This window comes from Alligator mississippiensis, chromosome 16, assembly GCF_030867095.1.
Source record: "Alligator mississippiensis isolate rAllMis1 chromosome 16, rAllMis1, whole genome shotgun sequence".
NCBI classification, from domain to species: Eukaryota; Metazoa; Chordata; order Crocodylia; family Alligatoridae; genus Alligator; species Alligator mississippiensis.
In genome coordinates, this window is record NC_081839.1 from 14321396 (window position 1) to 14463989 (window position 142594).

At 50.8% G+C, this 142594-nt stretch overlaps 2 protein-coding genes, 2 long non-coding RNA genes and 1 other non-coding gene across 6 annotated transcripts; 3 read left to right on the top strand and 2 right to left on the bottom strand.

Moving 5' to 3' along the window:
- Positions 1-19845: 19845 nt before the first annotated feature.
- Positions 19846-38129, bottom strand: LOC132246540 (uncharacterized). Its single transcript, XR_009457877.1, has 5 exons — positions 38093-38129; positions 26023-26255; positions 25658-25808; positions 25437-25531; positions 19846-21078 (listed from the first exon to the last, which is right to left on the bottom strand). It is a non-coding gene; the product is annotated as an uncharacterized LOC132246540 (long non-coding RNA).
- Positions 38130-57065: 18936 nt separating this feature from the next.
- Positions 57066-58189, bottom strand: LOC132246579 (uncharacterized). Its single transcript, XR_009457972.1, has 2 exons — positions 57915-58189; positions 57066-57431 (listed from the first exon to the last, which is right to left on the bottom strand). It is a non-coding gene; the product is annotated as an uncharacterized LOC132246579 (long non-coding RNA).
- Positions 58190-58504: 315 nt separating this feature from the next.
- LOC132246578 (uncharacterized protein T26G10.4-like) lies at positions 58505-93955 on the top strand. 2 transcript variants are annotated; one of them, XM_059719847.1, is made up of 4 exons: positions 58505-64852; positions 81098-81247; positions 83727-83823; positions 91827-93955. In XM_059719847.1, the coding sequence occupies exon 4, from the start codon at positions 91880-91882 to the stop codon at positions 93389-93391; it is 1512 nt and encodes a 503-aa protein (XP_059575830.1). In that variant the 5' UTR covers positions 58505-64852; positions 81098-81247; positions 83727-83823; positions 91827-91879; the 3' UTR covers positions 93392-93955. The 2 variants fall into 2 exon arrangements, with proteins under 2 accessions (XP_059575830.1, XP_059575831.1); XM_059719848.1 differs by lacking the exon at positions 58505-64852 and having other exon boundaries at positions 80768-81247.
- On the top strand, positions 93773-93958 carry LOC132246668 (U2 spliceosomal RNA). The gene has a single exon (XR_009458080.1). It is a non-coding gene; the product is annotated as a U2 spliceosomal RNA (small nuclear RNA).
- Positions 93959-112601: 18643 nt separating this feature from the next.
- Positions 112602-118564, top strand: LOC132246438 (uncharacterized). Its single transcript, XM_059719551.1, has 4 exons — positions 112602-112727; positions 113014-113160; positions 113711-114004; positions 116115-118564. The coding sequence occupies exons 3-4, from the start codon at positions 113719-113721 to the stop codon at positions 116594-116596; spliced, it is 768 nt and encodes a 255-aa protein (XP_059575534.1). The 5' UTR covers positions 112602-112727; positions 113014-113160; positions 113711-113718; the 3' UTR covers positions 116597-118564.
- Positions 118565-142594: the final 24030 nt, after the last annotated feature.

The following is a 142594-nucleotide window of genomic DNA, read 5'->3' on the forward strand; positions in this document are numbered from 1 at the left end:
GTTGAGACTCCCAGGATGTATAGTTAGGTTCATGAAAGTTAAGGGCCGCGGTATCATTAAAAATCCTTCATCATGGGCTCTGGGGATGAGTCCACAAATCCAGCAGTCAGAAGCATTTAAGGCCATAGCTACCCTTTGTAGGAAGTGCAAATAAACATTAGAATAAACTGGCAATGGCAAGGCTAATAGTAATATGAACAGTCTTATTATACAAAACATGTTGGCAGGTATTGTTTGGCTTGCCTCTGCAGGCAATTCTTCAGGTTTTTGTTGTCTATTTGTTCACCTTGATGCTAATAGTATTGATTTGGTCTTAAAGACAGAAAGGACAAAATATTTCAACAAAGAATAATACCCACACCAGTAGGACAAATCCTACTACTAACCACACCCAAGAGGGCAACCAAAGTCTCTTCTCATTTTCTGAGCTTAGGTTGCCTAGAGTGCTGATATCTTCGGCTCTGGGTTGAGGTGGGGATCTTCCAAATGGAAACATTTACGTCTTGCGAGGATGCAGATGATACCTTGGCTCTCCAACTGATGGAGTCAGTTGGATCAGGGTGCTAGGTTCATCAGTGAGATCACTATCACTTGCGCCTTGATGCTCCTCACTTGCTTGAGTGAGGTCCTGAGGGTCTTTGTCCTTGGCCTCAGGGAAAGGTTCCAATCTTGGTTGAAATACAGCTGCCTCGGGGTCCAATGGAGGTGATACCTTCTCGCAGCGCGAGGCTTGAGTCCATGTCTGATGACCTTGGCAACAAAACAGCAGTGTTAGTGGTCAGAAGCACTTGAAAGGGCACTTTCCATCTGGGTTGGAGTGCGTTTTTCTGTTGATAAACCTTTATGTAGACCCAATCTCCTGGCTCAAGGCTGTGACAAGGAACATCCGGTGGTTGAGGTAAAGCTTCTTGGACCTGTGAATGAACAGACCTAGCACACTTCATTAATGCTTTGCAATAATTTAGCAGAGTTTCATCAGTTAATTGTAGGTCTGCTTGGTGTGGGGCTACAGGTGGTGTAGCCGGCATTCTCATGGGTCATGCCATGAGTATTTCATAAGGGGTTAATCCATGTTTTCTGTTGACGGTGTTTCTAATGTGCATAAGAGCAATGGGTAGTGCATCAGGCCATTTGAGACCTGTTTCAGCACAGATCTTTGAAATGTGTGTTTTCAAATCTGAGTTTTTACGTTCTACAGCACCACTTGACTGTGGATGATAACTGCAGTATAGTTGTTGCTGTATGTTGAGTGCTTGGCAGATGTTTTTTACTATCTGTCCTGTGAAATGGGTGCCTCTGTCGCTATCTATTGCAAGGGGCAATCCAAACCTAGGGATGAATTCTTTGAGCAATTTTTTGGCTACAGTGATGGAATCAGCATGTACGCATGGGTAGGCTTCTACCCATCCAGAGAACACATCAATAATAACAAGAATGTATTCATAAGAACAACATTTAGGTAGTTGCACGAAATCAATTTGCAAGTTCACAAATGGTCCCCATGGAGGGCGATGGGCTGCAGGTGTCGTTTTTACCCGTTGCCCAATGTTGTGAGCTAAACAGATGGGACAGGAGCTGCAGTACTGTTGTGCCATGGAAGGAAAATTTGGGGCAAACCAATCCTTTTGTACTGCAGCAATCATGCCTCCCTTGCTGGTATGGGCTTCTGAATGAGTCAGACGAGCAAGGTATGACAAAAGTTCTCTAGGTGCTACCAGGCAGCCGTCCGGGGAACGCCATAGAGGATCAGGGTGCAGTGAACATCCTGCACGCAGCCAGTCGAGTTTTTCCTTTTTTGTGGCCTGATCTTGAAGAAAGGCTAGCCAGAGGAGATCGGTTTGCTGAAAATAAACAAAAACAGAGTTAGGAGCCTGCGGGCCAGAAAGGGCCGCATTTCTGGCAGAACAATCTGCCAGATCATTTCCTCGTGTGACATCATCAAAGGGTTTTTCATCAGCTTTACATTTAACAATGGCAATAGCAGAGGGCAATTGAACAGCTTCCAAAAGTTCTTTGACATAACAACCATGACTGATTTGGGCTCCTGATGAAGTGAGGAATCCTCTTTGTTTCCAAATTTGTCCAAAATCATGAACAACACTAAAAGCATACTTAGAGTCAGTATAAATGGTTGTGATTTGATTTTTTGCAAGGATGCAGGCACGTGTTAAAGCAATGAGTTCAGCAACTTGAGCAGAACGAGCTTGAGGTAAGGAATAGGCTTCTAAAACAGCATGCTGAGTGCATACTGCATATCCCACAACTAATTTGCCAGCATCATTTCTAAGGCAGGAACCATCTACAAACAGAACAAGGTCAGAGTTTGGGATAGGAATGTCCTTAAGGTCAGTTCGAGGGGTTAACAATTGAGTTGTGACAGATAGGCAATCATGAGGCTCACCATCAGAGGCAATTGGCAGAAGTGATGCCGGATTCAAAATTGAACAGCGATTTAAGGTTACATTTGCAGCTGACAGCAAAAGTTTCTCATATTTAGTAAGACAGGAATTGGAAATATGCTGAGTCTTGCCCTTCAGAAGAAGAGCCATCACAGCATGGGGAACTGCAACAGTTAAAGGGTGTCCTAGAACTAGAGTATTGTCCTTTTCAACTAATAAAGCAGCAGTGGCTACTGAACGGAGGCAAGGGGGAAATCCCATAGCCACAGGATCAAGAGCAGAACTATAATATGCAATTGGGTGATGCTTCTCACCATGCAGCTGAGTAAGTACTCCTAAAGCAATTCCTTCCCATTCATGACAAAACAAAGTAAAAGGTTTTATGTAATTAGGGAGTCCAAGAGCGGGAGCAATAGTAAGGGCTTGTTTAAGGGCTGCAAATGCTTGCTCAGCTTCAGGAGTCCAAGGTAGAGGTTCTAGAGTGGTATCACGGGTAAACGATTGCAAGGGTTTTGTGAGAGCAGCATAACTCAGGATCCACTGTCTGCAATAACCTGTTGCACCTAGGAATCCCCTCATTTGTTTCCTAGTCATAGGTTTGGGAATGCAAAGGATAGCTTCAATTCTACCAGAGGAAAGGTGGCGTTCTCCTGCTGAAATATCATGCCCCAAATAGCGTACCTTAGGCTTACAAAGCTGTAGTTTAGATTTTGAGGCTTTGTGGCCCTTCTGAGCTAAGGCTGTAAGGAGTATCAAAGTATCTTGCTTGCAGGCTTCTAAAGTGGGTGAGGCTAACAGCAGATCATCAACATACTGAACAAGGGTGGACCCCTCTTTGAACATGATAGAATCTAAATCCTTTTTTAGGATCTGGGAAAACAGAGTGGGAGATTATGTATATCCCTGAGGGAGTCTTGTCCAGGTATAGTGGAGTCCTTGATAAGTAAATGCAAACAGATACTGGCTATCCTTATGAGCAGGGATTGAGAAAAAAGCAGAACAAAGGTCTACTACTGTAAAATAAGCAGCGTCAGAGGGGATACAGAAAAGAATAGTAGCAGGGTTAGGGACCACAGGGAAAGCAGGTAAAACAGCAGCATTTACAGCTTGGAGGTCTTGTACAAAATGCTACGTATCTTTACCAGGTTTCTTAACAGGTAGGATAGGTGTGTTGCAAGGGGAGCGTATTGGGACAATAATCCTTTGCTCAAGGAGTGAGGAAATGACAGGCTTAATTCCTTCCTCAGCTTCCTTTGAGATAGAGTACTGTGGGACATGAGGAAGTGGCTTGGCAGGGTTTAAAGTAATATGCACTGGTTCAGCACTCAGCATGTGCCCCACTTCATTCGCATGGGTGGACCACAGCTGTGGAGGTACCCGTGCCAACAGTTCCTCTCGGAAGAAGGAAGTGTTGGGATCAGAGTACTCTTGGGTTAGCAAAGCCACAAGCTCGGTTTCCCTATGTTCCGGTACTTCAAGGTAAACAGCCTCTGGGTTACAATAAATCATGCATCCCAGTTTACACAGCAAATCCTTCCCAAGAAGGTTGACAGGAGCACAGGGACTAAGAAGAAAGGCATGATTTTCAGACAAAGGGCCAATTGAGACAGATATAGGTTCAGAGACGGGATGTGGGATAGGTTGTCCGCCTATACCAACAGCATTTACAGTTTCAGGAGAATGAGGTAGGAAAGGAAATTCTGTGGCCTTGAGTGTGGATCAAGAGGCTCTGGTATCGATAAGACAGGAGACAGATTTACCAGAAATAAGGCATTCAACAAGCGGACCAGATTGGTCAGTAGCAAGCAAAGGCGCGATAATGTCACTGTCCCTCAGGCTGTCCTATTCAACACTGGGAAAATTGACAGGCAGAGGAGGTGGGGGCTGGGGTTTGGGTCCTTGGCCGGAGCATCTGGGACATTCTGATTTCCAATGTCCTTCTTGCTTACAATAGTGACACTGGTTTCCATAGCCTCTCCCATATCCACCCAGGCCTCCCCTTCCTCGGCCACATCCCTGTCCTCTTCCTCTGCCTGGACCTTGCAACTGAGAAATCTGTAAGGCCATTAACTTGAACTCGGCATTGTCTTTGGACCGTTCCAATTTGTTATAAAAATGATTAGCTGCAGCAAGGACTTCTGTTAAATCTTTGGTTTCCCAGCCGATAATTACTGTTTGAATTTTTTCAGAAATCTTAGGGTTAAGTCTTTGAACAAAAGCAGCAACGATGGCCTGCTTTGCGTTGTTGACCAGATCATTCATTCCTGAATGTCGTTCAAATGCCTGTTTGAGGCGTTCTAAATAGTCACTAGGGTGTTCATTTTTATTTTGCTTACAAGTATGTATCTTGGTCCAGTCTGCCCTCTTGGGACAGATTGTAAGACCTGTGTGAACTAAAGCTTTTCTTTTGTCAATAAAGTCCTGACCAGTTCCCAGGTCTTCAGTTGGCCACGGACAGGAAGTGTAGAGGTGCCTTTTAGTTTCTTTGGGCAAAATGGCTTGTAAAAGTTGGTCTGTATCAGCCCATGTTGGATTATAACAGGTTATAACAATTTGTAACTCTTCCTGAAATTTTTCTGGATCCTCCCTGATTTTCGGGAATTTCTGAGTTAAATTGTAAAGATCACCTGGTGTCCAGGGTGCATACACAGTTATTATGTTTGCTCCATTCGTGCCGATGCCTGGCATTTGTCTTAATGGATAAACCTGTGCACTACTAGATCTAAGATTAATAGGGGATCTCTCCAGGCCTAAATTCATCCTTTTGAATGTCGGAGCAGCAGGAGAGGTAGTTGAGTCTGGACTAACAGACTCTGTGGTTATTAGAGTCTCAGCTGATGAGTCACTAGCCTGGGCTGCAGCCTGATGGTGAACTGGTTGTTGCTGATGTGGGAGTCCCAAAAGAGCAGGATTTGGACAGAAGTCAAGCATGTCTTCTGCTGGTTCTGAAGGGGGTGCCCCGGGCAAAGCTGGATACAACGGAACGGTGGCCGGCGTATAATTTGGGGGAGCAGCCAATTTCTCCCTAACAGCCTTCAACTGTTGTTTTAATTTTTCCTGAAAATCTTTTAAACTTCAATTTTGAGATTCAGAGCGTCTTTTAGACATCTCCTCATACCAATTAAAAAACACATTCCACTGACTTTGAGAAATCTTTCCTCCCTCAGATTCTAGGGCGCCACGCAAATGAACAATTTTATCTTGGTCAAATGTTCCTTCCTGTGGAAATTGTTTCCCGGGATCATCCCTAGTATACTGGTTCCCTAGTATACCGGTTCCCCAGTATACCGGTTCCCCACAACCTCTGCCACTACCTGGAGGTCTACCTGCGGCTGTGCTACATGTCCCTGCCCCTTGCTGCTGACGAGGACATTGATGCTGGCATCAATGTATTCCTTGGCATATGAAAGACCTGTGCCTGCCTAGCTGTGGGGGCACAGGATGGTTGATAAAGTTTGGCACTGTTTCCCACCTCCCTGCATGATGTGGGAGAGAATCTGGGACCAGGGGAGTGTGGGCAGGCTGGGTGGAGAGGGAAGGCAGGGGCAGGAGCCATGGGCAGGGGCAAGTGTTAGGGCCAGGGCAGGGAGGGCATTTCACCCATTGCAGGCCTTACCACATGGCCATGTTCTATGTGGGTACAGCTGTTGGCAATGGCATGGGGCTCCAGGCAGTGTCCTTGGATGGTGGGTTGCAGCAGGCAGCTGCCCAGCTGGTGGGAGCTGGCACTGCTGGTGGCTGGTGGTGTTATGGATGGCCATGCGTTATGGTGGGGGTTAGGGCTGGGGAGCTGATGGGGCAAGTTCTGGCCTAGGCTCTGAGAGCTGCTGGTGGAGACTTCAACTGGACAGCTTGGCAGAATGGGCTGCTAGATGCCTGAAGGTGACATGTTGCCATGGGTGCCAAGCCAAGGTGGGGGCTTGGGCAAGCCACCCATGCTGTTATAGTCCGCACAGCTGCGGCCTGGGTCCTGGGGCATAAGGATGTCCATCAGTTACCGCATAAATGGCATGGACTTACAGATGATTGTGTATGGCAACCCACTGTGCCTGTAAGGCCTTGACTGCTGTGCCAACTGGTTGTGCCCAGTCTCCCTCAACCAGCCTGACAGCCCTTCATAGATGACGGCATTGGAGCACCCACCCCAGTCGAACTAGTGCTGCACCTTTGCCTTGCCACACGGCACCATGTCTCTTCCACAGACCAGTTGGGGCCCCAGGTGGTGGGCACAGGTGTGGGCACAGGTGTGGATGAGGAGGTTGCCATTATGGGTCCCACACCTTGTCTTTGGGCCTCTGCATGGCTGCCCCTGTGTTGCTGGTCCTGGGAAGCTGCCTGCAGCAACCAGCACAGGGACCCAGCACAGCACTGGCAGACAGCTGCAAGATAAGGGCAGGCTGCTGGGGATGGGCTGCTGAAGCAGGTGCTGGCAGGCTAGGCTGGAGCCTACAGCAGCCTGAAGGTGCAGTGCCAGGCAGCAATGCCAAAGTGAAGGCAGGCTAGGGCAGCTGGCCTGTGGCCAGCTCAGGGGAACACAGGGGCCTGGCCTGGAGTGGCTCCAGGGCTCAAAATGCCTGCAGGCTTTTAAAACCTGAGACACGGGCTGCCATAGAGACAGCCCAGCCCTGGGGCAGGAGAGGCTCCCAGCCCAGAGTCCTGTGGCTAGCCTCAGGTCTGTCCCCTAGTGGCAGGTCTGACCTGACTGCAAACTTGCTCCCAGGTCATGTCTACACATGCATTACTATGCAGTTATTAATCACAGGTAGCAAATTTACTTGTGATTAAGCATGTTTACAGCACAGTAAGCCTGCACAAGTGTAAATGCATGCCTTTACTACACAGTAAACTACAGTACTGTGCAGTTAAGCATCTTGTGTAGACATGTCTTCTGAGACTGACCAGTACCAGATGTAGTAGAAACCTTTATAAATGTGCTCTAGTTTATTGTACATGGGACAAATTTCTTCAGTTTAAATGCTGATCAGTTTATGCCCTGAAGCATGAAGGTGTATAATCTTCATTATCCTTATCTTTGCTAATGTTGCTGAAGATGTTGCTCTGATTCATGTGACTGAAATCCTCCCCTAAAACTCCCTTAATTATAGTGTATGGCACAAATTCTGGTAAATTATGAACTGCATAAGTGCTTCTGTTTAGCCATTAAAATATATTACTTCTTTAATTGCACATGAGATTTTTGGTTTGATGGTCAAACTGAAAAATCAAAAACATTTTGTCCAGGTTAGAGATTTGAAACTTTTTGGAGTATTTGGAGTAAATGGAATTAATTTCAGGTTGAAGTAAGTGTTCCACTAGACCTGAAACTAACTTTAGTTTTGGGGTATTCTTAATAAAAGCAAAAGGTTAGATTTAAAAACTGAGGAGATGATGATGTTACTGCCATCCCATGTGCCTGATAGTCCTGTGTTTAGCACTCTCACCTAGGATGTGGGACACTAGGATTCAAAAGCACTCTCTGCCTAATTTAAAGCAGAGTTTTAAACCAAGGTCTTCCAGGCTGAATAGTTATATTCATTAAATATTCACTGAACCAAAGAGAAAGTGAGTGGGTGGGTAGGTGAAAATTACTCTATGGCCCAGTTATTAGGGTCCTTACCAGGAACACAATATGCATGGGTTCCAGTATTTATTTCAGTGAATATTTATTAAAAAATGGAACAATTTCAGCAGAAAACATCCCAGAATATCCTGAAGCTCAGTGGTTCAGGTACTCTCCAGAGAAACAGAAGACTTCTGGGAGGTCGTCAAAATCTGCTAACACTATCAATCGGAGCTGTGGCAAAGCCTGGCTCAGGGTGGATGAAACTATATATGAATTTAATGTGATGCAATAAACATCAGTGAACATCACACTGGACTTTATTGCTCCTGGGTGCTTTGTTTATATGTTTGCCCAGAATCACAGCACATTTTGCTACAGCAGAGAAGCCCTGGCTCGCAGAGAGACCAGAGAGTCAGCCTACCAGCCTGTGGCTGCTCCGACCCAGGTCAACATGCTGCAGAGGAGCTGGCTGGGGCATGAGGATGCTCCAGTTAAGTGCTAGACAGAAGACAGCCTCATGCTGAAGCACTCTCAGGCCCTTGCAAGCTTTGTCAGTGTTTACACGTATGTTGCTAAACACTAAAGAATGTCATCACAGCATGAACGACGTGTGCCCCCAGAGGCTGGGGTGGCATGGTGACTGCCCACAGGCAGTAGCGGTGGTGTTGGTAGTGGGGGTGGGACAGCAGTGAGTGGGGACCCCCTCGGTCTCTTCACTAACCATTCGAGGTTTGGCTTTGTTCCAAGTTCTTTAGGGAAGGTGAAGTCCCTTTTTTTCCATCTGTGCCCTCTGTTTCTGGTGATGAAATGGCTCCCATTACTTGCAGAGAATTTCTCTTTATAAAACTGTCTTTGACGTCTGTTCTGTCTCTGCTCTTTGAGTCAGTAGTCTTGCTGGTAGCTTGTTTCTCTGGGGAAAGTCATTCAAAGCTGTGGGCCCTTTATGGCTCTGTCACAGCTTTTTTGACAGTTTCTCCTTGCAGTGTCAGAATTTTGTTCCTGAAAGTACTCCAGAGACCAATAAAGAATGAAATACATCAGGCATTCAGAGAACAGAAATGTGATTCATAGGCTGACACATGCATAACCCCCACTCTTTTGCAGTACTTAGTCAGTGGGATGTAATACATGTTTCATTTGGTATCGCTCAGAGGAAAACATGAGAACTGAAGGAAAATGAGCCTGAGCCTTATACAACTCTCCAGGCATCAGGGTAATTTGGGCTCACGGGTGCTTCCCTGCAGAACAGGATTGGTCACTGCAGTGCAAAAATATGAAAAATCGATCAGTTACCTTACAGAGAATTGGGTTGCCAACCCAAGCCAAATCGTTTACTGACAACTGGCAAACATTTTACTGGCAACCTGTGACAAGTGGGGCCTCCCTGACCAGCACAGCACTGGCCACCCACCTGTCTTTGGGGAAAGCCATCCATCTGATTTCCTGCCATGCCTTGATTGCAAATAATTGAATTGTTAATTAGGCAGGAGGCTGCCCTTTGACTGCCCTGTTGACAAGGGCCAAAAGTACATGCTCCAACCATCCCAACATATGTCCTATGCCTTGCACATGTTGCTAACAGTTGTGCTAAGTTCTGGCCTGAGGCTGGGTCCAACTCATCACAATATTGAGCCTCTCTCTTTCTAGCCTGCTAAGGGCCACACTCATAGTGCCTCCCTCTCACTGAGGCCTCTCATGCTCCACTGGCTCTCACCCAGTCTCTTTCATACCGCCCTTCCTGGGCCTGACTCATACTGCCTCTTCTCTCCCAGGGACCACACTGACCCTGCCCTATCCCAAAGACTCCTCAGGCTGGATTCTCTTCACTCCCCAGCCAGCAAGCGTGCAGCCTTTTGGGCATTTCCTGCTACCCTTCTGAATGAGTGCTGGGTGGTTCACAAAATACTGTGTTGCCTCTGCCCCTGGTCTCAGTCAGGTAACTCCCCCAGATGCTCTCCATAAAGGGGCCTCCCAACTGGGGGAGGATGTCGTTTTAGGTCATGCCAAGTACAAATGAGGCCTCCTCCTTTCCCCTTGCCTCACCCTTACCTCCAAGCTGTTCTCAGACCAGCAGCTCCTCTGGGAGATGCTTCCTCGGTGCCTGGCAGCAAACTGCTACCTCCAGCCCTGCTGGCCTGGGACTTAAAATGACCGCTCGCTCGTCAGGGCTGGGCCACACCTGTCAGCTGCGTGACCCAGGTCTTAAAGTGGCAGAGCACCTATGGTACTCTGACACCCACCTTCCCCCTTACAATGTTTAGCAAAGACTTTTCCCTGCTGCTCCCAAAAACAGGTTCCCTGCAGAGCCTGTGATAGCCCTGAAGTGGTGATCACCTGACTGGTGCTCCCCCACACACCTCCCCCCTAAAACTGACTCTTCAGAGTGTCTCTCTGCTGACTTCCATACAGGCACTCCTCCAGCCTGTTGCAGCCTACACTCTGTGGCAAGCACCCCACTGGTGCTCCTCCACACAACCACATTATTTTTTACTGACATATGGTTTATATAATGTTAATATAACTATTCTGTCAGGGTCTGGACAAAGGCTGGGTTCAACATCAACTACAGTAAAGTTTGGTTGTTAGTAAAATATGTGCAGATTATCTGTAAAAAAGAAAGAAATTGGGTTGGCAACCTTGCTTGACTGCGGTAATGGTTTTAAACTGTGCTTCTCCCAACAGGGTCCTCCATTCACCCTCAAACCCTGATGTCCCAAGTTTGTCACACGGTGCTGCCCCCCCCTAGACCTTACCCTCACTGGCCCTGTGACCCATATCCCGGTAAAGACACCCAAAGAAGGACTACTGTTGGTTTACCTGTGGCAGTGTTATAGGCAGGGACATAGCAGCAGCACATGGCTTGCAGGGGAGGGGCCATGGGTTACAATGCCCCAAGAAAATGCTTCCTCTAGTTCCTGCTTAAATACCAGGTGGTGATGCTCTACTCTATCCTTCAACACTTGCCTCTGAGAAGGAATCTTCAATTAATTTTTGGTTGCTTAGTGTTTATATGGATGACTGGATTTTTTATGGACTTTATGGACAGTCATTTTAAGAGTTTTATTTTTTATTGTCTAGCCATAAATGTTTTAATCTGTGGAGAATTACTCATGAAAGAATCAGAGGTAAAGCTACCTGAGTTAAACTAGTTTAGTTTGACCTTAGGCCTTGTTACACATTACTTTTAGGCTACAAAAAGTGCTCTTAAAACACTTGATTGTCTACACATTAAAACATGAACACTCATTTTAAGCACCCTTTAGCCATCTTCAAGTTACCCCACTCAAGGATAGGTTTATCTGTGATTCGTGTTATCCAGTTTTTGTTATAGTAAAGTATGACCAGTCTGCTGAGATAATGTGACCAAATTTCAGTCCTTCAGAATCCCAGGATTCTGTGTCCCCTCCCTTCTGTGTGAACAAACTTTCCATACCCTGAACCAGATTGCCCAGAGGGTGGTACTGGCACCAAGCCAGTTCCTCTTTCTGCTCCCCAGGGGTATGACCCTGTGCAACCAGTGCAAGCAGCCAGCAGAGGATATGGCCAGCAGAGAATATAGTGCAAGCTGTCTTACCTTCTTAGTACATCCAATCTACCCACCTTCACCAAAGAATGAGCCAAAGGATGCCTCCACCCAGAACTCCCTTGGTGCCCGTCAAATTAGAGTCACAGTAAGGTGCTGGACTTCATCACTATCCAAGGTGAGGAGATTGCCATTGCCACTGTTGACAAGGGCACAAAGAGCAATAGACAGAACCAGGAAGTCTATGAGCAAATTGCAGTTCAGATAGTGGCTTGGAGGTACCACTGAGAGTGGCTGCAGATCCGCACCAAAATTAAGTCCCTAAAACTGCTGTACATGCATGACAGGGAGATCAACAATGTCAGGTTCAGTGAGAACTGTGATCCCCTACCATAAGGAGCTGGCCAACATCCTTGAAAAGGACCATGCTGTTGTTCTCTGACAAACCATGCAATGCACATCCTTGGTCCTGGTTTGGTGCCATGAGCACGATGAAGACAGTGACTGATAAGACAGCCTCCCAGCATCTGCCTGCTGCCATGCAATAGCAAGAGCAAAAGCAAGAGCAAGAGCATGACCACCTGTGTTCCAAGGACTTGTTTTCCATTCAGGCTGTAATCCTGATCTTGAATCCTGTGCATAAAACTGAGATCCAGAGCAACACTGGAGAAGATGGGGACAGCTTGGATGACACTGCAATTGATTAGATGGACACAGAGAACCCAGAAACCAGTAAGTCTCAGCAACTCTGGGCTGCAGGAAAAAGTGGCTGGTATTGTGTTCAGGAGCCTTGGGAGGTGGACATCACATGACTTTAGGGAGATGGGGTTATGGGGCATCTCATAGCTTGGGGGGTCTCTGGACTGTAGTTTGGGAATGGGTGCTGTAACAGGGCACCAGATCGAGTGCCTATTACAGGGGAAAAGGGGATGTGCCATCCTAATCAAAGAAGAAAACTTACTTGCAGCTGGACCATAGCAGGAAAGGCAGAACAATGACAGACCAGGGAACTCAGGTGTTCCCAACAAAGTCCTGCAGGACCACACATGGAAGCAGGGACTGGGTAGATTGACTCCCCAGGGAAGGAGCTGAAAGGTAAAAGGCACACAGGGAGGAAGAGACAGATTGCTCTCAGGGCAGGGGCCAGCCAGAGAGGATAGGGCTGCGATGAGGGGTGAAGCAAAGGTGACAAGCCGAGCAACACTGGAGGCAGGTACTCATCACTGAAGCTGGAGAAGCTGAGTGACATCCTGAAGGAGCAGGTGAGTGATGGCCTGGGTGAGTGCTGAGCTGTGGAAAGGTCTGCCTGAGGGCAAAGAGGCTGGAGGAGCTGAAGTGAGGACCTGCGGGGACTTCCTCAAACTTCCTTATGGGGCAGAGGGGAACTCAGGGAAGAGGACTGGCAGCCAACAATAAAATGATTGACAGCTGCCTGTATTGCTAAGGGATCCTGATGGCTGTGACCCTGAGGATTTAAAGGGCCAGTGCACAGAGGACTATCGTTTAACCCTCACTGGGGCTGTGAAGCAAACAGCCCAGTAAGAGGGAGGGCAGCAGAATGTCATCTCCCTAGGGATATTGCTGGTGGGAAAAGAAGAAAACAGAGAATTTTTGTGACCATGAGACCCCAGTAGATGAAGAAAGAGGGATGAAGCACCCAAAGTGACATCAAGGTCCAGACAGCACAGGTGTGACCAGGGCAGAGTGAAGGGGTGGTAGGAGCCCTGTGAAAAGACTCCAGACAGTATCCCAAGGCATCTTAAGGAGAACACCCCAAACTGTGCTCTTTTCTTATCATCTTTATTTTTCCATCAAGGCATAGCAGACAAGTAAGAAGAGTGTCAGGGTATATGTCAGGGAGTGATAGTAACACCTATGGCACCTGCTCAATGCCCACAGGTGCCTTTGGATGCTGGGTTTAGCTAGGTGCTGGGCTTGCATTCACTGCTGATGCCCTCCCCCTACCCCAACAAGTTGACCAGGAGAATGAGAGTACTGTGTTTGTGCATAATGCATGGGTTATGTCTATTGCACCCATGCATTGCCCAAGGGAATTGTGTATGGGTCAATAGCTAGTCAGGCCTATTCAAGGATTAGCCACTTAATTTAAAGACTATCCTACATTCCCACCCATTATCCCATAGCAATGGCCTGGTGTGGCATAACTCCCAAGACAGCAAGCCCTGGGATCCTGCCCCTTTCCTGATCTAGTCCCTCCCAACCTTGTTTCTCCCCTGGGCCCTCCCAGACCCCTTCCTGGACATTGCTGTGCCCCTTCTTGTTCCCAGCCAGCCTCCAGGATGGGGAAAAATAATGGGAAACCATGGGAAAAAATAAATTACCTGCTGCTGACTTGATGGGTAATTGAAGGTTACTATTATGTCTCATTGCTCTCAGGTCAGGCAGGCATAGGTTGGGTGCTAGGGGATAAGGGCTAGGGGCTCCCAGAGCTTTTCAGAGATGGTTGGCTCTCCAGGACTTCTCCCACTCTCCCATGCCAGGGACTGTGCTGTCTGCATCTCTTCCCCAGAACCAGGCATAGGGTGCAGGAACTTCACTTGAAGCATTAATTGAAGTTTCTGCACAGTTCATCTGGCTTCTTTTCTTCAAATTGGTGCTGTCTCTCTCCAGCAGCTTGACTGCGTTTGCAGGGCACCACAGCTTTCCCCATGGCTCCAGTGGATAAGGACCAGGGGAACAGAGCTTGGGGGTGCAGCGGTCAGTACTCTGAACTAGCTCCCTGGCACCCAGCCAGCCAATTGGGCTCACCCAGCTAGCACAGCACTCACTCCCCTGTCAGCCTCTAAGTTGCTTCTGCTTCAGCCATCTGAGGAATAAAGATGACTATGGAGGAAAGCCACAGCTGTCTCAGCCAGCAGCCCAAGCAAGGTAAAGCTTCATACAGCCCCACACACAGCAAGCCATAGGGATCCTGCCCCTGCCCCAGGCCTAATCTAGTTTCATAGATTCATAGATTGTTAGGGGCTGGAAGGGACATTGCAGATCATTGGGTCTACCCCCCCCCCACTCTAGGCAGGAAGACAACTGGGGTTAGATTGCCCCAGCGAGGTAACTGTGTAGTCTCCTGAAAACCTCCAGGGTAGGTGACTGCACCACCTTTGAAGGGAGTTTATTCTACAGTCTGGACACCCTGACTGTGAAGTAGTTTTTCCTGGCCACACTGGGGTGCATCTGCAAGGTTGGCATATTCCCAGATGCATGTCTGGCCAGGAACCTCTTCTCCTGGATACTTTTGCTCTAGCTGCCCAGGGCCCTACTCCATGTCCACAGTATGGGAACCTAAGCTGACTTTGCAGTGTAGCAGCAAAGCTGCTCAGACCTCAGGTGCCCTGTTTCTGGACGCTCCCCACTCTGTTGGAACTTAAATCCCCATCTGGCACTGGAAGCCCTGCCCAGGCCACTACTGGGGCTTGTTCAGTGCTGCCCCAAAATGTAAACTAAAAGAAGCCCTTAACTCCTAATTTGCTCATTCTTCAAGGGCAGCCACTCCTCTGGTTGCTCATTCCTCAGGGGTTCACCAGGACTGATCAAGGTCCTCTCTCCAAGGATAGCCACAGCAACTATGGCTCTCTTACCTCTGGCCACCCTGTTGTTCTTCTTTCCTTCCCTCTTATTCTTCGGCATTTCTGGTCACCCGACCCCCTGGTCAGCTGTTTTTGGGAGCAGCATGGCTCCTCACTGGTCAGTAAGTTTTGCTGTGGGGGACTCCTTCCCTTCCCCCCCCCCCAAGTCGATGAGATTGGCTACTGGGGGACCCCCACCCTGGTCACTGACTGGTTGCTGGGGGGGAGCACATGCCCCCTCTGACTAAGGTGGCACCAGTTGCCCATGCCAGCAGCCTACCAGATACCTGTCCCCCAGCAGTGGGGAAGAGCTGTCAAAAACAACTGCTATGCTTTGGTGACCTGAGTCAGTCCCTAGCAGCAGAGTAAGAAAACCTGCTCATGCAGATGGACCTCTCAAGCTGCTTGGAACCCCTCACCTCAGACTGAAGCGACATGCTGCCATGCCACAGCATTCCAAGCCATCAGGGGAAATAGTAGTCAGCGCAGTGTCTATGTTGTGGTTGCACTTGTTATGATTGCACGGTATATTGGAGTTTGCACCACAGTTAACAGTCTGCACTAGTTTGCAATTTGCACATGCATGGTTTTATTGGAAAATAAATAAAGTTTTCACTGTTTGCACTGAAATGAGCTCCTTGTGTGTTTCTTGCCAACCTGCCTGTGCCCTGTTTTCCTTTCCCTCTCTGCCCTCTGCCCCTGCTTCTCCTTCTCCACAGCTTTCCCATTGCATCCTCTGCCTAGCTTGAGGCCTTGAATGCACTTCAGTTACCCCACAGGTTCCTATGCACCTACCAACCCAGCCAAGCATTCCTTATGTTTTGCCAAGCATCCCCATCCCTGCAGCTTGGAGCCTTCCTTATGGAAGTTTCCCTGCCAGGATGTGGCTGGTTTTTTCCCTGCCCACCCTCCCTCTTCTGACTCAAGCTGTAGCTAGCCTGAGGGGGAGGGGAGAGGGTTGCTATGGAGATATGAACAATAAATCACAAAGCCAGCAATTAACAAGTCTTCCACAGTGTGCAAGCTGAAGAAATAGCCCTCTAAGCCCAGGATGGGAATGCACCAGTGAACACAGTGGCCCATGGCAGCCCAACCAAACACCTGTCATGCTTTCCCAAGTGTTCCCATCTCCCCTACCATTTTATATTCAGCCCTCTGAAGGATGGTGCCTCAGTTTCCCCACAGGTTCCCATGCCTCATGCCCAGGCCAAGCCATCCGCCCAGCTCCTCATGTTCTCCCAATGCAGCTCCCAACACCTCCCACCCTGCACTCCCAATTACCCCAAAACATGGAGCATCAAGCCCACCTGTTGGAATGAAAGATATCTATTGAGAACAAAAGTTTCAAAGAAGATTAACAAATGCTTATTTGCCCCCTGCTTGAGTCCCCCTGCCACACATCATGCAGCAGCACATTCTTGCCCCATAAAGTGGTCAGGCTTTTCTGATAAGAGTGTCCTCATGGTAAGTCTACCCAAGAAGACAAACCTGGAGTACACCTTCATCATAGCACCATCTGAACTTGGTCCAGGTCCACTGCCTGGAGGTGTCCTAGTGTCCAGGAAGGCTTTCATCTTTGCCTTGCATAAATTGCGCAGAATACAAGCATCAGCCACAAAGGTAGGAACACTGCTGAGATGGATTTCAAGGAAGACCCCCCCCCCCCAGGGACCTCTAATATGTCTTTAAGCACCCAAAGGCATACTCCACCACCATCTTTATCAGTGTGGAGCTCACTGGCCAACTTCACTGATGACACCAAGCTATAGGGGAGAGTGGTCATGTTTGAAAATAGGCTGCAAATACAGGTGGACCTGGACAGGCTGGAGAGTTGGATGGATCAGAACCAGATGAGGTTCAACACAGAGAAGTGTAAAGTGCTCCATCTGGGGACAAACAATCCCAAACATACTTACAGGCTTGGTGGTGCCAATTTGACTAGCACCATGACTGAACAGGACCTAAAGGTAATTATAGACCATAGCATGAACATGAGCTGTCAGTGTGATCCTGTAGCTAGCAGAGCAAACAATACTCTGGCATGCAGCAATCAATGCATCTCATGTAAAACCAAGGAAGTGATTCTTCCACTTTACTCAGCATTGGTGAGACTGCAGCTGGAGTACTGTGTCCAGTTCTGGGTGCCACACTTCAACAAGGACATGGAAAAGCGTGTGAGAGTCCAGAGAAGAGCCACCCATATGATCAGAGACTTGCAAGGCAAGCCGTATGAGGAAAGGATCAGGGACTTGGACCTCTTCAGCCTAAACAAGAGAAGGCTGAGAGGGGACTTGACTATTAGTCAAGTACCGCTACATCAAGGGAATACACCACGGGCTCGGTGAACAACTGTTTACCAGGGCACCCTTGGGGAAAACCAGGACTAATGGCCACAAAATTCTGGAAGACCGTTTCAGACTCAACATTAGGAAAGCCTTATTTACAGCCAAGGTGTCCAGACTGTGGAATAAGCTGCCTCCAGAGGTGGTGCAATCACCTACCCTGGAAATCTTTAAGAGGAGACTGGATGGTCACCTCGCTGGAGTCACCTGACCCCAGTTGTCTTTCCTGTCTAGTGCAGGGGAACTGGACCCAATGATCTTGTGAGGTCCCTTCCAGCCCCTTACAATCTGTGAAGCCAGCAGCTGCCGAGTCAATAATTAAAGTTCTCCTTCCTGAGGACCAGTTAGTTGGTGTATGGCTTCATGAGCCATGGAAGGAACAGGTATGCTAGATCCCCGATGATCGGTGGGGAATGGACAGGCTAGCCAAGTCTATAGTGGGAGTACAAAGGGTGAATTTCCCCCATTCCATCATTTCCATGAAGCCAGAGTTCCTAAATGCCCAGTCAATCATCAGAGATCCTGGTTTTCTCTGATAAAAAAATCTCCAATTTTCAGATTAAAAAAAGGAACCCTTAATCCACGTTTCCATGATTAAAATGAAACACTGCTATATATATATCTGTATATTAGTGGTATTTCATTTTAATAATAGAATAATGTGGATTTTAGGTTACTTTTTTTAAATCCAAAAATTTATTTTTAATCAGAGAAAACCAGGATCCCTGGTCATCATGCACCCACCCAAACTGCCCAACACTAATATTGGTGAAATGGTCCCAGTGGTCCACAACTTCCTGTACAGTGACTAAAAAGACACTGTTGTGCTTGATGTAACCTGAGGCATGTGGGGGAGAGGGGCACAAAATGGCAGTGTGTATCTGTCATGAAAAATAAAGTATCAACCTGCCCCTTTTCAGAAGGGAAGGGAAAACTCTTACTTGTGACTTCCCAAAGAAGCAGCTTTATTCAGTCTCCCTCTTCTGAGAGGAACCATTGCAGCCAAGCCTCGCATGGCTTCACAAGGGGCAAGCCTCTGACTTTTGGACCTTGGCTCATCTTAGGCCCTGGCTTCCTCAGTGATCCAGAGCACACCCACCTTTGGGAGCTCCTTCTTTTCGGTCAGGTCCTGGGAAGGAGGGAGGGTGTTTTTTTCCCTTTAAAAGAAGATGGTTATTAGAGTGCCAATGTCCCAAGTAGCACAGCTACAAAACAATCTTTATTGTGCCATTCTAGTTCCCTCTGTCCTGCCCAAAAGGACCATTCCTATTGTCTATATATCCCGGGACCCTTTTTTCTCCCCAGCTCTCTCACAGTTTCACTCATTCTCCTCAGGCTCAGTCAGCCATGCTTGTGACAAAACATTTACAAAACTAGAGTCTTAACCTGGGGACAAGCATCCCACATTAAGTCATGGTGAACCAACTAGGCAGCAGTCTGTGTAGCCTGCTGCCAGGCCCAGACTGCTATCTGCCCCTGGGATGAAAAGGGCATATAGATATGCTACATAGAGAGCTATTTACAAGAATTATTTACAGTAAAGCCTGCCCACAGTGAGCCTCCCAAAGTGCTAGCCGCTGGAACTGTAGGTTAGATCTTAGCCCACTTAGCTGCCTTCATCACAGGGCCCCATCAATGGCCCCCACACAGTTTGGGAAGTTCCAATGCTCAAAGTGAGCAATCACCTCTTGTTATCCCCAAGCCAGAGAATCCAAGGCCCTAGGTTCTGTAGAATAACTTGGCATACTTCATTCACAGCCAGCATTGCAGTTGTGCACCTCACACCAAACTGGTTGCTCATAGACCAGAGGCTACCAGGATTTGTTAGCTTCCAAATGACCATTGCAATGCATCTGTCCATGGACATAGGGCATCAAAGCCTGATGTCCTAGTGCTGGAGTATGGGGTGCAGCTTGGTACAAAGATCCATGAATGTGCCATAGGACATTCTAAAATTCTGCCTCCGTTATTAGACATTCCAGGTCCTGAGCACAAGCTATTGCCACCAGTCCAAGCTCACAGATAAATCCCAGTGCCTCAGTGATGTCTAATATTGGGAACACAGAGCTATGGCTTCAGTGATACCATCTTGCACATCATGTAGCATGGCCAGCACAATGCCTACAGCAATATCATTGTCCTCCAGGTAGAACACCATCAGGGCTGGCAGCAGATGATGCTGATGCATGGACTGCCTGAAAAGCATGGCCAGCACGAGGATTCCCACAATTCCACTATTTGCAATCTCAAATATCCAAAACTATCTGGAACTGCCAGGGTTGTCAGAGATACTCTGTGTTAGACCCCGACTCCATGCGGTGCCCAATGACCAGGGAAACGATGGTCCAGTTGCTCATGGGTCCTGTTACTCATTAGCCAGAGCAAGCAGGGAGCAAACACCAGCACACATTGCTCACAACAACTTTATTCAGAATGGAGACAGCTTCAGGTGAGCTCCCTCACAGACACACAGCCCATGAAACTAGGGGAGCAGCCTCGAACAACAGTTCTTTTCACATTTTATACACCTTGGTTCATACTTGTTAGCATTCTCCTGCCTTCATCCCTCCTCCTGTTCCACCCATTTCTCCTCCCATTTCAAGCTCCATCTATGTTTACTGTTTGCTTCATTTGCATGGAATTGCCTATGTATTTCATTCATTTACATGCCTCTCTGCTAAGAGCGCATGTGTAAGGCCATGAACTCAGGTACTCTCAGTTACTTGCTGGTTCATCTTGTTTTTGCTGATTTCAGCACCATCTCCAAGGTTTGGCTTCTGTCTTATCTCCTGACGATAGCTGGTGGGCTGCATCTTGTTCTTCTTACACAATGGGATCTAACACTATGATGTTGCTTAGAAAACTGCTTGCCTAAGCATTTGCAATGTTAGTCTTAATATATTATTCTACCTTGTGACCAGCAATTTTGCTGAGACACAGGAAAAAGCCTTTATATTCAGCTGCAGATTCAATGCTCCCCAAAATCCAGTGTTTCCCAAAATCCAAATTATTGTCACCCTAACACTCTGATCAGACCATATGCTGGGCCTGTGCTTGGCTAGGGGATTTGAATTTCCAGGCATTCATTGTTGACCAATTAGTGTATTCTGGTTCAGAGAGAAAGGCTCAACTGCAATCAAATGACTTTCATCATGGGGCATTTCTTCCCACAGTCCCCTCCCCAAGCCAGACAGCCAGAGAGACACAAAGAGCCCAAGAGAAGCCCATCAGCTGGTTTTTGCTGTGACCCTCGAGCCTAGCTTGGCAGGGGAGAGACAGCACAACAAAGCACCGCTTGGAAGACAAGATGACAGACAGTGGTGAGGAAACTTTTATTAGTACCACAATTGAAGTTTATGTGCTTTCTGGCTGGCTCCAGGGAAGGAAGTTCAGGAAGCTCCTGGGGAGATGGGGATTTCCCAGGTTTAGGCAAACCATATGGCTTCCCACATGAACTGATTGAGTCCCTGTGACAGGGGGCCATCTTCGGCTGCTTTTTTTTTTTTTTATGCCGGTAAGTGTGTCCCCGCCAAGTCTTGCTGGATTTCTCTTCTCTGGGGATCAGCTTCCCCCCTCTTTACTCTCCTGCCACAACTTGCTGTTACTTGGTTCTAAAGAAAGAGGGAGGCTGACCCACAGGTTCCCAGACAGACTCCAGGCTCACCACCTGTAGGATAATGAGATGTTGCCTTAAGGACAAAAATGCATGCTCCTACCTCCCCTTGATGTGCCCTATGCCTCGCACACGGTTTTATAAATTTTTCTCTATGTTGGGGGTCTCAGCTGCTGTGGGCTTACCCTCTCTCTCTCTAGGTAGGCCTGTCAGTCAAAACCCACTAATTGGGCTTGACTCCGAGGCTCTAGCTCTAACTCACTCAGGCTCAAGGCCCTCTGTTCCATGCTGTCCGTGACACCAGGTCTGCTGGCTCTTCTACGCTGTGCGTCCCTGTGGTGCCAGACTGTTGGGGCCTCAGTCCTCTTCAGCTTTGCCCTTCTTTCTGTAGTTAGGACCTTTTGCCTAAGTCCACCTGCTAGGACCTGGCTTCAAGGCTCCTATCTCCCCTTCAAGTGACTTTGGGCTTGTGGCCCTAGTGCAGCAGGGCTTCTCGAGCCCTCTATCATGGTGCCCCTTGGTGCTAATGAGGCCTCCTCCACCCCTACAGCCTCAGCCACAAACCACCAGCATTTTTAACATCAAATGTAAACCATAGGCTCCTATGGCCATATAATGGAAATACTAATAAAGAAATAAGGCGCAGGGGAGGGAGCTCCGGGAGGAGGTTAGCAGGCTGAGGGGTATCAGGGAGGTGGAGGATGAAATTGACAGTGATTTCCTTTCCCTGCAGGACCAGGCGCCCAAGGAAGAAGCACCCCGGGAGGTGCCCTCCACAGCAGAGTGGCAGACGGTCACATCCAGGACCAGGGCTGAACGCAGCATACTGGTACCAGTTCCTCCAGTCCAACTGGAGAACAGGTATGAGGCCCTGGCGACGCTGCAGGAGATGGAAGGAGATGAGGAAACCTCTGGGTAGGAAGGAACACCACACTCTCCACGCTCCAAACAGGTCAAGGAAACCAAGCAGACCCAGAGGAGGAGGCATCGAGTGATCGTCATAGGCGACTCCATCTTGAGAGGTATGGAAGGACCCATTTGTCGCCAGGACCCCTCAACACGAGAGGTCTTCTGCCTGCCCGAAGCAAAGATTCGGGATGTGACGGGAATGATCCAGGCCATGATTCAGCCCACTGATTACTACCCCATGGTCCTAGTCCATGTGGGTACTAATGATGCGGCCAGGAGAAGCCTTGATCACCTGATGACAGACTACCATGCTCTGGGCGGCGTGCTAAGGGAAAGAGGTGCACAGGTGGTATTCTCCTCTGTCCTACCAGTGAGTGGACATGGAAGATGACACAAGAACTACTTTAGAGAGACCAACTGGCGGCTTCGGCAACGGTGTCTCGAGGCAGGCTTCGGCTTCCTTGACAATGATCTGCACATCACGATGAGAGAGATGCTCAGTTGGGATGGGCTTCACCTGTCCCCCAAAGGAAAGCGTGTGTTCTTTTCTAGGTTGGTGGATCTCATAGATTCATAGATTCATAGATGTTAGGGTCGGAAGGGACCTCAATAGATCATCAAGTCCGACCCCCCGCATAAGCAGGAAAGAGCGCTGGGTCTAGATGACCCCAGCTAGATACTCGTCTAACCTCCTCTTGAAGACCCCCAGGGTAGGGGAGAGCACCACCTCCCTTGGGAGCCCGTTCCAGACCTTGGCCACTCGAACTGTGAAGAAGTTCTTCCTAATGTCCAGTCTAAATCTGCTCTCTGCTAGCTTGTGGCCATTGTTTCTTGTAACCCCCGGGGGCGCCTTGGTGAATAAATCCTCACCAATTCCCTTCTGTGCCCCCGTGATGAACTTATAGGCAGCCACAAGGTCGCCTCTCAACCTTCTCTTGCGGAGGCTGAAAAGGTCCAGTTTCTCTAGTCTCTCCTCGTAGGGCTTGGTCTGCAGGCCCTTGACCATACGAGTTGCCCTTCTCTGGACCCTCTCCAGGTTATCCGCATCCTTCTTGAAGTGTGGCGCCCAGAATTGCACGCAGTACTCCAACTGCGGTCTGACCAACGCCCTATAGAGGGGAAGTATCACCTCCCTGGACCTATTCGTCATGCATCTGCTGATGCACGATAAAGTGCCATTGGCTTTTCTGATGGCTTCGTCACACTGCCGGCTCATGTTCATCTTGGAGTCCGCTAGGACTCCAAGATCCCTTTCCACCTCTGTGCCACCCAGCAGGTCATTCCCTAGGCTGTAGGTGTGCTGGACATTTTTCCTCCCTAGGTGCAGCACTTTGCATTTCTCCTTGTTGAATTGCATCCTGTTGTTTTCTGCCCACTTGTGCAACCTACCCAGGTCTGCCTGCAGCTGTTCCCTGCCCTCCGGCGTGTCCACTTCTCCCCATAGCTTTGTGTCATCTGCAAACTTGGACAGAGTACATTTGACTCCCTCGTCCAAGTCGCTGATGAAGACATTAAAGAGTATTGGTCCAAGGACCGAACCCTGCGGGACCCCACTGCCCACACCCTTCCAGGTCGAGACCGACCCATCTACCACGACTCTTTGGGTGTGACCCTCTAGCCAATTCGCCACCCACCGGACTGTGCAGTCATCCACATCACAGCCTCTTAACTTGTTCACCAGTATGGGGTGGGATACCGTATCGAAGGCCTTCCTGAAGTCTAAGTATACGACATCCACCCCTCCTGTGTCCAGGCGTTTCGTAACCTGGTCATAGAAAGAGACTAGGTTGGTCAGGCACAATCTGCCCGCCACAAACCTGTGCTGGTTTCCCCTCAGCATAATTTGCCCTGCTGGGCTCTCACAAATGTGAGCCTTGATAATTTTTTCAAAGACTTTACCAAGGATGGAGGTGAGACTGACTGGCCTATAGTTGCCTGGGTCCTCCTTCCTCCCCTTCTTGAAAATGGGGACCACGTTAGCCCTTTTCCAGTCTTCTGGGACTTGGCCCGTGCGCCACGAGCGTTCGAATATTCCCGCCAGTGGCTCTGCAATGATGTCGGCCAGTGCCTTCAGCACCCTCGGATGGAGCCCATCCGGGCCTGCCGACTTAAAGGCATCCAGTTCTTCCAAGTGACTCTGCACCATCTCAGGGTCTACTCATGGCAGTCTGGCGCCTTGCTGCTGCCTCTCTACAACCCCAGTGAGAGACTTGTCGTGCCCCTCACTTAGGAACACTGAGGCAAAGAACTCGTTGAGGAGTTCAGCCTTGTCCCCCCTGTCTGTCACCAATTGTTTCTGCCCGTTTAGCAGCGGTCCTATTCCTCCCTGGGCCTTCCTTTTACTCCCAATATATCTAAAAAACAATTTCTTGTTGTCTTTTACTTGGGTTGCCATCCTCAGCTCCATGGTAGCCTTGGCCCGCCTAACTGCCTCCCTACAAGCACGAGCAGAGGAGGTATATTCATCTTTAGTGATCTCACCCTGTTTCCACTTTTTATGTGCTCCCCTTTTGGCCCTTAGGCTGCCCTGGATTTCTCTGGTCAGCCATGGAAGCCTCCTGGCCCCTTTCCCTCTTTTGCCTCGCTCGGGGATCGTCTTGCTTTGTGCCCGAAGGATCGTTTCCTTTAGGCACAGCCACCCTTCTTGGGCTCCCATCCCATCAAAACTCCTACTCTGCAGTGCTTCCTTGACTAATGGCCTGAGTGCATTGAGATCAGCTTTCCTAAAGTCTAGCACTTTCACCCTACTAGTTACCTTACCCACTCGCCGTCTTATGTTGAATTCTATTATAAGGTGATCACTGTCTCCCAAATAGCTACCGATCTGGAGGTCCCCTATCATGTCATCTCCCGTTGCCAATACCAGATCCAGTATGGCAATCCCCTAGTGGGACCATGCACCTCCTGTGTCAGGTGGAGGTCCTGTACATAGGTTAGAAACCTGCATGAGCGATGGGACCTTGCTGTCTGCGTCTCCCAGCAGATGTCCGGGTAGTTTAGATCCCCCATGACTACCGCCTCTTTAGCTTTTATGGTCTCCGAGAGTTGCCTCAGGAGCCCCGCATCTATTTCTTCCCCTTGGTGTGGGGATCTGTAGCAGACCCCTACCACCAAATCCCTTTCTCCTTGCCCCCCATGTAGCCTAACCCACAATCCTTCTACTTTCTCAACCTCGGATTCTGTCTTGATGAGGGTTGATGTATATTGCTCACTGACATAAAGTGCAACTCCCCCCCCCGCCCTTTCTTCCCCGACCTGTCCTTTCTATACAATCTATAGCCCTCAATATGTACCGCCCAGTCATGGGATGAATCCCACCAGGTCTCTGTTAGCCCCACTAAGTCATAGGTGTTTAGTGCAAGCAGGAGCGCTAGTTCATCCTGCTTGTTCCCCATGCTCCTAGCATTAGTATATAGGCACTTGAGCCCTGCGACTGGTGCCTTTGCTGCCCCCCCGCTCCGAGTCCCATGGGGCCCATTGTTTCTTACCTTCTTGTTTCTTACCTGTTCTGTAGTGCTGGCCTCCCCATGGCTTTCAGGTTCCCAATGTTCTCCTTCTTCAGGCTCAGTTGGGATGGGCTTCTTCAGGCTGGGCTGTCCTTGTGGGTGCCACATGGTTTGGTGGTCCACAGCTTCCCCTGCCCTCATACTCCCCTCCCCCCGACGAGCCTAGTTTAAAGCCCGCCGGAGGAGATCCGCCAACCTAGTAGAAAACACACGCTTACCTTTGGTGAAGCCCATCCCAACTGAGCGTGTCCCTCGTTGTGATGTGCGGGTCATTGTCCAGGAAGCCGAAGCCTGCCTCGAGACACCACTGCCGAAGCCGCCAGTTGGTCTCTCTGATGCAGTTCTCCTGCCGTCTTCCTCGTCCGGTCACTGGTAGGATGGAAGAGAAAACCACCTGGGCACCAAACTCCTTCAGCACGCCACCCAGAGCACAGTAGTCCGCTATCAGGTGATCGGGGGTTCTCCTGGCCGCATCATTAGTACCCACATGGACTAGGACCATGGGGTAATAATCGGTGGGCTTGATCCTGGCCTGGATTACCTCCGTCACATCCCAAATCTTTGCTCCAGGGAGGCAGCATACCTCTCGTGCCGAGGGGTCCTGGCGACAGATGGGTCCTTCCGTACCTCTCAGGATGGAGTCTCCTATGACGAGCACTCGTTGCCTCCTCCTCTGGGTCATCGTGGATCTCTTGAACTGTTTGGAGTGTGAAGAACGTGGTGTTTCTTCTTGCCCAAGGGTTTCCTCCTCCCCTTCCATCTCCACTCTGCTGTGGAGGGTATTCCCCGGGGTGCTTCTTCCTTTGGTGCCTGGGCCTGCAGGGAAAGGAAATAACTATCAATTTCATCCTCCACCTCCCTGATCCCCCTCAGCCTGCTAACCTCCTCCCGGAGCTCCCTCACCTGCGCCTCCAGAGCCCTAAGACGGGCACCTGCCGGACAGGTGTGGGGGCCCCCAATCTCTGCCCCCCCCGGCCCTGCTGGGGATACCCCACAGGCCAGGAGGTAGGGGGACACCAGCTCCCCCATGGGCTCGGTCTGGGAGGAGGCCTCAGACCTGCCCCGGGTAGCCTTGTCCCCCTGGGCAGAGGCCCTAGCAGCACTCCTCGTAGACACCATTCTACAAGCTACTGTTTGTAGACCTGTGCAGTGTCTACGCCCTACCCCTACAGGAGTCCCACTCCTGGCCCTCCCGGCCCGCCCTCCGGCGTGAACGCCCGCGCAAATGCCGGCGTGCTCCTCCGGTGGGCTTTAAACTAGGCTCATCGGGGGGAAGGGATGATGAGGGCGGGGGAAGCTGTGGACTACCAAACCAGCTGGCACCCACAAGGACAGCCCAGCCTGAAGAAGGAGAACATCGGGAACCTGCAATCCATGGGGCGGCCAGCACTACACCACAGGTAAGTAATAAGCAGGTAAGCAACAAGGGGCCCTTTGGGCATCAGAGCCGGGGGGAAACAAAGGCGCCAGTCACAGGGCTCAAGTGACTATACACTAATGCTAGAAGCATGGGGAGCAAGCAGGATGAACTAGCACTCCTGCTTGCAGAAAACACCTAAGACTTAGTAGGGCTAACAGAAACCTGGTGGCAGTCTTCCCACGACTGGGTGGTACACATTGAGGGCTATAAGCTGTACAGAAAGGATTGAGTGGGGAAGAGAGGGGGAGGGGTGGTGCTCTATGTCAATGAGCTATATACATCGACCCTTATCAAAAAGGAATCAGAGGAGGAGAAAGTAGAAGGATTATGGGTTAGGTTACATGGAGGTCAAGGAGAAAGGGATTTGGTGGTAGGGGTCTGCTACAGACCCCCACACCAAGGGGAAGAACTAGATTTGGGGCTCCTGAGGCAGCTCTCGGAGACCATAAAAACTAGGGAGGCGGTAGTCATGGGGGACCTAAACTACCCAGACATCTGCTGGGAGATGCAGACAGCAAAGTCCCACCGTTCACGCAGGTTCCTATCCTGTGTACAGGACCTCCATCTGACGCAGGAAGTACATGGTCCCACTAAGGGGAATGCCTTACTGGACCTGGTATTGGCAACGGGGGATGACATGGTAGGAGACCTACAGATCGGTGGTCACCTGGGGGACAGTGATCACCAAATCATAGAATTCACCATAAGACGTCGAGCAGGTGAGGTAACTAGTAGGGTGAAAGTGCTAGACTTTAGGAAAGCTGACTTCAATGAACTCAGGCGTTTAGTCAAGGACGCACTGCAGAGTAAGAGCTTTAAAGAGTTGGGAGCCCAGGAAGTGTGGCTGTGCCTTAAGGAAATGATCCTTTGGGCATAGAGGGAGATGATCCCAATGCAGGAAAAAACGGGGAAAGGGGCCAAGAGGCTTCCTTGGCTGACCAGAGAAATCCAGAGCAGTCTACAGGCTAAAAGGGGGGCATATAAAAAGTGGAAACGGGGAGAGATTACTAAAGAGGAGTATACCTCCTCTGCTCGCGCTTGTAGGGAGGCAGTTAGACAGGCCAAAGCTACCATGGAGCTGAGGATGGCATCCCAAGTTAAGGACAACAAAAAATTGTTTTTTAGATATATAGGGAGTAAAAGGAAGGCCCAGGGTGGAATAGGACCTCTACTAGATGGGCATAAGCAATTGGTGACGGACAGGGGGGACAAGGCTGAACTCCTCAATGAGTTCTTTGCCTCAGTGTTCCTAAGCGAGGGGCAAGACAAGTCTCTCACTGGGATTGTAGAGAGGCAGCAGCAGGGCACCAGACTACCAAGCGTAGACCCTGAGATGGTGCAGAGGCACTTGGAGGAACTGGATGCGTTTAAGTCGGCAGGCCTGGATGAGCTCCATCCGAGGGTACTGAAGGCACTGGCTGACGTCATTGCACAGCCACTGGCGGGAATATTTGAACACTTGTGGCACACAGGCCAGGTCCTGGAGGACTGGAAAAGGGCCAATGTGGTCCCCATTTTCAAGAAGGGGAGGAAGGAGGACCCAGGCAACTATAGGCCAGTCAGTCTCACCTCCATCCTTGGCAAAGTCTTTGAAAAAAATTATCAAGGCTCCCATTTGCGAGAGCCCGGCAGGACAAATTATGCTGAGGGGAAACCAGCATGGGTTCGTAGCAGGTAGATCATGCCTGACTAATCTAGTCTCTTTTTATGACCAGGTTACAAAACACCTGGACGCAGGAGTAGGGGTTGACGTCATTTACTTAGACTTCAGAAAGGCCTTCGATACGGTATCCCGCACCATACTGGTGAACAAGTTAAGAGGCTGTGATGTGGATGACTACACAGTCCGGTGGGTGGCGAATTGGCTAGAGGGTCGTACCCAGAGAGTCGTAGTGGATGGGTCGGTATTGACCTGGAAGGGTGTGGGCAGTGGGGTCCCGCAGGGTTCGGTCCTTGGACCGATACTCTTCAATGTCTTCATCAGCGACTTGGACGAGGGAGTGAAGTGTACTCTGTCCAAGTTTGCGGATGACACAAAACTGTGGGGAGAAGTGGACACACCAGAGGGCAGGGAACAACTACAAGCAGACCTGGACAGGTTGGACATATGGGCAGAAAACAACAGAATGCAATTCAACAAGGAGAAATGCAGTGCTGCACCTAGGGAGGAAAAATGTCCAGCATACCTACTGCCTAGGAAATGACCTGCTTGGTGGCACGGAAGCATAAAGGGATCTTGGAGTCCTAGTGGACTCCAAGATGAACATTAGTCATCAGTGTGACGAAGTCATCAGAAAAGCTAATGGCACTTTATCGTGCATCAGCAGATGCATGACGAACAGAACCAAGGTGATAATTCCCCTCTATTGGGTGCTGGTCAGATCGCAGTTGGAATACTGCATGCAATTTTGGGCACTGCACTTCAAGAGGGATGTGGATAACCTGGAGAGGGTCCAGAGAAGGGCCACTCGTATGGTTAAGGGCTTGCAGGCCAAGCCCTATGAGGAGAGACTAGGGCACCTGGACCTCTTCAGCCTCCGCAAGAGAAGGTTGAGAGGCGACCTTTTGGCTGCCTATAAGTTCATCATGGGGGCACAGAAGGGAATTGGTGAGGCTTTACTCACCAAGGCACCCCTGGGGGTTACAAGAAATAATTTCCATAAGCTAGCAAAGAGCAGATTTAGACTAGACATTAGGAAGAACTTCTTCACAGTTCGAGTGGCCAAAGTCTGGAACAGGCTCCCAAGGGAGGTGGTGCTCTCCCCTACCCTGGGGGTCTTCAAGAGGAGGTTAGATAGGCATCTAGCTGGGGTCATCTAAACCCAGCACTCTTTCCTGCCTGTGCAGGGGGTCGGACTCAATGATCTATTGAGGTCCCTTCTGACCCTAACATCTATGAATCTATGAATTTATGCCTGGGTCTCAGGTTTGGGACATCACAGAGAAGATCCTGGCCTACATCCGACATGCAGACCAGTACCCCATGGTTGTCATCCACGTGGGAACGAATGACGCAGCCAGGGGCAACCCTGACCGCATTATGAAGGACTTCAAGGCTCTGGGGGCCAAGCTTAAAGAGATGGGGGCGCAGGTGTATTCTCCTCTCTTCTTCCGGTGAGTAGGCAGGGATGACGACACAAGGCCTGCATTGGCGAGGTCAACTGGTGCTTACAGAGTTGGTGCCACCAGGCGGGCCTTGGATTCTTAGATAATGACCCATGCTTTCGGGGGGGGACTTGCTGGGGCGGGATGGGCTTCACCTCTCTCCTAAAGGCAAGCGTGTCTTCTCTTTCAGGTTGGCTGATCTTGTATGGCAAGCTTTAAACTAGCCTTGCCGGGGGAGGGGGCCGCAGGAAGTCATGGAGACACCACCCGAGCAAGACAGGTGACAAATGCATGGAGTGCCCAGGTAAGAAACAGAGGTCCAGATAGTCTTCCTAATCGGGGGGTGGCACGTGCAGCTATGCAAGGCCTTAAATGCCTATATACCAATGCTCGTAGTATGGAGAACGAACAGGAGGAACTCACCCTCAGAATAGCCAGTTCAAACCCAGACATAGTAGGGCTTACAGAAACGTGGTGGGAATCATCCCATGACTGGGTAGTTAGCATTAGGGGCTATAGGCTCTACAGGCAGGATAGAGAAAGAAGGAAAGGAGGGGGTGTGGCGCTCTATGTCAAAGAGCAATACACATGCTCTGCCAGCAAAATGGGGTTGGAGGAGGGGCAAGCTGAAGTGCTCTGGGTCAAGATACAAGGGGGTCGTAGGGAGAGGGATTTAATGGTGGGGGTCTACTACAGACCCACCAACCAAGGGGAGGAGCTGGACCGGGAATTTTCAGGCCAGCTTGCAGAGGGACTTAAGGCAAGGGATGTAGTTGTCATGGGTGATCTAAATTACCTGGACATCTGCTGGGAGGAGCAGTCAGCCAGGTCGGACCATTTCAGAAGGTTCCTGGCCGAGATACAGGACCTCCACTTAACCCAGGAGGTGCACAGTCCCACCAGAGGAAATACCCTGTTGGACCTGGTCCTAGCCACAAGCAATGATCTGGTAAGGGGGCTCCAGGTCCTTGACCACCTGGGTGATAGCGATCATCGCTTGCTGGAATTCATCATCCAGCGCAGGGTATCAAGGGTCTGCAGCAAGGCAGTAGCTCTAGACTTCAAGAGGGCCAGCTTCAATGAGTTGAGGAGATTCCTGGGAGAGGCACTGGGCTTCTCGAGGGCAGGGGAACTCACTGCCCAAGATGAGTGGTCGTTCCTTAAGGAGACGATACTCAGGGCCCAAGGGGTGATGATCCCAACAAGAAGCAAGGGGGGCAAGAGTGCCCCAAAGCCCTCCTGGCTCACCAAGGACGTCCGGGAATGCCTGGTTGCCAAAAAGGCAGTGTACACCCAGTGGAAGGTAGGGGCTATCTCCAAAGAGGAGTATACCTCCACTGCTCGGGCCTGTAGGGGGGTTGTTAGGAAAGCTAAGGTGGACATAGAGCTAGGACTAACGTGCAAGATCAAAGATAATAAAAAGTCCTTTTTCAAATATATAAGGAGGATGAAGAAGGAACCGGGAAACGTGGGGCCCCTGCAAGATACGCTGGGCAATCTGGTGGTTGTGCCAGAGGAGAAAGCAGACCTCTTTAACAAATTCTTCACCTCCGTTTTCTTGTGCAGGGACCAGGACCCCCTCACCATGATTCAAGATGGACTCGAAGGGAATGCCTCCAGACCTAACGTTGAGGAGGACCAGGTTAGAGTGCTTCTGGAGGGGCTGGACGTGTTCAAATCAGCAGGTCCAGATGCTCTCCACCCCAGGGTGTTGAGGGAGCTAGCAGGGGTTATTGCAGGGACCTTGGCATGGCTTTACGAGCACTCATGGTGCTCGGGCCAGGTGCCAGATGACTGGAAGATAGCCAATGTGGTCCCCATCTTTAAAAAAGGCAGGAGGGAGGACCCGGGCAACTATAGGCCCATCAGTCTTACCTCAATCCTGGGGAAACTCTTTCAGAAGATGTCAGAGAGCACTGAGGTGCCCTGCTCCTAGAGAGGGGAAACTGCCAGGGAAAGAGCCCTAGCAGGGAATAAGGAGCCCAGCTGTGGGTTGCCAGGGCAACCCAGAGGTCAGCTGATGGAAAGGGGCAGGGCCTGACTCCTATATAAAAGCACAGACAGGAGGCCAGAGCCAGTTTCCTGCCAGCAGCCAGAGAGGCAGGAGCGCCGTAAGCCAGGGTGCAGGAAGAAGCCTGACCACAGGTACAGCTTATGGCAATTGTAAGATGCTTGAGCAATGTTATTTTAGCCAGGCGGCTTTAATTTATGTTACAGCCCAGGGGCTTGTGTTTTGTTGTTGTTAGAACCGGTGGTTTGGGTGAGGCTATTAGGGGTTGAAAGAGGCCTCGTAGGGGTAGGGGACCCACAGTAGTGTGGGGACCCCAGCACCAGTAGGGGCGCAGCGTATGGGGTACATAGACCCCAGCCCCAGAGAGGAGCATTATTAGGAAGCCCAAGTTGGGCACCATGAGGCCCAGATATGGGGCAGCATAATTGAGGAGTCGAAGTGTGGGCACGGAGAGCCCCAGATAGGGGGCAGCATTGTAGATAAGGCCCCAGAGAAGAGGGCACAGAGTGAGAGAGGGCCGGAGAGAGCCCTAGCACCAGAGGGAGCATTCATCAAAGGAAGAAAGGCCCGAGAGAGAACAGGAAGGGGCCAGATAGTGATAGAGCTGAGACAACAGCTATTCCATCGGCGAGGTATGGACTGCGGTGTAGGGGAGGAAATGGAGCTGCAAATAGTGTCCCTAGCAGCGGGGTAGTACAAGGGCAGCCTCCTGCTAATTAACACCAATTAAGTAATAACAAGGCATGGCAGACGAGTAGGCGGGCGGTTGCCCCAGGAACAGGTGTGCGGGCCACATTAAGGTTGGCCTAGAGTGGGCTACCTGTCACAGAAGATCATCAAGGAGCCCATCTGTGATGGGCTGGCATCGGGGATGATGCTCAAGGGCAACCAGCATGGTTTCATGAGGGGCAGGTCATGTCAGACCAACCTGATTGCCTTTTATGATCAGGTCACAAAAGCACTGGACGCAGGTGTCGCCGTGGATGTAGTCTTTCTGGACTTCAGCAAGCCCTTTGAGACTGACCACCCGATCCTCATTATAAAACTAGGCGACTATAGCATTGATGCCTACACGGTCAGATGGATTGCAAATTGGCTGAAGGGTCATACTCAGAGAGTGGTGGTGGACAGGTCATATTAGACCTGGGGGGAAGTGGGCAATGGAGTCCCCCAGGGCTCGGTCCTTGGGCCCACACTGTTCAATTTCTTTATCAGTGATTTGGACGATGGGGTGAAAAGCAACCTGTTCAAATTTGCTGATGATACCAAAATTTGGGGTGAGGTGGGCACGCTAGTAGGGAGGGAAAGACTGCAGAAAGACCTGGATAGGTTGCAAGAGTGGGCTAACAAAATAGGATGCGTTTCAATACGGACAAGTGCAGGGTGCTGCACTTGGGCAGTAGTAACCAGCAGCACACTTATAAGATGGGGAAACTCCCTTCTTGAGAGCACGGAGGCAGAAAGGGATCTTGGAGTCATCAGTGACTCCAAGATGAACATGGGCCAACAACGCGAGGTCACGGTTGGCAGAGCTAACTGGACCTTATCGTGCATCCACAGGTGCATCTCAAGTAGGTCCAAGGAGGTGATCCTCCCCCTCTACGTGACACTGGTCAGGCCGCAGCTGGAGTACTGTGTCCAGTTCTGGGCACCCCACTTCAAGAGGGATGTGGACAACATGGAGAGGGTCCAGAGGAGGGCCACCCACATGATCCAGGGACAGCAGGGCATACCCTACAATCAGAGGCTATGGGACCTGAACCTGTTCAGCCTTCACAAGAGAAGGCTGAGGGGGGACCTGGTGCCTGTCTATAAACTCACTAGCAGGGACCAGAAGGGTTTGGGAGAGACCTTGTTTCCCCTAGTGCCCCCCGGGATAACAAGGAATAACGGCCACAAGTTGTTGGAGAGTAGGTTTAGTTTAGACATCCGTAAGAACAACTTCACAGTTAGGGAGTCTAGGATCTGGAACCAATTTCCAAGGGAAGTGGTGCTGGCTCCTATCCTGGGGGTCTTTAAGAAGAGGCTTGATGCCTACCTGACTGGGGTCATTTGAGCCCAGTTTTCCTCCTGCGTAGGTAGGGGGTCGGACTTGAAGATCTACAAGGTCCCTTCCAACCCTACTTCTATGATTCTATGAAATTTTTGCTGAATCTATTTGGAGAGCTTCAAATTGATCCAGTACTTTTAATACGTCCCTTAATTCAATTCAAACTTGGAGATTTGGCCACCAAATTGGGGCAAATCTACTCCAAATAGAATCAGCACCTGAAGCTTCACACAGCCCAATTATTTAAAAGTTTATTTCAATTTTAAAAGAACCCTGCAAAATGCAAAAATACTACTTAGTAGGACTGTTCTGCCTTTTTTACTCTACCTACTGGAAGTAGAGGGTAGAATGTTCAAATGCATCCAGAAGACCTAGCGGCACAAGCTCTGAGTCCAGAAAGTGAAGGTGGGATTCAGATAAAAATCAGTGGGACTTGTGCTTCTAAGTCACTTAAGAGCATTTGGAAAATTTACCCACTTACCAATAGCCAGTATTTGTGTGCAAGAGAGGCAGAGATAGAAAACTTTGACTGACACCAATGCACTGTGAAATGCTGTCACAATTTTGTACTGGTATGTGGAAAACCCTTGACAATGGGAAATTGCAACTTTTATGAGTGACGAAAGGCAGAAAGAAGGACACTGTCCATTCTTTTAAACATTTGAACCCCCAGGATTCATTGAACAGTTACATAAATGTTAGACCATTCCTTCCAAGATACCTGATCTGTTGCAAATAATTTAAATGTAAAAACCTGGTAAAAACTTTAGAAGTGGGAAGTAGAGGAACACAATAGCCAGACAATCCAAGGGTATAAACTGTACCAGCTTTTTTTAATCATATAGTCTAAAAAACTATGTACTAGTTGCAATCTCCTAAAACAGCCAGTATGTATTGTAAGAAATCCATACTTCAAATCCTCTGCATCAGATTGCTCTATACATACATGCATAGTTTGGCACTCTCTAGCCCCCACTGTATTTACCAAACTTTTGAAGGAGTAAAATGTAATGAAGAAATCATGTGTTCACTTAATGAGCTTGTGTTCACTCGTGTTTGGGAAAATACTGATAAAGAAAATCTACTTATTAGGGATGTGTGAAACAGTACCATTTCATTTCAACTTGCACTTCACAGGTTTGATGGGACAATGTTTCATTTTGAGTTTTGTTTGCTTTCAAAAACACTCTTCCATTTCATTTCCACATGGACACAACACTGGTTTGACATTTCGCCTATAGGCTATAATGAGGAAGCACAAACCTGCCTGTAACCTTGTCACTTCTTGCCTGATTTGAATGAAACTTGCAGGAGTGGTATCCCCTTCTGATTCTATGAGGTCCAAGAAGTTTAAAGGATATGGGTGCAGGGGTTTATGGGAAACTGCACTTCAAATTCTTGAAACTAAAACTCATGTCACATGTATGTATTAAGCAACAGTGGGATGAAAGATTCTGGGATAGCACCTGCTGAGGCCACAAATCTTGTCAAGTTTAAAGGAGATTGCACCTCAAGATGCCAACAAGCAGAACTCATGACATGGGTGACATGTCACTGTGTGTGTGTGTGTGTGTGTGTGTGTGTGTGTGTGTGTGTTAAGGTGTAGAGGGGTGAAAACTGCAGGCATGCTAGGCCCTGCTGAGGCTATGAAGCCTGCCAGCTTTCAAAGAGATAGGTGCAGGGGGTTCTGGCTTCTGGGGTCTGCACCTCAGGCTGCTGACAGGCAAAACTTGTGATGTGGGTGCTTGTGCAACTGTTTGTGTTAGGGCACAGGGGGTGAAAACTGCAGGACTGCTAGGCCCTGCTGCGGCTATGAAGCCTGCCAGCTTTCAAGGAGATAAGTACAGGGGGGTTCTGGCTTCTGAGGCCCTGCACATCAGGTTGCTGACAGGCAAAACTTGTGACATGGGTGGGTGAGGCTGTGTGTGTGTGTTAAGGTACACCCTCACTGGTGCTGGAGCATCTACCCAGCAGTGTTCTGTGCCCCAAGGAGGTCTCCTCCTCCCCTACCACCTTGGATCAGTCCACAATTTTACATGACAACAGGTAAGACAATCTGGTGCCTTTCAGTAGGCCAACTGTATAGTTAGAGAACTGTATCTTAGCAAGTTTTCAGGTTGAAAAACCTTTGGTAGGCTGAGGAAGTACCTGTATTGGGTCTGTGTGTCTGCTGGTCCTGGATGGAAGGAATAGTAAGGAAGCCGGAGGCTGGCCTGGCATGCAATGCAAGCAAGAAAGCCAGTCAGAGAAAATAGAAATGGAGGTGTCAGGGGTTGAGGGACAGGTTGGGGCTGGGGTGGGGGGGATGTAGCAGTGCAGGTGAAAGTGCAGAAGTACCTAGGGAGTCAGGCCTACTTCAGGCCTGGCTGCTAGCCCCTGCTGCAGCCACGAAGCCTGCCAGCTGTCAAGGAGATCAGTGCAGGGGGGTTCTGGGGCCCTGCACCCCTAGCAGCTGACAGACAAAACTTATGACATGGGTGCTTGTGCAACTGACTGTGTCTGTCTTGGGGCAGTTGATTGTCTGTATTGATTCTTTCCTCTCCTTTAGTCCTGGTTTTGTAGGTGTTAATCCATGCTTGTTAAGTCATGATGTAGTAGCTAGGTACTGTGTATTGAGCTGGTCCCTGTGTGAATCATGTTTAATTGGTACCTGGTACCACAGTAGCTTAGCAGCCAGGCCTACAGTAGTCTGCCCACCCGCCCCCCAACCCCGTGTCCCAAGACGGACACAGTTGCACAAGCATCCATGTCATGAGCTTTGCTTGTCCGCAGCTTGAGGTGCAGTGTCCCTTAAACCCCTGCGCTTATCTCTTTGAAACTTGGCAAGCTTTGAGGCCTCAGCAGGGGCCACCATTCCTGCAGTCTTTACCCTGCTGTGCCTTAACACACACAGGGTCATCTATGTCATGAGTTTTGCCTGTCAGCAGCTTGAGGTGCAGTCCCCCCAAACCACTGCACCTATCACCTTGAAATGTGGCAGGCTTTGTGGCCTCTCTAGGGACTACCACCCCTGTGGTTTTGACCCCACTGTGGCTTAACACATACATGTGATATGAGTTTTGCTTTCAAGAATTTGGGGTGCAGTTTTCCCAAACCCGCTGCACCCGTCTCCTTGAAACTTGGCAAACTTTGTGGCCTCAGCAGGGGCTAGCAAGCCTGCAGTTTTGACCCCACTGTCTTAACACATGGAGAGCTGGAGCTCTCCCACTACCACCTCTAGCCCCTCTCCCTCTCCTGCCAGAAGACCTGGCACCTGCCTTTCCACCACGCTTCATATTAATCTTTTCTGTGCTGGAAAGTGTGTGTCTTACTTCTTCTGTGTTGTATTTCCTTTACACTGTGTTGTGTGTGGACTCTGCTATGATGATTATTGATTATTAATAACTATATATATATATATATATGGTGTCATCTTCTGTGGTGTGATATATGAATTAGGGATGTGAATGTGTGACTTCTTCTTCTTGTGTTGTGTGTTTTCCTTACTCTGTGTTTTGTGTGGACTCTGCTATGATGATTATGATTGATGATTAATAGCTATATATGATATCTTTTTCTGTGATGTGATATATGAATTAGGAATGATTGCGAATATGTGACTTATTCCCCTGTGTTGTGTTTCTTTACTGTGCTGTTCTGTGTTGCGTACCTAAAATAATATTTCTTCTTCTTCTTCTTCTTCTAAGACTATGAGTCCTGTGTATTAATCTCAATCTGAATCTCTATCTGACTTCTTGTGTTGCCTTTAGTCTGTATGTAAACTAACTATAACTAATAATATTAATAACTATATATAATCTCTTCTTCTGTGCATATCTTCTTCTATGATGTGTGTAAATGTGTATAATGTGTGCCTCCCTGCACAGTTATGGATCACACTGCAAGGGAAAACACTGAGCTTTCTTTTTAAAAAGTATTGGGGTGGAAAAAGAGTACAAACATAAATTGAAAGAAAAGAATTGGATACATAAAGTAGAGGAATGCTAAGCTAAGCTATATCCTATCCACTCCTTTGTAAGAACAAAAAGAAGCAGGCGACTGACTAGGAAGCCAAACCCATCCAGTACCTTTTCAGATGCTGTTGCTCACTCAGGTAGAAACAGCTCACAAAAAAGGACAGGAAGCCAGAGGACAGAGGCTTTTATGCCTTTTCTATGTCCCTCCCCCAGACACTGTGATTGGAAGGAGACTCCAGGAGAGATCACACTCACTGGCCAGCTAGAGATGTCAGTCCTCCCCGCCCCCCACCCCCGGTCCCCCTCCCTCTTCTAAGTTTCTGTTTCCCCTGCAACACCACCTCCAAATCTCTGAATCTTTTCTGAATTGATTTGGAGGCTCCAAATCATTTGGATAGTTTTAAGCTTCTAGTGATTCGATTCAGATTTGGCCTCCAAATCAGGCCAAATCTTCTCTGAATTTAATCATGAACTGAAGCTTTGCACAGCCCTAAAAACGTGACCCTCCTACCCAAATTAGTATTGAGGAACAGACCCTGGAAATGGCTGAGCACTTCCCCACCTGTAACTTTAGAAAGGATGCACTATGTTGTAGAAAATACAACCCAAGCACTGTGTTGTACCCTCAACACAAGTCTTCCTTCTCTCCCTTTTGTACTCTACTCCTGGAGATTTTATGCCTCTTTTTGGATCCACCTTAACTCACTCATCAGTTCCAGCTGCTGCCAGCCTTCCACCCAGGCAGACTACCTGCAACTGGGTCTCAGGCTGAGCTGCAGGTTGAGCGCCTCCTTACAGTCCCCATAAAAATTAGTGCAGATGCTGGACAGTGCAGTTATTTTGTTATCATATTTTACGCTGTTTTATTACGAAAATGTCACTGGATCAGCATTAAGCATGTAACTTTGTAGAATGGGGTATGTCAAATTCATTGTTCTCATTTGTCTTCTACAAACTATTTCCATGAAGTAGTACAACTAACAAACTCAAAGGAATAAAGCCCAAGTCCATCTGATTAAGTAAACAATACTTTGAGATACAAAACCTCTGGAAACTTTTGTCTCCAGCTATGGGAATTCACAGTCTAGAAAAATAAGAAGATCTGAAAACTAAATATTATCCTTCTGATAGTCTTCTTTCTAACTAGGTTAGAAAGCTGCACTGGGTTTGAATTTCCTTGTTTTTAATTTTCATGTGTATATTTTAAATAAACAACGTAAACCAAATGCAATCCACCAAACAAGGAATGACCAAATAAATGGGTATATGATGAGTGAACTAAGAATTTATGTTTGTCTTAAAAGGTATATCAAATTAGTTACAGTAATGCACAACATAACACATTATTGTTAGGCCTGTGCAAATAGGGAAGTATTTGATTTGGATTCAGCCAATTTGGATGCCATAGATTCAATTTGGAGATCCAAATCATTTTTCTGATTTGATTTGCCAAATTGCTTCAGAAAATTTGGAGCCAATTTGGAGATTTAGCCATAGAGTGCAGTGGGGAATCAATTAAATATCTATAAATTTCCTGTCTTTTGGATGATTAAGACAAACTTGTAGAGCTAGTAGGCCCTGATGAGAGCATAATATGTGTCAAGTTTCAAGTAGATAGGTGCAGGGGTGTCTGGGAACCTGCACCTCAAAGTCCTGAAAGCTAAACTCATGTCACACATGTGTGTGTTAAGCCACAGTGGGGTGAAAACTGCGGACAAGCAAAACTCATGGCATAGGTGACACTGTGTGTATGTTATGGTACAGGGGGGTGAAAACTGCAGGTATGCTATCCCCTGCTGAGGCCACAAAGCCTGCCAAGTTTCAAGGAGATAGGTGCAGGGGTTTGGGGGAAAGTGCACCTCAAGCTGAGGGCAAGCAAAACTTGTGACATGGGTGACGACACTGTGTGTGTTAAGGCACAGCAGGGTGAAAGCTGCAGGCCTGCTAGCCCCTGCTGAGGCCACAAATCCTGCAAGCTGTTAAGGAGATTGGTGCAGGGGGGTTCTGGGGCCCTGCACCCCTAGCTGCTGACAGACAAAACTTGTGACATGGGTGCTTGTGTAAGTACAGTAACTGTCTCTGTCTTGGAGCAGAAGTGGTTCCTGGCTCTGTATTGATTCTTTCCTTTCCTTAGTTTTTGGTTTTGTAGGTGTTAATCCTTGCTCGTTAACTCATTATCTAGTAGCTAGCTCCTCTGTATTGAGCTGATTCCTGAGTGAATCATAATTGATTGGTAAAACAGTAGCTTAGCAGCCAGGCCTGCAGTAGTCCCCCCCACCATGTGCCCAAAGACAGACAGTTGCACAAGCACCCATGTCATGAGTTTTGCCTGTCTGCAGCTAGAGGTGCAGGGCCCTGGAACCCAGAAGCCCTGCACCCATCTCCTTGACAGCTGGCAGGCTTCGTGGCTGCAGCAGGGGCTAGCAGGCCTGCAGCTTTCACCCTGCTGTGCCTTAACACACACAGTGTTACCCATGTCACGAGTTTTCCATCAGCCTGAGGTGCACTTTCCCCCAAACCCCTGCACCCGTCTCCTTGAAACTTGGTGGGCTTTGTGCCATCCACAGGGGCTAGCATGCCTGCAGTTTTGACCCCACTGTGGCATAACACATGTATATGACATGAGTTTTGCTTTCAAGAATTAGGGGTGAAGTTCCCCCCAAACCTCTACACCTATCTCCTTGAAACCTGGCAAGCTTTGTGGTCTCAGCAGGAGCTATCATTTGTGCTGTTTTCACCCCACTCTGACTTAACACACACACACACACAACTTGAGTTTTGCTTTCAGAATTGTGAGGTGCAGTTTCTCAGAAACCCCTATACCTATCTCCTTGAATCTTGGCATGTATCATGCTCTCATCCATAGCTACCATCTCTCCAAGTTTCTTCTTAATTAGAAAAATGACAACAAAGTTATAGATATTTAATTGATTCCCCATTATACCCTATGGCCAAATCTCTGAATCTTTTCTGAATCTTTTCCAAATGAATTCGGAAGCTCCAAATTGATTCAGAAAGCCTAAAGCTTCCAGCAAGTCATTTCAGATTTGTAGATTCAACCTCTGAATCATCTTAATCATCTCTGCATCCAAATCATGAGCCGAAGCTTTGCACAGCCCTAATTATTCTCCTTTTGAGGAATTCACACAGAAAAAATATTAAGCAGGTTAAATTCAATGCAACAAGAGATACAGAGATGTTTCAGGGCAGCTCCACACCTGGAGCAGCTGCAGTGCCTGGAACAACACCAGGGTGCCCTAGTGCCAATTGCACTGGTGCATTCAGTAACTGCTGCAATGGCAGCTACCATATTTACTCAAATATAGGATGACCCTGAATATAAAACAACCCCTGCCCCAATAATTAGATTCTATAAATAGAAAACTTCTAAATGTGTTTATAATTTTCTAAATATAGAATCTAAATATTGGAGAGTTGTCTTAAATTCCGCCCACAACTGCGACAGCAAAGAAAGTCTTAGACCTGAACTCCGTGCGGCGTCCAACAACTAGGGAGACAATGGTCTAATTGCTCACACATCCTGTTACTCATTAGCCAGAGCAAGCAGGGAGCAAACACCAGCACACATTGCTCACAACAGCTTTATTTAAAATGGAGACAGCTTCGGGTGAGCTCCCTCACAGACACAGCCCGTGAAACCAGGGGAGCAGCAATGAGCAATAGTTTTTTTTTCCCATATTTATACACTTTGGTTTATACTCTTTAATATTTATTCCACCCTTAATCCTTTGGTTTCACCCATTTTTTCTCCCATTTCAAGCTCCACCTCCTGTTTACTGTTTGCTTCATTATAATGGAATTGCCTATGCATTTCATTCATTTACATGACTTCTTGTTATGAGCACACGTCTAAGACCTTGACTCCTTTTCTTCAGTCAGTGGGCAGACTTTGGCCAAATCCTGGAAGCTTCTTCACCAATCACCATTCACCTATTCGCATATGTTCATCTCAGATTCTGTTACCAGTTATGTGTTGTTTTCCACATTCCAGTCTGCTTTTCTGTCTCATGTTGTATCATCTTCCACCTTTTTTGGGCCTCTGTATCTCATCTCATTCCTCGATGTAGCTGGTTCACAGCACACAGAGCTAATTGCTACTTTTTCCAGAAAAATGGTTGACATCGTTAAAATGGTTACTTAGCATAAGCAAATAGCTGGCTTAGCTATCATTCTGCCTTGTGGTCAGCAGCTCTGCTAGGCCACAGGTTAAAGCCTTTATTCAGCTGCAGATTCAGTGCTTCCTAAGATCCAGTGTTCCCCCAAGTCCAAATTATTGTTACCCTAACAGAAAGCAGTGGCTAAGAGAGGGGGGATGGGGTCAGGTGGCCCCCTTGCTCCATGCATTTTTTCCTCGTGCCACCTTTCTACCCTGCCTGACACCTGCAGCCCCCACCCCCAGCTCCCCCCAGCCTTTGCCTCTTTCTCCAAAACTCCCACCAGTTTCAACCCCTTCCTTCTGCTTTCCCCAGCCTCTGCCCCTTGCCCCAAACTCTCCCAGTCTCTACCTCTTCCCCCTGCTCTCCCCAGTCTTTGCCTTTCCCCACAAACTCCCCCCAATCTCTGCCTCTTCCCAGCTCCCCAGTCCCTGCTCCTTCCCACGCTGCTCCCTAGTCTCTGCCATTTCCCTCCCCTCCCCTCCCCTCCCCCTTTACTATCAGGCCCTGCTCTGCTTGGGCTGCTCCATCCAGGAGCACGGCACATGGAAGCTCAGTCCTTTCCTGGACATGCAGCAGTGTCAGCACTATTTATTGGCTGGGAAGGGGAAGGTGTTTCCATGTGCCCTGTGCCTGTGAGAGGCCCCAGCCCAAGCCAGAGCTGAGCTTGCACTTACAGGAAGGGAGACAGAAAAGTGTGAAGGGAGCACAGAAGCTTCAGAGGAGAAGTGAAAGGTGGGGCAGGAAGCTGCTGTGGGTCTAGCTCTTGCCCTGACCTGGGCTCAGGGCCTGAGTTAGAGCTGCAGCTGGAGTACTGCATCCAGTTTCGGGTGCCACACTTCAAGAGGGATGTGGATAATCTGGAAAGGGTTCAGAGGAGGATCACCTGTCTGGTTAAATGCCTACAGGTAAAACCCTATGAGGACCAAGAGGGACCTGAATCTCTTCATCCTCCACAAGAGAAGGCTGACAGGTGATCTTGTGGCCATCTACAAATTCACTGGGGGGTGGCGGGGGGAGCTGGAAATAGGGGATACAATGTTTACCAGGGCACCCATCTGGGTAACTAGAAACAATGGCCACAAACTGAAGGAGAGCAAATTTAGATTGGTCATCAGGAAAAAAATTATTTGCAGTGAAGGTTGCCAGAATATGGACTATACTTCCAAGGGATTGGACAAACACCTGGCTAGGGTTATCTGACTCCACGACTCTTTCTTGCCCAGGGCAGGGGGTCAGACTCAATGATCTAATGGGTTCCTTCCAACCCTAAAATCTACTAATCTATACAAATTTTGCTTTCAACAGTTTGAGGGCACTTTCACAGAAACCCCTGAATCTATCTCCTTGAAACTTGGCAGGCTTCATGCCCTCAGAAGGGACTACCATCCCTGCTGTTTTTATCTGAATTGGCAAAAAATTACAAAGTTATAGGTATTTTAGTGATTCCCCATTATCGTCTATGGCCAAATCTTGGAATCTGATTTGGCTGAATTGAATCAGGACAGTGACTCAAATCACTGAATCGAATTGCTGTCCCTCAGAATCAGCTGAATCTGAATCCAAATTGAATACTTGCCACTTTGCACAGGCCTGTTTGATATTTAGTGTGTGTGTGTGTGTGTGTGTGTGTGTATGTATGTATGTATGTATGTATGTATGTATGTATGTATGTATGTATATATATATATATATATATATATATATATATATATATATATATATATATATATATATATATATATATAATTGGTTTTTTTTCTGGTTGCAAGATGGCAAACCCCCTTCTGAAGAGGAGTACTTCTGGGAACTAGGAAAGGGACTTCTGGTGGCAAAGGTCAGAGGCTAGGAGAAGGATTTCTGATCCCAAGACAGCAACCAGGTGATAAGGTGTTGACAGGGGATAGGTGTTGACAGTGCATCACTTGTGAAGTGGCCCTCCAGCTGAAATAATTGCCCGCCCCTCTTCTACCAACTATGACCTTATTAAAAATCCACTTTCTACCCAAAGGACAAAAAGAAAGAAAGTGAAAAAGCCAAAGACAGGAGCAAGGGCTGTAGAGTAGAGGCAGGATATGAGGCAAACCTGCAGAAAAAGACTCGAGAGGTTAGTGAGGCAGGATGATAGAAAATCAGGGATCAGAAGAAGAGGGCTCATGAGGTTGATCGGCAGATAACACACCAAAGGGGATCCCAAAGCAGGGCTAGGGCATAAAAGCCTTAGAGACTGGAGAACAGCAGAGGGGAGCAAGGAGGAACATGTGTGACTTGTCAAGAGTTAGACTAGGCTATGATGCCAGGGAACAACAGGGACAGACAGGAAAACAGGGAGAAAAGGGAACAGCAGAAAATGGGGTAATAACAAACAGAGAAGAAAGGAAGCAAAAGGAGACCATCAAAATGAGGGGAGTGAAAGCAAATGGGACAGGAATGGAATAGCATGCATACACGGAAAAGGAAATAAGCAAGGAGGAGGGGAAGAGATGGAGAGATGAGAAACTAAGGGTTGACAGACAAAAGGGGCATCATGAACTAGGAGCGAAGAGTTGGTACACTGTGTGCTACATCCAAGGTGGCTTGGCCTGCCTTACCTGGCTTTTTCCTCTAGCCTCAAAAACTGGGAAAGTGTGAGGCTTTGTTAATGACTGAGGCTGGATGGGCTTACACAAGCCAAGTTAAAGGCATAGGAAGATCAGGCTCTTGAGAACCCAAACTTACCTGGTTCCCATATCTCAACTGAATCCTCATCCAAACCCAAATCACAGCACCCGCTCCCTGAGGGCCTAAGCTGCATTCAACTAAGAGAAGGATCTCCACCCTTCCCAAGCAGTGGTGAGGCCAAATCTGAAGCACTGGATCTAGATCTGCGCCTCCCCCGCCCCCCCCCTCCTACAAAAAGGATGTGGACAAACTGGAGAGAGTCCAGTGGAGGACAACAACAATGGTGAGGGGGCTGGGGGACATGACTTCTGAGGAGAGCGTGAGGGAACTGGGCTTATTTAGTTTAGACAAAAGAAGAGTGAGGGGTGATCTAATACCAGCCTTCAGCTACCTGAAAGGGGATTCAAAAGAAGATGGAGGGGGGTTCCTCTGACACCATTGTTCTCAGTGGTGACAGCTGAGGTAACAAGGAGCAATGGTCTCAAGCTGCAGCAAGGGGATTTGGGTTACATATGAGGAAACACTTTCTTACCATGAAGGTAAGTAAAGCACTGGAACAGGCTACCAGAGAGGTTGTGGAGTCCTCATCCTTGGCAGTTTTTAAGACCCAGCTAGATGAAGCCTTGGCTGGGATGATCTAGTTGTGGATGCTTGGAGCAGGGGGTTGGACTAGTTGACTTCCTGAGGTCCTTTCCAACCTTAATTTTCTATGATTGTATGACTTTGTAAGTGGGAGAGACAGCAGCTAGATTAGTGAGCTGGAGTAGGCAGCCAGGTGCAACCCCTGAAGGTGCACCCCATTACACACACTAAATCCTTGAATGAGGAATAAGGAATTCAATAAGGAATCCTTGAATTCATGTCACATGGAAGAGTTATACCATGGAAAGTTTCCATTCTTTTTTTTTTTTTTAATTTGCAAAACTATTCTGATACTTCATTTATGCTGCAGATGCATTTTCCTTAAGGGATAAGTATGAAATAGGAAAAAAAATCATGGAGAGAAACCCTACCAAAGTGCAGTTCTGGCAGCTATGAAAGGACCTGAAATAGCTCCCTGTTCTCCCACAGAGTTACTGTTTGTCTGACATGACTGCTGGATTTTTTAAATGAAAAGGAGGACCTCTAAAGGGAAACTCATGTTGATGTATTTCAAATTAGATACAGCCATCTTTCCTACTAAACAGGAGAAATTCAATTTCCTTATGTTAATGTATTCCTTATGTTAATGAACTCAAGTTAATGCATTTCAAATTAGAGACAACCATACTACAGGCCAATCACATAAGCCAAGTTAAGGGCATAGGGAGATCAGGCTCTTGAGAACCCAAACCCACAGGCAGGAGGTCTGCGGGGATCAAACGATCCCAGCAAGATAAACATCTGAACACCTTTTGAGTGGGTGCTTGCTCCACCTCTGGAGGCAGTCTGTTCCAGACCCTGGATACTCAGACTGTGAAGAAGTTTTTCCTTATGTTCAATGTAAATTGGCCTTCTAGCAGGAGGGCAGGTACTAAATACGAGAGACACACACGCACAGAAGCTCAGGTAGAAGTGCAGATGGCACACTGTGACCTGCTGGACATCTGACACCCCAGGCACCTCCTGCACATTTACCTGAGTTGCTACATCCCCCTTTCCCCCCTACACCCCAGCCTGTCCCTCCCCCCCCGACACCTCCATTTCCATTTTCACTGACTGGCTTTCTTGCCTGCATTGCGGGCCAGGTCAGCCTCTGACTTCTTTACTATTCCTTCCATCCAGGACCAACTGCAAGTACTTCCTCAGCCTAACAAAGGGGTTTTCAACCCTAAAGCTGGCATCCCAGGCAGCCAAGCTGAGCTCACCGGGAGCCTCACAACTGCACTGCAACCAGCAAGTGTCAGACCTGTCAAAGACGTGACAGGTCTAGGTGTTCCCCAGCCAGGACTTTGTGCGTGTGTGTGTTAGCTGGAGATTATGGCACCTCCTACCCACCTTTCACCAGGGGATCATTGGTCCTGGCATTTACGGGGCTGCCGCGCCGCCAGCAGTCCCACCAGGCTTCCCTACCCTGGCAGGGTGCAGTTTTAGTGGTCATGCCCAGGACCTGGGGGTCTCCTCCTTCCTCATAGCCCCATCCCATGCCTCCAAGTTGGTCCTGGCAGAGGAGCGAGCTCAGCAGAGACATGTTCTTCCCCTGCTGGCTGGTGATGCAGTGAGTGCCAGCTGAGATTGGGGCATTAACTGCTTTTAAAAAAAATGAAAAAAGGAAATAGGTGGAGACGGAGTGAGGAGGGTGGCACTCAGTCTGTCTGCAGGTGGAGCTTGGGGAACGCCAGCAGCTGGAGGTTCACATTCAAGAACACCAGCTGCTCCACCAAACTAGGAGCCAAGCAGGTGTGGTGGGGTGTCACAACATCCCCAGCAATGCTGAACACCCTCTCGCTTGGAACACTGGTTGGTGAACAGGACAGGTGTTGCCAGGCAACCATAGCCAGGGCCTGCCACATCTGGCTGTGGCTTGCCCAGTAGGCCACGGGGTCGCAGTCCAGGGGCTCCACATCCTCAGCGAGATAGGTAGCCACCGAAGCCTCAGCACTACCTGCCCGAGGCTGGGGTCTGGTGTGTTTGGACCCCAGCACTGAAGCCCTGCCCATGGCCCACATTGGCAGTGGCTGGTATGGAGGAGACTGGCTGGTGCTGGTGCCAGTGCTGGGAATGCTGACATGGGAAAGTGGATCCCCCTCTTCCACATCCTCTTGCCTTTGCACTTCAGCCTCCCTAACTTTGTTCACCAGCACCTGTGTCCATTGGTCAAGGGTTTTGGGGATGCCACTGCACATGCTCCCCTTCACCCTCAGGTTGCACATGCCTGCCATCACGTGGACTGTATTGGACCGCAAGGGATCCAGCCATCTCCTGATGCCCTCCTTCAGCCACCTCACCAGTGCCAGCATGTCTGGTGACGGTGGCCTGCCCTAACCAAGAACATTGATCCCCTGAAACTTCTCCATTTCGTTCTCCAGTTCCCTCACTAGGGGAATCACCTGGCTGAGGAGGGCATCACCAGTGCTAAGGGTCTCGGTGGCCTCGAGGAAGGGCTTGAGGACCACCAACATGTGGGAGATGGTACCCCATTTAGCTCTGTTCAGGGGAGCACTGATCCCTATCTCCCCAAGAAAGGCCATATCATGGATGGCCTTCTGTTGCTCCACCAGCCTCTTGAGCAACACGTACGTGGAGTTCCACCAAGTCTCCACATCCTGTATGATTCTGTGCTGTGGGATGCTCATCTCTGCCTGTTTCTTCCGCAGCATCTTGTTCCCCTTGATGCTGCAGTGGAAGTAGCCTGTCACCTTCCTGCATTTCTAAATCAGCTGGCTTGTAGCAGTAGTGGGGGCGGCGCCATCACCAGAAGCCCTGTCCCCCTCCAAGGCATCCCTCACTATTAACATGCAGCCTGTGTGCCACACAGGGGATGCCAACGAAGTTGGCATCATGGACAGCCTTCACCATATTGGCCCCGTTGTCGGTGACCATGAACCCGCGGGTGAGCTCAGCCTCCCCAATAAGCCACCCCTGCGCCACGTGGTTCATGGCCCCCATGATCTCCCTTGTCGTGTGGGACTCATCCAGCACCTCAGTTTGCAGTAGATTCCACCGACGGCCTGACTGAGCGCACCAGTGCCCTGTGAGGGAGAGGTAGGCGTGATCACCACCGCAGCTGCTCCAGATGTCGGAGGTGGAGTGCAAGGCTACTTGCAGCCTTGCCTTGCGCAGCTCCTCCCTCAAGTACTCCCTGCATGCCTGATACAGGGAGGGCACCACTGCCCTGCTAAGGGTGGTGCATGTAGGCACTTTATAAAATGGGGCCAGAAGTGCTACAAAGCGCCTGAACCCTGGCCGCTCAACTAGGGAGAAGGGCTGGCTAGCCAAAGCAAGCATCTCCCCAATGCTCTGGGTGATCTTGCTTGCCTTGGGAACGCACCCCGCTTTCTGTCCACCTTTCCCACACTAGTCCAGGGTGGCCTGCCTCTGCTTTGGGGGTAAGAGGGCTTTGGAGTGAGCGGGGGACTTCCCTTTCGGCACACTCACACTGGTGCCAGGAAGAGAACCAGGAAGAAGGGCAAGGGGGTGGTGCCTCCCCAGATGCAGCAGCATGGCCATGGTGGAGAAGTGTCTCACATCCTTGCCATGGCTCATGTGCTGTTGGCAGTGCTGGCAGATGGAAAACTTGGGATCATCTGCCACCTCAAAATGATCCCACACTACACTACTCCCTCGCTTCTGGGTTGAGGCCAAGGATCCTGCCTTTTCCCCCTTCTCAGCAGGCTGAGGCTGAAGAGCAGGAGGAGCTGCCTCAGCTGAGCCACTTGCCTCCTCTGAGGTGCTGCTTTCCAGAGGAGACCTGGGTCTAGGGGAGACTTGAGGGTGTGGAGCACAAACTCTGATTCCCCCTCAGTCCCCAGAATTGCTTGAGCCAGCGCGCTCAGCATCCCTGGTTCCAGCTCCAACTCCTCCTCTGGCAGTGGGAGGCTCAAGCTGAGAGCTGAAATTGGGGTGGAGGCGGCAGTGATTCCACTGCTGGTGCCCACGTCTGGACTGAGAGGAGGTGGTGAAGGTGCAGGGATGTTAAGTGCAGACACTGCTCCCACCGCCTGGCTTCCACTGGCAGCACTGATGTCATGGCTGCTCAGGAATAGAATGCATCTGTGTTTGGGATGGAGGGCGGGGGGCTTGCAGGTCTAGCTCTCCCTGTACCCTCTCTCCATCCCCTGCCAGAAGACCTGGCACCTGCCTTTCCAGCATGCTTCATATTGATCTTTCCTGTGCTGCAAAAGGTCTGTGTGTGTGAATCCTTTTGTATATCTGTCTGTCTTGTTCTCCTGTGAATATCTGTGCCTATCTTGTGCTGTGAATGAAATCATTTGTGTGTCTTCTTTGTGGTTCTCACAGTATTGTCTATCTTGTGCTGTTTCCAAAACAAGTTTCCCAAAAAAATAATTCAAAGAAATAAATTGAATTGTAAAACTACTAATAATTGAATAGAATAGCTAAGCTAAACTAAGCTAAGCTAAATCCTAACCACTCCTTTATAACATGAAAAAGCAGCAGGCAGGTCTCAGTCACAGTGTTCCTTTCTCACGCAGTTGCTGACAGGGAACGAGCTGCAAAAGGCAGTGAGGGACTGGAAATAGGGGCTTTTATACTTTTTTTAGTTTTACCCCATAGATGCTGCCACTGGAAAGCTAGCCAAGGAGAACTCCTTCTCACTGGCTACCTACAGATGTCAGTCTTCCCTCCCCCCCGCCCCGCTCCCTCCTCCCTCCTCCCTACCACTCTCCATCCCTCCCCCACTCCCCCTCCCTCTTCTAATTGCCTCAAAATGGCAGAAGTGGATCCAAAGCATCCAAAGTGGGTCCGAAGTGCTTCAGATGCCTCCGACCAACTCCGGACACCATTGCTGGGATCCTGCTTTGATCCGGAAGTGCCGCTTTGGATTCCAAAGCATCCGAAGTGGGTCCAGACCCAAAGCGGGCTCCAAAGACTTGCACAACCCTAATGGAGAGAGAGGAGAGGATGGAAGACTGCTGAAGGGACCTTCCCTGTGGGGCTCCCCTAGCCATGGGGGTTTCAGTTCTCCCCCAGTTGCTGCAGGGACCTGAGTGCAAATGCTGCAGCCCAGACTCGCCGTTGCCCCAGCTCCAGGCAGCCCCAGGAGTTTGGCCATTGGGGACAGCAGGGCTTGCCTGTGTCTGCGCTGGGTCCTGCTGCAGTGTCTCTGCTGTGTGAATCCTTACCTCTCTGCTCTTGATTGCAGGAGCAGAAGAGTGTGAGCACATGCCGGTGAGTGACCCTGCCCCCGTACCCATGACCCCATGCCCCTTCCCTGGGCAGCTGTTCTTCCTGCAGCCACTTCTCCCACCACCGCAGTGCCCCACACATGGGTTTTGAACATGTGATGAGACACAGTCACCACATTTCGGCTGGCTTCTCCCCTCCACAATCCCAGTACTGTGGGACTGGCACAGACTTAGCCTAGAGGGTCCCCAGGCAGTGGTCTTGGCTGCTCTCCACTGAAACCAGCCTGGCTGGCTGTGGGTGTGCAGAGGTACCCCTTCCTGTTTCCCTACATTAGTGTGGCCAGCCCGTGCATGTGTGCCATGAGGGGCATGGGCAGCGGCTGGGTCTGGCACGTGAGCCTGGGTGCAAGGTAACGGGAAGTGCTGGAACGGAGGCAGAGACACGGGCATTGCAGGGATCTGAGCAGCACTCAGGGAAGGTCTGGGTCTAACTAGTGGCACTTCAGCAAAAAGGTGGTGGCCACCACTGCCCTGCACGATGTCCTTCAGTGTGTGCCAGGGCTCTTGTGCATTAAGAAGCCTGTCTCTGTCCTGAGATAACCGTGGGGGAAAAGGGCGGCTGAGGGCAGGCATCCTGAGACCAGATCCGTCCCTGCTGGGTGATCAGGGCTAGCCCAGCAAACAGGCCCTTCCCTAATCCGTCCGTCTCTCACATCTTAACTCCCAGGAAGTGTGATCTGTTTTAATGGCTATGCAGAGTCCTTTTCAACATGCGTACACCTATGGCATCCGGTTCCCAGCCACAGCCCATAGTAGGGCCCTTGTCCCGGGCATGGGGTCACACTGGTGTCTAGATGGAGCAGAACAGAGAGCTGGTGTCAGCCCTGGATGGAGCTGGGACTCGAGTGGCCTGTTCTCACCACAGCCGGTCTTGTGCTCTGTCTGATTTCCCTCCACTCAGAGAGGTGGAGCAAGAATCCCCAGGTCCGGAGAGGAGCCAGGAGAAGGATGTGCAGGATTCCCTCGATTTATTCGGTAGATGCCTTTCCAGGGATCAGTGCATAAATCGAATTCACATAAAGCAAACCCACTTTACAGTGAAAGAGATAGGGCTGCGGTCCCAGGGCTGTGAGGGAAGGAGGGAGTGAGACTGAGGTTAGGGAAGGGGCAGGGAGAGGGGTGTAGCCCCGTGGCTGCAAGCAGGTGGCATCTGTTGTTCCCCGGGCTGCAGCAGGGGCACTACATCGCAAATACACGAATCGCATATATGCAAATTTCCCTCTCGTAGAACAAAGTTCAGGTACAAAATGGTCGTCACATAAGAGCGAATTCACATAAATCAAACCCACATAAATTGAGGGAAACCTGTATCTGAAGTGGTTAGTCTCTATGGACACTTTTACACATATGCCCAAGGCAGTGCCTAGTGCTTTTAATTAGCAGTCCACACTAATGAAAGTGCCCAGCGCTGCACTGCATTGGGTGCAGTTATATAAGTGGCACAGCGTATGTCAGCACTGAGAAAATGGCAGTGGTACGTGGTACACTGAATGTGTTTTAGTTTAAATTGCACCACCCACCATTTTCTCAGTGTTGACATGTGCCGCACCACTTATACAACTGCACCTGATGTAGCGCCAAGTAGATTCACGATGTGCTCCAGCAGACTCCATTAATCCAGTTTCCTCTAATGCGCTGAATTTCCAGTGCATCGGAGCAAACTCACAGGATCTGTATCAATGCCCTAGAGTGCCACCTTGCCCTCCCTTTTGTCTGCCTTTGCTGCTAACCGTTTGTCTCTTCTGGATTTACAAGGGCCCCTTCCCTTGGTCTCTGACTCAGGAAACTAAATTCATGGCTGGGATGCATAGTGAAATGTAGCCAGCAGGCAGGGCCTGAGACTCTTCCCTGAATCCTGTGGGCTGAGGTGCGACTGGAAGACACAGGCCTGTTCCTCCTCCAACATATATCTGCCCCGTCCTGTCCATGCATGTGCAGTGGCCTGTCCCTTCTTTGTCACTGCTGGGCCCAGGGCCAGAGAGCTGACCCACTGCAGAGGGAGGTCGAGGGAGGCCATGCTGTCCTCTGCCCGCTCCAGCCAGGCTGCTCTGCATACATGTTTGCCTGTGTCCATGTGGCAGGGCACTGTGTCTGCCTGTGACTTCAAGGGCCTGGAGCTGGCAGCCGCCAGGTGCCTAATGAGGGCAGCCATTTAGGCTTAGGGTTGCCCAGATAAACAGGGCAGTTCTGCTGCAGGGGCCAGGCAACAACATTGCCTGGCTGGAGAGCTGCTGATATCATCTGGAGGAAAGGGAGGAGCTGTAGGGGATGGCTAGGAGGCTCCTGGTCCTGGGCACGACCTAAAACTGCACCCTGCCAGGAATGGGTGGCCTGGTGGGGCTCCCAGTGGTGCAGGAGCCCCCAGGAAATGCAAGGCCAGTTACCACCCTGGTGAAAGGTGGGTTGGGGCGCCTTAACCCCTAGCCCCCACCACTGGGTAGGTAACCCCTTTGTTTGTAGGGCCTGGATGGCAGACCCAGGGGAGAGAGCGGGGCTAGAGACTCTGACCTGATCAAGAGAGTACCCTCAACTGGCCCATGCTGGTGCCAGGACCAGGACAGTCAAAAGGGCCAGGGGCCCACCGTGAGGGAAGCCCAGGAGCTGAGGGCCTGGGATCCCAACTGGCCTGGAGGTGGGCCAGGGCTGGTAGCCAAGGGTCCTGGGGGGACCACACCCAAGGGGGAAAATAGTTTCAGGGAGCTAGATAGCTGAATGAAGGCGAGGTAGGCTGCCTGAATGGAGGGATCTTGGAGGGGTCCTGATAGGATTGTGGGGCTGGTGATGATAAGCACACCTAGATGCCATCTGCGAGGCTTGGGCTGTGGTGTAGGGGAGGAAAGGAGCCGCAGATAGTGGACCCTGGCACTGGGGCAGAAAATGGGCAGCCTCCCGCTTATTAACATCTCTATTCATCAATTAACATCAAGGCATGGTGGGAGAGAACACGGGCGGTTGGCCCAAGAACAGATGGGCAGGCTGCAGGGAAAGTGGCCCTGAGGAGGCCCCCTGTTACAGTCCACCTTTATGGTCTGGTGTGTTTGAAGCTGCACTGACACTGTTCATGACTTCTTTCCAGTTTCACTTCCCTCTGGTCTTGCACTCTTCCCCAGCCCAGTTCAGAGTGATTGGACTGGACAGGCCACTTGTTGCCTCTGTGGGAGAAGTCGCAGCCCTTCCTTGCTGCCTCTCCCCTGAGATGAGCGCTGAGAGCATGGAGGTGCGGTGGTTGCAGTCCTCGTTCGCTCCATACGCGCACCTGTACGATGACAGCCAGGATCAGCCTGGAGAGTGGATGCAGGGTAGCCCGTGGTCTGTCGAGGGCTGGAGCACGCTGGGGCAGGACCATGGGGCTGGGGCTGAAGTTTGACAGAATTTTTTACACTTAACTTCATTAACATGTCATATGTAATGGAGGCGGTGGAGGGATGCTGTAGCTGTGGTCCGGGGCATAGGAAGAGGAAAGGATTTTTTTGGTTGATAACTTTCCTGGTTATATTGATCTTTATGCAATTTTGAATCTATTGGATATATTTGGATATTTGTCTATATGTTGGATATATTGATTTTGATGTGATTTTTCAGACATTGATTTGTCTCTTGCATAACAATACAAAGCAGGGGCTTGGACTAGACGAGACCTCCTGAGGTGCCTTCCAGCCCTACTTTTTATGATTACAGGAGCCCATGTAATTCTATTTCCATTAAATCCCTAGTAATAATTATTGCCCTTACTGTGTGGTCACAACTAGAATGACATGGGGATAGCAAAGACACGGGGTCCATGCAGCACTGTTCATCTCTGGGCCTCTGGTTGCTGCAGCTGCTGAGATCAGTGCATGGTTCACAGGGAGCACGAAGGGCCCTCACCAGTGCTTTGAGCTGGAGGCTCAGAGAGGAGAGCCCTGGGCTCTGAGTGCCCCAACTCACTCTGTGCAGGTCCAGAGCACTGGGAGGGGAGGAGAGGAGATACAAACCTGGATGCAGGACCAGGCTCCCAGGGAGACAGGACGAGGGGCTTCCCATCAGGCCTGTGCTGTGAAAGCTTCACCCCTTGGCAGGGCTCCCAGACTTGCCCCCTCGCTCCCACAACAGAGCAGTGGCTCCCCAGACATGGCACAGTGCGAGGGGCTCTGGAGCGATACGAGCTGCGTTGGGCTCTGGGGCTGTTCCTATTTGTGGTGTGATTAACATGTACATGAACATGTGTCAGCAGCCTTAATCCCTGGCCGCTGAAACTGGTACGTCTGATGAATATTCAAAAATATGTATTACCTATGCTCGTGCTTGTAGGCAGGCAGTTAGACGGGCCAAAGCTACCATGGAGCTGAGGATGGCATCCCAAGTAAAAGACAACAAGAAATTGTTTTTTAGATATATTGGGAGTAAAAGGAAGGCCCAGGGAGGAAAAGGACCCCTACTCAATGGGCAGAAACAATTGGTGACAGACAGGGGGGACAAGGCTGAACTCCTCAACGAGTTCTTTGCCTCAGTGTTCCTAAGCGAGGGGCACGACAAGTCTCTCACTGGGGTTGTAGAGAGGCAGCAGCAAGGCGCCAGACTGCCATGCGTAGACCCTGAGGTGGTGCAGAGTCACTTGGAGGAACTGGATGCCTTTAAGTCGGCAGGCCCGGATGGGCTCCATCCGAGGGTGCTGAAGGCACTGGCCGACATCATTGCACAGCCACTGGCAGGAATATTTGAACGCTAGTGGCGCGCGGGCCAAGTCCCGGAGGACTGGAAAAGGGCTAACGTGGTCCCCATTTTCAAAAAGGGGAGGAAGGAGGACCCGGGCAACTATAGGCCAGTCAGTCTCACCTCCATCCTTGGCAAAGTCTTTGAAAAAATTATCAAGGCTCACATTTGTGAGAGCCCGGCAGGACAAATTATGCTGAGGGGAAACCAGCACGGGTTCGTGGCGGGCAGATCGTGCCTGACCAATCTAGTCTCTATGACCAGGTTACGAAACGCCTGGACACAGGAGGGGTGGATGTCGTATACTTAGACTTCAGGAAGGCCTTCGATACAGTATCCCACCCCCTACTGGTGAACAAGTTAAGAGGCTGTGATGTGGATGACTACACAGTCCGGTGGGTGGCGAATTGGCTAGAGGGTCGCACCCAAAGAGTCGTGGTGGATGGGTCGGTCTCGACCTGGAAGGGTGTGGGCAGTGGGGTCCCGCAGGGCTTGGTCCTTGGACCGATACTCTTTAATGTCTTCATCAGTGACTTGGACGAGGGAGTCAAATGTACTCTGTCCAAGTTTGCAGATGACACAAAGCTATGGGGAGAAGTGGACATGCCAGAGGGCAGGGAACAGCTGCAGGCAGACCTGGATAGGTTGGACAAGTGGGCAGAAAACAACAGGATGCAGTTCAACAAGGAGAAATGCAAAGTGCTGCACCTAGGGAGGAAAAATGTCCAGCACACCTACAGCCTAGGGAATGACCTGCTGGGTGGCACAGAGGTGGAAAGGGATCTTGGAGTCCTAGTGGACTCCAAGATGAACATGAGCCGGCAGTGTGACGAAGCCATCAGAAAAGCCAATGGCACTTTATCGTGCATCAGCAGATGCATGTCGAATCGGTCCAAGGAGGTGATACTTCCCCTCTATCGGGCGCTGGTCAGACCGCAGTTGGAGTACTGCGTGCAATTCTGGGCGCCACGCTTCAAGAAGGATGCGGATAACCTGGAGAGGGTCCAGAGAAGGGCAACTCGTATGGTCAAGGGCCTGCAGACCAAGCCCTACGAGGAGAGACTAGAGAAACTGGACCTTTTCAGCCTCCGCAAGAGAAGGTTGAGAGGCGACCTTGTGGCTGCCTTTAAGTTCATCACGGGGGCACAGAAGGGAATTGGTGAGGTTTTATTCACCAAGGCGCCCCCGGGGGTTACAAGAAACAATGGCCACAAGCTAGCAGAGAGCAGATTTAGATTGGACATTAGGAAGAACTTCTTCACAGTTCGAGTGGCCAAGGTCTGGAACGGGCTCCCAAGGGAGGTGGTGCTCTCCCCTACCCTGGGGGTCTTCAAGAGGAGGTTAGATGAGTATCTGGCTGGGGTCATCTAGACCCAGCACTCTTTCCTGCTTATGCAGGGGGTCGGACTCGATGATCTATTGAGGTCCCTTCCGACCCTAACACCTATGAATCTATGAATCTAGTTTGTTTCAGGCAACATTTATCTTTTGACTTCATAAATACGGATTTATAGATGACTTGACAGAGGACCAGAATGGATTACGTCTCAGCTCAAGTCACAATCCTTTCACCATCTACTTGTACAAAGGGAAACACTTGGACAGGACAGAACGCACCAGCTTGTGCTGTGGCCCCACCGTCCTTCCTGAGAGGCTATTTGTGACATCCAAGTAAATCACAACCACTTCCCTACAATAACAGTCTCCGCAGCCAGGTATGTCCATATTTTATTACACTTGTAAGAGTACAAGAGATTTTAGCTGAAAACATTCAGTGACGGCTCCTTTCATGCAGAATAGACAGAATAAACCACCAAGCGGGATCCCAGAGACAGCAGTGCTTTTGCTCCTCGCAGTGGTGAAAACGAAACGAGGGATAGTGGCCCCCGCTGAACTGTTCGGGCATGCACGTCTTTGCAACGTCAGAGAGGTCTCTTTGTGACTTATTGCCCGTTTCTCGGTGCCATTGTGCTGTAACAGCTTTGTACTCCGCAGTAGCCACGGGGGAAGACTACTGAAGCCCTGCTGTAGTCTGACACACAGGATCTCTCTCATCCCGCAGTCTATGAGGCAAGGCTGAAATGAAAGAAACCTACATGGGATATTTGCAGAGCCCGTGGGCCAGCTTTGCAATCCCCTGTGCCCTGTCCTCTTCTACCCAGCACGGGGACGGGCACCCCTCTCACAGCCCTGGTCCTACAACTACTCCTGACCCCCCACGCTTATCCAGAGACCCTGCATGTTAATCACTGGAAGGAAATGAAGGGGTTTCAGAAGTGTGCATGCTTAAAGCTGTGAAGTCAAAACTGACATCTCAAATCTAATCGAACTCGTCAGAAAACCGGACTATTGCTACTCCTCTAAACCGAAGTGACAAAGCCTGACAGCAAGTGTGCCAAATCCACTGGCTTGGAAGTAAAATGCCAGCATCGATGTCAGAAGCCGTGTGTGCAAAACAGGACACCGACTTGGAGGTTTTTAAAGCGCCCCTTGCAGACACGAACGGAGTTTATAGCCAAGAATCCCAAGTGCTACTGGCCAGCCCTCATCCACACCAACCACGCGCGAGTGAGGAGCCCGTCTCTGCGCGCCCCGCACGGCACGGCTCAAACACGCCGCACAACCCCTGCCGGCCGCCGCTCGCCCGCACTGCCCGGGGGGGGGGGCAGCGCCCAGCACAGCCCGCAGCGACACGGAGCCGGGCAGCGTCCCGCACCGCCGCTCCCGCCACGCAAGGGCGCCGTCGCGGTTGCACGCAGCAATCCGAGCCGCCGCGGCCAATGGGGAGCTCGCGCGGCACAACGGCGGGGGAGGAGCAAGGGGTTGGCGCGTGCGCAGCGCAGCGCAGCGCAGGCTGGGCGGCAGGAGCGGAGCGGAGCGGAGGCGGGAGTCACGTGCCCGCGCCCACGCCCCGCCCCGCTGGCGCTGGGGCCGGGACTGCGTCCGTCGCCCCCGCGGGCCAGAGCCGGGAAACGCGGCAGGAGCGGCGGGGGGGAGGGGGTGTCGCGGGCATGCGCGCTCGGCAGCAGCAGGCGGCGGAGGAGGAGGAGGAGGAGGAAGCGTGTCCAGGCCGCCTCAGGCCCGCTTTGACACCCTGCGGCACCGACGTGAGCGCTGGGGCAGCGCCGGCACCGCCCCGATGGAGGCCGGGTCTCTGCACAGCCGCAGGAGCCGGAGGGGCAGGAGCAGCGCGTTGTGGCCGGTTCGCACTCCAGAGCCGCCCCCCCCCGCGCAGACACGCGGCCCGGCTGCGCTAGAGTCCGGGACCGGGACTGGCGTCGTGAGACAGGGTCGTCCTGGGCTGCGAGGGGTTGCCCACGGGTGTTTGTACGAGGGGGGGCGCGGGTGCGGATATCCACATGCACACGTATGTGTATACGTGTACAAGTGTATATGTTGGTATACATATGTGGAAAGAGTGCGTGTGGCAATGCACATACACTTCTGCCTGTGCACACACCTGCATGTACACACACAAACACGTGCACACTGTGCACACAGTATGCACATGCACGCACGCTGTACCCTATATGCTGCAGGTGCACTGTGTGTATACACCTACACATGCAGATGCGTGAGCATGCATGTATGTATATACACACACACGCACACACACGTGCATGTATGTGGCTGCATGGGCTCACATACCGAGTGCGTGAGTGCGAGTCGAGCACCGGGTGGGTTTGAGCACTCGATCCCCAGAGCGGTGGGTGCGGGGGACAGAGTTTGGTGGAGTCGCCCTTTCCAATGAGATCCGTTTTAGCCCAGGGAGGTGAATCCGGGCGACCCCTTTCCCTGGAAGCTCATGGGCTCGTGCAGCCGTTGCTGGTGCTGTTCTTGTTTCCCCTGGCCCGTGCTGCCTGCCCTGCTGGACGGGCCCAGGTGTATGAGTTAAGGTTGGTTCAACACTTCAGTTTCTGCAGTAACCTTAGGAATGGTGTTGGTTGTGGTTTGTACCACGTAGACTCGCTGAATCAGAGATACGTCAGCTCTTGTAAGCATCTGGCAAAAATAATTTTTTTTCCTGCAACATCCCAAATAAAGAGACCTTACAAGATTGTCTTGGTACATGAAATGAGTAAGTCTCAGCTGGGCTCCTTTGTGATATTAGCTCTATTAGACATGTAAACACCTGCATGTGATTCACAAGACAAACCTCGAGGTTTCAGGTGGGAAGCCATAGCATCAGAAGCCGTTCGTATCTGCTGTGGTCTAAGCTCTTGGCAAGAGGTAGGGGTGGGAGTCAGTCTACTATTTTTCATAATGAAAAAATGAATGAAATTAGTTTTTGAAATGCAGGTGCCACAAAATTCAGGCAAGTTACAGAAGGGTGCCTGGAGCTGAAAAAGGCTGAGAAACCACTGTACTAGGTACAGGAAGCCACGATGATAGCTTTCTCTACAACATCAGCAACTGGATATATTTTTCATGCCTGTTAATGGGGACTGATTTCAGAAATGCTCCAGTGAAGACATTAAGTAGGACTGGAATTGTCTCCTTGTTTCTCCAGCACTTGACACTCCTCACTTCCCTCTCCAGCGCTCTGCGCTGTCTTCCCCAGGGCACTAAAGTTCCTGGTTATTTCCTGGTGTCAGGGCACTAAAGTTCCTGGCTTTGCTTACACAAAAAGTTGAACCAGTTTAACTCTGGTTTACTCAATCTGGTTAATTTAAGCTAGTGCACACCAATTCACAGGTGCTTTTCTAGGTGTAGCTTGTGCTGGTAACTTTTTAAAACTAATTTTAATTAAATAGGCACACTATCTGGCTAGGTGAGGCTTGAAACATTATTTCCCACACCCTTTGCACAGTCATGCATGCACATAGGAAAAGAAAAGAGAAAGTGCTTGATGAAGTTATGGAACCACTTTGATTCGAGTTAATTTACTACATATCTGCTCCCTGACATAGGAAGTTGCTTGGCTTACCTTTCTAGTAGGATCTATTCATTTAGCAATAGCAGTTATAATTACGCTTTAAAAATACTTACAGTAAAATCTGATTTCACATGCTCCTGCATTTCGGGGGGAGGGGAAAAATCTTGAAACTCACTTCTTGAATGAAACTTTCCATGTTTCAAAGCTCTCAAAGCTAAACAGAATTATTGAAAATTAGGGTTGGAAGGGACCTCAGGAGGTCACCTAGTCTAATGCCCTGCTTGAAGCAGGACTACCCCCAACTATATCACCCCACCAAGGCTTTTAAAATTTGCAAGTGAACATAAGTAATAGGTTTAGATGCCAAAAGTGAGTCCAGTAATGCAGTTATTTTAGTACTGTAGTGTATATGAATCATTGTGTTCCTGTTAACTTGAACATGTAGGAAGAATTATATTTGTCAATCTTCTTTTGTTAAATAGAAACCAAAAGACTTATCTAGGCAGAATTGTGGTGGGGGATATTTATTCCAGTTTTTGCTATAATTTTAAATCTTCCAATTTGAATGTTGTATCACTGGGATTTTTACCTTTAAATGGGTAAAGTATTGTTATGAAATACTGTATGATTCACACCCAAAGAGAAGGTACAATGTATTTTAAGGTTGGGAAATATAAGAGCAAATAGAAGAAAAAGTGTCTAGCCAAACCAATAATTACCCTTCCATGAATACTAGATTCTGTTTCTCACCTGTCTAAACCCTTTTCTCTGGTGAGATAGTATCATCTTTTTACATTAATCTTAGGATTTAGTGTGGGATAGTTTTAAAATTGCTCTTCTGTGTAAAATTAAGACTAACAGCCCTGATTTCCTCAGTTCTGAAAAAAGCCCCTCTTCTTCCTGATTTACATACCGTACTTAGAAACGTGTTTCTGTTTTAACAATGATTGATGGAGGTTGAGTGTTTTGCTTTTGTTTTGGCGAGTCTCTGCTTTTACATTGGTACGTGGTATCATAACTGATAGGTGATTTCCCTTGTGGAGTGGGGGGCGGGGTTCCAAAGAGGAAATCATCCACTATGAATGCTTTGGGCTTGATTCAGTACTCTGTGAAGTCAGTGAAAAGACTCCCATTCATCTCAGTGTCAGTTGGATTGGATCCTTAAAATGGCTTTTCTTGGGGAAACAAGAAAGATTAAAAATAGATTTAAAACAAAAAACAAGACGGATTAAAAATAGAATGAAAAATTTTGACTTTTAAGCTGCTAGTTCAGGTCTAGTAAAGGCTGGTAGGGAATAAAAGTCGTAACTGTTTGGGAACCTTTGGGCCTTTTTGAAGATAGGCTAGTATGATTTGTGGTGGAAAAGCATCAGACCCTACTTTCCAGCTTTTCTTGTGCTGTTTTCAAGGTTGCTTTGAAGACTGTTTGTTGGCTCTGTTAATATCTTTGGAAATGGTGATTTGTATTGGACATGGAACTTTTGTAACTCTTGGAAAGGATTTCTAACTGTATTGTCTACAGAACTAACCGTGGGTATTTTTACAGTCCAAAATGTGAACTAATTCACTAATTGAGAAATTAACTTTTTTTTCTTCTTCTTTCAGTGCTACAACGTGTTGTGAAGCATTTACAGCTGCTCCACTTGTGCATATTTTCAAACAGGCAGGATCTTTTGAAAACGATACCTAATGTTATATTATTAAAATGGCTATCCATACAAGGCTGAGTGTAAAAATGAAAATGCTGACAGGTATTTTTTTAATCTTTTGAAATTTTAACTAACATTTCATTGATATTTATGTTTTATTAATTATCTCTCTGAGCAAATATAAATTGCTGTATTATGCATCTACTAGACAAGGGTTGCTCAATTTCCAGGCCCTGGGCCAAATGCAGCCCCATGGAGCCATCGCATCTGGCTTGTGGGGCTCCCCATGGGTCTGGGGAATTGGCAGCAAGCGAGTGGTGGCCATGAACACAGCCTCCCCCCCACTTTCCCCTGCCAAATCCCCAAGCCCCAGTACCTGCATGGCTGGTCTGAGCCAAGCTATGCCTCTTTCCCCCGTGGGCCTGGGCCACGTTCCCCCACTTCGGGATCAGGGTTGGACCGTGTCCCCTTCCTTTCCTGCAGGGCCAGGTTGGGCCAGGCCACGCACTCTTTCCCTCCCTACAAGGTCACCTGGCTAGCCTTCTTTCCCTCTTCACAAGGATGGGTCAAGCTCCTTTCCCCATCAGGGCTGTGTTGAAGCCAGTTTGTCCCCCACCTGGCCAGATGGTGCCCACTCGTGCCAGAGCAGGAACACCTGGATCCAGCCCACGAATGTACTGGCCACTGACAGTCTGGCCTGCCGTGTGAAACTGTTGGGGCTGCACTGCACTATCGGTGGTCCATTAAACCAATTTTAAATAAACAAGTCATGGAATCACAGATTATGCGATCATAATTTTATCACTACTTTATATTTTCCTTTCAAAGGAAAAAATAGAAGTACTCTGTGACAGGCTCACAGCCACAGGGGCTGCCATGACACCCCTAGCGGCCTTGCTGCTCCTGCCTTGCTCCAGCCCTAATGTCACTCTCTCTCCATTGTTCACCAGCCGTGCCTTGCTCTTAATATTACAGGTTGATTCAAGGAGGCTGCTAGCAGGCCTTAGAGTGAGCCCGAATCCAGTAAGTTTCCACTGGGTCTGAGGCCCCGTTGGCCTCTATCCAGACATCCAACCTTGGTAGGTTCCTCTCGGCCTGACTACAGGTGCCCTACAGGGACCTAGCCTTCAGGGCAAACTGAGTGGTTCCTTTTCCTCCCCTACTCCACGCCCTAAGCCTCAGAGATGTTCTCCCTTTGATTTTCCTTCTTATACACTCTGGCCCCTTGAGCGCTCAGACCCCTCCCCCGCCCAGCCCTGGACACAGGTGGCTCTGGGCCTCTTGGACCTCGTGATCTGGGTCTCAGCCTTTTTTCAGTTCTGGGACCCCTCCCTGGGTCCCACCCTCAGTGTGAGGGCTCCTGGGATACTGGCTCTCTAAGCAAGCCTTGAGGCTGCACCCCCAGGGTTCAAGGCTAAACATAAATAAGTAACATCACCGCTGTCTGGCAGACACCTCAATCTTTAGAGGTGTAACATAAAGACCACTTGCCTGTAAACCCAGTCTTCCTCAGTCCAAGAAACTTGCCTCTGTTTCCAGACCTGTAGAGTTGTTCAGCCAAAATCCACTTCCCTTCAGGGACCCGGAGCCAGGAGTTCTGCACTGTGTAGTAGCTGGGGAGAAACGAACAGACTGGTGCAGACTCTGGGCTCATGTAGCTCCAGCCTGAGCCCTCTTCCAGCCAGGTGAGTCCCTCATTAGCTCCCCCCTGCCCCCTAAAAGCAGCCTCTCAGGCTGCTTGCTCTCCTAAAGGATCAGGCACATCCCAGTGCCCTGCTACATATTCTGTATACTAGATAACCATGATAGTTGATTACTGTGTTAATTATTTGTATGTCCTTCGATGAGGAGAGGTGACAATCCTGACTAAAGTTCTGTTGTAGCAGATGCTGTACAAACGCAAATAAAGACTTAAGGTGCGTGTAAATGAAATGAAAATTCCCGTTTGTGTCGACGCAACTGCATTTGTCACTGTGGCCTGTTTGTTAGTTCTTATCCTGAAAAGATATAGTCTGAAAAAGCTCCATTTGTATTCGAAGGCCAAGTCTGTGTGTGCATAGTTTTCGACAAATGAGCTGTTAAACTCAGTAAGACTATTAGCGCATGAGGCTAAATGTATGCATAATCATTTGCAGAAGTGGGGTGTGAAACTGTAGTTTTACAAATACACAGCAAAGCTAAGGCAGGTCTTACCTTTAAAGCAGCTAATCAATCTAGTATTATGACTTCATTCGCTTAGCTAGAGTAAACCAAACAAAGGAAATGAGACTTAATAGATACAGCATGGGATATTAGAGTTTTTACAGGTTAGTTTTATTTTGGTACTGTTTGTAGGCCACATTAGCCCACTGATTGCACTGGTTGTTGTGCAAACACACATGAGCTTCATGCTGATAAATTACTATTTTAAGCCTTGGGACCGTTCTCTCTCTCTTGGTTGGAGGATTTGGACCAAAAAGGAAAAACACAGGGAGGGGGGGACTTTGTGATTGAACAGAAGTGATTGAACAGAACAAAATCTGAAAAACGATTATGTAAGAATATCTTCTTTTACCACCTGTCATGATGTATAAATAGGCAAGAGGTCAGTTTGGCTTTTAAATTCAGGAGTAGTGTGTAGGTCTGGAATGAAAAAAAACACCCCATTTCTTCCACCTGTTCCCTTATATACTAAGCAAATTTGATTTAGAGAAAGAAGGGTTTTGTTTTTACTAAAACTGCATTTAACCTTGACCTGGCAATCGCATAGCATCATAGCTCTTAACTTATTTGGATATTTGATTACTGTAACTTAAAAAAAAATTAAACATGTAGGAATTAAGAACTGTAAAGTAATAGGTAGTGTGTTATTTTATCATCTCAGGTTCAAGCAGGACAGTTTCAGGAAAGTATGACTTGAGAGAGGCAGCCAGGCAGACAATCCAAATGCTTCAGTTGGCAGGATGAAGTGATATGCTAATGTAAGAGAAAAGGTGGGTGTACAATGGCAAGGAAATAAATGCCCATTAAAGAGATGGGAGGTCTAGGACAGTGGTTCTCAACTTTTTTTGTACCAGGACCTATTTATGAAGATTAGTGACCAGTCCCGACCTGCCTTCCCCCAGCCCTGCTAAAGGGAGCCCCCAGCTGCCCCTGTGCCATCCGGGCCGAAGTCCCGCAGTTTGTGCGGATTTCAGCGGAGAGAGTCCAGCCCCAGCACAGGCTGGAGGGAGGAGGGGAGGCCTGTGGCGGCCCCCCCTGCCCTGGTCTGGGGCTGCCATGCCTCACCAGGCAGCCTGGTCACGGTCCCTCCAGCGCGTCCCCCAGCAGCGTCTCCCAGTTGCTCTGCCCATACAAGTATGAGCACCAGCCCAAGTGCCACCAGCCCACCTATGCAGCTCCCCCCGATGCCTCCTTCTCTTGCTGAAGGGGCAGGTGCCTACCCCTCCCGTCCCCCCTGCCCTGATACAGCCTTGGCGCCCGGCTATCTTCCCCCATATCTGGCAGGTGCCCATCCCCCCTGCGCGCGCACGCACGCACGCACACACACACACACACACACAGACACACACAGTCCCCAAGTCCCGGACCTCCAACCCCCACTGATCATACACTTCCCTGCATCCAGCCATTGGTGCTACTCCCAGGACCCTGCCTGGGTGCATGCAGGCCCTGGGGATGTGTGTGCAGAGACATGTGTGCCTGCTGCCTCCAGTCACCCAAGCAGTGACTTGCAGGCAGGCTGGAATGAAGGTTGTGTATGGGGAATGACAAGCTAGATGTGTGTGGAATGAAGGGCTAGCTCGGAAGAAGATGACGTTGGGAGAGATTGGGAGTGGAGGGGGCGAGGTGGATTCTTTGCTAGTGAGCTTCCCTGGGAGTCAGGCAGCGTGGGATAGCTAGAATCTTCCTGCGAGCCCTGCTGTAAGTGCTCGGATTCAATGCTTGCAAGCATAATAAATATTGTTATAGCGTTTTGATGATAGTGTTAGAGCACGGGTGCTCAACCTCTGGTCCTTGGGCCAATTGCAGCCTGTGGAGCTACGATACCTGCCCCATTGGGCTCCCCACAGTTGGGATATTTGGCGGTTTCTCACCTGTCTAAACTCTTTCCTTCGGTGAGGCACCCCCCTCCCCCCCCATTGCCGATGGATTGGGTTCTTGTCATGCCTGTACCTTTCCTCCCTCCATGGGCTTCGATTGGGGCTGGCCAAAAATCCCTTTTCATGCTGGATCAGGACGGGGCTGCGCCCTACCCCCCTCTGGACAGCTGGATGGGACCCTGTCATAAACTCCTTGGGCCCCAGATTGGAACCACTGACTGCGTACTGCTTGCACATGGATTGGGCACTGTCCATCCGTCTCACCAGACAAAAAGGTTGAGCACTCTTTGTTAAGAGTGGTGTTTTAGCTGTGATGATCCAGGAAGTATGCAAAAGGCAAGGATTTTTTGGGTGTGGTGACTTTTATTGGACCAACTGCACGGTTGGAATTAAATTTCTCTTCAATGTCTTCATCAGCGACTTGGACGAGGGAGCGAAGTGTACTCTGTCCAACTTTGTGGATGACACAAAACTGTGGGGAGAAGTGGACATGACGGAGGGCAGGGAACAACTACAAGCAGACCTGGACAGGTTGGACAAATGGGCAGAAAACAACAGAATGCAGTTCAACAAGGAGAAATGCAAAGGGCTGCACCTAGGGAGGAAAAATGTCCAGCATACCTACTGCCTAGGGAATGACCTGCTGGGTGGCACGGAAGCGGAAAGGGATCTCGGAGTCCTAGTAGAGTCCAAGATGAACATGAGTCGGCAGTGTGACGGAGCCATCAGAAAATCTAATGGCACTTTATCGTGCATCAGGAGATGCATGACGAACAAATCCAAGGAGGTGATACTTCCCCTCTATTGGGCGCTGGTCAGACTGCAGTTGGAGTACAGTTGGAGTGCAGTTTTGGGCGCCACGCTTCAAGAGGGATGTGGATAACCTGGAGAGGGTCCAGAGAAGGGCCACTCATATGGTTAAGGGCTTGCAGGCTAAGCCCTACAAGGAGAGACTAGAGAACCTGGACCTTTTTAGCCTCCGCAAGAGAAGGTTGAGAGGCGACCTTGTGGCTGCCTATAAGTTCATCATGGGGGCACAGAAAGGAATTGGTGAGGTTTTATTCACTAAGGCGCCCCCGGGGGTTACAAGAAATAACGGCCACAAGCTAGCAGAGAGCAGATTTAGATTGGACATTAGGAAGAACTTCTTCACAGTTCGAGTGGCCGAGGTCTGGAACGGGCTCCCAAGGGAGGTGGTGCTCTCCCCTACCCTGGGGGTCTTCAAGAGGAGGTTGGATAGGCATCTAGCTGGGGTCATCTAAACACAGCACTCTTTCCTGCCTATGCAGGGGGTCGGACTCGATGATCTATTGAGGTCCCTTCTGACCCTAGCATCTATGAATCTATAAGTTAGATAAGCTTTCAAACACAAGATTCATAAATAAATAGATTCATAGATGCTAGGGTTGGAACGGACCTCAACAGACCATTGAGTCTGACTCTCTGTCTAGGCAGGAAAGAGTGCTGGGGTCAGATGACCCCAGCCAGATGCCTATCCAGCCTTCTCTTAAAGACTCCTAAGGTAGGGGAGAGCACCACCTCCCCTGGAAGCCCATTCCAAATTTTGGCCACCGTTACTGTGAAGACATTTTTTCTGATATCTAGCCTAAATCTGCTCTATGTCAGTTTGTGACCATTGTTCCTTGTTACCCCAAGAGGCGTCCTGGTGAACAGAGCATCTCCGGTTCCTTGCTGCGCCCCCCTAATGAATTTGTAGCTGGCCACAAGATCACCTCTCAGCCTTCTCTTGTGGAGGCTGAAGAGGTCCAGGTCCCTTAGTCTCTCCTCATAGGGCTTATCCTGTAAACCCTGAACCGTACAAGTGGCTCTCCTCTGGACCCTCTTGAAGCTGTCCACATCCTTCTTAAAGTAAGCCGCCCAAAACTGGACGCCATACACCAACTGCAGTCTGACCAGTACCGCATAGAGGGGAAGTGTCACCTCCTTGGTTCTAGTTGTCATGCATCTGCTGATGCACGATAAAGTGCAGTTAGCTTTGCTGATGATTTCGTCACACTGACGACTCATATTCATCTTGGAGTCCACTAGGACTCCGAGATCCCTTTCCGCTTCTGTGCTGCTGACAGGGTCATTTCCTAGCCAGTAGGTGCGCTGGATATTTTTACGTCCTAGGTGCAGTACTCTGCACTTGTCCTTGTTGTACTGCGTCCTGTTGTGTTCAGCCCACTTTTCCAACCTGTCTGGGTCTGCCTGCAGTCATTCCCTACCTTCCAGAGTGTTTACTTCACCCCACAATTTAGTATCATCTGCAAACTTGCACAGAGGACACTTCACGCCCACATCCAAGTCACTGATGAAGACACTGAAGAGTACAGGTCTGAGGACTGAGCCCGGTGGGACCCCACTACCCAGATGCTTCCAGGTCGATACTGACCCATCAGCTACCACTCTCTGGGTGTGACCTGCAAGCCAATTTGCCACCCGCCGGACCGTGTAAACATCTAAGTCACAGCCTCTTAATTTATTTAAGAGAATGGGATGAGATACCGTATCGAAGGTCTTCCTAAAATCCAAAAAAACAATATCCACCTCTACTTCTGCATCACCATTTTGTGACCTGGTTATAAAATGAAACCAGATTAGTCAGGCATGATCCACCTGCTATGGATCAATGCTGGTTGCCCTGCTGCAGTATTTTTCCCGCTGGACTCCCACAAATATGATCCTTAATAATCTTTCCACAGACTTTTCCAAGGGTGGAGGTGAGGCTGACTGGCCTATAATGACTTGGATCCTCTTTCCTCCCCTTCTTGAAAATGAGGACCACATTGGCCCTTTTCCAGTCCTCTGGGACCTGACCCGAATGCCACGAGTGCTCAAACAGCCGTGCCAGTGGTTCTGCTATGACACCGGCAAATGCCTTTAGTACTCGCGGGTGCAGCGCATCTGGGCCTGCTAACTTAAACACATCCAGTCCATCCAAGTGACTCTGCACCACGTCAGCGTTGACAGTTGGTAGGCTGGTATCCCTCTGATCCCATCTAAGAACCTGTTAGGAGACTGATCTTGACCCTTGTTCAAGGACACTGAGGCAAAAAACTCATTGAATAGCTCAGCCTTGTCCCCCCTGTCTGTCACTAATCGGTCCTGTTTCTTCAGTAGGGGTCCTGTGCTGCCCTGCGCCTTCCTTTTACTCCCTACATACCTGACAATAGACTTCTTGTTGTCTTTAATTTGTGTTGCCAGCCTCAGCTCTGTAGTTGCTTTGGCCTTTCTAACTGCCTCCCTGCAAGTGCGGGCCAAGTAGATACACTCCTCCTTGGTAGCTTCCTCCTGCTTTCACCACCTATATGCCTTCTTTTTTATTTTTTTTGCCCTTAGGCTTTTCTGGATGTCTGTGTTTAGCCAAGGAGGTTTTTTGTCCCCTTTCTCCCCTTTCCCTCGCACTGGGATCATCTCCCTCTGTGCCTGAAGGATCGCTTCCTTTAGGAACGACCACCCTTCCTGGACTCCCATCTCGCCAATACTCCTATCCTGCAGTGCATCGCTGATTAAACTGAGCACGCTGAAGTTAGCCTTCCTAAAGTCAAGCACCTCCACCCTATTATTATCTTACCCGCTCTACACCGTATGATGAATTTGATTGAGTGAGTGGTGGTCACTGTCCCCAAGGTGACCACGGATCTGTAGTTCCCCTACCAGGTCATCCCGCATAGCCAACACCAAGTCCAGTGGGACCATATACTTCCTGCGTTAGGTGAACGGTTGGATTTGGCTGACTGCTCTTCCCAGCAGATGTCAGGGTAGTTTAGGTCCCCCATGACAACCATGTCCCTAAACTGTACGGCCTTTGAGAGCTGCCTCAAGCATTCCCAGTCTAGCTCTGCTCCTTGATGTGGTGGTCTGTAGCAGACCCCCATCACCAGGTCCCTTTCCCCTTGACCTCCGTGTGTCCTAACCCACAATGCTTTAACTTTCTCTTAAGACTCCCTTCTGTGCACTCACCTGAACACTGAAGACAATGATGCTGATGCGCAGTTCAGACTCCTCCTGCTCTCCCCTCAACTAAATAGGGATGGGAGAAAACCCCTTCCCACTTCCCTACAGCTGGCCCAGCTCACCTTGCTGCTGCTGCTGGTTCCTTACCACCGCACAGGAGCGAAGGGTGCACACATGCTTGCTTCAGCATCCCAACTAAAAGTTAAATGCTCTAGGTGAGGCTTGAACTCACAACCTTAGCCTCACTTCCCCAGTGCTGTTTTATAAGTATCACATGCTAACCCACCGCACCACGAGAGCTGAGCTAAAAGGTTCTTTGTCACTATTTTAGAGCATTTGTTTAAAGTAATTGTATCTCTGCTATTGGCTTTTGGATTTAATAAAGGCATTTGAACTGAATTACTGACACGCTCAATCAAATTCTAACACAACATACAGGGCGCATCTACATGTGTCACTATGGCAACTTTACTGTGCTGTATGTGTGGCACATGATTATTTTTAGCCGCTACTTCACCGTAGTGACGCGCTATACCAGAGGAGCGTGTTGCAATGGGGACGTAGCTGCTGTTTGCGTGCAGATGCCCATGGATGCTACATCGCCAGTTTTGTTTCTTATACTGCTGTTTTTCCAAATGTTTCTAATAAATCATAGAAAACTAGGGTTGAAAGGGGTTCCAGTAACTCATCTAGTCCAAGCAGGACCATCCTTAATTTGATCGTGCCAGAGATTTGTCGAGCCGGGCCTTAAAATCCTCCAAGAGTCCACCACCCTCTAGATAAGCCGTCCCAGTACTTCACCAATCTTTAGTCAGAAAGTTTTTCCTAATCTCCAACTTGTTCACATCCCTTCTGTAGTAGAGGGCACAAAACTGAACACAGTACTCCACATGTAAGCTCACCAGTGCAGAATAGTGGGGAATAATGACTTCCCTCAGTGCTGACAACACTCCTACTAATGCAGCCCAGTATGCGGTTAGCCTTCTTGGCAACAAGCACGCACTGTTGGCACCTATTCAGCTTATTGTCCACCGTAACCCCCAGGTCCTTTTCTGTGGAGCTGCTGCTTAGCCAGTTGGTCCCAAGCCTGTAGCGGTGCATGAGACTCTTCTGTCCTAAGTTCATTACTTTGCACTTCTTCTTCTGGAGCTTTGCCTTTTTCCCCTGCATGGCTGGTTTGAGGCCTGGCCATTCTTCCTTCCATGGGATTGCCGTGGGGATGGGCACACCCCCAACCTGCCGCTGTAGTGGGGCCTTGTCAAGCCCCTTGGGCTCGGGTTGAGGCTGACAAAGCCCCCTTTCTGCGCTGTCTTGGGGCTGGCGTGCCCCCTGCCTCCCTCTGCACAGATGGATGGGGCCCTGGCATGGCTTTGTTTAGAGCGATGTTTGAGCACCCCGTGGTTTGAGCACCCGTTTGTTTAGAGTTATGTTCTACCTGTGATGATCCAGGAAGTATGCAAGAGGCAAGGATTTTTTGGGTGTGATCACTTTTATTGGACCAACTGAATGGTTGGAATTAAGTTAGACAAGCTTTCAAACGCAAAACATTCTTTGTCAGTGTTTCAGAGCATTTGCTTAAAGCAGGTGTTGTCAACCTGGGGTATGCCTACCCCTGGAGGTAATTTGAAAGGTCCCAGGGAATGTACAGGGGCGGGCGCAGATGTAGCACACCTGCTGCCTCACAGGAGCAGGGCCAGGGCGGAGGGAGAGCAGGGCCCACAGAAGCTGCACTGCCGCTGCTCTGCCACTCACCGTGCCCCTGCTCTGTGTCTGACCGCTCGCCACCCCCACCTGCTCCGCATCCGGCTGCTCCCACCCCCCTGGGGGTACACTTTTTAAAAAGGGGGCTGCCGGGTGTACACTTACTAAAAAAAGGTTGAAAACTACTGGCTTAAAGTCACTATGTATCTGCTATTGTCTTTTGGATTTAATAAAGACATTTTAGTTGAGTTCCTGACATACTCAATCAAACTCTAACACAACATGCAGTGTTGTTCTGGCTTTTGAAGACTTTGACCAGAAACCTGTGCTTTTTTATTAATTGCTGATCATTTTACAGCTTTTAGAGAAAAAGGAAATTAGCTAAGCTCTTTCTGAGTAGTAAGATACTCTTATGTTTATTAAAAGCTTAATGAAATTTGGGACAATAACCAAATAATACCTTTAAAATATTTTTTTAAAGTTATGAATTTATATTAGGGGCGCATCGATAGAGATTTTTGCGGCCGATATCGATAGCTGATATTTAAGGAGGCATATTGGCTGATACTGATCTGGTTTCCGATACAGCTACCTCCAGCTGGTTAAGTCCGGTCTGGTGGAAGGGGAAGGCGAAGGAGAAGGGGAAGGGGCGTGGCGGGGGTGCAGATCAACATCGCCTGTGGTGAGGGAGGAGGCAGAGGGACGTGCTGCCCAGGCGCGGCGGAGGGGACGGAGCCACAGCTTGTGATGGGGGGCCGGCTGTCACTGCTGCTTGCAACCCGGGAAGGCACCAGGGGGACATGTGCCCCCCTGGATCTGTGTGGGATGGGGCAGGCTGCAGCCAGGACCGTGTGGGGCTCTTCTTGGTAGGGGCTAGGCTTGGAGTGGGTGCTGGCAGCGCTGGGAGGATGCTGCATCCAGCCCAAATTTTGCCAGGGCTCTGCTTCCAGCGCCACCACCGCCAGCCACTCAATGCAGCCCTGGCTCAATGCCCCACCTCCACCCACGCACCAGGAAAACCCGGGGCTGCGTTGGGCTGCTGGCAGCGGTGACACTGGGAGCACAGCGGTGGTGAAATTTGGGGTGGATGCAGCATCCTCCCAATGCCACCGGCGCCCTCTCCGAGCCCAGCCTCCACCGAGAAGAGCTCCACGCAGCCCCGGCTGCAGCCCACCCTGCCGTGCACAGATCCAAGGGGCACCCCCCCTGCCCATGCCCTCCCAGAGTGCAGGTAGCAGTGGGAGCCACCTCCCCCCACCACAAGCTGCAGCTCCCCCTCTCCACCCCGCCTGGACAGCACCTGCCCCTGCCCCTGCCCCCTCCATCACCAGCGAGAGCCTTGATCTGCCCCCCACATGCCGCTTCCCTCCCCTTCCACCACACCGGACTTGCCAGCTGAAGGCAGCTCTCCACGCGGCCAGATCTGCTTCTTGCTTCCTGAGAGCTGTGCTGTGACTGCGCACAGCACAGGCATTTATCAGCCAAATTATCAGCCCCATCGGGCCGATATCCGATACAGCGTATTTTCTTGGTACTGGTACCGATCCGATATGAGACCAAGGTATCAGCGCACCTCTAATTTATATGATCGCTCACAGTGCTGCTAAGTGGTGCAAATCAGAGGCTCTCTTATTGTACCTCTAGGCTTTCATATATGACTGCAAAGTTGCTAACTTTTCTTATATACAAAAAACTAGAACTCTGGGTTCCAAAATGATACCTTTTATTAGACCAACTGGAAAAAGGCAAGAAAACTGTCCTTTTCTGCAGGCTTTCGGGATCAAAGTCCCTTCATTAGGCTCTGGGAAAAGTGTAGATGGTACAAGATGGTAAAAAGGCCCCATGGGTAGGAAAGAAACTTCATTTTTGCAGAGAGGGAGCTGAAGATGGAAGGCCGTCCCTCTGGGTCCTTGAGAACGTCTTTGTGAGCTGTGCTGAGTAGCTCTTTGGTGTGTAGGAACTTTTCTTATAACCTTTCAAGTAAAAATGCGAACTAAACAGACACTTGGCTTGCATATTAACATCCTGTTTGTCAAAGTTGTAGTTCTTGTGCTGCTCTTTCTCCAAATTTTCCTCATAAAGATTTTTCATAATCAGCTATTAATTAGTACTGTGTTCCTCAGCTTTTTAGACTGAAGACCTGGCTTGGAAAATTCCAGGTCTTAGCTTCTACCTTTTTTTTTTTTACTACAGAAAAATAATGGCAATTTTTCTGTTGCAACCAACTCAGAAAAGCCAGGGCAGGTCAGAATGTCTTTAATATTGAATTCCTGCTGGAAATCTCTGACTACCTTATGAATATGGGGCCTACGTCGTTCACAGGGGCTTCCCCCGACTCTGCGATGCGAGTGCAGTGGTGGTCACCATTTTCACGGTGGCGCATGGCAGGCCCCCCCACACCTCTGGCTGAGGGGCCCTGGGAGCCCCAACCCATGGCCATCTCTCAATCTCCAGTGAGGGGCAGGGCTTCCAGGGCCCCTCAGCCAATTGGAGATGTGGGAGGGGCCTGTCATGCTCAGCAGAGAAAATCTCAGTCCAGCCTGCCCCTGCTTCCCCCCCACTCCCCCCAGGACCAGGGCTTCCAGCCCGTTTTCAGCTCCCTCCGTCCCCTCCCCACAGCCCTGCTTGCTGCCAGGGTTTCAGCTTGGGCTTTTTCACAAGGCACCTACCAAATTCATGGTTTCTGCGAAAATCTTGAATTTGGTAGACCCCTACTTCTGAATCCTAGTTTCCTGTCTGCCAGCACTAAGGGTGATTGTGTGGCACCCTATGGCTGCCTTTAGAGGAACTCAAGTCACCTTGGTGGAGAGTCACTGAATTAGAAGTTTTGGTATTTTGGCTTTCTTTAGCTATGGAGCTGTTGGGTTTCTCCCCCACAAAGTAAAGATGGCATAATGTGTTTCAGGACTGCTGCACAGTTTACCACTGAACCATATTTTTGTTTCATAGTATTCCCCCAAACTAAAAACCTGTAATGGTATAGCTATACCAAGATATGCTGATCAGGAATCAAGGACATTTTTAGTGAAGATTAGGGAATATTTTTAGGCCTTGTGTTTGGGGAAAGAAAAACAGTTTATCTTGTAAGATGCAGTTTTTCATTGGGACCTGAAGTGTCAGGTGTAGAAGTTTTAATTGAAATCAAATGTTCACTGCCTTAACGTCCCCTTCGTATTTGCCAGTATACGCTGATTACCCTTCTGATTGGCTATTGCAGCACATTGGCCAGTTCACTGCCTCTAATTATCTGTCAGTCTCCTCATCTCAGACTGTGATTTAAAACTGGAAATAACATGTTCTGAAGCTGCGGTAATGTCTAATAGTTAATTGTTCTGTATTAAGTATAATTCCTACCTTTGTCTTGGGAATGCAGTAATTGCCCTCTCCAGCCTGACAGTGCTTTTTTCTTGTCTGAAAAACTGTATTAAATAGAAGTTGGTAATTTTTATATAACCTGCAGCGTGCTAATGAAAATCTTTCGAGAGTGCTAGTGGCCTCTTCCCTCTACAGAGGACTGTATATTTTACCATGTAGAACTATTTTGTGCTTTTGTTTGCCATGACAATAAACTTGTGATTAGTAGGAACCAGGCTTTGGTGTTCATCTTTTGAGCTTCATATTCAAATAGCAGGTATTTCAGTTTGTGAAAAATGTTGATGTCTCTGGGTAAGCCTGCATGGTGCTTGAACTATTTTACTGCATTTCTTGTATCCTATAATGATAATTCCTCTTCACACCTAGTTCACAGTTTTCCTCTGTGCCTCCAAGCAGACTGTTTGCATTTACATGGAGTCAGAGGCAAGGATTTTTTGTGCGATCTTTAGTATAGTTGGGAGAGCTGTTGGACAAGGCTTTTTGGACTTGAGGAAAGACACTTGATGTCTGAAAGCTTATCTAACAGCTCTCACAACTATAGAGTTGGTCTGATGAAAGACATCACCAAAAAAATCATTGGTTCTCCTGCTGTTGGAATGATGTTGTAGCTGTGAGGATCCAGGAGGTATGTGAGAGACAAGGGTTTTTGTGGGTGATATCTTGAAGGATGCATTGCATTTGAAAGCTTGACTAATCTATTCCAGCCATGCAGTTGGTCTAATAAAAGATATCACCCACACCAATCCTTGCCTCTTGTACACTTCCTGGACCTCACAGCTACCTGAAGTATATAGGGTTTGGGTGTGTCTGCTTACTCTTAGGAAGACAAGAATGTATACCTACTCGTGTATGCTTAACTGTTAGTAATTACTCACATTCACTTTTGCTTTCAAGTAACAGTTCAAAAAAATCAGAATGTATTAGCTGAGAGACTGCTCATTGTCAAATAAGGACAAAAAATAATCTTGTATTTTAACTTTTTCCCCCTCCAGATATGTCAATTGACCAGTTTAATAGTGGATGGGATTCAGTTGTCCTTTTGGTGATACCAAGCATACATTAGGTTTGAGTGTAACCTCCTAAATACCTGTTGTGCTGTGCTCTTAATGAATAGCTCCACCAAGGTTTTGGTGTTAACAAGCAAGACTATTTTATCAACCTTTGTTAATTATAGAGTTCTGAAATTGTGCTCTGTCATGATTGATATTTTCAACTGTACATTTATTATTGATTGATGATTATTGATGATGTACTAGCAGTAAGATGCACCGATAAAGATGTTTTGGGCCAATACCGATGGCCGATTGTAGACCATTCATATTGGATGATACTGATCCAATTGCCAATATGCAGCCTGGTAGCTTGGAGAACAGCATTTGGCTGGGGGGTGAAGTCTGTGGGGGTGAAGGGGTGTTGGGAAGGAAAGAGGCACAGCGGGGCAGATTGAGGTCCTCCGCAGTGAGAGAGGGAGAGGGGCTGAGGCAGGGGCAGGCACTGCCCAGCTGAAGTGGGGCAGGACGTGAGATGGAGCCGCAGCTCGTCCGAGGGTGGCAGGGAGGGAAGGGGTGGCTCCCACTCCTGCACGTGTCCCCAGGGCGGGCTTGTGTCCCCCGGATCTGTGCGTGGGGTGAGGGCAGGCTGCTGCCGGGGGCTGGGCTGGGCTGGGGCTGCGCTCAGGCCAGGTGAGAAGGACAGTGGCGGCAGCAGCAGCATTGAAAGGGGTAGCTACGGGTGGGGGAGCTACAGCCACCCCATAATTTCCCATAGCCCCCCCTCCCAGCACTGTCACCTGCCATGCCCAAACAGAGCCACACTGGGAAGAGCTTGGTGCAGCTTCCAGCCCCCAGTGGCAGTGGCAGCAGCAGCCCAAGGATGCAGCTAATGAGGGGTTTGGGCTGGTGAGACAATGCACTGAGTTATTAGCTCTTTCGAGGGATTCTAGCTGTTCTCAGTGCAGTTCTGACAAGTCTGGAGTATTATGGTTATGCAAATTAGTATTTTAATCAATCTTTTGAAGTGTCCAAGGAGCTGCTTCAAAATTATGGATGTTTTCTGGTGTGAAAAATATCTGTTAAACTATTTAACTTTTTAACTGTGAATTGAAGGTTGTGGTTACTGTATATGTCCATTCTGATCTTTAAAAAAAATTAGAAACACAAAGTCTGTGAGAGACTTATTAGGTCTGCTGGACTACCTGGGACTATAGGGGGCAATTAAGGAAGAGAGAGGATTAAAAAGAAAACAACTTCTGCTCATCAGTTCTCATCCCAAAGGATGTCGAGGTTTCTGTTACTCCTTTTAGATAATATGGAGGAGATAAGTTTGGAGATTTTGGTGCAAGGAGATCCAGTGCTAGAATAAAGTGGTATATTAAAGACCATTAAATCACTAGTACCACGTAGCATTCATTCAGAAGCTGTAAAGAATGAAATGACTGAGCTTGTCTTGCATTTAAAAGCTTGTCTAACTTGATCTTAACTACAGTGGATCCAGTAAAAAATATCACCCTAAGAAACTCTTGCCTCTCTCCTAAGAAAAATACAGTCTCATTTAAATCACCTATTATAACAGAGGGTTGTAAACTATACCTTACTTTTAAAACAGGGCTGAATGGTGGTCCTGGCAATTATAAACCCATAATCCATAGGCCAGTGCTATCTTCAACTGTTTGAAGAAGTAAACAGATTAAAAAAGGGGGACAAGCCAGCGCAGCTTTTGTAAAGGGAAACAATTTGTCTCTAGTCTTTTTGATCATTTGAACAAAACTGGTGGATGAAACAGAAGTGGAAGAGTTCACAGAATCAGAGAAAATGAGGGTTGGAAGGGACCTCAGGAGGTCGTCTAGTCCGAGCCCCTCATGAGGTGCAACTCCAGTTGTGCTTTGGCCTTCCTGATTTCGTCCCTGCATGCCAAGCAGTACTGTTATGCTCCTTCCTAGTCATTGGTCCAACTTTCTACTTCTTGCACGCTGCCTTTTTGTGTTTTAGCGTGCTGAGAGTTCCCTGCTAAGCCGACCTGGTCATCTGCCATTCTTGCTAGTCTTTCTGCGCATTGAGATGGTTTATTCCTGTGCCCTCTGTCAGGTTTCTTTAAAATACAGCCAGCTCTCCTGGACTCCTTTTACTTTCAGATTGGCCTCCCAGGGGAGCCCGCCCATCAGCACTTCCTGAGTGAAGGGAAGTCTGCTTTTCTGAAGGGCGGGGCTCGTACCCTGCTGCCTGTCTGCCTCCTGATCCTGAACTCAGTCATCTCGTGGTTGGTGCTGCCCACGGTGCCATTCACTGATTGATTCCCCACCAATTCTTCTCAGTTTGTCAGCAGGAGGTCAGGAAGAGCATGGCCCCTACTTGGCCTCTGCACTGCTTGCACCAGGAGGTTGTCCCCAGCACTGTCCAACACTTTCCTGGTGTGCCTGTGCGCTGCTGTATTGCCTTCCCAGCAGATGTCGGGGATTGAAATCCCCCATGAGAACCGTGGCCTGCGATTGGTAAATCCGCTCGCTGTTTGAAGAAAGCCTCAGCTACCACTTCCTGCTGGTCTGGTGGTCTGTAGCAGACACCCACCATGACATCACTCGTGTTGCTCTTCCCTCTGACCCGAACCCAGAGACTTCCTACAGACCTAGCTCCAGTTTCAGACCGGAGCTTTGAGCCGTTGTACAGATACTTGTGCATGTGCAATTCCTCCTTCTCTCCTCCGCTGCCTGTCCTTCCTGAACAGTTTATATCCATCCATTGCAGTGCTCCAGCCATGCGAGCCGTCCCACCAAGTCTGTTATTCCAGTCATGTCATGGTTCTGTGACTGCAAGGACTTCCAAGTCTTATTGCTTATTTCCCAAGCTTCATGCATGTGTGTACAGACACCTGAGGACCTAGCTGATTGCTCTGCTTTCTCAGGAAGAATGAGAGGCTTTCCTTTTGCCTCATGTTCTTGCACTTCCTCCAGGTCACCTGCTTCCCCACTTACCTCAGGGCTTTGGTCTCCATCCTCCAGTGCACAGAGTTTAAATTTTAAAGCCTTCCTCACTATGTTAGTGAGCCCGTCTGCAAATATGTCGTTCCCTCTCTTCGTCCTGTGTCTCCCTAGCAATCCTTCTTGGAACAACTTCCCTTGGTTGAAGAAGCCAAAGCCCTGCTGGTGTCACTGTCTGTGTCGCCATGCATTGATCTGCAAGATGCGTCTGCTTCCGATCAGGCCCTTCCCTTTGACCAGCGGTATTGAGGAGAACACCACCCGAGTCCCCTTCCTCTTCACCCTGGCACCCAGAGCCCTGTAGTCACTTTTGATCTGCTCAAGGTCGCCCCTGGCAGTATCACGGGTGCCTACATGGATGAGCAGCATGGAGAGAGTTAGAGGGCTAGATGAGTGTGGGTAACTCCTCCGTGACAACTCAGGTCCAGGCTCCAGGGAAGCAGCAGAGCTCCCGAGACAACAGGTCAGGCTGGCGGACGGACGCCTCCTTCTCCTAGAGGAGGGAGTCTCCAACCACCCCCACCCTTCACTTCCTCTTGGTGGCAGTGGTCTTGACCCTCTCTCTCTTGGAAAGGCTTGGCCTGGCCTCTGCCACCGATGGAACATGCTCCTCCTCTGCTGCTGGGGCTTCATGTCTCTTCTCCAGGCAAACCGCTGCAGGTGGGCGTGAATATTTCTCCTTGCTGCAAGAGGTCACAAGCTTTCAGCTTCTGCCTTCCTTGGCGTTCAAGTCCTCTTCCTTCTCTAGTGCCGCCCTTGGCAGTCATTTCCCCACAGTAGAAGTATCCTCAAGCATCAAATTGATGAAGTTGTCATGGTGGAGGATGCTTTGGAGCCTCGCCACCTCCTCCTGTAGCTCTCTCGCCTGCTTCCCGAGGGGCACCACCTGAACGCGCGGCTCACATCACAGGCTCCCCCATCTCGCTGTCACTGAAAGGAACCTGCCAGCGGCAAACCCCGTGGGATAGATGGTGAGCGCTCCTGCCTGGGTGGACACCTCACAGGTAGGAGCCCAGAGAGAGCTGGCAGTGGCAGTGGCTCAGGGATTTTGATGTCTTCCAGCCGTGTTGCTGGGTTTCTTAATCTGCTCCCTCTCTCTGCTCGCCCCTCTTTCAACCAGACCTTTCCTAGCAAACTCCCTTGTAAACTGGCCTCTGTGCTGCTCCTTGGTCCCAAAAGCTTCCCTTTCCCCTGCTAACCCGCTTCCTCTCTCCAAGTTTACGGTGAAGGAAGGTGAGGGAGAGTTTCCAGATAAATTACCTAGCAAACGCCGCCTCCAACTTCCCTCTCACTCTGGACTCCAGTTAAGCAAGGAGCACAAGAACTGGTCTAATTGCTGTGTTTTACCTACTTACACTAAATAGATGTAGATTAGGTACTCTCAATTAAAGAAAGCTCCCCTTTAAAGAACGGGGGGCAAACTGACCTGTGAACTAACTTAAAAAAAATATTATTTCTATATATAAATACATAAATATCTGTGTAACTGTACCTCTAACACAGTGGTTCCCAAACTGTAGGTCACAACCCCAAACGGGCTTGAAACATCAGCGGGATGGGGTGGCAGGGGTGGGGGGCTACGGGTGGGGAGTGAGGGGTCATGCTGAGGAATGGGGCCATAAATGGATCGTGCTGAGGAAAAGTTTGGGAGGCACTGCTCTGACAGCCTGCCTTGTGACTGCTATGGTTCGCTTGACAGTCCAAACCACACTTTTACAGTTACACCACTCTTAGTCTTGTTACAAAGACTGTACTGTGCAGTGTACACACCTGTCACCATCACATTGAAACCTGCAAACTGATTTATGAACTGTTTGCAAACTGCCCCGTTCGCTGCCCCTGGTCACGCAGAGTCTCCTTTTCTCCCCTCCTGGGCCTTGTTAAGACTTTTGTCAGACAGAGGTAGCAGTCCCCCAGCTTGCAGCACTCCCAGCTCCTTAGAGCACGTGCCCAGACGTACAGGCAGCCCCAGCTCACGTTGCTTCCAGGAGTTCGGGTCAGGTGCCTGGCTCCTCTTCCCTCGTCTCCTTTGCCCTGTTTGCTGCCCCTGTTCACCTTGTTTCTCTCTACTGAGCCTTTCAATGTACCTCAGTCTAACGTTTATATTTAAATTCTCTTTTATTTAGAGCCCTTGCTTTCTGTAAGTGCCTTCGTTGCATCCCAAGAGGAAAGCTGCTGTGTCATTGAACCAGTTAGTCTCCAGCGTGCCACCCTGCCCAGATTTCTTCCAAGGAAGGAATAGTGGATGTGATCTCTGCAAAAAGAAAGCTTGTCTGGTAAAGAGCACTTTTCCTCTTTCAGTAGCTTTTGACATTAAAGCAAAGAACTCTCAATACCATATTTTATGTACTTTTGAAAAATGGTCTGTTTACTTCGTTCTGTCTGTGCGGGATATGCAGATTGAGGACTGTACTGTGTTATACACAGACATCTGCGACCCTGGGTAGAGTATGTAATGATGTAAACGTTACAGTCCACGTGCTTGCACAGAGCATTGCATGGAATCCACAGACCGTGTAATTCTCTGTATTTCTTCCCCCTTCCTTGCATCCCACTTTTTGACAGTGTCCTTCTGCTGGAGCTATGCTGGAAAACCTTGCAAACTTGCGTGTGCGTGTGTGTGTCCACACATGCTGCATGCAAAATCCTACACTTTGTTTAGTCTGCAGAACCTCTTCTGTTAGCTAATGCTCCAGGCTCTTCAAAGGTGTAGTGAGAGAGTAGCACTAGTAAGTACCTAAGGCAGAAAGCAAACAAGGGCTTTATCACTGGTCTTTAACTCCTATCAAAAGGGGAATGAGGGAGAAGTCATTTAAACATGAGGCTTGAATGAAAATTAGCATGGATTAGTCACAGTTGTCCCAGGAGTCCTGTTATCTCAGGTCACAGGTACTTATGGTAGGGAGTGGGGAACTTTACCTCTAGGATCGCCAAATGAAAGACTCTTGAGGGAGCGAAGAGGGGGAGGAAGAGTCCTGGGTCTGTTTTTAGCCAAAGGGAATTCCCCTTGAGGCATGGCAGGAGTAGTGTGTGTCTCCCTTTCTTTCCCAGTGGATGAGCTCCTGGGCAGTTCATGCATGGAGGAAGGATGACTCTCTAGCCTGTTCCCTGCAGGTAAATTGCAACAAATTGAACTGATTTGGAGAAACAAGTGGGTTAGGTCTGAGCAGCTTCCTTGTTTGGTAGTCAATTGGCTGAAGAGTGGTTGATGCTGATGTTACTTAATACTAGATTTACCCTTCTGTGGCCCCTGGCAGAGAGATCGGGGCATTCATCTTCCACTTTGCACAGGCTTGAGGGAACAACCTGGCTCCCATCTTAGTTTTGAATAAATTCATTGCTGAAAAATCAAATGTGCACATATCCCCTAAGGAACGTATCCATTCAAAGGCATGAAATATAAACGTATATTGTTACGTGCAAATGCTTTGCACAAGTACATTTGCTGGATGCATTTGGTATGTTCTTCAAACAAGTAGTATTGTTAGCTATTTAAATTCTTGACTCGTCTGTTAGGCTTGGGACAGAAATTACACACAAGCTGGTCTAAGAGATTGGAAACAGGTTTAGATCTGGAACACAACAGAAGGATGGTGCACATAAGCCACTTTCAAGATTGCCAAAACGGGTTTAAGATAAGCCTGGATGGATGTAGTATTAGACTGAACTGATTTAGATTAAACTGGTTTATTGTACTTCTGATCCAGACCCTCTCCAGATTCATATTAACACACAGTCCCCCAGCATCCCTGGACCTCTGCCAGCCTGCAAGGGAGAAACCACCTTTGCCCACATTTTTCTCCATTAAAAGACAATCCACTTTAAAAGTTTGTTGATCCATTTTTAAAATTTGTTCGTGACCCTTTCATAGGCACTTGTGACCCCCTTTTGAGACACAACCCACGAACTGAGAACCACTGCGGTAGAGCAGCAGGGTCGGTCGCGGAGCGCACTGCTGCGGAGCGGAGGGGCAGCGCAGCTCAACCCTGTGAGACGGATCCCACGTACCAGATCAGACCTCTTTGTGGGCCAGATTAAGCCTGTGGGCTGTAGATTGCCACCCCTCTTATAGCTCCTTTTCAGCTGGGGCTTTGTAGATGCTCCTGTTACGTTGTTTCTACATCGAAAGACTCATGCTAGGCAGGGTAGGCTTTCACCTCGTAGACTAAGTCAATCAGAGGTGCGTAAGCTTTTGTAAGCTAGCTCGCTTCACACCCCTTTCTTTTTCCTCCCTTCCCTACCCTTTGTTTTCCAGTAACTGCTCTCTGTTTAGAACCGCTGCTTCCTGAAACGTCTTGTTTTACAACACAGCCGTCCAATTTCTGAGTGGCTGGGGCTGCAGCCCCCCTATCCGCATGCTGTAGGGGCTGCATGCCCACCAGAGCCGCATCCTGCACAAGCTGAAAGGGGTCTGCAGGACCTCCCCAGCCACAGACTCCCTTGCACCAGGACTGTGCTGCCCTGCCTTGGCCCTAGTGCAGAAGCGGGGTGGGAGGTGCGGGGGGAGGTGGGCACGCAGGAAGCAGATGCTGGGCTAGGGAAGGGGATTTTGGTGGCAGCAGCAGCAGTGAAGTGATGGGGCAAGCAGAATCGAGACTGGGAGTGTGGGAGCTGCACGCAGCCCACAAGCTGCCAGTCGGATGGCCGTAACTGGTTGGCTTTCCATGGTTTACTCTCCTTATGTGCTGTCCCTATATTCATTTTAGTTCTCGTTCAGTTTTCCTTTTCTTACTCCCTTTTCGAAACATCTCCTAGGTTATGAAACAGAGGTCTGAATGGTCCTGACGGTAAAACAAGCGTATCTGTTAAGATGACTGCGGGGAAAGTATCCTGTTTTCATCTATGCAGCCTGGTGAGTTCCACGATTTACATTTGAAAAGTACCTCTTACAGCACATGTCCTTAGAGCTGATTTTTTTTATTATATGATAAGCTTTTCATGGCTTTTGCCTCTCCGATATGTGTGAAGTGGGCCTAGAATTTGGGGGAGATCGCATGTTTTTCTGTCGGCAAACCACAGAGCAGGTCAGCACTGCTATTTAGGACACCGTAACGTGTGACAAAGCATTCCCATTGACGTTACATGGTACTTAGTATTCCCAGCCCCACAACCATCGCTAGTTGTGCCATTGCATTGCTGCTGCGGCTGTTACATTTGTTAGCAGCAGCCCCTGAACTGACAAGCTCCACAAGTCTTCAAGGCTCCCAGAAGTCAGTTTCCGGACTGGTGTTATCACCGACAGTGCTGGGCATGGCTTACGGCGCTAGCAGTGCCGCGGTGCTTGCAGCGGGCATGCTGGCAGCCTCTTATCCCACGGAGGGCTCCTGACGGTCGGTCCGTTCCCGCTGGGGATTTAACGAGCCCTTTGTTGGCAGCGCGTTCCAAGACGGGCAGTTTTCCTGTGCGGGGGCAGCCTCCCGCATCCGTCCCGCGTCTCCCTGGATGAAGCAGGGCCGGGCAGAAGCCACGCGCTGCGGTTCGGAGGAGAGCAGTGCCGGGGGAGGGTTCAAGTCAGGATGTCGTCGTCACGCTGGGGCGTTTCTCAGCCTTCCTGCCGAGAGCGTCTCGTCTCCGCTTCCTGTGACCCGTCTCTTGGTGGAGTCACCAGCAGCCTGATTAAGGGGGGTTACAGCTTTCATTCAGAAGGCAGAAAAATGGAGCATTTCAAACCCCCGCCAGCATTGTCCTTCGCTTGAAATCCTGGGGAGAACTGGAGGAGGTGGGAGCAGAAGCTACGATTACACCTTGCAGTCACAAAGGCCGGGCAAGAGGCAGAGGGTTATAACATTGCAGTCACGCTTCACTGCGATGGGTATAAAGGCCTAGACATTTACAACACCACGCAAGGGGTGTTTGCAGACCCTGGTAACAAAACCCTGGCAGAGGTGCTTGCAGCATTCAAGAGAAATGAACCCAGAAAAAAACCCTGTTTTTGAAAGGTATCGGTTCTGGCAACTTAGCTACACGGAGGCTGCAGGCAGAGATGATTTTGTTACAGAGCTCAGAAGCAGTCTCCCTGGACGAAGCAGGGCCGGGGAGAAGCCACGCGCTGCGGTTCGGAGGAGAGCAGTGCCGGGGGAGGGTTCAAGTCAGGATGTCGTTGTCACGCTGGGGCGTTTCTCAGCCTTCCTGCCGAGAGCGTCTCGTCTTCGCTTCCTGTGACCTGTGTCTTGGTGGAGTCACCAGCAGCCTGATTAAGGGGGTTACAGCTTTCATTCAGAAGGCAGAACCTTCTGTTTGAAGGAAGCAAATGCTGAGCAGAGCACAGCATTGTGAATTTGGGTCTGCTGAGGATGTTATGTTGAGGGAGAGGCTTGTTTGCAGCATAACTGATTGCAAACTCAGGGAAAGGCTTCTGGAAAACCCCTCCCTCACCCTAGCACAGGCTGTGGAGATCTGCAGACCAAATGCTCTCTGCAGAAGCAAGCTTGCATACAGTTGAGCAGAAGCAAAGCTGCCATAGCACTTTGCAAAAGCAAAGGAAAGCACAGGTGAAGTTTGCTCCACAGGAGGGCCATCAAGCTGCAAAGGGCAAAGTTTGCAAACGATGCGGAAGCACACGCAAGCCTAGATCCTGCCCAGCTTTTGGAGAAACGTGGTACAAATGCTTTGGAGTGAACCACTTTGCAAAAATGTGCAAATCAAAGGGAGAGGCTCCAAAATCTGCAAAAGGAGTCAGTACCCTCTATATGGGCGCAGTGTCTGCCAAGCAGCACTCACCGACCGTTGATAAGCAGAATGCCTGGTATAGCACAGTGATGATCGCTGGCTTGCCAGCTTATTTGAAGTTAGATACTGGAGCGGAAGCAAACGCTGTTCCAGTAGCTATAGCAAAGGCTTTGCAAGGAAAAGTATGCAAGGTTCAAACTCATGTTACATTAGTTGCATTTGGCGGTGCACCCATCAAACCAAAAGGTGCAGGAATTGCAGGCTGCAAATCTGGTGCTAATGAATCTGATGTAACTTTCTACCTAACCGACAATAGTGACCCACCAAGACCTGGTACGGGTGGCACACGCCACGTTAGACCTCATCAGACGAGTCCACGGAATGGCCCCAACAATACCCGCAACCAAGGCGGACCTTCTCAAACTATGTCCGGACGTTTTCGAAGGAGTGGGCCAGTTTCCCGGTACCTGCCACATCTGTGTCGACCCAGCAGTACCACCAGTGGTGCACGGGTGTAGAAAAATTCCCTGTGCAAACCTAGGCACATAGAAGACTGCCCTCGAAACGCTGGAAGCTGTGAGAGTCCTTACGAAGGTGACTAAGCCCACACACCCTGGGTCAATAGCCTTGTGATCGCGCAAAACAAGGATTGTTCGCTACCGCTTTGTTTAGACCTGCAAGACCTCAACGAGGCAGTATCGAGGCAGCACTTTTGTATTCCCGCTGTAGAGGATGTGCAAAAGAGCCTGTCAGGCAAAAAGCTGTTCACCATTCTTGATGAAGAGGACAGCTATGGGCAAGTCAAACCAGACAAGGAATCAGCCGAGCTGCGTACCACTCCAAGATGAACATGAGTCGGCAGTGTGACGAAGCCATCGGAAAAGCTAATGGCACTTTATCGTGCATCAGCAGATGCATGACAAATAGGTCCAAGGAGGTGATACTTCCCCTCTATCGGGCACTGGTCAAACCGCAGTTGGAGTACTGCGTGCAATTCTGGGTGCCGCACTTCAAGAGGGATGCGGATAACCTGGAGAGGGTCCAGAGAAGGGCCACTCGTATGGTTAAGGGCTTGCAGACCAAGTCCTACGAGGAGAGACTAGAGAACCTGGACCTTTTCAGCCTCCGCAAGAGAAGGTTGAGAGGCGACCTTGTGGCTGCCTATAAGTTCATCACGGGGGCACAGAAGGGTATTGGTGAGGTTTTATTCACCAAGGCGCCCCCGGGGGTTACAAGAAATGATGGCCACAAGCTAGCAGAGAGCAGATTTAGACTGGACATTAGGAAGAACTTCTTCACAGTTCGAGTGGCCAAGGTCTGGAACGGGCTCCCAAGGGAGGTGGTGCTCTCCCCTACCCTGGGGGTCTTCAAGAGGAGGTTAGATAGGCATCTAGCTGGGGTCATCTAAACACAGCACTCTTTCCTGCCTGTGCAGGGGGTCGGACTCGATGATCGATTGAGGTCCCTTCCGACCCGAACATCTATGAATCTATGAACTGTTGTTATTTTTGTTGCTGTGGTTGTGACGTTTGCTGGCAGGTCCTGAACTGACGAGTTCCGCGAACCTTCGAGGCCCCCAAAAGTCAGTTTCTGAACTGGTGTTATCGCTGACAGCGCTGAGCATTTCACGGGCCCTGCTTACCGTGCTGGTAATGCTGCGGTATTTGCAGCATACAGGGAGACTGACAGCCTCGCGTCCTGTTGAAAACTTCTGACTGTCAGTTCCAGCTGTGTATTTAACGTGCACTTTGTTGACACCGCCTTCCAGTAAGCGCAGGGTCCCTGTGTGGGGTCGGTCCCCTGCTCGAGTCGCGTGTGCTCCTGGAGGAAGTAGGGCCGGGCAGAGGAGAGGGCGGGCGGCCAGAGGCACATCCCCTCGCCAGGGGAGGGTTCAAGTCAGGATGTCGTCATCACGATGGGGCGGTGCGCTGCCTTTATGCAGATCCTGCGTGTCTCTGTCTCGTCTCTTCTCCTCACGCAGCCAGCCAGGAGGCGAGAGGCGGGGAAGTGTTGAGGGGGCAGGAATCTTTGGGATACACGAGCGAGGGAGACGCCAGTGCCGAGGGCGGCGTTGCGAGAGGGATTTCTCCCCAGGTTGCTGGGCCCAGAGGCTGCTCATGACAGCTGAGAGGAAAGGGGCCTTTTCCAAAGGGGAGCAGCAGCTCTGTTGGGACGGTGGGGTGCGAGCACGCTGAGAACGCCTCAAATGAGGCAAAGCAGAGGCTCCGCGCCCCAAACTGGAAAGGAGCTGCCACCTTCAAGTCGTTCTCGGCTCGTGCCTGCACAACTGTTAAGCGTGTTCGCTCAGCGTTCACTCTGTGCAATTAAGTGCATTTGCACGCAACAGGGATGTCCACTGACACACAGTTGTGTGCACAGAAACAGCGAAGTGCAATCACGTGCAATCCTGTTCTTGTTGTTAGCTGTAAGCTAGCTGAGAACAACTAAGACGAAGCAAAGGAGAGGGGCCGCACCCGAAACTGGAAAGAAGAGTTTTGCTCCGTCTGTTTCACTCGTCCGCAGCTCCTTCACAGGCAACGATTAAGGGTGTTCCTGTTCAAATACCGGTGGTTGGGCTCACACTCAGTGATTAACGGGTGTTCAAGCACAACTGAAGCATAATCACACTCTCACAGGCAACAACTAAGGGTGTTCCTGTTTAAATACAACCGGGTGGGTTCACACTCAGTGATTAACGGGTGTTCAAGCACAACTGAAGCATAATCACACTCTCACAGGCAACAACTAAGGGTGTTCCCATTCAAATACTGGTGGGTGGGCTCGCACTCAGTGATTAACAGGTGTTCAAGCACAACTGAAGCACAATCACACTCACAGGCAACAATTAAGGGTGTTCCCATTCAAATACTGGTGGATGGGCTCGCACTCAGTGATTAACGGGTATTCAAGCACAACTGCAGACATTCACACTCACAGGCCACAATTTAAGGGTGTTCCTGTTCAAATACAACCGGGTGGGCTCACACCCAGTGATTAATGGGTGTTCAAGCACAACTGAAGCACAATCACACTCTCACAGGCAACAATTAAGGGTGTTCCTGTTCAAATACAAACGGGTGGGCTCACACTCAGTGATTAACAGGTGTTCAAGCACAACTGAAGCACAATCACACATGCAACAATTAAGGGTGTTCCCGTTCAAATATCGGTGGGTGGGCTCACACTCGGTGATTAACGGGTGTTCAAGCACAACTGCAGACATTCACACTCACAGGCCACAATTTAAGGGTGTTCCTGTTCAAATACAAGCGGGTGGGCTCACACTCAGTGATTAACGGGTGTTCAAGCACAACTGCAGACATTCATAATCTCACAGGTAACAATTAAGGGTGTTCCTGTTCAAATACAACCGGGTGAGACTCACACTCAGTGATGAAGGGTGTTCAACCACAACTGAAGTACATTCACACTGATGTATGAATGTGACGAACATCCAGTAAGCACGGTGGCACCGACCAGTGAAGCGCATTGCCCCTCAGGGATTAGAGCCTGTTCCCCCTCAGGAATCAGCAGCTGCCGTTTTGATCCCTGCCCCTTTGAGAAGGGCCCCCAGTGTACCCGTGTCTGCTCAGGGGGTTGCTGCTGCTGTTGCTGGCGAGAGCAGGGCTGGAGGAACGCCCCGCGAAACAGGAGAGGGTTAAAGCGAGATGCTGTCGTCATCGTGCTCGCTCGGGCTTTGAGCAAATCATCTCTCATCTCATGGCCAGCGAGGAGGCGGCGGGAGGCAGCGCAGTGTTGAGAGGGCATGAATGAGGGGGCCTTTGGGCTACGTGGGGGGTGTGGGAGGGGGGTGCTTCGGACCTGTTGGGCACGAGATATTGCGGAAGGACTTTTCCGTGTGGGTTTGTGGCGCCAGAAGCTGCAGGTGATGACTGTGAGCGGCGGGGCCTCCGTGGCAGCTTGCGGTGTGTTTGGGGACGCTGCCGGTGGGGGCCCCGAGGTTTCCGTGGGGTTCAGGGTATCGCTTCTCGGCCTTTTGGCTAAGATCAAGTGTAGTAGGCGGGCTCGACCTCTACGGCGAGAAGCTGAGCGTCCTGGCCTACGCCGACGACCTCGTGCTCCTCGCCCCCGACGCCACCCAGCTGCAGCAGATGCTGGACGTGACGTCGGAGGCGGCCAGGTGGATGGGCCTGCGTTTCAACGTCGCCAAGTGCGCTTCCCTGCACGTCGACGGGAAGCAGAAGAGCCGCGTCCTGGACTCCACCCTCACGATCCAGGGCCAGGCGATGCGGCACCTGCGCGACGGGGAGGCCTACTGCCACCTGGGGACGCCCACCGGCCACCGGGCCAGGCAGACGCCGGAGGAAACCATCAACGGCATCGTGCAGGACGCGCACAAACTGGACTCGTCCCTGCTGGCCCCGTGGCAGAAGATCGACGCGGTGAACACTTTCCTCATCCCCCGCGTCGCGTTCGTCCTGAGAGGCTCGGCGGTCCCCAAGACCCCCCTCAAGAAGGCGGACGCCGAGATCCGACGGCTGCTCAAGAAGTGGCTGCACCTGCCGCTGCGGGCCAGCAACGAGGTCCTGCACATCCCCTACCGGCAGGGGGGTGCCAACGTGCCCCGCATGGGAGACCTCGGCGACATCGCCGTGGTCACCCACGCCTTCCGCCTCCTGACCTGCCCGGACGCGACGGTAAGTATCATCGCCGCCAGCGCCCTGGAGGAGACCGCCCGCAAGAGGATCGGCAGGCAACCCACCGGACGTGACTTGGCCACCTTCCTGAGCGGCTCGCTGGAGGGCGAGTTCAGCCGAGACGGCGGGGACTTTGCCTCGCTGTGGAGCCGAGCCCGCAACGCCACGCGCCGCCTCGGGAAGCGCATCGGCTGCGCCTGGACTTGGACCGAGGAGCGCCGGGAGCTGGCAGTCTCCCTGCAGCCAGCCCCGCACGCCGACTCCGTGACCGTGACGCCCCGCACGAGGACCTTCCTGGAGAGGTTCCTGAAGGACGCCGTCCGCAACAAATACGCCGGCGACCTGAGGGCCAAACCCGACCAGGGCAAGGTCTTCGACGTCACCTCGAAGTGGGACGCCAGCAACCACTTCATGCCTAGCGGGAGCTTCACGCGCTTCGCGGACTGGCGCTTCCTCCACCGCGCCCGCCTCAACTGCCTGCCTCTCAACGGGGCCGTCCGCTTCGGCCACCGGGACAAGAGGTGCCGACGGTGCGGCTACGCGGCCGAGACCCTCCCCCACGTGCTGTGCAGCTGCAAGCCGCACGCCAGGGCCTGGCAGCTCCGCCACAACGCCGTCCAGGACCGGCTGGTGAGGGCCATCCCGGCCGCCGCGGGGCAGGTCTCCGTCAACCGCACCGTCCCGGGCTGCGAGAGCCAGATGCGCCCCGACATCGTGATCACCGACGAGGAGGCCAAGAAGATCACCATCGTGGACGTCACCATCCCGTTCGAGAACCGGCGCCAAGCCTTCACCGACGCCCGGGCTCGCAAGCGGGAGAAGTACGCCCCGCTGGCCGACACCTTGAGGGGCCGCGGCTACGACGTGACGGTCGACGCGCTCATCGTGGGGACGCTCGGAGCCTGGGACCCCAGTAACGAGAGCGTCCTGCGCGCCTGCCGCGTCTCCCGCCGCTACGCCAAGCTGATGCGCTGCCTCATGGTGTCCGACACCATCCGGTGGTCCCGCGACATCTACGTGGAACACATCACGGGCCACCGCCAGTACACGGACCCCAGCAGGAGAACAGCCGCCGGACCGGACCCGGAGGGGACCGCCTGAACCGCCCCCCTCCGCAACAGACGGACCTTCGCTTCAAGAGGACTCATCAACGACGGACGACGACCCAGCGCCACCCGAAGAGGACCCCCGCGATAGACTGTATCTAGACTGAGACGCTTCATCTTCGGACCACTCCTTCCACCGTTGCGGACCATTGTCACGGGTATGTGTGTTTCTATCCTCTTTCTCTCTCAGCGTCGCGAAACCCCCCCCTCCCTCCCCCTCCCCACTCCCCTCTCCCCTTACCCCCGGGCTTAGTTGGCTAACTTTGTATCGCATGTAACCTAGGTGCGTTCCCAACCTCACCCCCATCCTTCTATTGTTAGTCCCTCGCCCGGGCGTTCTGTATTTCCCTATCGGCTTTGTCATCTTTTTTGGATTTACCATCCTTACCATTTACTGATAAAAGTCAATCTGTTCTTATCAGTTTAATATCAGAGCCGCGTCCTGGACTCCACCCTCACGATCCAGGGCCAGGCGATGCGGCACCTGCGCGACGGGGAGGCCTACTGCCACCTGGGGACGCCCACCGGCCACCGGGCCAGGCAGACGCCGGAGGAAACCATCAACGGCATCGTGCAGGACGCGCACAAACTGGACTCGTCCCTGCTGGCCCCGTGGCAGAAGATCGACGCGGTGAACACTTTCCTCATCCCCCGCGTCGCGTTCGTCCTGAGAGGCTCGGCGGTCCCCAAGACCCCCCTCAAGAAGGCGGACGCCGAGATCCGACGGCTGCTCAAGAAGTGGCTGCACCTGCCGCTGCGGGCCAGCAACGAGGTCCTGCACATCCCCTACCGGCAGGGGGGTGCCAACGTGCCCCGCATGGGAGACCTCGGCGACATCGCCGTGGTCACCCACGCCTTCCGCCTCCTGACCTGCCCGGACGCGACGGTAAGTATCATCGCCGCCAGCGCCCTGGAGGAGACCGCCCGCAAGAGGATCGGCAGGCAACCCACCGGACGTGACTTGGCCACCTTCCTGAGCGGCTCGCTGGAGGGCGAGTTCAGCCGAGACGGCGGGGACTTTGCCTCGCTGTGGAGCCGAGCCCGCAACGCCACGCGCCGCCTCGGGAAGCGCATCGGCTGCGCCTGGACTTGGACCGAGGAGCGCCGGGAGCTGGCAGTCTCCCTGCAGCCAGCCCCGCACGCCGACTCCGTGACCGTGACGCCCCGCACGAGGACCTTCCTGGAGAGGTTCCTGAAGGACGCCGTCCGCAACAAATACGCCGGCGACCTGAGGGCCAAACCCGACCAGGGCAAGGTCTTCGACGTCACCTCGAAGTGGGACGCCAGCAACCACTTCATGCCCAGCGGGAGCTTCACGCGCTTCGCGGACTGGCGCTTCCTCCACCGCGCCCGCCTCAACTGCCTGCCTCTCAACGGGGCCGTCCGCTTCGGCCACCGGGACAAGAGGTGCCGCCGGTGCGGCTACGCGGCCGAGACCCTCCCCCACGTGCTGTGCAGCTGCAAGCCGCACGCCAGGGCCTGGCAGCTCCGCCACAACGCCGTCCAGGACCGGCTGGTGAGGGCCATCCCGGCCGCCGCGGGGCAGGTCTCCGTCAACCGCACCGTCCCGGGCTGCGAGAGCCAGATGCGCCCCGACATCGTGATCACCGACGAGGAGGCCAAGAAGATCACCATCGTGGACGTCACCATCCCGTTCGAGAACCGGCGCCAAGCCTTCACCGACGCCCGGGCTCGCAAGCGGGAGAAGTACGCCCCGCTGGCCGACACCTTGAGGGGCCGCGGCTACGACGTGACGGTCGACGCGCTCATCGTGGGGACGCTCGGAGCCTGGGACCCCAGTAACGAGAGCGTCCTGCGCGCCTGCCGCGTCTCCCGCCGCTACGCCAAGCTGATGCGCTGCCTCATGGTGTCCGACACCATCCGGTGGTCCCGCGACATCTACGTGGAACACATCACGGGCCACCGCCAGTACACGGACCCCAGCAGGAGAACAGCCGCCGGACCGGACCCGGAGGGGACCGCCTGAACCGCCCCCCTCCGCAACAGACGGACCTTCGCTTCAAGAGGACTCATCAACGACGGACGACGACCCAGCGCCACCCGAAGAGGACCCCCGCGATAGACTGTATCTAGACTGAGACGCTTCATCCTCGGACCACTTCTCCCACCGTTGCGGACCATTGTCACGGGTATGTGTGTTTCTATCCTCTTTCTCTCTCAGCGTCGCGAAACCCCCCCCTCCCTCCCCCTCCCCACTCCCCTCTCCCCTTACCCCCGGGCTTAGTTGGCTAACTTTGTATCGCATGTAACCTAGGTGCGTTCCCAACCTCACCCCCATCCTTTTATTGTTAGTCCCTCGCCCGGGCGTTCTGTATTTCCCTATCGGCTTTGTCATCTTTTTTTGGATTTACCATCCTTACCATTTACTGATAAAAGTCAATCTGTTCTTATCAGTTTAATATCTGATATGTCCTCGATGTGAGGACTTTATATTAAATGGATTTTTGGAACTGGGAGATGGACTCGGAGCTTGCTCCATCCACTCCACGCATCGGCCTGGTATTGCAGTGCCTCCAGGAGCGGTGCACCTCCCTTCGGGGAGAACTTCCTGTTGTCAAAAAGTAGATCTTGTTGCTTCTTCACAGACGTTTGGGGGGGCTGGTGCTGGGCAGGGACCCCTAGCAGTCTGGCAGGCGGGCTGCTACTTGTCCGAAGCTTTCAAGAGAACGGGTTGGCTGTCTGTCTGGAGGAAAGCCGTCCCTCTGTCTGCACCTGGATGGAGAGCGTGGGCAGCAGCGTGCAGCTGAGGAGGGTGTCAGGGGCAGCCTGCTTAGTGGCCCCCTGCGAACAGCTCTGTTGTAGCGGAAATCCTTTCACAGCAGAAATCGTGGGCTTTAGGATGCCAGAAAGCTGTGGATGTTGTCATCACACTGTTATGAAGCAAAGCGAACCAAACTGAACACAGGCGGTACGGTACGGTACAGTACGTCTCAGAGGTCAGATGCGAGCCAGAACTGAAAGCTGGAAGGCCTGGGAAGAGCTAGAGGCCGCCACAAAACCAAGGCGAGGCTTCTGGAGCACTATGCGCTACACACCAAAAGCATTGTTCCAGTGGTTGGGTGTGAACTAGCTGTGAACAACTGAGAGGCTCCACACCCGGAACTGAAAAGGCTTGGCTCCATTTAAATTGTCCTCAACTCCTTCACAGGCAACAATACCTCTCAGTTGTTCACAGCTAGTTCACACCCAACAACTAGAACAACGCTTTTGTGTATGGCCACCAGCCATGAGGCGCCAGGCACGCTGTTGTAGGGGGCAGTCTTGAATATGAGCCTTTGGCCAGGACGTGGGGTTTGTGCGTCTCCCCTGCCCACGGAGGGCACTCCTCCCACTGCACCGTCCATCTTCCCCTGCTCAAAGGCCACACGGCAACGACAAAACTATGCATGCGCTCACCACGTACTTGGTGACAGACTTGTTTTTAGCTAGTCACTCTCAGCTAATACATTCTGATTTTTTTGAACTGTTACTTGAAAGCAAAAGTGAATGTGAGTAATTACTAACAGTTAAGCATACACGAGTAGGTATACATTCTTGTCTTCCTAAGAGTAAGCAGACACACCCAAACCCTGTATACTTCAGGTAGTTGTGAGGTCCAGGAAGTGTACAAGAGGCAAGGATTGGTGTGGGTGATATCTTTTATTAGACCAACTGCATGGCTGGAATAGATTAGTCAAGCTTTCAAATGCAATGCATCCTTCAAGATATCACCCACAAAAACCCTTGTCTCTCACATACCTCCTGGATCCTCACAGCTACAACATCATTCCAACAGCAGGAGAACCAATGATTTTTTTGGTGATGTCTTTCATCAGACCAACTCTATAGTTGTGAGAGCTGTTAGATAAGCTTTCAGACATCAAGTGTCTTTCCTCAAGTCCAAAAAGCCTTGTCCAACAGCTCTCCCAACTATACTAAAGATCGCACAAAAAATCCTTGCCTCTGACTCCATGTAAATGCAAACAGTCTGCTTGGAGGCACAGAGGAAAACTGTGAACTAGGTGTGAAGAGGAATTATCATTATAGGATACAAGAAATGCAGTAAAATAGTTCAAGCACCATGCAGGCTTACCCAGAGACATCAACATTTTTCACAAACTGAAATACCTGCTATTTGAATATGAAGCTCAAAAGATGAACACCAAAGCCTGGTTCCTACTAATCACAAGTTTATTGTCATGGCAAACAAAAGCACAAAATAGTTCTACATGGTAAAATATACAGTCCTCTGTAGAGGGAAGAGGCCACTAGCACTCTCGAAAGATTTTCATTAGCACGCTGCAGGTTATATAAAAATTACCAACTTCTATTTAATACAGTTTTTCAGACAAGAAAAAAGCACTGTCAGGCTGGAGAGGGCAATTACTGCATTCCCAAGACAAAGGTAGGAATTATACTTAATACAGAACAATTAACTATTAGACATTACCGCAGCTTCAGAACATGTTATTTCCAGTTTTAAATCACAGTCTGAGATGAGGAGACTGACAGATAATTAGAGGCAGTGAACTGGCCAATGTGCTGCAATAGCCAATCAGAAGGGTAATCAGCGTATACTGGCAAATACGAAGGGGACGTTAAGGCAGTGAACATTTGATTTCAATTAAAACTTCTACACCTGACACTTCAGGTCCCAATGAAAAACTGCATCTTACAAGATAAACTGTTTTTCTTTCCCCAAACACAAGGCCTAAAAATATTCCCTAATCTTCACTAAAAATGTCCTTGATTCCTGATCAGCATATCTTGGTATAGCTATACCATTACAGGTTTTTAGTTTGGGGGAATACTATGAAACAAAAATATGGTTCAGTGGTAAACTGTGCAGCAGTCCTGAAACACATTATGCCATCTTTACTTTGTGGGGGAGAAACCCAACAGCTCCATAGCTAAAGAAAGCCAAAATACCAAAACTTCTAATTCAGTGACTCTCCACCAAGGTGACTTGAGTTCCTCTAAAGGCAGCCATAGGGTGCCACACAATCACCCTTAGTGCTGGCAGACAGGAAACTAGGATTCAGAAGTAGGGGTCTACCAAATTCAAGATTTTCGCAGAAACCATGAATTTGGTAGGTGCCTTGTGAAAAAGCCCAAGCTGAAACCCTGGCAGCAAGCAGGGCTGTGGGGAGGGGACGGAGGGAGCTGAAAACGGGCTGGAAGCCCTGGTCCTGGGGGGAGTGGGGGGGAAGCAGGGGCAGGCTGGACTGAGATTTTCTCTGCTGAGCATGACAGGCCCCTCCCACATCTCCAATTGGCTGAGGGGCCCTGGAAGCCCTGCCCCTCACTGGAGATTGAGAGATGGCCATGGGTTGGGGCTCCCAGGGCCCCTCAGCCAGAGGTGTGGGGGGGCCTGCCATGCGCCACCGTGAAAATGGTGACCACCACTGCACTCGCATCGCAGAGTCGGGGGAAGCCCCTGTGAACGACGTAGGCCCCATATTCATAAGGTAGTCAGAGATTTCCAGCAGGAATTCAATATTAAAGACATTCTGACCTGCCCTGGCTTTTCTGAGTTGGTTGCAACAGAAAAATTGCCATTATTTTTCTGTAGTAAAAAAAAAAAAGGTAGAAGCTAAGACCTGGAATTTTCCAAGCCAGGTCTTCAGTCTAAAAAGCTGAGGAACACAGTACTAATTAATAGCTGATTATGAAAAATCTTTATGAGGAAAATTTGGAGAAAGAGCAGCACAAGAACTACAACTTTGACAAACAGGATGTTAATATGCAAGCCAAGTGTCTGTTTAGTTCGCATTTTTACTTGAAAGGTTATAAGAAAAGTTCCTACACACCAAAGAGCTACTCAGCACAGCTCACAAAGACGTTCTCAAGGACCCAGAGGGACGGCCTTCCATCTTCAGCTCCCTCTCTGCAAAAATGAAGTTTCTTTCCTACCCATGGGGCCTTTTTACCATCTTGTACCATCTACACTTTTCCCAGAGCCTAATGAAGGGACTTTGATCCCGAAAGCCTGCAGAAAAGGACAGTTTTCTTGCCTTTTTCCAGTTGGTCTAATAAAAGGTATCATTTTGGAACCCAGAGTTCTAGTTTTTTGTATATAAGAAAAGTTAGCAACTTTGCAGTCATATATGAAAGCCTAGAGGTACAATAAGAGAGCCTCTGATTTGCACCACTTAGCAGCACTGTGAGCGATCATATAAATTAGAGGTGCGCTGATACCTTGGTCTCATATCGGATCGGTACCAGTACCAAGAAAATACGCTGTATCGGATATCGGCCCGATGGGGCTGATAATTTGGCTGATAAATGCCTGTGCTGTGCGCAGTCACAGCACAGCTCTCAGGAAGCAAGAAGCAGATCTGGCCGCGTGGAGAGCTGCCTTCAGCTGGCAAGTCCGGTGTGGTGGAAGGGGAGGGAAGCGGCATGTGGGGGGCAGATCAAGGCTCTCGCTGGTGATGGAGGGGGCAGGGGCAGGGGCAGGTGCTGTCCAGGCGGGGTGGAGAGGGGGAGCTGCAGCTTGTGGTGGGGGGAGGTGGCTCCCACTGCTACCTGCACTCTGGGAGGGCATGGGCAGGGGGGGTGCCCCTTGGATCTGTGCACGGCAGGGTGGGCTGCAGCCGGGGCTGCGTGGAGCTCTTCTCGGTGGAGGCTGGGCTCGGAGAGGGCGCCGGTGGCATTGGGAGGATGCTGCATCCACCCCAAATTTCACCACCGCTGTGCTCCCAGTGTCACCGCTGCCAGCAGCCCAACGCAGCCCCGGGTTTTCCTGGTGCGTGGGTGGAGGTGGGGCATTGAGCCAGGGCTGCATTGAGTGGCTGGCGGTGGTGGCGCTGGAAGCAGAGCCCTGGCAAAATTTGGGCTGGATGCAGCATCCTCCCAGCGCTGCCAGCACCCACTCCAAGCCTAGCCCCTACCAAGAAGAGCCCCACACGGTCCTGGCTGCAGCCTGCCCCATCCCACACAGATCCAGGGGGGCACATGTCCCCCTGGTGCCTTCCCGGGTTGCAAGCAGCAGTGACAGCCGGCCCCCCATCACAAGCTGTGGCTCCGTCCCCTCCGCCGCGCCTGGGCAGCACGTCCCTCTGCCTCCTCCCTCACCACAGGCGATGTTGATCTGCACCCCCGCCACGCCCCTTCCCCTTCTCCTTCGCCTTCCCCTTCCACCAAACCGGACTTAACCAGCTGGAGGTAGCTGTATCGGAAACCAGATCAGTATCAGCCAATATGCCTCCTTAAATATCAGCTATCGATATCGGCCGCAAAAATCTCTATCGATGCGCCCCTAATATAAATTCATAACTTTAAAAAAATATTTTAAAGGTATTATTTGGTTATTGTCCCAAATTTCATTAAGCTTTTAATAAACATAAGAGTATCTTACTACTCAGAAAGAGCTTAGCTAATTTCCTTTTTCTCTAAAAGCTGTAAAATGATCAGCAATTAATAAAAAAGCACAGGTTTCTGGTCAAAGTCTTCAAAAGCCAGAACAACACTGCATGTTGTGTTAGAGTTTGATTGAGTATGTCAGGAACTCAACTAAAATGTCTTTATTAAATCCAAAAGACAATAGCAGATACATAGTGACTTTAAGCCAGTAGTTTTCAACCTTTTTTTAGTAAGTGTACACCCGGCAGCCCCCTTTTTAAAAAGTGTACCCCCAGGGGGGTGGGAGCAGCCGGATGCGGAGCAGGTGGGGGTGGCGAGCGGTCAGACACAGAGCAGGGGCACGGTGAGTGGCAGAGCAGCGGCAGTGCAGCTTCTGTGGGCCCTGCTCTCCCTCCGCCCTGGCCCTGCTCCTGTGAGGCAGCAGGTGTGCTACATCTGCGCCCGCCCCTGTACATTCCCTGGGACCTTTCAAATTACCTCCAGGGGTAGGCATACCCCAGGTTGACAACACCTGCTTTAAGCAAATGCTCTGAAACACTGACAAAGAATGTTTTGCGTTTGAAAGCTTGTCTAACTTAATTCCAACCATTCAGTTGGTCCAATAAAAGTGATCACACCCAAAAAATCCTTGCCTCTTGCATACTTCCTGGATCATCACAGGTAGAACATAACTCTAAACAAACGGGTGCTCAAACCACGGGGTGCTCAAACATCGCTCTAAACAAAGCCATGCCAGGGCCCCATCCATCTGTGCAGAGGGAGGCAGGGGGCACGCCAGCCCCAAGACAGCGCAGAAAGGGGGCTTTGTCAGCCTCAACCCGAGCCCAAGGGGCTTGACAAGGCCCCACTACAGCGGCAGGTTGGGGGTGTGCCCATCCCCACGGCAATCCCATGGAAGGAAGAATGGCCAGGCCTCAAACCAGCCATGCAGGGGAAAAAGGCAAAGCTCCAGAAGAAGAAGTGCAAAGTAATGAACTTAGGACAGAAGAGTCTCATGCACCGCTACAGGCTTGGGACCAACTGGCTAAGCAGCAGCTCCACAGAAAAGGACCTGGGGGTTACGGTGGACAATAAGCTGAATAGGTGCCAACAGTGCGTGCTTGTTGCCAAGAAGGCTAACCGCATACTGGGCTGCATTAGTAGGAGTGTTGTCAGCACTGAGGGAAGTCATTATTCCCCACTATTCTGCACTGGTGAGCTTACATGTGGAGTACTGTGTTCAGTTTTGTGCCCTCTACTACAGAAGGGATGTGAACAAGTTGGAGATTAGGAAAAACTTTCTGACTAAAGATTGGTGAAGTACTGGGACGGCTTATCTAGAGGGTGGTGGACTCTTGGAGGATTTTAAGGCCCGGCTCGACAAATCTCTGGCACGATCAAATTAAGGATGGTCCTGCTTGGACTAGATGAGTTACTGGAACCCCTTTCAACCCTAGTTTTCTATGATTTATTAGAAACATTTGGAAAAACAGCAGTATAAGAAACAAAACTGGCGATGTAGCATCCATGGGCATCTGCACGCAAACAGCAGCTACGTCCCCATTGCAACACGCTCCTCTGGTATAGCGCGTGACTACGGTGAAGTAGCGGCTAAAAATAATCATGTGCCACACATACAGCACAGTAAAGTTGCCATAGTGACACATGTAGATGCGCCCTGTATGTTGTGTTAGAATTTGATTGAGCGTGTCAGTAATTCAGTTCAAATGCCTTTATTAAATCCAAAAGCCAATAGCAGAGATACAATTACTTTAAACAAATGCTCTAAAATAGTGACAAAGAACCTTTTAGCTCAGCTCTCGTGGTGCGGTGGGTTAGCATGTGATACTTATAAAACAGCACTGGGGAAGTGAGGCTAAGGTTGTGAGTTCAAGCCTCACCTAGAGCATTTAACTTTTAGTTGGGATGCTGAAGCAAGCATGTGTGCACCCTTCGCTCCTGTGCGGTGGTAAGGAACCAGCAGCAGCAGCAAGGTGAGCTGGGCCAGCTGTAGGGAAGTGGGAAGGGGTTTTCTCCCATCCCTATTTAGTTGAGGGGAGAGCAGGAGGAGTCTGAACTGCGCATCAGCATCATTGTCTTCAGTGTTCAGGTGAGTGCACAGAAGGGAGTCTTAAGAGAAAGTTAAAGCATTGTGGGTTAGGACACACGGAGGTCAAGGGGAAAGGGACCTGGTGATGGGGGTCTGCTACAGACCACCACATCAAGGAGCAGAGCTAGACTGGGAATGCTTGAGGCAGCTCTCAAAGGCCGTACAGTTTAGGGACATGGTTGTCATGGGGGACCTAAACTACCCTGACATCTGCTGGGAAGAGCAGTCAGCCAAATCCAACCGTTCACCTAACGCAGGAAGTATATGGTCCCACTGGACTTGGTGTTGGCTATGCGGGATGACCTGGTAGGGGAACTACAGATCCGTGGTCACCTTGGGGACAGTGACCACCACTCACTCAATCAAATTCATCATACGGTGTAGAGCGGGTAAGATAATAATAGGGTGGAGGTGCTTGACTTTAGGAAGGCTAACTTCAGCGTGCTCAGTTTAATCAGCGATGCACTGCAGGATAGGAGTATTGGCGAGATGGGAGTCCAGGAAGGGTGGTCGTTCCTAAAGGAAGCGATCCTTCAGGCACAGAGGGAGATGATCCCAGTGCGAGGGAAAGGGGAGAAAGGGGACAAAAAACCTCCTTGGCTAAACACAGACATCCAGAAAAGCCTAAGGGCAAAAAAAATAAAAAAGAAGGCATATAGGTGGTGAAAGCAGGAGGAAGCTACCAAGGAGGAGTGTATCTACTTGGCCCGCACTTGCAGGGAGGCAGTTAGAAAGGCCAAAGCAACTACAGAGCTGAGGCTGGCAACACAAATTAAAGACAACAAGAAGTCTATTGTCAGGTATGTAGGGAGTAAAAGGAAGGCGCAGGGCAGCACAGGACCCCTACTGAAGAAACAGGACCGATTAGTGACAGACAAGGGGGACAAGGCTGAGCTATTCAATGAGTTTTTTGCCTCAGTGTCCTTGAACAAGGGTCAAGATCAGTCTCCTAACAGGTTCTTAGATGGGATCAGAGGGATACCAGCCTACCAACTGTCAACGCTGACGTGGTGCAGAGTCACTTGGATGGACTGGATGTGTTTAAGTTAGCAGGCCCAGATGCGCTGCACCCGCGAGTACTAAAGGCATTTGCCGGTGTCATAGCAGAACCACTGGCACGGCTGTTTGAGCACTCGTGGCATTCGGGTCAGGTCCCAGAGGACTGGAAAAGGGCCAATGTGGTCCTCATTTTCAAGAAGGGGAGGAAAGAGGATCCAAGTCATTATAGGCCAGTCAGCCTCACCTCCACCCTTGGAAAAGTCTGTGAAAAGATTATTAAGGATCATATTTGTGGGAGTCCAGCGGGAAAAATACTGCAGCAGGGCAACCAGCATTGATCCATAGCAGGTGGATCATGCCTGACTAATCTGGTTTCATTTTATAACCAGGTCACAAAATGGTGATGCAGAAGTAGAGGTGGATATTGTTTTTTTGGATTTTAGGAAGACCTTCGATACGGTATCTCATCCCATTCTCTTAAATAAATTAAGAGGCTGTGACTTAGATGTTTACACGGTCCGGCGGGTGGCAAATTGGCTTGCAGGTCACACCCAGAGAGTGGTAGCTGATGGGTCAGTATCGACCTGGAAGCATCTGGGTAGTGGGGTCCCACCGGGCTCAGTCCTCAGACCTGTACTCTTCAGTGTCTTCATCAGTGACTTGGATGTGGGCGTGAAGTGTCCTCTGTGCAAGTTTGCAGATGATACTAAATTGTGGGGTGAAGTAAACACTCTGGAAGGTAGGGAATGACTGCAGGCAGACCCAGACAGGTTGGAAAAGTGGGCTGAACACAACAGGACGCAGTACAACAAGGACAAGTGCAGAGTACTGCACCTAGGACGTAAAAATATCCAGCGCACCTACTGGCTAGGAAATGACCCTGTCAGCAGCACAGAAGCGGAAAGGGATCTCGGAGTCCTAGTGGACTCCAAGATGAATATGAGTCGTCAGTGTGACGAAATCATCAGCAAAGCTAACTGCACTTTATCGTGCATCAGCAGATGCATGACAACTAGAACCAAGGAGGTGACACTTCCCCTCTATGCGGTACTGGTCAGACTGCAGTTGGTGTATGGCGTCCAGTTTTGGGCGGCTTACTTTAAGAAGGATGTGGACAGCTTCAAGAGGGTCCAGAGGAGAGCCACTTGTACGGTTCAGGGTTTACAGGATAAGCCCTATGAGGAGAGACTAAGGGACCTGGACCTCTTCAGCCTCCACAAGAGAAGGCTGAGAGGTGATCTTGTGGCCAGCTACAAATTCATTAGGGGGGCGCAGCAAGGAACCGGAGATGCTCTGTTCACCAGGACGCCTCTTGGGGTAACAAGGAACAATGGTCACAAACTGACATAGAGCAGATTTAGGCTAGATATCAGAAAAAATGTCTTCACAGTAACGGTGGCCAAAATTTGGAATGGGCTTCCAGGGGAGGTGGTGCTCTCCCCTACCTTAGGAGTCTTTAAGAGAAGACTGGATAGGCATCTGGCTGGGGTCATCTGACCCCAGCACTCTTTCCTGCCTAGACAGAGAGTCAGACTCAATGGTCTGTTGAGGTCCGTTCCAACCCTAGCATCTATGAATCTATTTATTTATGAATCTTGTGTTTGAAAGCTTATCTAACTTATAGATTCATAGATGCTAGGGTCAGAAGGGACCTCAATAGATCATCGAGTCCGACCCCCTGCATAGGCAGGAAAGAGTGCTGTGTTTAGATGACCCCAGCTAGATGCCTATCCAACCTCCTCTTGAAGACCCCCAGGGTAGGGGAGAGCACCACCTCCCTTGGGAGCCCGTTCCAGACCTCGGCCACTCGAACTGTAAAGAAGTTCTTCCTAATGTCCAATCTAAATCTGCTCTCTGCTAGCTTGTGGCCGTTATTTCTTGTAACCCCCGGGGGCGCCTTAGTGAATAAAACCTCACCAATTCCTTTCTGTGCCCCCATGATGAACTTATAGGCAGCCACAAGGTCGCCTCTCAACCTTCTCTTGCGGAGGCTAAAAAGGTCCAGGTTCTCTAGTCTCTCCTTGTAGGGCTTAGCCTGCAAGCCCTTAACCATATGAGTGGCCCTTCTCTGGACCCTCTCCAGGTTATCCACATCCCTCTTGAAGCGTGGCGCCCAAAACTGCACTCCAACTGTACTCCAACTGCAGTCTGACCAGCGCCCAATAGAGGGGAAGTATCACCTCCTTGGATTTGTTCGTCATGCATCTCCTGATGCACGATAAAGTGCCATTAGATTTTCTGATGGCTCCGTCACACTGCCGACTCATGTTCATCTTGGACTCTACTAGGACTCCGAGATCCCTTTCCGCTTCCGTGCCACCCAGCAGGTCATTCCCTAGGCAGTAGGTATGCTGGACATTTTTCCTCCCTAGGTGCAGCCCTTTGCATTTCTCCTTGTTGAACTGCATTCTGTTGTTTTCTGCCCATTTGTCCAACCTGTCCAGGTCTGCTTGTAGTTGTTCCCTGCCCTCCGTCATGTCCACTTCTCCCCACAGTTTTGTGTCATCCACAAAGTTGGACAGAGTACACTTCGCTCCCTCGTCCAAGTCGCTGATGAAGACATTGAAGAGAAATTTAATTCCAACCGTGCAGTTGGTCCAATAAAAGTCACCACACCCAAAAAATCCTTGCCTTTTGCATACTTCCTGGATCATCACAGCTAAAACACCACTCTTAACAAAGAGTGCTCAACCTTTTTGTCTGGTGAGACGGATGGACAGTGCCCAATCCATGTGCAAGCAGTACGCAGTCAGTGGTTCCAATCTGGGGCCCAAGGAGTTTATGACAGGGTCCCATCCAGCTGTCCAGAGGGGGGTAGGGCGCAGCCCCGTCCTGATCCAGCATGAAAAGGGATTTTTGGCCAGCCCCAATCGAAGCCCATGGAGGGAGGAAAGGTACAGGCATGACAAGAACCCAATCCATCGGCAATGGGGGGGGAGGGGGTGCCTCACCGAAGGAAAGAGTTTAGACAGGTGAGAAACCGCCAAATATCCCAACTGTGGGGAGCCCAATGGGGCAGGTATCGTAGCTCCACAGGCTGCAATTGGCCCAAGGACCGGAGGTTGAGCACCCGTGCTCTAACACTATCATCAAAACGCTATAACAATATTTATTATGCTTGCAAGCATTGAATCCGAGCACTTACAGCAGGGCTCGCAGGAAGATTCTAGCTATCCCACGCTGCCTGACTCCCAGGGAAGCTCACTAGCAAAGAATCCACCTCTCCCCCTCCACTCCCAATCTCTCCCAACGTCATCTTCTTCCGAGCTAGCCCTTCATTCCACACACATCTAGCTTGTCATTCCCCATACACAACCTTCATTCCAGCCTGCCTGCAAGTCACTGCTTGGGTGACTGGAGGCAGCAGGCACACATGTCTCTGCACACACATCCCCAGGGCCTGCATGCACCCAGGCAGGGTCCTGGGAGTAGCACCAATGGCTGGATGCAGGGAAGTGTATGATCAGTGGGGGTTGGAGGTCCGGGACTTGGGGACTGTGTGTGTCTGTGCGTGTGCGTGCGTGCGCGCGCAGGGGGGATGGGCACCTGCCAGATATGGGGGAAGATAGCCGGGCGCCAAGGCTGTATCAGGGCAGGGGGGACGGGAGGGGTAGGCGCCTGCCCCTTCAGCAAGAGAAGGAGGCATCGGGGGGAGCTGCATAGGTGGGCTGGTGGCACTTGGGCTGGTGCTCATACTTGTATGGGCAGAGCAACTGGGAGACGCTGCTGGGGGACGCGCTGGAGGGACCGTGACCAGGCTGCCTGGTGAGGCACGGCAGCCCCAGACCAGGGCAGGGGGGGCCGCCACAGGCCTCCCCTCCTCCCTCCAGCCTGTGCTGGGGCTGGACTCTCTCCGCTGAAATCCGCACAAACTGCGGGACTTCGGCCCGGATGGCACAGGGGCAGCTGGGGGCTCCCTTTAGCAGGGCTGGGGGAAGGCAGGTCGGGACTGGTCACTAATCTTCATAAATAGGTCCTGGTACAAAAAAAGTTGAGAACCACTGTCCTAGACCTCCCATCTCTTTAATGGGTATTTATTTCCTTGCCATTGTACACCCACCTTTTCTCTTACATTAGCATATCACTTCATCCTGCCAACTGAAGCATTTGGATTGTCTGCCTGGCTGCCTCTCTCAAGTCATACTTTCCTGAAACTGTCCTGCTTGAACCTGAGATGATAAAATAACACGCTACCTATTACTTTACAGTTCTTAATTCCTACATGTTTAATTTTTTTTTAAGTTACAGTAATCAAATATCCAAATAAGTTAAGAGCTATGATGCTATGCGATTGCCAGGTCAAGGTTAAATGCAGTTTTAGTAAAAACAAAACCCTTCTTTCTCTAAATCAAATTTGCTTAGTATATAAGGGAACAGGTGGAAGAAATGGGGTGGTTTTTTTCATCCCAGACCTACACACTGCTTCTGAATTTAAAAGCCAAACTGACCTCTTGCCTATTTATACATCATGACAGGTGGTAAAAGAAGATATTCTTACATAATCGTTTTTCAGATTTTGTTCTGTTCAATCACAAAGTCCCCCCCTCCCTGTGTTTTTCCTTTTTGGTCCAAATCCTCCAACCAAGAGAGAGAGAACGGTCCCAAGGCTTAAAATGGTAATTTATCAGCATGAAGCTCATGTGTGTTTGCACAACAACCAGTGCAATCAGTGGGCTAATGTGGCCTACAAACAGTACCAAAATAAAACTAACCTGTAAAAACTCCAATATCCCACGCTGTATCTATTAAGTCTCATTTCCTTTGTTTGGTTTACTCTAGCTAAGCAAATGAAGTCATAATACTAGATTGATTAGCTGCTTTAAAGGTAAGACCTGCCTTAGCTTTGCTGTGTATTTATAAAACTACAGTTTCACACCCCACTTCTGCAAATGATTATGCATATATTTAGCCTCATGCATTAATAGTCTTACTGAGTTTAACAGCTCATTTGTTGAAAACTATGCACACAGAGACTTGGCCTTTGAATACAAATGGAGCTTTTTCAGACTATATCTTTTCAGGATAAGAACTAACAAACAGGCCACAGTGACAAATGCAGTTGCGTCGACACAAACGGGAATTTTCATTTCATTTACACGCACCTTAAGTCTTTATTTGCGTTTGTACAGCATCTGCTACAACAGAACTTTAGTCAGGATTGTCACCTCTCCTCATCGAAGGACATACAAATAATTAACACAGTAATCAACTATCATGGTTATCTAGTATACAGAATATGTAGCAGGGCACTGGGATGTGCCTGATCCTTTAGGAGAGCAAGCAGCCTGAGAGGCTGCTTTTAGGGGGCAGGGGGGAGCTAATGAGGGACTCACCTGGCTGGAAGAGGGCTCAGGCTGGAGCTACATGAGCCCAGAGTCTGCACCAGTCTGTTCGATTCTCCCCAGCTACTGCACAGTGCAGAACTCCTGGCTCCAGGGTCCCTGAAGGGAAGTGGATTTTGGCTGAACAACTCTACAGGTCTGGAAACAGAGGCAAGTTTCTTGGACTGAGGAAGACTGGGTTTACAGGCAAGTGGTCTTTATGTTACACCTCTAAAGATTGAGGTGTCTGCCAGACGGCGGTGATGTTACTTATTTATGTTTAGCCTTGAACCCTGGGGGTGCAGCCTCAAGGCTTGCTTAGAGAGCCAGTATCCCAGGAGCCCTCACACTGAGGGTGGGACCCAGGGAGGGGTCCCAGAACTGAAAAAAGGCTGAGACCCAGATCACGAGGTCCAAGAGGCCCAGAGCCACCTGTGTCCAGGGCTGGGCGGGGGAGGGGTCTGAGAGCTCAAGGAGCCACAGTGTATAAGAAGGAAAATCAAAGGGAGAACATCTCTGAGGCTTAGGGCGTGGAGTAGGGGAGGAAAAGGAACCACTCAGTTTGCCCTGAAGGCTAGGTCCCTGTAGGGCACCTGTAGTCAGGCCGAGAGGAACCTACCAAGGTTGGATGTCTGGATAGAGACCAACGGGGCCTCAGACCCAGTGGAAACTTACTGGATTCGGGCTCACTCTAAGGCCTGCTAGCAGCCTCCTTGAATCAACCTGTAATATTAAGAGCAAGGCACGGCTGGTGAACAATGAAGAGAGAGTGACATTAGGGCTGGAGCCAGGCAGGAGCAGCAAGGCCGCTAGGGGTGTCATGGCAGCCCCTGTGGCTGTGAGCCTGTCACAGAGTACTTCTATTTTTTCCTTTGAAAGGAAAATATAAAGTAGTGATAAAATTATGATCGCATAATCTGTGATTCCATGACTTGTTTATTTAAAATTGGTTTAATGGACCACCGATAGTGCAGTGCAGCCCCAACAGTTTCACACGGCAGGCCAGACTGTCAGTGGCCAGTACATTCGTGGGCTGGATCCAGGTGTTCCTGCTCTGGCACAAGTGGGCACCATCTGGCCAGGTGGGGGACAAACTGGCTTCAACACAGCCCTGATGGGGAAAGGAGCTTGACCCATCCTTGTGAAGAGGGAAAGAAGGCTAGCCAGGTGACCTTGTAGGGAGGGAAAGAGTGCGTGGCCTGGCCCAACCTGGCCCTGCAGGAAAGGAAGGGGACACGGTCCAACCCTGATCCCGAAGTGGGGGAACGTGGCCCAGGCCCACGGGGGAAAGAGGCATAGCTTGGCTCAGACCAGCCATGCAGGTACTGGGGCTTGGGGATTTGGCAGGGGAAAGTGGGGGGGAGGCTGTGTTCATGGCCACCACTCGCTTGCTGCCAATTCCCCAGACCCATGGGGAGCCCCACAAGCCAGATGCGATGGCTCCATGGGGCTGCATTTGGCCCAGGGCCTGGAAATTGAGCAACCCTTGTCTAGTAGATGCATAATACAGCAATTTATATTTGCTCAGAGAGATAATTAATAAAACATAAATATCAATGAAATGTTAGTTAAAATTTCAAAAGATTAAAAAAATACCTGTCAGCATTTTCATTTTTACACTCAGCCTTGTATGGATAGCCATTTTAATAATATAACATTAGGTATCGTTTTCAAAAGATCCTGCCTGTTTGAAAATATGCACAAGTGGAGCAGCTGTAAATGCTTCACAACACGTTGTAGCACTGAAAGAAGAAGAAAAAAAAGTTAATTTCTCAATTAGTGAATTAGTTCACATTTTGGACTGTAAAAATACCCACGGTTAGTTCTGTAGACAATACAGTTAGAAATCCTTTCCAAGAGTTACAAAAGTTCCATGTCCAATACAAATCACCATTTCCAAAGATATTAACAGAGCCAACAAACAGTCTTCAAAGCAACCTTGAAAACAGCACAAGAAAAGCTGGAAAGTAGGGTCTGATGCTTTTCCACCACAAATCATACTAGCCTATCTTCAAAAAGGCCCAAAGGTTCCCAAACAGTTACGACTTTTATTCCCTACCAGCCTTTACTAGACCTGAACTAGCAGCTTAAAAGTCAAAATTTTTCATTCTATTTTTAATCCGTCTTGTTTTTTGTTTTAAATCTATTTTTAATCTTTCTTGTTTCCCCAAGAAAAGCCATTTTAAGGATCCAATCCAACTGACACTGAGATGAATGGGAGTCTTTTCACTGACTTCACAGAGTACTGAATCAAGCCCAAAGCATTCATAGTGGATGATTTCCTCTTTGGAACCCCACCCCCCCACTCCACAAGGGAAATCACCTATCAGTTATGATACCACATAGCAATGTAAAAGCAGAGACTCGCCAAAACAAAAGCAAAAAACCCAACCTCCATCAATCATTGTTAAAACAGAAACATGTTTCTAAGTATGTAAATCAGGAAAAAGAGGGGCTTTTTTCAGCATTGAGGAAATCAGGACTGTTAGTCTTAACTTTACACAGAAGAGCAATTTTAAAACTATCCCACACTAAATCCTAAGATTAATGTAAAAAGATGATACTATCTCACCAGAGGAAAGAGTTTAGACAGGTGAGAAACAGAATCTAGTATTAATGGAAAGGTAATTATTGGTTTGGCTAGACACTTTTGCTTCTACTTGCTCTAATATAATTTCCCAACCTTAAAATACATTGTACCTTCTCTTTGGGTGTGAATCATACAGTATTTCATGACACTACTTTACCCATTTAAAGGTAAAAATCCCAGTGATACAACATTCAAATTGGAAGATTTAAAATTATAGCAAAAACTGGAATAAATATCCCCCACCACAATTCTGCCTAGATAAGTCTTTTGGTTTCTATTTAACAAAAGAAGATTGACAAATATAATTCTTCCTACATGTTCAAGTTAACAGGAACACAATGATTCATATACACTGCAGTACTAAAATAACTGCATTACTGGACTCATTTTTGGCATCTAAACCTATTACTTATGTTCACTTGGAAATTTTAAAAGCCTTGGTGGGGTGATATAGTTGGGGGTAGTCCTGCTTCAAGCAGGGCATTAGACTAGGTGACCTCCTGAGGGCCCTTCCAACCCTAATTTTCAATAATTCTGTTTAGCTTTGAGAGCTTTGAAGCATGGAAAGTTTCATTCAAGAAGTGAGAGTTTCTAGTCAAGATTTTTCCCCTCCCCCCGAAATGCAGGAGCATGTGAAATCAGATTTCACTGTAAGTATTTTTAAAGCATAATTATAACTGCTATTGCTAAATGAATAGATCCTACTAGAAAGGTAAGCCAAGCAACTTCCTGTGTCAGGGAGCAGACATGTAGTAAATTAACTGGAATCAAAGTGGTTCCGTAACTTCATCAAGCACTTTCTCCTTTCTTTTCCTGTGCGCATGCATGACTATGCAAAGGGTGTGCGAAATGATGTTTCAGGCCTCACCTAGCCAGATATTGTGCCTATTTAATTAAAATTGGTTTTAAAAAGTTATCAACACAAGCTACACCAAGAAAACCACCTGTGAATTGGTGTGCACTACTTAAATTGACCAGATTGAGTAAACCAGAGTTAAACTGGTTCCATTTTTTGTGTAAGCAAAGCCAGAGGCATAACCAGGAACGTCAGTGCCCGGGGAAGACAGCGCCGAGCGCTGGAGAGGGAGGTGAGGAGCGTCGAGTGCTGGAGAAACAAGGAGACAATTCCAGTCCTACTTAATGTCTTCACTGGAGCATTTCTGAAATCAGTCCCCATTAACAGGCATGAAAAATATATCCAGTTGCTATTTAAGATGCTGTAGAGAAAGCGATCATCGTGGCTTCCTGTACCTAGTACAGTGGTTTCTCAGCCTTTTTCATCTCCAGGTGCCCTTCTGTAACTTGCCTGAATTTTGTGGCATCTGCATTTCAAAAATTAATTTCACTCATTTTTTCATTATGAAAAATAGTAGACCGACTCCCACCCCTACCTCTTGCAGAGAGCTTAGACCACAGCAGATACGAACGGCTTCTGATGCTATGGCTTCCTACCTGAAACCTCGAGGTTTGTCTTGTGAATCACATGCAGGTGTTTACATGCCTCATAGAGCTAATATCACAAAGGAGCCCAGCTGAGGCTTATTTCATGTACCCAGACAATCTTGTAAGGTCTCTTTATTTGGGATGTTGCAGGAAAAAAAAATTATTTTTGCCAGATGCTTACAAGAGCTGACGCATCTCTGATTCAGCGAGTCTACGTGGTACAAACCACAACCAACACCATTCCTAAGGTTACTGCAGAAACCGAAGTGTTGAACCAACCTTAACTCATACACCTGGGCCCGTCCAGCAGGGCAGGCAGCACGGGCCAGGGGAAACAAGAACAGCACCAGCAACGGCTGCACGTGCCCACGAGCTTCCAGTGAAAGGGGTCGCCCGGATTCACCTCCCTGGGCTAAAACGGATCTCATTGGAAAGGGCGACTCCACCAAACGCTGTCCCCCGCACCCACCGCTCTGGGAATCGAGTGCTCAAATCCACCCGGTGCTCGACTCACACTCACGCACTCGGTATGTGAGCCCATGCAGCCACATACACGCATGTACATGTGTGTACGTACACGCATATGTGTAGGTGTATACACACAGTGCAGTGCATGGGGTGCATTTGCATAGCGTGCACGTGTTTGTGTGTGTGCATGCAGGTGTGTGCACAGGCAGAAGTGTATGTGCACTGCCACACGCACTCTTTCCACGTATGTATACCGACATGCACACATAAACATACGTGTACAAGTGTATATGTGGATAGCCACACCCCCCCCCTCGTACAAACACCCGTGGGCAACCCCCCCCGCAGCCGAGGACGACCCTGTCTCACGAGGCCAGTCCCGGGTGCCGGACTCTAGCGCAGCCGGGCCGCGTGTCTGCGCGGGGGGGGCTCTGCAGTGCGGACCGGCCACAACGCGCTGCTCCTGCCCCTCCGGCTCCTGCGGCTGTGCAGAGACCCGGCCTCCATCGGGGCGGGGCCGGGCCGGGGCCGGCGCTGCCCCAGCGCTCATGTCGGTGTCGCAGGGTGTCGAAGCGGGCCTGAGCCGGCCTGGACACGCTTCCTCCGCCCTCCTCCTCCTCCTCCTCCTCCTCCTCCGCCGCCTGCTGCTGCCGAGCGCGCGTGCCCGCGACACCCCCTCCCCCGTCGCTCCTGCCGCGTTTCCGGGGCAACGGACGCAGTCCCGGCCCTACCGGCAGCGGCGGGGGTCGGGGGGGGAACAGGGCCTGGGCGCCGGCACGTGACTGCCACCCCCCATGCTGCGCTGCGCTGCGCAAGCGCGAACCCCCTACTCCACCCCCCCCCCCGCTGTTGTGACGCGCAAGCTCTCCATTGGCCGCGGCGCAGGTGGGCGGGCTGAGGGCGGGCGGGGCGGAGAGACTGTTGAACCCCTTCGTGTCCTGTCTGCCCCCGCCCTGGGCACCGGGTCGCACCTGCATCTCCCTCCAGGCTTGCAGCTGCGCCCCCTTCTCCCCCAGCACCCAGCTGCCCCGCTTTTCTCCCCATCATGGTAGTGTGCATGTGATGGGAGGCAGCAGACATGGGCGTGGGAGAGGTGGCTCTCCTCAGAGCAGAGGGGAGCACATGCATGCAGAACCATGTATCCATGGACAGGAGGCCGGGGGGGGGGGGCAAAGGACACGTGCATTGGGCAGGAGGGGTGCAAGGGGAGGGGTGGTGAGGCAGAGACTGCCCCCCCAAGCCCCTGCTGCCCCCCAGCTCCAGCTAGTGACTCCCTGAGGGAAGTGGATGGGGGGGTCTCATGCCTCTGTGAACCTCCCACTGCTGCCCCCCAGGTGTGGATGAGCTCAGGACCCCCAGCCAACTGCATCTGGGAGGTAACCGGGAGCCTTCAGCCATCAGCCACTCAAGGCTGTGGCCCAAGGGGGGCAAATCCCACACAACAACGCAGACCCAGGTCACCCAGCGCAGGTGGAAGGAGGGTAAGGCCATTCTTTAGCATGCAGGAGCCTACCTGCAGGAGACCTGCATCGAGTGGCTGCGGCAGTACCTGCAGCACGGGGAGGCAGCACTGCAGAGCAGTGAGTCCCAGTGTCACCGCCCAGGGCAGCACTGACCGGGCACCCCCTCACCCCAGGGAATGCCTGCCCCATCCCCCTGTGTCCAGGATGGCGACCACTGCTTCTTGGTCTTGCTGCTGGGTGAGACTCCAGCACAGCTGTAGGACACGGTGCCTCTGTCCCTGCCCTGGTCAGGCCTCCCAGCTGGGCAGAGCCCACGTGGTGTCCGTGCCCTGGCCACGTGTCTGAGAACCAGAGATCAGCTGTGTCGAACCCTGTTCCTGCAGCCCTGAGCCCAGCGCATCCGTGTCTCCCGTCCCCCGCGCTCCTTCCCCAGCACTGCCTGCTCCTGCCTCAAATGGGCGCTGGAGCCAGTTTGTGTGGCCCGGTGCAGGGCCCAGCCCGGGCTCCTGGCAGGGGTGCTGAGGGCCCAACAGGACAGTCACTCTAGCAGGTGTCTCCTCCCTCCCAGAGCGTCCCATGGCACAGGTGAGCAACAAGCCATCATCCTGGGGCGGACGCACCACCCTAGCCTGCCAGGTCCATGGCTTCTGCCCCAAGGACGTGGCTGCTGTCTGGCTGAAAAATGGGGAGGTGCAGCCCCAGGAGACGAGCCATGCAGGGGTCCTTCCCAGCAGAGATGAGACCTACCAGACCTGGGCCACCATCGAGATTGACCCGAGCAGCAACCACAACTACGCCTACAGCGTGAGGCATGAGAGCCTGGGGGCAGCTCTGAGAGTGGCCTGGGACAAGGGCCAGACAGGTGAGTGACCCCCACACGGGGAGGGAGAAGGAACGTGGTGCTCAGGAGGGGAGGAGCTGACTGACCCTACTGAGCGGGGAGGAATTGGGGGGTCAGAAGATGCAGGGGTACTGATGGGGAGGGGGCACTGGGCCCATACAGCGTTGGGAACAAGTCTGGGGTTTGCCTCACTCACAGACCCCTTCCCTCTTCCAGAGTCCAACCCAGTGCTGACTGTGGGCATCATTACTGGTGTTGTGTGGGTCATTGCAGGTGTTTACTGCCACAGTAAGTGCTAGGAAAAGCCCTTGGAGCCAGGCTGTGCCCAGGCCTTGGTGCAGGGGAGCAGGAAGGGCTCATCACTGCTGTGCCTGGGACCTGGGAGGACAGTGGATTCTCCAGCTGCTCTGGGCTGCCAGGCCCACATGACCCGGGGGTGGCAGCAGCTGGGGCTGGGGACAGGTCTCACCCTCGCTCGCATGGAGCTAGCAGCTCTGGCTGGTGTGGGGCCACGGAGCTCCTTGGTGTGAGCTCTGGGTGAGGGGCAGGACCAGGCCAACTTCAGCTAATACAATCACCACTTCTCAACACATCTGGAGGGCGCAGACCCCGGCCAGGCTCAGGAGCACAGTCCCATGCATGGTCCTGAGGTTGCTTGTTGCTCACCCAGAGACGCACACGCTGCACAGCCTCTGCCTGCTGTGGCTCACAGCTCCCCAGCCTGCAGCTTGTGCAGCATCCACATTGCTGAGGAGTGTTTGGCCTCTCCCTCTCCCTGCCCAGATCCGGGGTTCCCCTGCCACCATCACCCTCCAGGCACCCACCTTCCATCTCCTTTGGGCTCAGCCCTGAGATGTTGGCAGATATGATGTCCTGCAGTAACCCGACATGGGAGAGAGGCAGAGATGACCGGAGTCCCGTGGCTGCACCAGCCTCAGGCTCAGATGCCCACGGCCCGCTCATCCCCTGGTCTGGGCAGGGCCTGGAGGACCTGGGGGAGGGAGCAGGGAGTGTGCACTGGGCCAGCACCTGGTTCTGGGCACTGGGCACCAGCTACACAGCAAATAGCAGAGAAAAAGGGGCAGGAGCCACAATGTCAGGTCCAGCAGGTCAGCGACAGAGGCGATACCCAGGAACCACTACTTAGTGGGCCAGAGGACTGTGGCAGGGGCAGTCCTGGGCATCTGGAGGGCCGTGGAGACCTCTTCAGATGGCCAAGAGGACACACCGTGGGTAGAGCCATGGGGCAGGAGGGGAGGGACTCACCCGCTCTGTCTCCAGTGCACAACGCAGGCATCCAGCTCACTGCTTCAGGCGCAGGCTGGGTCACAACTCAGGATGCAGCCGTGGCAGCTGCTGTACTGCTCACAGGCCATGGTGTTGACCTAGGTCACATCCATGGAGGAGCCCACGTACAGCCAGCTCTGCACTGGGGATGCACAGGCAGGGAGGGACTAGTGTGACGGGGAAGCCACATCGGAGGCAATGTGCACATGCACATGATGGGAAGGAGAGGGACCAAGGCCTGCCTGTGTTGGGCTTGCTGAGAGCTTGTTTGGCGGGCTGGGTGTGTGGGTCCTGTGCTCTGAGCAGCAGTTCTGCGTGCTGCTAGCTGAGTGGTTGCTGAGCTAAGCACAGACAGCCAAAGAGCCTGAGGATGAAACAACGCAGTCAGTGCTCACCTGTCAGTCGAAGCTGCATGGACTGAACTGAGAAGCAAGTGAACAGGCATTCAGTTTTTTTCAGGAAAGGCAGCCACATCCCCCCAGTGGTGCCGGGGGGCGCTAGAGCCGGGGGGCGCTAGAGCATGGCTTCCTGCCTGCCAGCCACTGCCAAAAGAAGGGACTGAAGCTCCAGCGGAGGGCACGGGCACCAGCCTGAGGAGGACTGCCCCACAGGCAAACCCTGGCTGTGGGCTGGGCCAGGAAGGGGATTGGTGGGATGGGCGGAGCCTGGGGGCAGGGCTTGTGCAGGCGGCGGGGCAGGGAACTTTGGGGCGTCCTCATTGTGCGTGGGCCCCTTAGGGTTGGGGGGTTTGCAAGGGGGGCTCTGGGGGTGCCTGGCCTGGTTGGGGTTGCTAAGAGGGGGTCTGCCCCCTCAGCCCTGCACTTACCCCAGTGACCCCGTGCAGGCAACGCTATCCTGGAGCTGTTGAAGGAGACGGTGAACAAGCAGGCGTGGAGCGCCAGGCCACGCAGTTCAGCACCACTGCACAGAAGGTCAAGGTCAAGCTCTCTGCCCACATCCTCTACAGCACTCAGGGGCAGGGCAAGGGGGCGGGTAGTGGAGCCGGGGGCCGGGGGTCTTGGAGGTCTCCTGCCCCTGAGTGATGATGGGGAAGCTGCACGAGGGAACGAGCTACTCAGACAGGAAGGACGGCCAGCTGGCCCCCAGCTGCATGGACTACGACCACCTCAAGCTGGGCAAGCTGTCCTGCATCTGGGAGCAGAGGCTGGAGCTCTGACACACTCCAACACGCCAGAGACATGTCCCGACATGCAAAGGACATGCCACAGACACACTCTGACACCTTACAGGCACATTCTAACATGCCATAGACATGCAATGTCATGCCACGGCCCCGGGGCAGCTTCTTCAGGTGTCAGAGCATGAGGAGATGTAAGGGTTGTGTGAGCACAGGGGATTGCAGAGGTGGCAGAACATGCCCCCACACACCAAGGACATGCCTTGACATATCATAGACATGCTATGAGGGCACTGGGACACAGGAGGATGGCACTGGGACATAATGGGAGATCCTGAGGGCAGAGGGAGATACTGGGAGGGTATTGGGAGATAGAGATACTAGGGCTGGCATGCAACTCATAAGCAATAGTTTAGAACTATTTAAAAGAAAAGTTTCTTCTGAGTTATTTGTTTTATGAACAAAGAAACGGGAGGATGCGTGCAAGCCCCAGCGCTCAAGAGGCACAGCTGGGCAGAGCGATCAGACCACTATCCTGCCTGGCACTGATGAAAATACAGAGGGGAAGGGAAGGGGGGCCAGCCCCAAGGGAAAACATTGCCCTTATTTTGTGGTGGACCCAGCACCAGACCCATGCTCCGTGGGTGCCTGAGGGTTGAGCTGGGCCTCTGCTCTCACCCCCCAGCCCCCTCCCTGTTCCCTGCCAGCGAACCCAGGCATCCTGGCCCCCAGCCCCCTCCCCTATAGAGAACCCAGGCACCCGAGACCCCAACCTGCCTGCTCTCTCCCGCACCCAGCGCCCCCAAGAGAACCCAGGCATCCGGCCACCCAGCCCCCCTGCTCTCCCCCCAGTGCCTCCCTGCACAAAACCCAGGGGTCCGGGCTCCCAGCCGCATCCTCTCATCCCCAGGCCTCTCCCCTCCCAGAAGAGCCAAAGGCCTCGGGGGCTGTGCGTGCGTCCTCTACATGCTTTTGTTGCATGTATGAACGTCGAGCCACTCGACTCACAGGACACTGAACGTGTGTGCAGTTTCTGCGGTACTCTCAAAAACCCACAAAACCAGGTGCTTGTTTCCTGGTCCATGTGCAACAGAAACACATTTCTGTGCAAACACTGAACACAGGTCAGCTCTGCAACCAACACACACAGACACACCGACCAGTTCCCTGAGACGCACACGCACACAAACCAAGTCTCTCTCATGCACCCCCAGTGTGTGTCTGACACCCATACATCTCTTCTATCCCCCCTCCAACTCTCTCTCTGTCTCCCTTTCTCTCTCTCTCTCACACACGCACACACGGATGCACAGCCGTTTAGGGCTGGAAGAGCCCTGGTGAGATCATCGGGTCCAGCCCCCTGCTCTGGGCAGGAAAGGCTGCGGGGATCAAATAACCCAGCAAGGTGTGCGTCCAGTCTCCTGTTGAAGCTCCCCAGGGCAGGTGCCTGCCCCACCCCGCTGGGAGACCAGATAATGTCCGCTAAGACCTGGACTCCTGAGGGCCCTGTTGCCCCACAGCTCCTGCATCGTTACCTCACAGCCGAGACTCCTCTCGTTCTGTTGTTTTCCATAGCAATACTCCAGTTTTCCAGGCAATACCCCCTGCATGGCCAGGAGGACCCGTGGCCCCATATCTCAGTCCATAGAGACCATGCACAGGTCGGCTACATCAGTGGTACCATTTACTTCTGTGCCAGGCCTGAATGCCAGTCCTTGGACCCAGCAGTGGGAGAATTGCTGAGATATCTGTAGTCCATCTTGGATGCGAGAGGTGGGATCACAGGGAGATTCAGGGTGGTGTAAAATTCCTGTCCCAGTGAGTGAAGCCCAGCAGGGGATGAGTGTCAGGGGCCTGGTCAGACAAAGCCGAGGGGGAGCTGGTGCTTTGTCAGCCCTAACCTGCGGTGAGACTGTGCCAAGCTGGGTGCTGTGGGGACAAGCCCATGGGCAGACCCCACTTAGCAATCCCAGGAGCTGCCCCAGGCTTGTGTGTGTGTAGTTGTGAGATAACAACGGTCAGACACACAAGCACCCAGACACGCAGAGGGGCAAGTCTGGGCTGCCGGGAAGGGAGGACTGAGGCCCCAGACGCCAGGGCATGGAGAAGTGATGGCTCCACGGTGACACCGACTCCCCTGGTAAGCTGCAATGTGACACCAAAAGCTCACCCAGAAAGGACCACAGCCTGGACTCCCCCTTGCCCCAGCTCCGGGCAGCCCCAGGGGTTTGGTCACTGGGAACAGCAGGCCTTGCCTGTGTCTGTGCTGGGTCCTGCTGCGGTGTCTCTGCTGTGTGAATCCTCACCTCTCTGCTCTTGATTGCAAGATAAGAAGAGTCTGAGGACACGCAGGTGAGTGACCCTCACCCCGTACCAGTGACCCCAGGCCCCTTCCCTGGAGAGCTGTGCTTCCTGCAGCCACTTCTCCCACCACCGCAGTGCCCCACACATGGACTTTGAGCCTGTGTTGAAACAGAGTCACCACATTTCTGCTGCCTTCTCCCCTCCACCATCCCTGGACTCTGGGACTGGCACAGACTTAGCCTACAGGGTCCCCGGGTGGTGGTCTTGGCTGCTTACCCCTAAAACCAGCCCAGATGGCTGTGGGTGTGCAGAGGTGCCCCTGCCTGTTTCCCTACATTAGTGTGGCCAGCCCATGCATGCGTGCCACGAGGGGCATGGGCAGTGGCTGTGTCTGGCATGTGAGCCTGGGTGCAAGGTAACGGGAGGTGCTGGGACAGAGGCAGAGACACGGGCATCACAGGGATCAGAGCAGCACTCAGGGAAGGTCTAGGCCAGAGTGTCTCTAGTGGGTTATGGACTAGAGAAAATCCCACACAATTTACTGATTCATTTGATGCACTGGCTGGGTGAGTAGTTAGCTACTTGCACGATTTCACAATGATTACACACTTAATTCATACAACACAATTTTATTTTAAAATTCTTTGCTACATATATAACACTGCTTAGCTTTAAGAAACTCCACAAACATTAAGAACACAATAATTACATATATCAGAAACAGTGCTCCGAATGCACTTCCTTCCCAAACAATGCTATAAGAATTAGGATTACAAAAACAACTACAATTACAACTCAAAGTTAAATTTGAATCAATACTATTATTTTTCATAATATACTTACAATCCTAGAATTCCGAGAAGCCAAACACCTAAATATGGTTTAATTCCTCAGTAGTACAATTTAATGTGTTGGCCTCAGTAGTACGGTTCAATGGGCTCGCCTCAGCAATACGATTCAATGGGCTGGCCTCAGCAGTGATAGGACTAAGTCCCCTTCCTTCAGTCCCTTTCGGGTGCTCCGCGGCTTCAGCATGAACTAAGAGATTCGTGTTCACGGAGAGGGTGGTTCAGGTGATCAGTCTGATCCGGCCTACACTTGCGATTCTTCCTTCGTTGTTCTGCAAGTATAGTCACCTCCAAATTGGAAGAGTAGGTTACAGTTTTTATTGAGTGAGTTGCCGTCCTGGGCCCCTCCTACCCAAACCTGTCACTACCCCAAATTTGGGCTCGGATCTTACTCAAGAGATTCTTTTGCTTGGTAATCAGTTTCTTTTGTTCATCATTTTAATTACTTTGGGGAACTTCCATACCACTGCAAGTGACCTTTTCTTTCCAATTTTTTAAAAAGGCTCTAGGGTTTGATCTCTCGGAATTTGGGATATTTGCTTAAGGGCCATTTTTAGGTTCTCTTTATTAAAGGCCTCTAAAGATAAAATTCAAGAGTGAAGACTTTGAGCAAAGTCAGGACCTTCCGCACGTAGACCAAAACAATGGCCTAGATAAGAAGATAAATCTTGTCTTCTTCCTGAAACTGGCTAATGGGCAACCATTACAAACATTCAAACTATTTAATGCAATATGACATCCCCCCAGGCCCATTAGGCAGTTTGATTACAATTATATTTCATTACTAAGCCTTGCAAACTTATTACGGTAATTCCATGACAACATACACAACATTAATTTTCCTAAAATGATTAACGCAAACAATCCTATGATACTTATTATAACATATATCACCCATTTTCCCGAAAATACAATCTTTATGGTGTTCCATAGTTGTTGTCCTATCGATCCTATTTCGTGTATAGTAGATTTAACACCATTCCCCACTGCATTTCCAATCGCGGCTAGTCCTTCTAACACCAAAGCAGATGGTGCATTGAGGATCTTGCTGGCGTTGAGTAATTTCAGGTAAGTAATGTTCTCCATAGTCCTTTGACAACATCACTAATTGTCCAGTTTCCAAGTTAAATGATATATGAGTCAAATTTAATTCCTGCAAGTCAATGTCCCACACAGATAGTTGGGAATGCACCTTATTCTCCTCAGTCGTGCTCCAATGATCTGTGGCGATCCATGGGATACCTACCTGTTTTGGACCAAAGTACTACCTCCATACTGGAGTGTAGATCATTATTTTTTGGCCCTATTATGCGCACACACTTCCTTGCAAATGTGTCTCTCCATAACTGAGCTCCAGGCTCACAGGGTGAGACTTGAGGGATGTTCTATTTTATTTCCATTATTTCCCCTGTATCTCTCCAGAACACACCCTCTTGCTTACAGGGCTGGAGTTGAGGAATATCATATCCCATTTCTGCTATTTCATAATACTGGGTTGCTTCATGTTGGGGGGTTAAATCAAAAGCATAATCATAGTTTAATATGTTTACTTGAGCAGTTTTAGTGTAGATTTTGCATTTGCAATCAGCACATTGCACAATATGGGTTTGATTCCATGCTTCCAATTCAGAACATTTATCATTTAATTTTACTTGGCTGGTATTTACTTGCGTGCAATTATGCTTGGTACACCGCACGGTGGGTAATGTCCTGTATGTTTTCCCCCAATGCGGGTATGTACTGTCCAACCCATTAGTGGGTTCACTGAACAGAGCCATTGTACACTTCCCTGATTTTCGTGACTAAATAGCATAATTATTTGACTATGACATTCTACATGAGGTATATGTCCAGCATCTGTGAATTTCTTCTTTAAATTTGTTACAATAAGTTGTTCAAAGGTGCTGGATTCATGAAATTGTGTACAGGTGATGAACTGTAATCTAGCTTGTATTTTCCTCATGTTAGAATTATTGATATTTTCATTTTGTTCAGTTAATGTTAGGAAATTTTGCATTCTTTATGTAATGTTTTTTGTAATGGTCACGTGTGTAGTGGCAAATCCCAAAAGTGACATGAATTCAGGTTTTACTGTTTCTTCCCATTCTTTATCTTGGTTTTGCTGTGCCCAGTCTGTCCAGACTGACCTGCGCTTTCTTTGTGGTTGAGTGCAGTTAATGTTATATGTAATGTGCATGGCAGTGCGGGAATATTCAGGAGATTTTAAATGCCAGGCGACTGTGCTTTGTTCTTGGTGCGGTGGATCCCTTATCATTAAGAGATAAGGTAATATTTCTTTTCTAGTATGTACTATAGTCCGACACCAAGTGCTAGTGGTAAGCCTGCCACTGTTCTGGACAGTGTTAGGTTTCCAGAAAAGTTTATTCCACTTACATTGGATGATACCATAGGGGTCTATTGTAGCATTTTCAAATAACCCTACTGGGATAATAGTTAATTTTACCCCAAATACACCCTTTTCTGGGTGTGTTCTCACAAAACCCCATGGTGTTGGATAGTACTCAGTTTCATTTATCCCTGCTTCTGTTAATTTAATGCCATATGGATATAGTCCATTAATTATATCACAAGGATTTAATAATTTGGAGGGGTTCCATGGTCCTTCCCAAGGAATATTACATTTAAGGGAATAAACTGGTATTGTGAGATTCCATACGTCAGCATTATATCCCAGAATCGCATTGGGTAGTCTAGGTACTGGTCTGTATAATTTTGCATTGGTTAGCCACATCCAGTGCTGTCCTTCAATCCAGTTGGGCGCTGTTTGTGCTGTGTGCTAAGGTGCAAACCTCAGTTCTGGATTCGGACAGATCCCAGGCAGGTGACATGACATGGGCTCTTTAATGTGCCTTTTCTAGTGCCCTCCACACACAGGAGAGGACAGTTCATCTGAAATAGGCCTGCTCGGGCATAATTGCAGCTGCCTAATCACACTCCTGTCTCAGTTCCAAGTACAAAATAACCATCGTATGGTCATTGTCTCGGTATGCAAAGGTCCGTGACGAGAGGCAGGTCCGTGACTAGGGGCTTCGGGTAATTGCTAGAGTGTGCCCCCGTCGCCACTCACCCATCACTGTGGGACTTGCTATTGAAGCAAGAGGCTTGTGCATGTCTTCTCTTAACGTGGGGATGAAATGGCACAACAGCAACCAGACAGTACTTCTCAGGAGGGAAACCTGAATCCCATGCCAAGGAAAACCGAGAGCACTGAGGATATCTTCTGCTGACGCCTACATCTGCCTCTGCCACCATCATGAAATAGTCTCGCTTCATTGGCATGTTCCACCATCAATCACTTTTATGTTGATTGTTGGATCACTCTTAGCCTGGCAAGCTCGCTCTCCACTTTGCGAACATGGGTGACCCTAGTAGAAGTACAGAACTGCAGGCAGCATCGCTCTTGATGTCAAGGATAGCAGACAAGCCTCTCTCCATCACATCACAGTAGCGATCATTGTGAGGATGACTTGGCAGGAGAGACCTATGCCTATAAGTGAGAAAAATAAAGCAGAACAAAAAGCCCACATGAGTGAAATCCCCTGCGATTTCCACATCAGGACAATGAAGCTCTTTCTGCAAGGCACTTGGGTGGGCTCATTCTGTGCAGCTTTCTTCACGTAGCCATTGTTAGTAGCCAGCGTATTGCAGACTAAATGGACACAGACACTTTGCCCATCACTCTAAGCTTTGGGAAAGGCTCTTGTGGGGTTGGTGCTTGCTGGAGGAGAGGCCAGAACTGGAGCAGGATACTCAGCAAAAGAGAAAAAGTGAAAAACACAAGCTCCTCTCCCACGCCAGCCACAGCCTTCCCACTGTAAGTGTCGGTCACAGCTGAAACAGTGCCCCAGTGTCCCTCCCCAGCCCACTTCAGGGATGAATGCATGCCCGTGTGCAGGGTGGGACTGGCGGTGGCAGGGCTAACTGCCCTGCCCAAAGTCTGGGGCCTTGCGTTGCAGCACCCCACTACGACTGGGATTTCCTCAAACTGCCCATGCAGCAAAGTGCATATGAGGAGAGAGCAAAACTGACAGAGGATCAGCCTAGACCCGCTGTGCTCCTTCAAGCTCTCCAGCATACTTGGGAAGACCTGAGACACTGGGCAACACTCCCTCTCCCCAGGAGGTCCTGTCCTCCATGGTCAGGTCCATGTTAGTATGTCAGCGTAGGAAGTACTGTATTTTTCAAAATACAACATACCCGCTTTCCAAGCAAAAAAACAAAAAAAAAACACTGTTGGCAATCCCACTATTTGTTACGTGCAAGCCAGAGGGTGAGAACAGTTCCTGCCAAAAGCAAAAGTCCACTCTTCATGTGATCTACGGGGTGCGGAGCAATGAGTGGGCTCAGGCTTCGTACTGTGCTCCCCAGTTAGGTACTACAAGTCATGATTTTTTTCTCTTCCTCCCGACTTTCAAGAACAAGGTGTATATGACATGTCGGCACATGCTGTATGTGGGGAACTATGATATGCACCTTTTATTTGCACCATCCTGCCCGACTTGAACGTCACTCATTCTGTACGTGAACCTTTCCAAATGAAAAGACCAGTGTTGTGGAAACACACGCAGCATACTTTTGGGTCAGGTCAGCAGAAACTTTTATTCAAAAGAAACTACAGCTGTAGGGGGGATTCCAAAGTGACATGGATTTCCCAAGCACTTGGAAGGGGTTCTCCCCCAAGAGCAAAATCAGGACGCTTATATACTTTTTAACAGTTGCTTACAACTCACATGATCATATAGTGAAATTAGCATGAAAAGCGGCTATAAACATTACTTCATTACTTCTTTGCTGTAATCAGGATGGGAACTTATGGGGGAGGCGAGGTTAGTTCACAAACTTCCTTCTTGCACCTGGAAATCAGAGTTGTACATACTTTTTGCTATCTTCAAGGCCGCGGTGAGGGAAGCAGTTGCAGAGGAGTTACAAAGAACAAACACTTTCCCTTATCTGTTCTACTGTACAGAGCCAGCAATTCTCCACAAAGCCGTTATGTCATCTTATAACTCAAATGATCAAAGTTTAAGGCATTTATTTTTTTCTGATTCCACAGTCCCCCATTTTGAGACTATTTAGTCTCACTTTAGCCTTAAACTTCCATTCTCATGAGCCCCTCTATTTCCTCATGCAGCCTTTCATGTTTTCTTTCAATCTGCTCACACTGTTGTAACACCATTATTCTAGACTCTGCCATGGGTTTTCTTGCCTTGCTACAGCTTCTATTGTGGCTGAAATGTTAATTATGGCTAATTCCAATTCTCTTATTTCAAGCCACGGTATGAAGGCTCTCACAAATTGATGGAACCCTGTGTTTCTGGTAGCTAAGGGGTTAACCGCCCTTTTCATGTGATGGTTGAAATTTTTTACTTGTTCCAGATATATTGCACTATGCATTTCGAAACCAGGGATAACAGGTCCACGAGTGCATGCCCCCACTCAATTCCAGGGCAAGATTTTATGAGCCCTGTTTCCGCAGAGCCAGTAAAGGCCTGGGGCAGAAAGGGTACTCAAGTCTGGACAGGTGTTGTGCCATATCCGGCACTTTTGATTGATATGCATCGTATAGGACGGACCACGTTCGGCTGCTATCCTGCTGGACCGAGATATATTACAATAAGTAAAATTGGAGTCAATGTAAAATGCCGATCTGTTTGCAATGAGAGCAACATGAGGTTCCTTAGAAAAGTTGTAGACCATGAATCCTGTACAATTGAGAGAGGGTACGTTACCCAACAGGATTCCACTGGTGCTATTAGGGCTATAATCTAGAGTAGTTAGGCAATGAGGGTAGTGTCCTACAGGTGTGGCTTTATTATAAGCTCCGGTGTTTTTGGATCTGTAACAGAAAGGCGCCTCTACTCTTGGGGAGGTTATCAAGACAGCAGGGGTGGCCCTCCATTCCTTAGGAGCAGATCGACGGGCAGCTAACGAGTAGTGTCTAACGAAGCCGCCGTTTATTTTTCCCCATTGCTGGAGGGATATTGGTACTCCGATCATTGGGATTCCTTGGTGTAGGTGTGCTGGGCTGTGAGAGCATATCCAGCAGTCACTTTTATTTCCAGCTTGTGCCACCGTAAGGGAGATCTGCAAGTACAAATTTATCTCCCACCCCACTTGGGTGATACCAATATACCCAAGTGTGATGTATCAGGACATCAGTGCCATTTTTAGAGACAGGAGGGACAGAGAATTTCAACATTTACTTTCTTCGAGGCCGGAGATGATATCTTTATTCTTCAACTGATGAATCCGGCTGGGCTGAGGTGTTGGGTTCAGGGGAGAGGTTACTAGCACTTGCACCCTGATGCTCCTCACTTGCCTGAGTGAGGTCCTGAGGGTCTTTGTCCTTGGCCTCAGGGAAAGGTCCCAACCTGGGTTGGAATTCAGCTGCTTCGGGGTCTAATGGAGGTGATACCTTCTTGCAGTGTGAGGCGTGAGTCCAAGTTTGGTGACCTTGGCAATGAACAGCAGAATTAGTGGTCAGAAGTACCTGGAAAGGTTCCTTCCATCTGGGTTGAAGTGCGTTTTTCCGTTGATAGACCTTTACGTAGACTCAATCTCCTGCTTTGAGGTTGTCAGTGGGAACATCCGGTGGTTGAGGTAAGGCTTCTTGGACCTGGGCTGCAGCCTGATGTTGAACCGGTTGTTGCTGATGTGGGAGTCTCAGGAGGGCAGGGTTCGAACAAAGGTCAAGGATATCCTCTGCTGGCTCCCGCGGTGGGGGCGCCCCGGGCAGTGCTGGATACATCGGAGCGGTAGCCGGCGTGTAATTTGGGGGAGCAGCCAATTTCTCCCGAACAGCTTTTAACTGCTGTTTTAATTTTTCTTGAGAGTCTTTTAGACTTCTAGTTTGAGATTCTGTCCACCTTTTGGACATTTCATCATACCAATAAAAGAACGTGTCCCACTGGTATTGTGGTGTTTTGGATCCACGGGACTCTAAAGCCCCTCTTAAGTGCACTATTTTATCCCAATCCAATGTTCCTTCCTGTGGAAAATGCTTCACGGGATCATCCCTAGTATACCAGTTCCACTTATCCAGGTACTTGCAAGCCTTGGGAGAATAGTGTGTGTACATGAAGTATGCCGGAGTCCCCTTAGGGGGGATGGGAACTTGTTTAGACTGACTTGTTCCCATTTTCAGTCACACAGGGAGACATAGGAGAGGCTTATTTAAGATGTCCGGGCCGCTTAGTGCCTTGCCCCGCAGTTTTTCACCGCCCGGACAAAAGGCTTCTGACCCGACACTGGCTCATAAAATGGAAATGGGCAGGGAAACACAAGAGGGTTCCTTTCACTCCTGCTCTCGGCAGAAGCTACTGGGACAAGGGGTTTGGAAAAGACAAAATCACTCAGACGCCCTGTCCACTGGGTCACGAGGTTCCAGCTGGGCCCCTTGCTTTCGACGCTACCTTTGTAGGCAGAATCGGGGCGGCTAGACACAGCCTTAGTCCCAGACCTGGTCAGTGGCTCATTTTTCTAAATACACACACACACATTCAATCAATAGCCAGATAGAAAAAGACCAAATCACTCGGAAGCCCTGTCCACTGGGTCACGGGGTTCCAGTTGGGCCCCCTTGCTTTCCAAACTGCCCTGTCAGGCAGAATTGGGGCGGCTGAACCCAACCGTAGTCTCAGACCTGGTCAGTGGCTCATATTTCTAAATACACACACACACGCGCATTCATTCAGTCAGCCAGACCTCCTCCCCCACACCGCCTGAGTTAATTAACTACAAGCCCGATGTGCTGTTGGATGAAGGTGCTTCAAACAGTTTCTCCCTGAATAAAACGTACGTTACCAGACACAAAATTGGATCCTTTACCAGACAGAAAAGTTTAGCTGGCAGTAAGGTTCAGACTGACCTGGGTCTTGTCATTACCCCTGGTGACACGTCAGCATGACGATCTTGTCTTTTCTTCTCTCTTAGGTGTCTGGTGAGACTTGAGACCCCAAGCATTCTGCTTCTGCCTTTTATGTTCAACTTCACAGCTCAACAGGTAATGGAAGTTAAATGGCTCATCCTGGCCAGCCAAGTAAGGCAACGATGCTGCAGAAGCCAGACGCAGACGGGTGTGAACTGCTTCCCTGGGCATGCTGGCCTTGGGGAAAACCACCAGATCCCTCCTGGCTTGGAGGAGAGCATCTAACAAGTTGACAGTGTCCCAGTAGAAGCTCCCGGGGGTGCCTCCATCTGCAAGCCCACTTTTCACCCGTTGCAGCCAAGCCCTTGGCCAATGGGCGAGGCTCCACTGTTCACCGTGACACTGGATGCTTGAATGTCGCCAGGCCACCTGAGTGGCAGTGCCGAGGAGAGTTGGGCGGGGGCCTGTGACAAGGTTACATGAGAGTGAGGGGGCAATCTCAACATAAGGACTACCAAGCCCCTCTGTTGGAGTGCGCGGGCCCAAGGCAAGGACACAAGAGAAGATGCTGCAGAAAACTACAAGGAGTGAGAAGCCACTTACATGCTCAGACAGGCAGAGGCACCAATGCTTTCATCCCATGGACCCATCCCAGCAGATCGAGCAGGGGAGGACGAAGGGAGGGGACGACAGGGGTGGAAGGGGAGGGGAGGAGTGCAGGGCTTCACCTCCTCAGGGTGAAGCAGCATGGGAGCAGCCAGGCGAGCTGGAACCTGCGGGAGAAGGGCAGAGTCGGGGCACGTTCAGTGTGGGGTCCCTCCGCTCACCCCCGGGAACAACCACGGGGTAAAGGAGCATCTCCCCAGGAGGGAGCAGGTCGTGGCTCTCACAGATGGCTCAGTGGGGCTTTCTGTCCCAGCGGGCCTGGCCTGGGCCAGAAGCTCTGATTCCAGGGATGAACCCCTGGCAACAGGGTCCTCAAGCCCAGAGGTGGGCAATGAGGGGCCAACCCAGGAGATAGCTGGTCCATGCAGGGCACTAGGGCCCTGGCAGAGAGCTGGGAGGGGTCATCCTGAGCGGCCTCGAGGTCGGGGGCACGCAATCATCATGTGGGCTGGTGGAGGGGCAGCCCCTCAGGGCTGCGTCTGGTTGGGGTGCAGGGGGGAAACTCACCTCCTTGCTGCCCCTGACCTTCTCCTCCTCCCCTCTGCCAGTGTCAGCCCTGCAGGTGGGAGGCAGAGACACTGGTCACCTCCCATTCACCCCGAGCCCCCAGGCTCCGGCCACTGCCACCACCCCATGCCCAGGCCTCCCCTCTCTCCATCACTGCCTTTGTACCAGGGACCGGCCCTGGGTGTCCTGCCAGACCCACCTCCCTTCCTCCCGCTGTGCTGCCTGCGCCTAGGTCTGGTTCCTGGCTGCCGTCCGGACATACACAACAGGGAAGGCTCCCAGCACAGAGAGCCCAGGCCTGCAGCACCCCTGTCCCAGCCCTGCCCCACCTAGACACTCAGGGCACTGGACGGACTTGTGGGCAAGGCACTTACTGAAGACACACTAGTCATACCCCTTCACTCACCTCTTCCCTTCCTGGGCTCCTGGCCCCCACCCCGTCCTTCTCCCAACCTGCGAGACCTTTCCCAGGACCAGGAACGGGCTACTGTCTCCAGCTCTCCTTCAGCTCCCCTCACTGATCCCGCGGTCACAACCTAACGCTAGCAAAAGCATCATGTTTGCCGGCTGTAGGGCCACTTATGGCTCTGGACTGACTCACGGAGCTGGCTGATTTGGCTTGGAGCATGAAACATTTCTTTAGAAAACCCCCCCAAAAACTAGGAACATCATCATACCTTTCCCCCTGTCTTGTCGTCTTTGGACCCTGCAAAGCTTTGGTCCACAAGGGCAGGGGGTCACAGCCCACGTCTACCAGGCAGAGGGTCGTTGTCTGTGTGGAGGTGTCCTGATTTTGGGGGCCCTCTGCCTGGGTGCTGGCTTCCACAGTGGGGGGAGCACTTGTCTGCGTCCCGGCCTCAACCCCCTGGGAGGGGCGTTTCCGCCTGATTGCACAAGAAGCAACTGGTCAGAGATGGATCATGGACTGAATTCAAACCCAACAGGCCCTTTGATGGAAGAACTCCCTGACCTGCAAACACCCCTGCTCCCAGCCCGCCAGCCTGCCCTGCAGCGGGAACGGTGCACGTGACACCCCCAGCACCCCCACACACTAACAGTATAAAAAGCGTCATACCTCTCCCTGTGCCCCAGTCCTTTTGGACAGCGGGGAGCCTCTGTTCGTGTGCTCACCACTGTCCTGGCCACCGCATCGGCCAGGCAGAGGGCCCTGGTCTGGTACCGGCATGCTCGTGGCAGTGGCCCTCTGCCTGGGTGCTGGCCTCCACGGTAATGGGCGGGCACTCCTCCGCGACCCCCTCTACAGGAGGCTGTTGCAAATGAAAAAACAGTGGCAGTGAGGACAAAATGCAAGCCCCTGGCGCAGTGCTGGCAACCTGGCGGAGTATGGGGAGGGGACAGCCAGCCACGAAGCAGGGGAGGTCTGTGCAGCACAGACCCACACCTGTCACCCCACCGGTCCCACTGTGTGACACCCACAAGGCTCACATAGTGCCCAGCACCACACACACATGCCCTCCACCCATAGAGCCGGGGCAGCACCCAGCCCTTGAGTGCAGGGCCTGGCACAGCGGGACACAGCCTTGCCCTGGGCACACACAGGCTCACAAACACTCCCGGTCTCCCTGGCCAGGGGCATGCAGAGCAACTCACCTCTGTGGGGCTGTCCTCCAGAGCCTGGCCCTGCTCCCTGTGTGCCTGAAGGGCCAGCACCAGGGCGCGATTCTCCTGTTGCATCTCCTCCACTTGAGTCTGCACCACAATCACCCCAGCCCATCAGACCATGCCCACGGCTGCACCGAGCATATCGGGCACCCAACAGCAGGACCTCCGGTGGCACCCGTCAGGCCCCACCTGTCCCCACACGCAAGGTGCCAGGCCTCTGTTTCCTGCTTTTGTGTCCTCTGGGAGATACCCAACTGGCCAAGCTCGGCCTCAGCCTGCTCCCTCCCCTGCCCCACAGCCCTGCTGCCCTTGCCCCCCTCCCAAAACTCACCAGGAGCTGCTCTTCCTTTTGCCGAGCACTATGGGGACAAAGCACATTTGTGGGCTCAGGGAGACTGACGGCGCCATCCCACAAAACAGCCCTTCCCCAAGGAGAGACTCGTGCAGAAGCAGGGACGGGCCCTGAGCTTCAGCCCCGAGCCCTGCGCCGCTCCCCAGGAACAGCCCGGTGCCCCCTACCCCACACCTACCAGGACAGGAGGACTGCTGCGTCCTGCTCCTGTTGAGCGAGGCGGGTTCTTAGTGCCTTCAGCTCCAGCTGCAGCAAACGAAAGCGTGTGGGTTAGAGAGGTCTCACACCACTGCCCGTCTGTCTGCACATGGAGCTAGCTCTTGCCCCATCTGTCCCTCTGGCCCTGCCTTTGCCCTCCATCCCGCAGTCCAGCCCCAGGCTTGTCCCTCTGGTCCACACCTCCATGCATCCCTCAGCCAGCGCACTTGGTCTCCTCACAGCCCCCAGCCCCGCTGGGACCCGTTCACCTGCTGCTGGCGGTACCCGCCGCGGGGTTTGTTCTTCTGGAGAAAGAAAGAGTGTCTGGGGTGATGGGCTAACTTGGGCAGCAATGTCCCATCTCCCCGTGATGCAGGGTTGGTGGCCCCCCAAGCCCTCGGGCCGGGCAGGACTCCTAGAGTTGGGCCCGGGGATCCCAGGGGTTGGTTGTTACCCCGTATCCCAGGTGAATCCCCAACTCCAGGTCCCCCCAGACACTCATATTCGGCAAGGACTGTCCCTGCGATCGGGGGATGAGTCCACGAACCTACCATAGTCTTGGAGGGCACCTGGAGTTGGTGGGAGACAGAGTCTGTCCCCCAGGGTCCCATGTGCTGCATGTGGCTGGAAGGGGCACGGGGCACCTGGGGAGAGACCCCCACCCTCACAGCTGCCCATCCCACTCCCTGGGCAGGGGAAAGACTCATGGCACCGGGGGGGGTGCCCCTCACCTTGCTTGCCACCCGCATGGCTCCCGGCCTTGTGGGGAGACAAGGGGCCGCCCGTCAGCTGGGCCCACGCTGCTGCAGGGCGCAGGGCGACCAGCCCCTCCGAGGCACAACGCGTGGGGGCACCTGCCAGGAGTCCTGCGTGCCACATGGGCAGGGCCTTCCTCCATGGGGCTTAGGTGGGAGTGCGTCCGGGGAGCAGGACCTTGTCCCCTCCCCATGCAACCACGCAAGTCCCTCCACCGCTCACGCCAGTCCCAAACTCATCGTGTGCAGGGTCCCTCCTCTCCTGCACTTGTCCAACGGAGGGGAGAGATGGGGACCCCTTATTGGGGGGCAGTTTTCTTTTACCCCAAGCATCTGTGCCCAGGCTGGCATCTGGTGCTGAGAGGACATGGGGGCTGAGCGTCAGGCTGGGTGGCACTGAGCACCACTTTTAGGATAGGGATCCCAGAGCCCGTATGAGCGCCACCTTGCGAGGGAGCAGAGGGCAGCAGGGCCATTGCCAGGAGGAAGGCTCCCAGGGCTGGGGCATGGGCAGGGGCTGCAGGGCCAGGACCTGGCCCAGCGTGAGGAGCCCATGGGGGCCAGTGCTGTTCCCCTTCCCCAGGGAACTTGCTGGTGAAGAGCAGGGGGTGACAGCTGGGGGGGGAGGGGTGGCACAGGGCGGGGGCTGTCCATATTGCACCTTGGACAGCGTGGGCTTAGCCTGCCAGCCAAACCCTGCCGGAAGGGGAAGCCACACAGCCCTGTGGACTCTCGTGCTGCCCAGCCCTTCTTGCTCCCATGGCGGGGCACGTGCCCAGGTCTCACCCAGGTTGCTGGAGCGCAGGAGCACGGGGGGCAGCTTCTCCAGCCGGAGCATCTGCAAAGAAACACAGCCCTGAGCTGAAGGAGGGAAAGAGGAGCCGGACTGCCGAGAGCAGGGATGAGGCATGGGGCCGAGCGCTGGGCCCTTGCCCACCGTCAGCCCCCACTCACAGCTTGTTACATCTCCAAAAAGTCCCTGTGACGGACCCGTGCTGTGTCCCCAGGGCCGCCCCCACGGCTGAGTGAGAAAGGGCACTCACGTCTGCAACCGGTGTTCACCTTCAACGCCTGGCTAGGAGGATGGACTAAACCTAACTACCTAACTAATGCCTAAGGAACTACTAATCTAACTAAGAAACAAACAAACAACTAACTAATGAACAAATGAAATCACTAACTAACTATTGAACTACCTAATGAACTAACAAACAACCTATCAACTAACAAACTACCTACCTAACGAACTAAGAAACTAACTAGCTAACAAACTAACAATCTAACTGGCTAACGAACTGAGAAACTACCTAAAGAACTAACAAACTACCCAACAAACTGCTAAACTAAGGAACTAACTAACCAACAGAGATAAGGCACGAGGACGAGGAAGGGCAAGTGGAGCGGGCGAAGGGCGGGAGAGCACTGGGAGGAGCCGGTACCTGAGAGTGAGGCTGGGCATTGTGATGTCACTGGACACAACAGCTCTTTTGCCATGGCAACCAGGGGTCTCCCTCCCACCTGGGCAAGGTGCTGAGTGCGGGGGCTGTGGGCGCCTTTGGCCTGGCCTGGCCTGGGGGTGCTCCCGCCCCAGATGACCTGAGCCCCTGAACTCTTTGGGCGCATTGTCTGTCCTTGTCCATGTGGCCCAAGCAGTGACCGGCCTGGCTGGAGGGTTACAGCAGTGAGCGCCCTGGTGCAGGGGGTCCCGGTTAAACAGGAGCCCCCTCTGATCACTGCCCGGTGGGGTGGGGCTGGGAACACAGAGCCCAGCTCGGCCTCAGCCCCATCTGCAAATCCAGAGTTACAATGGCCTCCGAACCCTCCACCCCTGCTTCTGTCGGAGAGAAATAGCTCCCATTCTTCTTGCCCCCGCTCAGAAAGAGCTCAGCTCCCCAGCACGGTGCGGTCACTAGGAGTGGACTTTCCTGATGGTCCTCTTGCCCCACACTCACCCCTGCCACCAGCAAGGGGACGGGGCGAACTCGTGCAGCTCAGGGGGCCACTCCCTGGGCTCTGTTACTCCACATGGGGAAGGGGGAGCAGGGACGGGCATGCTGATAGTTGTGGCACAGCCGAATCGCCAACAGGACACTTGTGGGCTCCTCACATGATCCCCAGTGCCAGGGATGGGCCCAGCGATAGTGCTTGCTCTATGGCATGGGTCCCAGGGATGAGGCACTCACTCAGACCTCCATGCCTTTGGTGTCTGTCCACGAGTCACCATTTGGCTGAGACCGGGGGGGTGGCAAACAGCTTGATCTTTATTAGGAACAGGATTCAGCAACTCACAAGCTCACAGCTTGCAGGGAGAACTACAACTACCCACCAGCACAAACCGCACCTGCAGGGCATCACGGGGAGAGACTGGGACATCCCACTGCTGGCCCCTTCAAGGGACCTCCCATATACCACATCCCTGTCCTTTACTCGGGAAGCTCCCTCTTAGCTACTTGGATGTTCATCAGGCGCTACTTTAACTGGTGTGGAAGAAATCAAACTTTGCGTTGTGGTTGTATCAGAATTGGCAGAGCCATCTAGGTTTTTTTAAAACTATACAAGTGATCGCAGGGAGAGTTCTCAAAGGAACTCTGACCGCTACAAATTTACAAGCGTATTTATACTTTAGACAGCGAGGAAAGATGCAGGGTTCAGACAAAGCAACCTGGGGAGAAACAGAAAGAGGTTGATCATTCGTTTGTCGCACGTAAGCAGTTTACTTATTTAGAAAAAAACACTATGTTTTGGGAACAGTTCTCAGCTTCTGGTTCGGCGGAAAGGAGGAGGTTAACATCTGCACACAGACAAAACAAGGCATGAAGGTTTTTCCTTATCTTAGAACATTTAAAAACACATGGCATCAGCATCAGACCTTTCATAGCCAGAATGCCTGGTGTAGCAGAGTCATGATCCCTGGCTTGCTAGTTGCTTTGAAGTGAGATCCTGGAGCAGAAGCAAACACTCACCCAGCAGATGTAGCAAAGCCTTTGCAAGGGAAAGTGCGGAAGACTCCAGCTCATGTTACATTGGTTGCATTTGGCAGTGCACGCATTGAACCAAAAAGTGCAATCCTTGCACTCTGCAAATCTGGTGCTAATGAACGTGATTTAACTTTTTATATAACAGACAATAGTGACCCACCAATATGTGGTAGGGTGGCATGCACCACCTTAGACCTTCTCCGACGAGTCTATGGAATGGCTCGACAGCACCTGCAACCAAGGCGGACCATCTCAAAATATACCCAGACTTTTTTGAAGGTTTGGGCCAGTTTTCTGGTACCCACCACACTGATGTCAATTCAGCGGTACCACCAGTTGTGCATGGTTGTAGAAAAATTCCCTATGCAACCTCAGGCGAGTTGAAGCCCGCCCTCAAGACAAAATGTGGGACTAAAATGAATGCCCACATTGAGTGATGGATTGCGAATTGTGCACCTTGTCAAGAGCTCCAACCCAGGAATCAGAAAGAGCCCACGATCTCACATGAGATCCTAGACCTGCCTTGGCTAAAACTGACAGCAGACATTTTTGACAAACAACTCTTGGAGACCATAAAAGCTAAAGAGGCGGTAGTCATGGGGGACCTAAACTACCTAGACATCAGCTGGGAGACGCAGACAGCAAAGTCCCACCGCTCACGCAGGTTTCTAACCTGTGTACAGGACCTCCACCTGACACAGGAGGTACATGGTCCCACTAGGGGGAATGCCATACTGGATCTGGTATTGGCAACAGGGGATGACATGGTAGGGGACCTCCAGATCGGTAGCCATTTGGGAGACAGTGATCACCTAATAATAGAATTCAACATAAGACGGCGAGTGAGTAAGGTAACTAGTAGGGTGAAAGTGCTAGACTTTAGGAAAGCTGATCTCAATGCACTCAGGCAATAAGTCAAGGACGCACTGCAGAGTAGGAGTTTTGAAGGGATGGGAGCCCAAGAAGGGTGGCTGTGCCTTAAGGAAATTATCCTTCGGGCACAAAGCAAGACGATCCCCGAGCGAGGCAAAAGAGGGAAAGGGGCCAGGAGGCTTCCTTGGCTGACCAGAGAAATCCAGGGCAGCCTAAGGGCCAAAAGGGGAGCACATAAAAAGTGGAAACAAGGTGAGATCACTAAAGATGAATATACCTCCTCTGCTCGTGCTTGTAGGGAGGCAGTTAGACAGGCCAAAGCTACCATGGAGCTGAGGATGGCAACCCAAGTAAAAGACAACAAGAAATTGTTTTTTAGATATATTGGGAGTAAAAGGAAGGCCCAGGGAGGAATAGGACCCCTGCTAAATGGGCAGAAACAATTGGTGACAGACAGGGGGGACAAGGCTGAACTCCTCAACGAGTTCTTTGCCTCAGTGTTCCTAAGCGAGGGGCATGACAAGTCTCTCACTGGGGTTGTAGAGAGGCAGCAGCAAGGCGCCAGACTTCCATGCGTAGACCCTGAGATGGTGCAGAGTCACTTGGAAGAACTGGATGCCTTTAAATCGGCAGGCCCGGATGAGCTCCATCTGAGGGTGCTGAAGGCACTGGCCGACATCACTGCAGAGCCACTGGCGGGAATATTCGAACGCTCATGGTGCACGGGTCAAGTCCCGGAGGACTGGAAAAGGGCTAACGTGGTCCCCATTTTCAAAAAGGGGAGGAAGGAGGACCCGGGCAACTATAGGCCAGTCAGTCTCACCTCCATCCTTGGAGGAAAAAATTATCAAGGCTCACATTTGTGAGAGCCCAGCAGGGCAAATTATGCTGAGGGGAAACCAGCATGGGTTTGTGGCGGGCAGATCGTGCCTGACCAATCTAGTCTCTTTCTATGACCAGGTTACGAAACGCCTGGACACAGGAGGAGGGGTGGATGTCGTATACTTAGACTTCAGGAAGGCCTTCGATACAGTATCCCACCCCATACTGGTGAACAAGTTAAGAGGCTGTGACGTGGATGACTACACAGTCTGGTGGGTGGCGAATTGGCTCGAGGGCCGCACCCAGAGAGTTGTGGTGGATGGGTCGGTCTCGACCTGGAAGGGTGTGGGCAGGGGGGTCCCGCAGGTCTCGGTCCTTGGACCGATACTCTTTAATGTCTTCATCAGTGACTTGGATGAGGGAGTCAAATGTACTCTGTCCAAGTTTGCAGATGACACAAAGCTATGGAGAGAAGTGGACACGCCAGAGGGCAGGGAACAGCTGCAAGCAGATCTGGACAGGTTGGACAAGTGGGCAGAAAACTACAGGATGCAGTTCAACAAGGAGAAATGCAAAGTGCTGCACCTAGGGAGGAAAAATGTCCAGCACACCTACAGCCTAGGGAATGACCTGCTGGGTGGCACAGAGGTGGAAAGGGATCTTGGAGTCCTAGTGGACTCCAAGATGAACATGAGCCGGCAGTGTGACGAAGCCATCAAAAAAGCCAATGGCACTTTATCGTGCATCAGCAGATGCATGACGAATAGGTCCAAGGAGGTGATACTTCCCCTCTATCGGGCGCTGGGCAGACCGCAGTTGGAGGACTGCGTGCAATTCTGGGCGCCACACTTCAAGAAGGATGCGGATAACCTGGAGAGGGTCCAGAGAAGGGCAACTTGTATGGTCAAGGGCCTGTAGACCAAGCCCTACGAGGAGAGACTAGAGAAACTGGACCTTTTCAGCCTCCGCAAGAGAAGGTTGAGAGGCGACCTTGTGGCTGCCTTTAAGTTCATCACGGGGGCACAGAAGGGAATTGGTGAGTTTTTATTCACCAAGGTGCCCCCGGGGGTTACAAGAAATGATGGCCACAAGCTAGCAGAGAGCAGATTTAGACTGGACATTAGGAAGAACTTCTTCACAGTTTGAGTGGCCAAGGTCTGGAACGGGCTCCCAAGGGAGGTGGTGCTCTCCCCTACCCTGGGGGTCTTCAAGAGGAGGTTAGATGAGTATCTAGCTGGGGTCATCTAGACCCAGCACTCTTTGCTGCCTATGCAGGGGGTCGGACTCGATGATCTATTGAGGTCCCTTCCGACCCTAACATCTATGAATCTATGAATCTATGAAAGGTCTGTGAAAGCCGCCTTGCAGCCATTGGGACCATATATAGGGTAGTGGCTCCTTTTGAAAATTTTGGACCCTCTGCCTTTGATTTGCACATTTTTGCAAAGTGGTTCACTCCCGAGCAATTGTAACAAGTTTCTCCAAAAGCTGGGCAGGACCCAGGCTTGTGTGTGCTTCCACACCTTCTGCAGGCTCTGCCTTTGTTATCTTCATTGCTCACCTGTAGAGCAAGCTTCGCTGATGGCTTGCTTTGCTTTTGCAAAGTGCTCTGGCAGCTTGGCTTTTGCTCCCCTGTATGCACACTTGCTTCTGCAGGCATAACTCGGGCCTGAGCACTTGTGAGAGCCTTTGCTCTGCAGATATCCACAGGCTGCGCTAGGGTGAGGGAGGGATTTAGCTGAAGCCTTTCTTTCAGGTTGCAGGCAGTTATGCTGAGGACAATTTTGTCCTGCAGCATAACATCTGAATCAAGAGCAAATTCGCAATGCTGTGCTCTGCTTCTCAGCTCCTTCTCTCACGGCCCAGCCCCTGCAGCTTCCCTGCCACCAGCACCCTCTGCCACTGAGGCTCTTTCCTGGGCCTGTCTCCAGGAGCGGGAGGAGCTGGACTGTGAGGGGACCTTGTAAAGGTCAAGTGAGGCAAATTCAGAGCCACAAACACCTGATATCTGCTGGCATCTTCTGGCCCCGCCGAGGCTTGGGCTGGCAGGGGGTGTCCAGGGGTTTGGGCCCCCACCACCTCTACGCACCAGCACTGTGCAGTCCTGGGGGAAGCTGCTCTTGCTTCTCACCACCCTGCCAGGTAAATCCACGTCTCAATGCTGTGGTAAAAATATGTTATAATATAGTCACTATGATTTTTGCAATAACGTTTGTGTAGCAGCTGTGTGGTAAAAATATCTCATGGTCGCTTGTGCTAGCTGTACAAGGCCTCACGACTGAGTTATGGGCTACTTTTTGGCTGCTTCTTCTCTTTTTCTTCCTACAGTAGATAAACCTTAAACCTTGTCATAATAAAGAATAATCCGGATATCTCTCAAGGCTTCCTGTTGAAACATAAAGATTAATGCTTGCCCTGCACATAAATTAACCATCATCCTTGTCCAATGTCCTAAAGTTACAGTGAGATATAAGGTTACTAAAAGACATTAATTTTGCTGTAATTCTGTATTAGGACTACGAATGTATTAAGCTTTGCCAAGAAGCATAACCAATCATGTATCGCCACGTTGAAACCCTATGTTTATGTAGGTTATAAAAGTGGGACCTCGAGCACGACTCGGGGTCGACTCTGCTTTGGGTGACTTAACCCCTCTGTCGATCTGTTTGCGCAAACAATAAACTCGAGATGGACCTAGCCTGAGTGTGTGTGACTCTCTCTGGAAGATGAATTGGAAAAAGCCTCCAGGGGCACGAAACTAGCAGTTTATGCAACAATGCCCTGAAATATCCCAAAGTGTTGAGATCCCAGAGACCTCGGCACAGGGTGAGCCTGACCGGGGCATCCTCAGGGTCCCTCAACATCTTCCCATGTGCCCAGGCAAGGACTGGCACGATGCTTATTCTTACCCTTCTTTGTTTTAGAAGCCCGGTCTCGGATCTGGAGGTGGAGTTCAGATGCCGTACAGCGGGTTGGGGTTTGGGGCAGGGGTCTGTGCACCTCTCTGCAAAGCCTCTGGATTCCCCTTTTGCAGCAGCTCCAGAAACCAGCTCCATCAGTTGCCTGGGGAGCGGCTGGACATGAGTAGCCTGAGAGCGGTGGACAGAGGGTCTTCCCAGCTGCCATCAGGAGGTCATCACAACTCAACACTAGCCCTGCTCCCCAGATCGGGGTATTTTAGGAGTGCCAGGCACGTCTACACGGGACGTTTACTGTGCGCTTGCCTAAAGAACCACACAGCCTGTCCATGCGTCTTTGAAAGAGCACCAAACTAATCAACTCTGCAGCAGGGTAGGACTTGTAAATACACAGCTGCAGAGTTTTTTTGTGCACAGCAGCACACAAGTAGACCCGTCCAGCTGGCTGTGGCACGAGGGTGCTTCTGTGCTGGGGCTGTCTGCCAGCGAACCCCGTGCCGAAGCAGCCTCATGCCCCAGCCAACCCCTCTGAGCACATTGAGCCCAGTCGACCCCCTGGCTCCCCTGCCCCCTAGCGCTGCTGTGACTTGGCTCAGTGTGCTGTGATCTGGGTGCACTTGCAGATGCGCACCCAGGAGCTTTGCTCCCTAAAGGCCCGGGTAGACGCTCCCACTGAATCTCCTATGCTGTAGACAAGACCTCCTGTCCCGGGTCTAAGGGAGTCCTTGGAAGCAGCACATTCATTTACTAAAGCCTTGATATTGCTCTGCCTTACACCAAGGCTAGGGAAAGGACCTGTATGGCTCCATGATACAAGGAACACAGTAAGAGAGGAAATGAGACTCGGGCTGCCTGCCTTCTCCAGGACAAATCAATTTTAAGATTTTAAGGTTGGTGGCCTGTAGAGATTTGGACAGTTCTCCAGCATCTTAGCTCCCTGGCCCCAGGCCTAATTTAGGATGGAGATGTGGTCCATGTCTTTACAGAGCAGAAAGATCCCAACAAAAATGGCAAGAAGCCTTTTGCATGAGACGAGCCATTGCAGCGCTGGCTAGCTGTGACAACAAGCCATGAAAGGGAAACCGCTTTAGCATTCTTCGAGGCACATTTTATTTCTTAAAGACATTTTTCACGTTCCAAGCCAAATCAGCCCAATGAAGTCCAAATCAGTGAGTCAGTTCAGACCCATAAGTGGCCCTACAACCAGCAGGCCCAAGCATGGAGGCTTGGGGTTCAGATGCCTGCAAGTTTTGCCTGTCCTCAGACATAGCTGCAGAAGCAAGCGAGGGAGGAGCCTCCCATGTCCATAAAGTGGGCTTAAGCCACAACACCTTGGCGGGTACTAAACCACACCAGAAGAACAGTTATCCCCAGGATCGCTTAAGGAAAACTGCCTGCATGGACCCAGATCCATGGTGTTTCCCCTGCCAGGAGCAGCCTCTCTGCAGCCTGCTGGAGCACCCCATGTGCTCCCCCTTCCTGGGATCTCTGCCGGTATCAGGCCGGGGAGCTGCACCTCAGAAGGCAAAGCTCCCACATGGACAGTACCTGCGTAGAAAGAGGAATGGGATCTGCCATCTGAAACCTGAGCCTGTTCCAGCCTCAGGAAGGGCTCAGCCTCCTCTGGCAAGTAGAGGGGAAAAACCCTCGGGGAAAATGGAAAGCAATGACTAGGTAAATGAGCAGAAGGATGTGCTAAACCAAACCCAAGCAGGTTCTTTGCAGTGAAGACCTCAGGTGAGTGCACACCAAATTTCAGAAGAATTTGCAGCACTAATAAATTCTCCTGTCTTTTTCTTACATGTTACACACCTACTCAGTGGTGGCTTTTACTAACACACACATAGCGGGAGATACATTCTTCCCCTATGTGTGCAAAACTGTCCATGTGACAGGGGCCGCCGAGTGACTGATCTGTACTGAAGGTCACGAAAGTGGGCACTTCTATTTGGAGCTGACATCACTGTGTGCTCTGTCCATTTGGAAGGCAAGCATTTCCCAATCTTTCTCACTGAACCAGTCCTGAGGTTTCTTTGTGAGGAAGCCTTGACATTTTTGGCATGCCTCACGGATGCCTTTCTTGAGGCTCTCGCTCTTCCTCGAGCGGTCAGTGGCATCAAGGGCATCGGGGCAGTTGGCACGATTCTCTCGGAGGCGCTGCTGGAGGGCATGTTCCTTAGCAGGGCTTTACAGCACTTGAGATTGAACCTCTTCCTTGGTTGCGTCTTTCGTTGACATGGTTTTGTGGCCGTACGGATGGAGACGTAGGAACTGCTCAAACAAGGATCTATCCAGCTCCTTTGGGGCTGGTCTTCTCCTCGTCTTCTTCTCATGCCCCACCTGAGAGGGCTGACGGCAGGGATTAAGCAGAACCGGAGGATTGTTCAAATTGGAGTGGGCCACGACAGGAGCGCTTCTCCTGCGCCCATGCTGGCCTCTATCGGGCGCTGGTCAGACCGCAGTTGGAGTACTGCGTGCAATTCTGGGCACTGCACTTCAAGAGGGATGCGGATAACCTAGAGGGGGTCCAGAGAAGGGCCACTCGTATGATCAAGGGCTTGCAGACCAAGCCCTATGAGGAGAGACTAGAGAACCTGGACCTTTTCAGCCTCCGCAAGAGGAGGTTGAGAGGCGAGCTTGTGGCTGCCTATAAGTTCATACCGGGGGCACAGAAGGGAATTGGTGAGGTTTTATTCACCAAGGCTCCCCCGGGGGTTACAAGAAATAATGGCCACAAGCTAGCAGAGAGCGGATTTAGATTGGACATTAGGAAGAATTTCTTCATAGTTCGAGTGGCCAAGGTCTGGAACGGGCTCCCAAGGGAGGTGGTGCTCTCCCCTACCCTGGGGGTCTTCAAGAGGAGGTTGGATATGCATCTAGCTGGGGTCATCTAGACCCAGCACTCTTTTCTGCCTATGCAGGGGGTCGGACTCGATGATCTATTGAGGTCCCTTCCCACCCTAATATCTATGAATCTATGAATCTATGAATTTACCAAGCAGCTAGTTGTCCACCCTGTTCAATGTAGTCTAGGACTGCTTTAGTTAAGGAGGCCCAGGAGGTTTATATGTGGGGCCCGTGATAACACATGTCTTAATGAGGTCAATTGTCTTGCATTGCCGGGTGCATTTGCTTTGATATCAAAGCTTTCATGTTTCAATTCCTTTCCCACGCTTTTCAGTTCTTTTCCCACACTCCGAAATGGCCTTCTTGGACATAAGCCTTGGCCTAGGCGGGGTCATCAAGTTCCTCAAACATTGGTAGTGAATTGAATATAGGCAGTATTCTGTCGACTCTTTCTGTAGCCCTTTGATGTCGAGGCTGAGGAGGAGGGGTATGAGATAGAAGAGACAGCCAAGGAACATGAGTGTGTCTGCAAGTACCTGTCATCATTCTCAATGCTTCATTCAGCTGCTTTGTGATGATTAGATCACGTTGTGCATGCTTGTTCAGG

Excerpts from the sequence above, each read along its gene's own strand:
- LOC132246578 (XM_059719847.1), top strand. The coding sequence starts at position 91,880 with ATGCGGCACCTGCGCGACGGGGAGGCCTACTGCCACCTGGGGACGCCC.
- LOC132246438 (XM_059719551.1), top strand. The coding sequence starts at position 113,719 with ATGGCACAGGTGAGCAACAAGCCATCATCCTGGGGCGGACGCACCACC. Across the intron at positions 114,005-116,114 it reads CTGGGACAAGGGCCAGACAG|GCAACGCTATCCTGGAGCTG; the intron begins GTGAGTGACCCC and ends GACCCCGTGCAG.